This window comes from Aegilops tauschii, chromosome 4 (assembly GCF_002575655.3).
Source record: "Aegilops tauschii subsp. strangulata cultivar AL8/78 chromosome 4, Aet v6.0, whole genome shotgun sequence".
NCBI lineage: Eukaryota > Viridiplantae > Streptophyta > Magnoliopsida > Poales > Poaceae > Aegilops > Aegilops tauschii.
Genome location: NC_053038.3, coordinates 500,426,596 through 500,570,774, shown reverse-complemented (window position 1 = coordinate 500,570,774; position 144,179 = coordinate 500,426,596). Strand labels below are relative to the sequence as shown.

The window sequence follows — 144,179 nt, the reverse complement described above, 5'->3', positions numbered from 1 at the left end:
CGGAAGGCATCCCCTCTTTCGTCTACTTCCATCGGTAACTTTACTTGGAGCTATATTTTTATTCACCACATGATATGTGTTTTGCTTGGAGCGTCTTGTATGATTTGAGTCTTTGCTTTTTAGTTTACCACAATCATCTTTGCTGTACACACCTTTTGAGAGAGACACACATGATTCGGAAATTAATAGAATACTCTATGTGCTTCACTTATATCTTTTGAGTTATATAGTTTTTGCGCTAGTACTTCACTTATATCTTTTAGAGCACGGTGGTGGTTTTGTTTTATAGAAACTATTATTCTCTCATGCTTCACTTAGATTATTTTGAGTGTCTTAAACAGCATGGTAATTTGCTTAAATAATCCTAATATGCTAGGTATTCAAGACTAGTAAAAACTTTCTTATGAGTGTGTTGAATACTAAGAGAAGTTTGATGCTTGATGATTGTTTTGAGACATGGAGGTAGTGATATCAAAGTTGTGCTAGTTGAGTAGTTTTGAATTTGAGAAATACTTGTGTTGAAGTTTGCAAGTCCCGTAGCATGCACGTATGGTAAACTTTATGTAACAAATTTGAAACATGAGGTGTTCTTTGATTGTCCTCCTTATGAGTGGCGGTCGGGGACAAGCGATGGTATTTTCCTACCAATCTATCCCCCAGGAGCATGCGCGTAGTGCTTGGTTTTTGATGACTTGTAGTTTTTTGCAATAAGTATGTGAGTTCTCTATGACTAATGTTGAGTCCATGGATTATACGCACTCTCACCTTTCCATCATTGCTAGCCTCTTCGGTACCGTGCATTGCCCTTTCTCACATTGAGAGTTGGTGCAAACTTCGCCGGTGCATCCAAACCCCATGATATGATACGCTCTTTCACACATAAGCCTCTTATATCTTCCTCAAAACAGCCACCATACCTACCTATTATGGCATTTCCATAGCCATTCCGAGATATATTGCCATGCAACTTTCCACCGTTCCGTTTATCATGACACGTTCATCATTGTCATATTGCTTTGCATGATCATGTAGTTGACATAGTATTTGTGGCAAAGCCACCATTCATAATTCTTTCATACATGTCACTCTTGGTTCATTGCATATCCCGGTACACCGCCGGAGGCATTCATATAGAGCCATACTTTGTTCTAGTATCGAGTTGTAATCATTGAGTTGTAAATAAATAGAAGTGTGATGATCATCATTTTCTAGAGCATTGTCCCAAGTGAGGAAAAAAAGAGAAAGGCCAAAAAAAAGAAGGCCCAAAAAAAATGAGAGAAAAAGAGAGAATGGACAATGTTACTATCCTTCTTACCACACTTGTGCTTCAAAGTAGCACCATAATCTTCATGATAGAGAGTCTCTTGTTTTGTCACTTTCATATACTAGTGGGAATTTTTCATTATAGAACATGGCTTGTATATTCCAACAATGGGCTTCCTCAAGTGCCCTAGGTCTTCGTGAGCAAGCAAGTTGGATGCACACCCACTTAGTTTCTTTTGTTGGGCTTTCATATATTTATAGATCTAGTGCATCCGTTGCATGGCAATCCCTACTCCTTGCATTAACATCAATCGATGGGCATCTCCATAGCTCATTGATTAGCCTCGTTGATGTGAGACTTTCTCCCTTTTGTCTTCTCCACATAACCCCCATCATTATATTCTATTTCACCCATAGTGCTATATCCATGGCTCACGCTCATGTATTGCGTGAAAATAAAAAAGGTTTGAGATTACTGAAGTATGAAACCATTGCTTGGCTTGTCATCGGGGTTGTGCATGATGAGAGCATTCTTGTGTGGCAAAAATGGAGCATGACTAAACTATATGATTTTGTAGGGATGAACTTTCTTGGCCATGTTATTTTGAGAGGACATAATTTCTTAGTTAGTATGCTTGAAATATTATTATTTTTATGTCAATATTGAACTTTTATCTTGAATCTTTCGGATCTGAATATTCATACCACAATTAAGAAGAATTACATTGAAATTATGCCAAGTAGCATTCCACATCAAAAATTCTGTTTTTATCATTTACCAACTCGAGGACGAGCAGGAATTAAGCTTGGGGATGCTTGATACGTCTCCAACGTATCTATAATTTTTTATTGTTCCATGCTATATTATATTCTGTTTTGGACATTATTGGGCTTTATTATACACTTTTATATTATTTTTGGGACTAACCTATTAACCGGAGGCCCAACCCAGAATTGATGTTTTTTTGCCTATTTCAGAGTTTCGCAGAAAAAGAATATCAAACGGAGTCCAAACGGAATGAAACCTTCGGGAACGTGATTTTCGGAACGAACGTGATCCAGAGTACTTGGACCCTATGTCAAGACATCAACCAGGAGGGCACGAGGTAGGGGGCGCGCCTACCCCCCGCAAGTGTGAGTTTTGACTTTCAAAGGCGAAATCCCCCAGGCGCGCCCTCCACCCTCGTGGGCCCCACGTTGTTCCACCGACGTACTCCTTCCTCCTATATATACCTACGTACCCCCACACTACCAGATACGGAGCCAAAAACCTAATTCCACCGCCGCAACCTTCTATACCCGTGAGATCCCATCTTGGGGCCTTTTCCGGAGCTCCGCCGGAGGGGGCATCGATCACGGAGGGCTTCTACATCAACACCATAGCCTCTCCGATGATGTGTGAGTAGTTTACCTCAGACCTTCGGGTCCATAGTTATTAGCTAGATGGCTTCTTCTCTCTTTTTGGATCTCAATACAATGTTCTCCCCATCTCTTGTGGAGATCTATTCGATGTAACCTTCTTTTGCGGTGTGTTTTTTGAGACCGATGAATTGTGGGTTTATGATCAAGTTTATCTATGGACAATATTTGAATCTTCTCTGAATTCTTTTATGTATGATTGGTTATCTTTGCAAGTCTCTTCGAATTATCAGTTTGGTTTGGCCTACTAGATTGATCTTTCTTGCAATGGGAGAAGTGCTTAGCTTTGGGTTCAATCTTGCAGTGTCCTTTCCCAGTGACAGTAGGGGCAGCAAGGCACGTATTGTATTGTTGCCATCGAGGATAACATGATGGGGTTTATATCATATTGCATTAGTTTATCCCTCTACATCATGTCATCTTTCTTAAAGCGTTACTCTGTTCTTATGAACTTAATACTCTAGATGCATGCTGGATAGCGGTCGATGTGTGGAGTAATAGTAGTAGATGCAGGCAGGAGTCGGTCTACTTGTCTCGGACGTGATGCCTATATACATGATCATACCTAGATATTCTCATAACTATGCTAAATTCTATCAATTGCTCAACAGTAATTTGTTCACCCACCGTAATACTTATGCTCTTGAGAGAAGCCACTAGTGAAACCTATGGCCCCCGGGTCTAGTTTCCATCATTTTAATCTTCCAACACTTAGTTATTTTTATTGCTTTCTATTTTACTTTGCATCTTTATCATAAAAATACCAAAAATATTATCTTATCATATCTATCAGATCTCACTCTTGTAAGTGACCGTGTTGGGATTGACAACCCCTTATCGCGTTGGTTGCGAGGATTTATTTGTTTGTGTAGGTGCGAGGGACTCGTGCGTGGCCTCCTACTAGATTGATACCTTGGTTCTCAAAAACTGGGGGAAATACTTACGCTGCTTTACTGCATCACCCTTTCCTCTTCAAGGGAAAACCAACGCAGTGCTCAAGAGGTAGCAATATTGGATCATGGAATTGGAATCGTTTGAAATTGGAGTTCCACCAAAAAAATTATCCTATGCATCTAGTTCATCGTGATCGGAATTATATATATAATATTTGGCCTTGTGAAGGAGAAGGTATCCCTCTAGCTTGGGGGAGGCTTAAGTCAATGTTATATTCATGCCCCAATCATGAGCTCTCAAGAGAAATTATTATCCAGAATTTTTATGCTCGACTTTCTCATAATGATCAAACCATGCTTGATACTTCTTGTTCTGGTTCTTTTATGAAGAAGACTATTGAATTCCGGTGGGATCTTTTGGAAAGAATTAAATGCAACTCTGAAGATTGGGAACTCGGCGAAGGTAAAGAGTTAGGTATTAAACTTAACTATGATTGTGTTAAATCTTTTATGGATACCGATGCTTTTCAAAAGTTTAGCACTAAATATGGACTTGACTCTGAGATCGTAGCCTCCTTTTGTGAATCATTTGCTACTCATGTTGAACTCCCTAAAGAGAAGTGGTTTAAATATCACCCACCTATTAAAGAAGAAATTAAAGAACCGGTACTAGTTAAAGAAGAAACTATACTTTATAATGTTGATCCAGTTGTTCCTTCTGCTTATATTGAGAAACCACCTTTCCCTGTTAGGATAAAGGAACATGCTAAAGTTTCAACTATGGTTAACAAAAGTTATATAAGAACACCTAAACCTGATGAACAAATTAAAGTAGAACCTAGCATTGCTATGGTTAAAGATCTCCTAGAAGAATATATAGATGGGCATGTTATTTACTTTTGTGAAGAAGTGCTAGAATTGCCAAACCTCATTAAAGGGATAAACATAGACCAGTTGTTGGCATGCCTGTTATTTCAGTTAAAATAGGAGACCACTGTTATCATGGTTTATGTGACATGGGTGCTAGTGTGAGTGCTATTCCTTACACTCTTTATCAAGTAATTATGAAAGACATAGCACCTGCAGAAATAGAAGACATAGATGTTACTATTAAACTTGCTAATAGAGACACCATATCACCATTTGGGATTGTTAGAGATGTTGAAGTCTTGTGTGGGAAAATAAAATACCCAACTGATTTTCTTGTTCTTGGCTCCCCACAAGATGACTTCTGTCCCATTATTTTCGGTAGACCTTTCTTGAACACAGTCAATGCTAAGATAGATTGTTAGAAACAAACTATCGGTGTTAGTTTTGGTGATGAGTCTCACGAGTTTAATTTTTCCAAGTTTAGTAGAAATCTTCATGAAAAGGAATTGCCTAGTAAGGATGAATTAATTGGTCTTGCTTCTATTGCTGTACCACCTACTGATCCTTTAGAACAATATTTGCGAGACCATGAAAATGATTTACATATGCATGAAACAAATGAAATAGATAAATTTTTCTTTGAACAATGTCCTGTACTTAAACACAATTTGCCTATTGAAACTCTATAGGAGGTCCACCTCCACCTAAAGGCGATCCTGTGTTTGAATTAAAACAATTGCCAGACACTTTGAAATATGCTTATCTTGATGAAAAGAAGATATACCCTGTTATTGCTAACCTTTCAGAACATGAAGAAGAAAGATTATTGAAACTTCTGAGGAAGCACTGAGCTGCTATTGGATATACTCTTGATTATTTGAAGGGCATTAGTCCCACTCTATGTCAGCACAAAATTAATATGGAACCTGATGCTAAACCCGTTATTGATCACCAACATCGGTTAAATCCGAAGATGAAAGAAGTGGTAAGAACGGAAATATTAAAACTTCCGGAAGCAAGTATAATCTATCCCATAGCTGATAGTAGATGGGTAAGTCCTGTTCATTGTGTTCCGAAGAAAGGAGGTATTAGTGTTGTTCCTAATGATAAGAATGAGCTTATTCCACAAAGAATTGTTACAGGCTATAGAATGTAATTGATTTTAGAAAATTAAATAAAGCAACTAGGAAATATCATTACCCTTTGCCTTTTATTGATCAAATGCTTGAGAGATTATCTAAGCACACACAATTTTGCTTCCTTGATGGATATTCTGGCTTTTCACAAATACCTGTTTCTCAACATGATCAAGAAAATACTACTTTTACTTGTCCCTTTTGAAAGTGCAACTATCCCTAGGTGGTTTTGGTAATTCCTAACAACATATAGCTCATTGAGCTAATGCTATTTCAAGATTAATATTTCAGGAAAGCTCAATGATTGTCATGGCATGGATGAGGACAGTGGACCCTCAAAATGCTAAGGACAAAAGGATTGGCTCAAGCTCAAAGCTCAAGACTCTACATTTTCTATTTTAGTGATCCAAGATCACATTGAGTCCATAGGAAAAGCAAATACTATCAAGGAGGGATGAGGTGTTGCTTAATGAGGCTCTTGCTCAAAATGCTTAGTGATATGCTCCATGGCCCTCAACTACTTTCTCACATCCACATATGACATAAACCAAAAGTCAAACTCGGCCCCACCGATTCTTTCTATCTGGCGCCACCGAGTTCAGATGTCATAGCCACTGCCACAAACCCTAAGCAAATCGGTCTCACCAATAGGGATCTCGGTCTCACCGAGATGGGATTGTAATCTCTCTGTTTCCCTTCGTAACGTTTCGGTCTTACCGAGATGAGCAATCGGTCTCACCGAGATTGCAATGTAAACTCTCTGTTTCCCTTTTGTAACATTTCGGTCTCACCGAAATGAGCGAATCGGTCCCACCGAGTTTACCTGACCAACTCTATAGTTAGCTTATTACCAAAATCGGTCTCACCGAGTTTGTGTAATCGGTCTCACCGAGATTATGTTATGCCCTAACCCTAACCATATCGGTCCTACCGAGTTGCATGTCGGTGCCACCGAAAACCCTAACGGTCACTAGATTTGCTGAATCGGTCTGACCGAGTTTATCAATTCGGTCCCAGCGAGTTTGGCAAGTTGTGTGTAATGGTTAGATTTTGTGTGGAGGCTATAAATACCCCTCCACCACCTCTTCATTCGTGGGGAGAGCCATCAGAACGAACCTACACTTCCAACTTGCTTTTTCTGAGAGAGAACCACCTACACTTGTGTTGAGGCCAAGATATTCCATTCCTACCATATGAATCTTGATCTCTAGCCTTCCCCAAGTTGCTTTCCACTCAAATATTCTTTCCACCAAATCCAAATCCTGCGAGAGAGAGTTGAGTGTTGGGGAGATTATCATTTGAAGCACAAGAGCAAGGAGTTCATCATCAACACACCATTTGTTACTTCTTGGAGAGTGGTGTCTCCTAGATTAGCTAGGTGTCACTTGGGAGCCTCCGACAAGATTGTGGAGTTGAACCAAGGAGTTTGTAAGGGCAAGGGGATCGCCTACTTCGTAAAGATCTACCGCTAGTGAGGCAAGTCCTTCGTGGGCGACGGACATGGTGGGATAGACAAGGTTGCTTCTTCGTGGACCCTTCGTGGGTGGAGCCCTCCGCGGACTCGCGCAACCGTTACCCTTCGTGGGTTGAAGTCTCCATCAACGTGGATGTACGATAGCACCACCTATCGGAACCACGACAAAAATATATGTGTCTCCTATTGCGTTTGAATCCTCCAAACCCTTCCCTTTACATTCTTGCAAGTTGCATGCTTTACTTTCCGCTGCTCATATACTCTTTGCATGCTTGCTTGAATTGTGTTAAGATTTCTTGACTTGTCCAAAGTTGCTAAAATCTACCAAGAACTAAAATTGGGAAAAGGATGAGTTTTTATTTGGTCAAGTAGTCTAATCACCCCCCCCCTCTAGACATACTTTCGATCCTACAAGTGGTATCAGAGCTTTGGTCTCCATTTGCTTTGATTTCCATAGCTTTTGGTAGTCATAGCCTTGGTTTCACAACCTAGGAGAGTATGGCGTCTAGCGAGGGAAATTACCACCGTAGAGGTCCTTACTTTGATGGTACTAATTTTGCTAGTTGGAAGCATAAAATGAAAATGCATATTCTTGGACATAACCCCGCCGTTTGGGCTATTGTGTGTATTGGCTTGCAAGGTGAATTCTTTGATGGGAGAGAACCGAACCGTGAAGCTACCATGGAAGAGTTGAAGATGCTGCAATACAATGCTCAAGCTTGTGATATCCTCTTCAATGGATTGTGCCCCGAAGAATTCAACAAAATCAGCCGTCTTGAGAATGCAAAGGAAATTTGGGATACTTTGATTGATATGCACGAAGGTACCGACTCCGTCAAGGAATCCAAGTTGGATGTGCTTCAAAGTCAACTTGACAAGTTCAAAATGAAGGATGGTGAAGGTGTCGCTGAAATGTACTCTAGGCTTGCTCTTATCACAAATGAGATCGCCGGCTTAGGAAGTGAAGAGATGACCGACAAATTCATCATCAAGAAGATCCTAAGAGCTTTGGATGGAAAATATGATACTGTATGCACATTGATCCAAATGATGCCAAATTACAAAGATCTCAAGCCAACGGAAGTCATTAGAAGAATCGTTGCTCATGAGATGTCACTCAAGGATAAGGAGGAGCTCCATAACAAGTCAAGTGGTGCTTACAAAGCCTCATGTGAATCTCCCACATCATCAAGTGAGAAACAAACCTTCAATGAAGAATTGAGCCTAATGGTGAAGAACTTCAACAAGTTCTACAAGAGTAGAAGCAAGGAGAGAAGTTCCAAGTCAAGGTCCTACAATGACAAAAGATCTTCTAGTCGAGAGCGAAACTGCTACAATTGTGGAAGACCCGGACACTATTCCAATGAGTGTACGGCACCCTACAAGAGAAGAGAAGATTCTCCAAAAAGAAGAAGTAGAAGAGAAGAATCACCATCAAGAGAGAGAAGGAGTAGAGATGATCGTTATGAACAAAGACCCTCACGGAGAAGCAAGGATTCGGAAAGGAAGGAAAAGTCATCAAGGAGCTACACAAAACGAAGACATCAAGCTCATGTTGGTGAATGGGTATCCGGCTCAGACTCCGACAATCACTCCGAGAGAAGTTATCACTCCGACTTCGAATATACACAAGATGAAGGTGTTGCCGGTATAGCACTTGTGTCAACCAACTCCTATGACATATTTGACTCACCAAATGAAGGAATTGGAAGATGCTTCATGGCCAAAGGTCCAAAGGTAACACATTCCGAGTATGTTGATTTCAATAGTGATGAAGATGACTTGTTAGGTGATGATGATTTACTTGTTGACAACTCTAGTGATGAATACTATGATGAAACGTCAATTAATCATGCTAATCAAGATAAAACAAATGACAACGATAAGGAGAAGATTGAGTTTCTAACTAAAGAACTAAACACTCTTAAGTTAGCTCATGAAACTATCTTAGGAGATCATCGAGAACTTTTAAGGACTCATGAGAAATTACGTTTTGAAAAGCTCAACCTTGAGCAAGAGCATGAGTTCTTAAAGGCAATCAATGATGATCTTCGCAAGAGAATTCTTCTTACATTGCCAAGCGTTTACTCTTATCCACTTATGCCTCAAGTCAAGTCTAGTAACAAGAACAAGAAAGATTCTTCCTCTAGTAGTAACAATAATCATGCTAAATCCAATGTTGTTGCTTCTAGTAGTTCTCTTGATTGCACTAATGATTCTCATAGCCAAGTTACACTTGAGCAAGAAAATAGCCTATTAAAGGGAATTATAGAGAAAGGTGTTTACAAGAGCCTTGCCGGGAGTAAGCAATTCGAGGAAATTGTACGCAAGCAAGGAAGGCACCGGAAGAACCAAGGTGTTGGTTTTGAACAAAAGTTCAATGACAATGGAGTTGAGTGGGAAGAAGATCAATACCCCAAGACGAAGTTTGTTCCTCAACAAGAGAAGTATGATCCTACTTTCTTCAAAGGGACACAAGCTCAAGATGATCTTCCACCACAAGACCACAAGCAAAAAGGCAAGGATAAGCTTCAAGAGGAAATTGATGCATTTGAAGAAGCACCTAAGGCCTTGGTCAAGTGGGTTCCCAAGACTACATCAAGTTCTAATTCATCAAGTATGACTACAACTCCAAGGATTCCCATCAAGATGGTGTGGATCCAGAAGAAGAAGGACTAGAGAGTTCTTGAGGGTCACTCTGTTGGGGATCGTAGCAGAAATTAAAAAAATTCTACGCATCACCAAGATCAATCTATGAAGTAACTAGCAACGAGAGAGGGGAGAGTGCATCTTCATACCGTTGAAGATCGCGAGATGGAAGCGTTGCAAGAACGCGGTTGGAGGAGTTGTACACGTAGCGATTCAGACCGCGGCAGAATCTGATCCAAGCATCGAACTACGGTGCCTCCGCGTTCAACACACGTGCAGCCCGGTGACGTCTCCTGCACCTTGATCCAGCAAGGAGGAGTGAGAGGTTGAGGAAGAGGGCTCCAACAGCAGCACGACGGCGTGGTGGTGATGGAGTGGCAGTTCTCCGGCAGGGCTTCGCCAAGCTCACGCGGAGGAGGAGAGATGTTGGGGAGGGGAGGGGCTGCGCCTTGGATGTGGTGTTGCAGCCCTCCCCTCACCCCTCTATTTATAGGGAGAAGGGGGGAGGGGGCCGGCCCCTCTAGATGAGATCTAGAGGGGGGGCGGCGGCGAAGGGGGAGGGGGCTTGCCCCCCAAGCAAGGGGGGCGCCCCCTTTAGGGTTCCCCCCCCCCAAACCCTAGGCGCATGGGCCCTAGGGGGTTGGCGCCCAGCCCACTTAGGGCTGGTTCCCTTCCACCTACAGCCCATAAGGCCCTCCGGGGCAGGAGGACCCTCCCGGTGGACCCCCGGAACCCCTCCGGTGGTCCCGGTACAATACCGGTATACCCCCGAATATTTCCGGTGACCGTATGATGACTTCCCATATATAAATCTTCACCTCTGGACCATTCTGGAACTCCTCGTGATGTCCGGGATCTCATCCGGGACTCCGAACAATATTCAGTAATCACATACAAATCTTCCTTATAACCCTAGCGTCATCGAACCTTAAGTGTGTAGACCCTACGGGTTCGGGAATCATGCAGACATGACCGAGACACCTCTCTAGCCAATAACCAACAGCGGGATCTGGATACCCATGTTGGCTCCCACACGTTCCACGATGATCTCATCGGATGAACCACGATGTCAAGGATTCAAGCAATCCCGTATACAATTCCCTTTGTCAATCGGTACGTTACTTGCCCGAGATTCGATCGTCGGTATCCCAATACCTCGTTCAATCTCGTTACCGGCAAGTCACTTTACTCGTTCCATAATGCATGATCCCGTGACTAACTACTTAGTCACATATTGAGCTCATTATGATGATGCATTACCGAGTGGGCCCAGAGATACCTCTCCGTCACACGGAGTGACAAATCCCAGTCTCGATCCGTGCCAACCCAACAGACACTTTCGGAGATACCTGTAGTGCACCTTTATAGCCACCCAGTTACGTTGTGACGTTTGGTACACCCAAAGCATTCCTATGGTATCCGGGAGTTGCACGATCTCATGGTCTAAGGAAATGATACTTGACATTAGAAAAGCTTTAGCAAACGAACTACACGATCTAGTGCTATGCTTAGGATTGGGTCTTGTCCATCACATCATTCTCCTAATGATGTGATCCCGTTATCAATGACATCCAATGTCCATGGTCAGGAAACCGTAACCATCTATTGATCAACGAGCTAGTCAACTAGAGGCTCACTAGGGACATGTTATGGTCTATGTGTTCACACATGTATTACGATTTCCGGATAACACAATTATAGCATGAAGAATAGACAATTATCATGAACAAGGAAATATAATAATAACCATTTTATTATTGCCTCTAGGGCATATTTCCAACAGTCTCCCACTTGCACTAGAGTCAATAATCTAGTTACATTGTGATGAATCATACACCCATAGAGTTCTGGTGTTGACCATGTTTCGCCCGTGGAAGAGGTGTAGTCAACGGATCTGCGACATTCAAATCCGTATGCACTTTACAAATATCTATGTCTCCATTTTGAACATTTTCAAGAATGGAGTTGAAACGACGCTTGATGTGCCTGGTCTTCTTGTGAAACCTGGGCTCCTTGGCAAGGGCAATAGCTCCAGTGTTGTCACAGAAGAGAGTCATCGGCCCTGATGCACTGGGAATAACTCCTAGGTCGGCAATGAACTCCTTCATCTAGATTGCTTCATGTGCTGCCTCCGAGGCTGCCATGTACTCCGCTTCACATGTAGATCCCGCCATGACGCTTTGCTTGCAACTGCACCAGCTGACTGCCCCACCATTCAAAATATACATGTATCCGGTTTGTGACTTAGAGTCATCCAAATCTGTGTCGAAGCTAGCATCGACGTAACCCTTTACGACGAGCTCTTCGTCACCTCCATAAACGAGAAACATATCCTTAGTCCTCTTCAGGTACTTCAGGATGTTCTTGACCACTGTCCAGTGTTCCATGCCGGGATTACTTTGGTACCTTCCTACCAAACTTACGGCAAGGTTTAGATCAGGTCTGGTACACAGCATGGCATACATAATAGACCCTATGGCCGAGACATAGGGGACGACACTCATCTTTTCTCTATCTTCTGCCGTGGTCGGTCATTGAGTCGTGCTCAATCTCACACCTTGCAATACAGGCAAGAACCCCTTCTTGGACTGATCCATATTGAACTTCTTCAATATCTTGTCAAGGTATGTGCTTTGTGAAAGACCTATGAGGCGTCTCGATCTATCTCTATAGATCTTGATGCCTAATATGTAAGCAGCTTCTCCAAGGTCCTTCATTGAAAAACACTTATTCAAGTAGGCCTTTATGCTTTCCAAGAATTCTATATCATTTCCCATCAATAGTATGTCATCCACATATAATATGAGAAATGCTACAGAACTCCCACTCACTTTCTTGTAAACACAGGCTTCTCCATAAGTCTGTGTAAACCCAAACGCTTTGATCATCCCATCAAAGCGAATGTTCCAACTCCGAGATGCCTGCACCAGCCCATAGATTGAGCGCTGGAGCTTGCATACTTTGTCGGCATTCTTAGGATCGACAAAACCTTCCGGCTGCATCATATACAATTCTTCCTTAAGGAAGCCGTTAAGGAATGCCGTTTTGACGTCCATTTGCCATATTTCATAATCATAGAATGCGGCAATTGCTAACATGATCCAGACGGACTTCAGCTTCGCTACGGGTGAGAAGATCTCATCGTAGTCAACTCCTTGAACTTGTCGATAACCCTTAGCGACAAGTCGAGCTTTATAGATGGTAACATTTCCATCCGCGTCCGTCTTCTTCTTAAAGATCCATTTATTTTCTATCGCTCGCCGATCATCGGGCAAGTCTGTCAAAGTCCATACTTTGTTTTCATCAATGGATCCTATCTCGGATTGCATGGCTTCAAGGGATTTGTTGGAATCTAGGCCCGCCATTGCTTCTTCATAGTTCGAGGGTTCACCGTTGTCCAACAACATGATTTCCAGGACAGGGTTGCTGTACCACTCTGGTGCGGAACGTTTCCTTGTGGACCTACGAAGTTCAGTGGTAACTTGATCATGATCGTCATCATTAACTTAATCTCTAGTCGGTGCAGGCACCACAGAAACATTTTCTTGTGCCGCGCTACTTTCTGGTTCAAGAGGGGTCATCTCATCAAGTTCCACTTTCCTCCCACTTACTTCTTTTGAGAGAAACTCTTTCTCCAGAAAGGACCTGTTCTTGGCAACGAAGATCTTGCCTTCGGATCTGAGGTAGAAGGTATACCCAATGGTTTCCTTAGGGTATCCTATGAAGACGCATTTTTTCGACTTGGGTTCGAGCTTTTCAGGTTGAAGTTTCTTGACATAAGCATCGCATCCCCAAACTTTAAGAAACGACAGCTTAGGTTTCTTTCCAAACCATAATTCATACGGTGTCGTCTCAACGGATTTGGACGGAGCCCTATTTAAAGTGAATGCGGCAGTCTCTAAAGCATAACCCCAAAATGACAGCGGTAGATCGGTAAGAGACATCATAGATCGCACCATATCCAATAGAGTGCGATTACGACATTCGGACACACCATTACGCTGAGGTGTTCCAAGCGGCGTGAGTTGTGAAACAATTCCACATTTCCTTAAGTGTGTGCCAAATTCGTGACTCAAATATTCCCCTCCACGATCTGATCGTAAGAACTTTATTTTCCTATCACGTTGATTCTCAACCTCACTCTGAAATTCCTTGAACTTTTCAAAGGTCTCAGACTTGTGTTTCATTAAGTAGACATACCCATATCTACTCAAGTCATCAGTGAGGGTGAGGACATAACGATAGCCACCGCGAGCCTCAACGCTCATTGGACCGCACACATCAGTATGTATGATTTCCAGTAGGTTGGTTGCTCGCTCCATTGTTCCGGAGAACGGAGTCTTGGTCATTTTGCCCATGAGGCATGGTTCGCACGTGTCAAATGATTCATAATCAAGAGACTCCAAAAGTCCATCTGCATGGAGTTTCTTCATGCGTTTGACACCAATGTGACCAAGGCGGCAGTGCCACAAGTATGTGAGACTATCATTATCAACCTTACATTTCTTGGCATTCACACTATGAATATGTGTAACATCGCGTTCGAGATTCATTAAGAATAAACCATTGACCAGTGGGGCATGACCATAAAACATATCTCTCATATAAATAGAACAACCATTATTCTCGGATTTAAATGAGTAGCCATCTCGCATCAAACGAGATCCAGATACAATGTTCATGCTCAAAGCTGGCACTAAATAACAATTATTGAGGTTTAAAACTAATCCCGTAGGTAAATGTAGAGGTAGCGTGCCGACGGCGATCACATCGACCTTGGAACCATTCCCGGCGCGCATCGTCACCTCGTCCTTCGCCAGTCTCCGCTTATTCCGCAGCTCCTGCTTTGAGTTACAAATATGAGCAACCGCACCGGTATGAAATACCCAGGAGCTACTACGAGCGCTGGTTAGGTACACATCAATAACATGTATATCACATATACCTTTGGTATTGCCGGCCTTCTTATCCGCTAAGTACTTGGGGCAGTTCCGCTTCCAGTGACCGTTTCCCTTGCAATAAAAGCACTCAGTGTCAGGCTTGGGTCCATTCTTTGTCTTCTTCCCGAGAGCTTGCTTACCGGGCACGGCAACTCCCTTGCCGTCTTTCTTGAAGTTCTTCTTACCCTTGCCTTTCTTGAACTTAGTGGTTTTATTCACCATCAACACTTGATGTTCCTTTTTGATCTCCACCTCCGCTGATTTCAGCATTGAATATATCTCAGGAATGGCCTTCTCCATCCCCTGCATATTGAAGTTCATCACAAAGCTCTTGTAGCTAGGTGGGAGCGACTGAAGGATTCTGTCAACGACCGCATCATCCGGGAGATTAACTCCCAGCTGAGATAAGCGGTTGTGCAACCCAGAAATTTTGAGTATGTGTTCGTTGACGGAACTATTCTCCTCCATCTTACAACTGTAGAACTTGTCGGAGACTTCATATCTCTCGACCCGGGCATGAGCTTGGAAAACCATTTTCAGCTCTTGGAACATCTCATATGCTCCGGGCTGCTCGAAACGCTTTTGGAGCCCCGGTTCTAAGCTGTAAAGCATGCCACACTGAACCAGGGAGTAATCATCAACACGTGTTTGCCAAGCGTTCATAACGTCTTGGTTTGTTGGGACAGGTGCTTCACCTAGCGGTGCTTCAAGGACATATGCTTTCTTGGCAGCTATGAGGATGATCCTCAAGTTCCGGACCCAGTCCGTATAGTTGCTACCATCGTCTTTCATCTTGGTTTTCTCTAGGAACGCGTTGAAGTTGAGGTTGACATTAGCGTGGGCCATTTGATCTACAAGACATATTGCAAAGATTTTAGACTAAGTTCGTGATAATTAAGTTCATCTAATCAAATTATTAATGAACTCCCACTCAGACAGACATCCCTCTAGTCATCTAAGTGATACATGATCCGAGTCAACTAAGCCGTGTCCGATCATCACGTGAGACGGACTAGTCATCATCGGTGAACATCTTCATGTTGATCGTATCTGCTATATGACTCATGTTAGACCTTTCGGTCTCTTGTGTTCCGAGGCCATGTCTGTACATGCCAGGCTCGTCAAGTCAACCTAAGTGTGTTGCGTGTGTAAATCTGGCTTACACCCGTTGTATGCGAACGTTAGAACCTATCACACCCGATCATCACGTGGTGCTTCGGAACAATGAACCTTCGCAACGGTATACAGTTAGGGGGAACACTTTCTTGAAATTTTAGCGAGGGATCATCTTATTTATGCTACCGTCGTTCTAAGCAAATAAGATGTAAAACATGATAAACATCACATGCAATCAAATAGTGACATGCTATGGCCAATATCATTTTGCTCCTTTTGATCTCCATCTTCGGGGCGCCATGATCATCATCGTCACCGGCATGACACCATGATCTCCATCATCATGATCTCCATCATCGTGTCTTCATGAAGTTGTCTCGCCAACTATTACTTCTACTACTATAGCTAACGATTAGCAATAAAGCAAAGTAATTACATGACGTTCCAGTTGACACGCAAGTCATAAATAAATTAAGACAACTCCTATGGCTCCTGCCGGTTGTCATACTCATCGACATGCAAGTCGTGATTCCTATTACAAGAACATGATCAATCTCATACATCACATATATCATTCATCACATCCTTCTGGCCATATCACATCACATGACACTTGCTGCAAAAACAAGTTAGACGTCCTCTAATTGTTGTTGCAAATTTTTACGTGGCAGCTACAGGTTTCTAGCAAGAACGTTTCTTACCTACGCCAAAACCACAACGTGATTTGCCAATTTCTATTTACCCTTCATAAGGACCCTTTTCATCGAATCCGATCCGATTAAAGTGGGAGAGACAGACACCCGCTAGCCACCTTATGCAACTAGTGCATGTCCGTCGGTGGAACCTGTCTCACGTAAGCGTACGTGTAAGGTCGGTCCGGGCCGCTTCATCCCACGATGCCGCCGAATCAAGATAAGAATAGTAACGGCAAGTAAATTGACAAAATTGACGCCCACAACAACTTGTGTTCTACTCGTGCATAGAAACTACGCATAGACCTAGCTCATGATGCCACTGTTGGGGATCGTAGCAGAAATTAAAAAAATTCTACGCATCACCAAGATCAATCTATGAAGTAACTAGCAACGAGAGAGAGGAGAGTGCATCTTCATACCGTTGAAGATCGCGAGATGGAAGCGTTGCAAGAACGCGGTTGGAGGAGTCGTACACGTAGCGATTCAGATCGCGGCAGAATCCGATCCAAGCACCGAACTACGGTGCCTCCGCGTTCAACACACACGTGCAGCCCGATGACGTCTCCCGCGCCTTGATCTAGCAAGGAGGAGGGAGAGGTTGAGGAAGAGGGCTCCAACAGCAGCACGACGGCGTGGTGGTGAAGGAGTGGCAGTTCTCCGGCAGGGCTTCGCCAAGCTCACGCGGAGGAGGAGAGGTGTTGGGGAGGGGAGGGGCTGCGCCTTGGATGTGGTGCTGCAGCCCTCCCCTCACCCCTCTATTTATAGGGAGAAGGGGGAAGGGGGGCCGGCCCCTCTAGATGAGATCTAGAGGGGGGGCGGCGGCCAAGGGGGAGGGGGTTTGCCCCCCAAGCAAGGGGGCGCCCCCTTTAGGGTTCCCCCCCCCCCCCAAACCCTAGGCGCATGGGCCCTAGGGGGGGTTGGCGCCCAGCCCACTTAGGGCTGGTTCCCTTCCACCTACAGCCCATAAGGCCCTCCGGGGCAGGTGGACCCTCCCGGTGGACCCCCGGAACCCCTCCGGTGGTCCCAGTACAATACCGGTATACCCCCGAATATTTCCGGTGACCGTATGATGACTTCCCATATATAAATCTTCACCTCCGGACCATTCCGGAACTCCTCGTGACATCCGGGATCTCATCCGGGACTCCGAACAACATTCGGTAATCACATACAAATCTTCCTTATAACCCTAGCGTCATCGAACCTTAAGTGTGTAGACCCTACGGGTTCGGGAATCATGCAGACATGATCGAGACACCTCTCTAGCCAATAACCAACAGCGGGATCTGGATACCCATGTTGGCTCCCACACGTTCCACGATGATCTCATCGGATGAACCACGATGTCGAGGATTCAAGCAATCCTGTATACAATTCCCTTTGTCAATCGGTACGTTACTTGCCCGAGATTCGATCGTCGGTATCCCAATACCTCGTTCAATCTCGTTACCGGCAAGTCACTTTACTCGTTCCATAATGCATGATCCCGTGACTAAATATTTAGTCACATATTGAGCTCATTATGATGATGCATTACCGAGTGGGCACAGAGATACCTCTCCGTCACACGGAGTGACAAATCCCAGTCTCGATTCGTGCCAACCCAACAGACACTTTCGGAGATACCTGTAGTGCACCTTTATAGCCACCCAGTTACGTTGTGACGTTTGGTACACCCAAAGCATTCCTACGGTATCCAGGAGTTGCACGATCTCATGGTCTACGGAAATGATACTTGACATTAGAAAAGCTTTAGCAAACGAACTACACAATCTAGTGTTATGCTTAGGATTGGGTCTTGTCCATCACATCATTCTCCTAATGATGTGATCCCGTTATCTATGACATCCAATGTCCATGGTCAGGAAACCGTAACCATCTATTGATCAACGAGCTAGTCAACTAGAGGCTCACTAGGGACATGTTATGGTCTATGTGTTCACACATGTATTACGATTTCCGGATAACACAATTATAGCATGAACAATAGACAATTATCATGAACAAGGAAATATAATAATAACCATTTTATTATTGCCTCTAGGGTAAATTTCCAACAGACTGCGCCAACATACTTCACTCCTATCATTTTGGCAAGAACAAGTGCAATCAACTTCCACATCTTGCACTAGTTCAAGGAGTCACAAACCCTCTTGTTGGTAAGACAAGGGACAAGGTAACCTAATGCTTTCATAGACATCATATTGTATGTGCATCACTCTATGTCTATGGATATCCTTGTTTGTTCCTTGTGGGACTAATCCGTGTAGGTATTGAAAGTGCAACTCACTCCAAAGGATTGCTCCAAATGATCTACATCAACATTGAGCATCCACATCTTCAACACCTACATGAAGTCATCATCGACAAAACCCAAGGTTAGTTCATTCCCTTTAGGGGGAGTATCACATCTAGGGGGCTTTACTCAAATCAGTCAGCTAAAGCAAATCTAATGGTGTGAACACAAAAATGCTTTATGTAAAGGTGGTAACCCCACTTGTGCTTAAACGATGAGTATGACCTATGATCAAATGTTCTCATTTGACTCCTAAGTCAATATACTCATATATAGATGACCTAGTCATCGCCAAATTGCTTGATAGATGCTAGAATTGGTTGTGCATGCTTTGCAACATATTTCATTTGCCATTTTATTGTGTGAGCATGTTGGTTGCATAATTTACTCATTCCAGGACATCCACTTGTTGTTTTGATTGATTGGTTCCTTTTTCTTTGGCCAAGTGGATGGACAAGAATGCCTAAGAACCTTCTCTAGCTATCTATGCTTTTCTCATCTCAAACTCTGTTAATGCTACATCACAAGGTTTGATCAAGTCAGATTCGAACCACTCTGTGTGAGGAGCACTCGGAGTCCCCGATTCATCATAGACTTAAACATCCAAAACTTCTTTGTGCGTTTCGGTCTGACCGATTCATCCATTTCGGTCACACCGAGATCACTAAGTCGATCTAGGTTTTCAATCTCGGTGCAACCGATTTGAACTTTTCGGTCACACCGAGTTGCAGTAACTGCTTGTAGTTATGCATCTCGGTGCCCCCGAGTTGTTCCACTCGGTCACACCGACAGGGTCAGGCTAAATATATCCCCGGGCCAAAATTTGGAGAAATTTCCGAACCCCTTCGCCCGCGCTTAGCCTGCTCTGCCTCCTTGGGTCTCCGGATCGTCATCCTCATCGCCAGCTGCCTCCCGCCGCTGGTCTTCGCCGCCGTCAACGGAGATCGTCTCCGCCGTTGCCGCCGTAGCAGGTCCATCGCCGCACTTAGAGTATGGACTTGATCTTTGTGCTAATCTCACTCCGTTTCCTAGCACATTGTTTTGCCATGTATCTTGCTAGGATTGAGATCACTCTATCCAGCGAAATCACTCTGTAGATAAGTTGTGGATTGAAAATTTAGGTTTAGGTTTCCACCGAAATCATCTCGGACCAACCGAGTTGTTGAAATCGGTTCCACCAATTTGGCTAAGGCCATTGCACATGTGATTCTCAGTCTGACCGAGAATTGCAAATCGGTGTGACCGAGTTCAAGTCTTTGTGAAACCCTAGCAGTCTCGGTGCCACCAAACTGTGACTCGGTCTGACCGAGCTCACTAGTTTAGGTTCCAAAAGCTGCTTCGGTATCACCGAGATTTCAAATCGGTAGATCCGAAATGCTTTCTGTGGAAAACTAAAACTAAGTTTTTGACTCATTCTTTTGCAAAAACCTCTGCACCTTGTGATGCTCATCCAATCTATCTACATCAACTGATGCCTTCGTCCTTGGAGTCTTATCTACACCACCTCACCAAGACCAAGCCTGAGAGTCGATCTAGCACTATGCATTTTTTATGAACTTTCTGGTAACTTGTTGCCAAAGGGGGAGAAAATGTATAGATCATAGGCTTCGAGAGAGAGAGTGTGTTGCTCTTTGTTCTCTCTTGTTTTTGGTGGTTGAACTTTATTTGCTTGTTTGAGATACTCTATGCTTTTGTGTGATACTTGGATGATCATGTGTTTGATCATATGCTACCTTAATGCTTGTTGGATGACATTATCCTTTTATATTCCCATATGATCATTCACTTTGCTTGGTGATGAGTGCATGTATTTAATTATTATCATTTTGAGCGCTCCACCAAGTTGTATATGACATGGAAGAGTAACCCATGATCCTAACTCATTGTGCATTTGCAGTCCAAAGCAAATCTTAATCTATGCACAAATTTAGGGGGAGCTCTTGCTTTTCACATACTTCTCAAAGCGACAATGTTTTCACTCTTATTATCATTTGTCGAAGCTTTGATCTATATGTTGTCATCAATTACCAAAAAGGGGGAGATTGAAAGTGCAACTATCCCTAGGTGGTTTTGGTAATTCCTAACAACATATAGCTCATTGAGCTCATGCTATTTCAAGATTAATATTTCAGGAAAGCTCAATGATTGGCATGGCATGGATGAGAAAAGTGGACCCCTCAAAATGCTAAGGACAAAAGGATTGGCTCAAGCTCAAAGCTCAAGACTCTACATTTTCTATTTTAGTGATCCAAGATCACATTGAGTCCATAGGAAAAGCCAATACTATCAAGGAGGGATGAGGTGTTGCTTAATGAGGCTCTTGCTCAAAATGCTTAGTGATATGCTCCAAAGCCCTCAACTACTTTCTCACATCCACATATGACCTAAACCAAAAGTCAAACTCGGCCCCACCGATTTTTTCTATCCGGCGCCACCGAGTTCAGATGTCATAGCCACTGCCACAAACCCTAGGCAAATCGGTCTCACCGAGATGGGATTGTAATCTCTCGGTTTCCCTTCGTAACATTTCAGTCTTACCGAGATGAGCGATCGGTCTCACTGAGATTGCAATGTAAACTCTCTGTTTCCCATTTGTAACATTTCGGTCTCACCGAAATGAGCGAATCGGTCCCACCGAGTTTACCTGGCCAACTCTCTGGTTAGCTTATTACCAAAATTGGTCTCACCGAGTTTGTGTAATTGGTCTCACCAAGATTACGTTATGCCCTAACCCTAACCATATCGGTCCTACCGAGTTGCATGTCGGTCCCACCGAAAACCCTAACGGTCACTAGATTTGCTGAATCGGTCTGACCGAGTTTATCAATTCTGTCCCACCGAGTTTGGCAAGTTGTGTGTAACGGTTAGATTTTGTGTGGAGGCTATAAATACCCCTCCACCTCCTCTTCATTCGTGGGGAGAGCCATCAGAACGAACCTACACTTCCAACTTGCTTTTTCTGAGAGAGAACCACCTACACTTGTGTTGAGGCCAAGATATTCCATTCCTACCATATGAATCTTGATCTCTAGCCTTCCCCAAGTTGCTTTCCACTCAAATCTTCTTTCCAACAAATCCAAATCTTGTGAGAGAGAGTTGAGTGTTGGGGAGACTATCATTTGAAGCACAAGAGCAAGGAGTTCATCATCAACACACCATTTGTTACTTCTTGGAGAGTGGTGTCTCCTAGATTGGCTAGGTGTCACTTGGGAGCCTCCGACAAGATTGTGGAGTTGAACCAAGGAGTTTGTAAGGGCAAGGGGATCGCCTACTTCGTGAAGATCTACCGCTAGTAAGGCAAGTCCTTCGTGGGCGACGGCCATGGTGGGATAGACAAGGTTGCTTCTTCGTGGACCCTTCGTGGGTGGAGCCCTCCGTGGACTCGCGCAACCGTTACCCTTCGTGGGTTGAAGTCTCCATCAACGTGGATGTACGATAGCACCACCTATCGGAACCACGACAAAAACATCCATGTCTCCTATTGCGTTTGAATCATCCAAACCCTTCCCTTTACATTCTTGCAAGTTGCATGCTTTACTTTCCGCTGCTCATATACTCTTTTCATGCTTGCTTGAATTGTGTTAAGATTGCTTGACTTGTCCAAAGTTGCTAAAATCTGCCAAGAACTAAAATTGGGAAAAGGATAAGTTTTTATTTGGTCAAGTAGTCTAATCAACCACCCCCTCTAGACATACTTTCGATCCTACACCTTTGGAACCTATGCTTATAGATGTATGCCTTTTGGTTTATCTAATGCACCTGCTACCTTTCGAAGATGTATGACTGCTATATTCTCTGACTTTTGTGAAAATATTGTTGAGGTTTTCATGGATGACTTTTCTGTTTATGGGAAGTCCTATGATGATTGTTTAAGCAATCTTGAATGAGTTTTGCAGAGATGTGAACAAACAAATATTGTCTTGAATTGGGAGAAGTGCCACTTTATGGTTAATGAAGGCATTGTCTTGGGTCATAAAATTTCTGAAAGAGGTATTGAAGTGGACCAAGCTAAGGTTGATGCAATTGAGAAAATGCCATGTCCTAAAGATAAAAAAGGTATTCGTAGTTTCCTAGGTCATGCTGGTTTCTACAGGAGATTTATCAAAGACTTCTCTAAAATTTCTAGGCCTCTCACTAGTCTCTTACAAAAGGATATTTCTTTTGTTTCTGATGATGATTGTTTGAAGCCTTTGAAACACTCAAGAAAGCCTTAATATCTGCACCTATTGTTCAACACCTGACTGGAACTTGCCTTTTGAAATTATGTGTGATGCTAGTGATTATGCTGTTGGTGCTTGAGGGAGTCCTGGACTAAGGGGTCCTCGGGCGTCCGGCTTGTTATCCATGGGCCGGACTGATGGTCTGTGAAGACATGAAGGCCGAAGACTGTACCCGTGTCCGGATTGGACTCTTCTTGGCGTGGAAGGCAATCTTGGCGACCGACTATGAAGATTCCTTCTTATGTAACCGACTCTATGTAACCCTAGATCCCCCCCGGTGTCTATATAAACCGGAGGGGTTAGTCCGGAAAGGATATATTCATTACCATAGTCATACAGGCTAGGCTTCTAAGGTTTAGCCATTACGATCTCGTGGTAGATCAACTCTTGTAATACTCATATTCATCAAGATCAATCAAGCAGGAAGTAGGGAATTACCTCCATAGAGAGGGCCCGAACCTGGGTAAACATCGTGTCCCCCGTCTCCTGTTACCATCGATCCTAGACGCACAGTTCGGGACCCCCTACCCGAGATCCGCCGGTTTTGACACCGACATTGGTGCTTTCATTGAGAGTTCCACTGTGCCATCGACGAAAGGTTCGATGGCCCCTTCGATCGTCTATAGTGACGCTGTCTAGGGAGAAACCTTCCTCCCCAGCCAGATTTTCGTGTTCGGCGGCTTCGTACTGCGGGCCAACTCGCTCGGCCATCTGGAGCAGATCGATAGCTATGCCCCTGGCCACCAGGTCATATTTGGAAGCTTGGACTACATCGCGGATATCCGTGGAAACTTGATCTTCAATGGATTTGAGACCGCGACGATCGCTCCCCCTCGCCCCGATGAACATGACTCAAATTTGTCATCGGATCACATCCAGGAGGTGGCTCCTGTTGCTGCAACGGCCTTAGAACCAGAGCAGATCGTGCCATCCGAGGCCACGGAGTCCGCGGCGTTGGAGCTGCACACGGACTCGACATCCTACAATATTTGCTTCAACAGAACTCCGGACCCGTCTCCGGTTATGAGTTCCGGGCCATGTACGCCTGCGGACACCGAGCTGGATCGGTTATCGATTTTCGAATTCAGCGCCGCGGACATCTTCCAGTACTTACCTTTGGGTGATGTGCTAAACTCGTTAAAGAATTTGTCCTTGGAGAAGGACTCACAGCCGAACTATGTTCAGTTCGAGCTAGAGGCGGATGACGGGGAATTTTGCTTCCCACTCACCACCCACTTCATAGCCACTGTCGATGACTTAACCAACGTGCTTGATTATGGCCCGAAGACATCGACGGTATGGACGACGATGCCGACAAGGAGCAAGGCCAAGACCCGCCATTCACTAGACGTTGGACGGCCACCTCTTCGTACGATGTGTACATGGTCGACACACCTAAAAAAGCTAGCGACGATGACAAAGAAGATCCAGTTGCGTATAAACCTTCTAAGACACAGTCCAAGCGACGGTGCCCCAAACTCCGTTCTAAACCTCGTCGCTCAAAAGATGGCAACACTGGCACCGGAGAAAATAGTGCTCCGGGCGACACCGAAAACAATGAAGACCCTGTCGGGGCTGCATCTGAACAGGAGGAACATGACAACGGGCAAGATAACCCTAATAAACAGGCCATGCCCAATGACCCAGATGATGATAGTTATTGTCCAGTCTCCGAGGATGATGAGAGCCTCGGCAATGAGGACTTCATCATGCCTGAGGCACCCCTCGAGCAGGAGCGCTTCAAGCGCCAGCTAATAACGACTGCAAGAAGCCTGAAGAAGAAGAAGCAGCAGCTCCAAGCTGATCAAGACCTGCTCATTGACAGGTGGACTGATGTCCTGGCAGCCGAAGAATATGGCCTCAAGGGCCCAGCCAAGAGATATCCAAAACGTAGACTGCTACCTCAGTTCGATGAGGAGGCACCAGATCCTATACCTCCCTCGCACAATGCGGACCGACCACCACGTGGTCGGGATAGTGCGGCGGACCGACCACCCCGCGGTCGGGATAAAACGGAAACCCAGGCTGAACAACAGCCTGCCCCACCGCCTCGCAAAAATAGGGACATAACAGATTGGGACCGTACATACGACCTTCGCAGGATCTGGACAGTAGAGCAGGACACACCAGATCAATCTACGGATTGCGAGGACGCTTCCCGACTCGGGATGACGGCTACCTATTCGGACGTGACAAACCTAGTCACACCCGGGCCGATAACCGCAGACGGACTTCATCGGAGGTGCGCTGTGACATGGCCCGATATAGAGGCGCCGCACACCCTCTCTGCTTCACAGATGAGGTGCTGGATCACGAATTCCCCAAGGGGTTCAAACCCGTCAATATTGAATCATACGACGGAACAACCGATCCCGTAGTATGGATTGATGACTTTATTCTCCACATCCACATGCCCGTGGAGACAACCTCCACGCCATCAAATACCTCCCACTAAAGCTCAAAGGCCAGCTCGACACTGGCTAAATAGCCTGCCTGAAAATTTCATCGGCAGCTGGGAGGACTTGGAAGAAGCCTTCCTTGACAACTTCCAAGGTACATATGTCCGGCCACCCGATGCCGATGACTTAAGCCACATAGTTCAACAACCTGGAGAATCAGCCAGAAAATTCTGGACTAGGTTCCTAACCAAAAAGAACTAGATCGTTGACTGTCCGGGTGCCGAAGCCCTAGCGGCCTTTAAACACAGCATCCGTGACGAATGGCTAGCACGCCACCTTGGCCAAGAAAAGCCGAAGTCCATGGCAGCCCTTACGGCACATGACCTGCTTTTGCGCGGGAGAGGATAGTTGGCTGGCTCGCAGTACAAACACAGCCAACGAAGCAGGCCCCTCCGAGGCCAAAAACAGCACCGGCAAGCTCCGGCGCAACAGACACAAACGCCGGAGCAATGGCGATAACACTGATGACACTACAGTTCACGCCGGATTCAGTGGCTCCAAGTCTGGCAACGAAAGAAGCCCTATAAAAGGAACGGCGGAGGACCATCCAGCTTGAACCGCATACTCGATCGTCCGTGCCAGATATATGGCACCCCAAACAAACCGGCCAACCATACTAACAGAGATTGCTGGGTCTATAAGCAAGCCAGCAAGGTAAATATCGGAAACAAGGAAGGGGAATCGGAGAGCGAGGACGATGATGAGGAGCCCCGGCAGCCGAACACTGGGGGCAGAAGAAATTCCCGCCTCAAGTCAAAACAGTGAACATGATATATGCTACACACATCCCCAAAAGGGAGCACAAGCGAGCACTCCGGGACGTCTACGCGGTAGAGCCAGTCGCCCCAAAATTCAATTCGTGGTCGTCGTTCCCGATCACTTTTGATCGTCGAGATCACCCAACTAGTATTCGCCATGGCGGTTCAGTCGCACTAGTCCTCGACCCAATCATCGACGGATTTCACATGACACGAGTCCTAATGGACGGTGGTAGCAGCCTCAACCTGCTCTATCAGGATACTGTACGCAAAATGGGCATTAATCCCTCACGAATCAAGCCCACGATAACCACCTTTAAAGGAGTTATACCAGGTGTAGAGGCCCATTGTACGGGCTCAATCACGCTAGAGGTGGTCTTCGGTTCCCCAGATAACTTCCGAAGCGAAGAGCTAATCTTCGATATCGTCCCCTTCCGCCGCGGCTACCATGCACTGCTCAGACGAACCGCGTTTGCTAGATTCAACGCGGTGCCACATTATGCTTATCTCAAGCTCAAGATGCCCGGTCCACGCGGCGTCATTACAGTAAATGGAAACACGAAACGTTCCCTCCGTACAGAGAAGCATACCGCAGCCCTAGCAGCAGAAGTACAGAGCGGCCTTCTCAAGCGGCACCATAATCCGGCCGCCGAGCCCCTGGACATCGTTAAGAAGGTCCGGACTACACTGCAACAGGGCAGCTCGGTTCCTCAAGAGCTGAATTAGTAAATTCGGCCTCCGTCCCAGCCCCGATGTGGAAAGGGCATTCGTACCGCGCGTACATAACTACGCACTCAAAACCCCATGGGTACTGACGGAGGCATAACTCGCTCGCGATCTACAGTGCGGCTTGACCGACCCTGGGATTCGCACGCCTTTACTTTTTCTTTTTATTACGGGTTTTCTTTTCTCTTTTCGAGGTCTATGCGGACGACCCGCTTGCAGAACACACCAAGGAGGCAAGGAGCTCTGGCATACAAGGGAATCCCTAGGTGGTCTCTACTAAACGATTGCCATACTTATTTTACATACCCACACGCAGCTCGCCCTTGGTTGCGGCATGTTAAATAGCTTTACTTGCTTATCGCATTACTTGCACAAAGTACGCCTCGATGTACTAATTACATCACCATAGTGAATAAATGGTGGCGTCAGCTTATTACTTAATTTTCATGTTTCCTCACCTTTGTATATATTACCTATCGCACACGTACACCATGGTACGTATTACTACGCCAGGGGCTTCATTACACCCCGCATTACGGCAATAAAAGTCCGAACACTTTTACAGTATAGTTCGGCACCCCGAACTTATAGCATTATATGCATCGGCTCCGAATCATGTCTTTGGTCAATAGTTGGGTTGCCCGGCTCCTGTGCTTGCTACCTTACGTTCCGCTATATCGGCTAGGGTAGTAAAGGGAGAACTACTGCAATTGTGTCCCGGTTCTTTCGGACGAGCACCTCAGTAGAGAAAGCCGAAAACTGACTGTCATGATGTGGCGAGAGCTGGTCAGCTGTTCGAGAGGTTCCAAATCGTTAGAGATTTTTTTCCGCTTCTCGCGAAGAATCGATTCCTCTGATTAGGCATGTACAACGCCCCTAGTTCGGCCTTCCGAATACCAGGGGCTTCGCCAACTTTCTTAATTGTCAAACTCCTATGGCTAAGTAAGGGCGGTAAAGGCCGCATAGTCTGATTGCCTTGTTCGTTGCGCTAAACACCTCCTTTAAGGACCAGAATGTGGAGTAAAGAGTGTTTAGATTTATCCCGAACACCCCCGTACTATCTACGTGGGGGCAGAAGCCGACGACTGGTCAACCCTCATATTTCATAAACGGCCGCACAGGAGGTAAAATATAAATCACAAGCATTATAATACATAACATCATTGTTCCATATTACATGACAGGATAATACAAATGTTCTCATGGGAATATGTCATCCTTCGAACATTGCTCCACAACAAGGCGGGACCCCTCCAGGACACCACCAAAATAGAGCTCGGGTCGATGATGCTCCTTGCCCTCCGGCGGCCCCTCGGTCATCAGCTTCTTGGCATCCAGCTTTGCCCAATGCGTCTTGACGCGGGCAAATGCCATACGCGCACCTTCAATACAGACCGGCCGCTTCACGGCTTCGAGCCGCAAACCGGCACTTACAAGCCGCTTAACAAGTCCGAAGTAGCTGCTAGGTATAGGCTCGGTAGGCCACAGCCGGACTACCAGGTCCTTCATGGCTAGCTCTGCCGACCTGTGCAGCTCGACCAACTGCTTTAGCTGGTCGGTGAAGGGCACCGGATGTTCGGGTCCCAGATATTGGTACTAGAATAGCTTCTCCGTAGACATCCCTTCTTCGGCTCTATAATGCTCGGTAGCATCTGATATACTGCGCGGCAGATCCGTAAACGCCCCTGGAAAACCCAAATTCGGATAAGTACAAGGAACGTTTCTTCTACATACTTGCTTTGCATGGTGAAAGACTTACCCGCCACAATCTTCTTGGCCGCCTAAATTTCCTGGAGGGCGTTCTGGGCTTTGGCTCGTGCATCCTATGCGCTCTGGCGGGCCTTCGCCAATTCGGACTCTTGCGCCTTACAATCGCGCTCCAAGGACTCAAATCTCTCGATCGCGCCCTGGAGCTGTTGTTGCGCCTCGCCAACCCGGGCCTCGTGCTTCTCGCGCGCGGCGCGTTCCTTGGCCGCTTTGTCCTCGGCCTCGGCTAACGCCTTCTTGAGGGCTGCCACCTCGGTCGTGGCCCCTAATAAAGTTTATGACACCTTAATCCGGACGGACTCTTCATTTTTTCTTAAAATGTACCCGCGGGTTACTGCATACCTTGGCTATCCTCCAGCTGCTTCTTCACGAGGCAGAGCTCCTCCTCGCCCGCTCCAGTTTCCGCTTCAGTCCGGAGACCTCCGCAGCATGAGCGGTGGCAGCCTGCAGCGATACCTGCTTATTCACATAGACAACTTATGTTAGACTCCTGCGATATTTCTTCTTGATCCTCCGTTCGGCTTTTTCTTCCCGAACACCAAACAGAGCATCAGGGGCTATGATACGTCTATTTTGCATCATGCTTTTATATCGATATCTATTGCATTATGGGATGTATTACACATTATGTTACAATTCTTATGCCTATTCTCTCTTCTTTTACAAGGTTTACACAAGGAGGGAGAATGCTGGCAGCTGGAATTCTGGGCTGGAAAAGGAGCAAATATTAGAGACCTATTCTGCACAACTCCAAAAGTCCTGAAACTCCACGAAAATCATTTTTGGAAATAATAAAATATATTGAGCGGAAGAAGTACGCCAGAGGGGGACCCACCTGGCCACGAGGGTGGGGGCGCGCCCTACCCCCCAGGGCGCGCCCCCTGCCTCGTGGGCCCCCTGTTGGCTCTCCGGTGGCCATCTTCTGCTATATGAGGTCTTTCGTCGAGGAAAAAAATCAGAAGCAACCTTTCGGGACGAGACTCCGCCGCCACGAGGCGGAACCTTGCCGGAACCAATCTAGGGCTCCGGTAGAGCTGTTCTGCCGGGGACACTTCCCTCCGGGAGGGGGAAATCATCGCCATCGTCATCACCAACGCTCCTCTCATCGGGAGAGGGCAATCTCCATCAACATCTTCACCAGCACCATCTCCTCTCAAAACCCTAGTTCTTCTCTTGTATCCAATTCTTGTCTCCAAGTCTGGGATTGGTACTAGTAGGTTGCTAGTAGTGTTGATTACTCCTTGTAGTTGATGCTAGTTGGTTTACTTGGTGAAAGATCATATGTTCAGATCCTTTATGCATATTAATACCCCTCTGATTATGAACATGAATATGCTTTGTGAGTAGTTACGTTTGTTCCTGAGGACATGGGAGAAGTCTTGCTATTAGTAGTCATGTGAATTTGGTATTCGTTCGATATTTTGATGAGATGTATGTTGTCTATCCTCTAGTGGTGTTATGTGAACGTCGACTACATAACACTTCACCATTATTTGGGCCTAGAGGAAGGCATTGGGAAGTAATAAGTAGATGATGGGTTGCTAGAGTGACAGAAGCTTAAACCCTAGTTTATGTGTTGCTTCGTAAGGGGCTGATTTGGATCCATATGTTTCATGCTATGGTTAGGTTTACCTTAATACTTTTGTTGTAGTTTGTGGATTATTGCATCCTGATGAGCACATAATCTATGTGGATGAAGTTTGTGGATTATTTAAGCTTGCAGGTATACCCGATGATGTTGTTAAGAAGAAGGTCTTCCCTTTATCTTTGAAGGGAGATGCATCGACATGGTATAGGCTATGTGATGATACGGGGTCATGGAACTACAAGCGGTTGAAATTGCAATTTCATCAGAAGTTTTGTCCTATGCATCTTGTTCATCGTGATCGCAATTATATATATATACTTTTTGGCCTCGCGAAGGAGAAAGCATCGCTCAAGCTTGGGGGAGGCTTAAATCAATGTTATATTCATGCCCCAATCATGAGCTCTCAAAAGAAATAATTCTTCAAAGTTTTTATGCTCGGCTTTCTGAAAACAATCGCACCATGCTCGATACTTCTTGTGCTGGCTCTTTTATGATGAAGACTATTGAATTCAAATGGAGTTTATTGGATAGAATTAAACGCAACTCTGAAGATTGGGATCTCGACGAAGGTAAGGAGTCAGGTATGACACCTAAGTTTGATTGTGTTAAATCTTTTATGGATACCGATGTTTTCCGTAAATTTGGCACTAAATATGGACTTGACTCTGAGATAGTAGCTTCTTTCTATGAATCTTTTGCTACTTATGTTGATCTCCCCAAGGAGAAGTGGTTTAAATTCATCCTCCCATAGAAGTAAAAGTAGTTGCACCTACTAAAGTTGAAGAAAAGACTATTACTTATAATGATCCTGTTGTTCCTACTTCTTATGTTGAGAAACCACCTTTCCCTGTTAGAATAAAGGATCATGCTAAAGCTTCAACTGTGGTTCGTAAAAGCAATATTAGAACTTATACACCTCCTGAGCAAGTTAAAGTAGAACCAAATATTGCTATTGTTAAAGATCTCTTGGCCGATAATATTGATGGGCATGTTATTTATTTCTGCGGTGAAACTGCCAGAATTGCTAAACCTTGTGCTAAAGATAAACATAGACCTGTGGTAGGCGTGCCTGTTATTTCTGTTAAAATAGGAGATCACTGTTATCATGGCTTGTGTGATATGGGAGCTAGTGTTAGTGCAATACCTTATGACTTATACAAAGAAATTATGTATGAAATTGCACCTGCTGAGTTAGAAGATATTGATGTTACAATTAAGCTTGCCAATATAGATACTATTTCACCAATGGGAATTATTAGAGATGTTGAAGTCTTGTGTGGGAAAACTAAATATCCTGCTGATTTTCTTGTTCTTGGTTCCCCACAAGATAGCTTTTGTCCCATTATATTTGGTAGACCCTTCTTGAACACAGTTAATGCTAAGATAGACTGCGAAAAGAATGTTGTTACTATAGGCTTGGGAGATATGTCTCATGAGTTTAATTTCTCTAAATTTAGTAAACAACACCATGAAGAAGAATTGCCTAGTAAGGATGAAATTATTGGTCTTGCTTCTATTGCCGTGCCTCCTAGTGATCCTTTAGAACAATATTTGCTAGACCATGAAAATGATATGTTTATGAATGAATGAAGGGAAATAGATGAAGTATTCTTTAAACAGAAACCTATCCTGAAACACAATTTGCCTATTGAAATCCTAGGGGATCCTCCTCCACCCAAGGGTGATCCCGTGTTTGAGCTTAAACCGTTGTCTGATACTCTTAAATATGCTTATCTTGATGAAAACAAGATATATCCTGTTATTATTAGTGCTAACCTTTCAGAGCAGGAAGAAGAAAGATTATTGAAAACTCTGAAGAAGCACCTTGCTGCTATTGGATATACTCTTGATGATCTTAAGGGCATTAGTCCCACTCTATGTCAACATAAAATAAATTTGGAAGGAGATGCCAAACCAGTTCGTGATCACCAACGACGTGTGAGTCCTAAAATGAAAGAAGTGGTAAGAAAGGAAATACTAAAGCTCCTTGAGGCAGGTATAATTTATCCCGTTGCTGAAAGTCAGTGGGTAAGTCCTGTCCATTGTGTCCCTAAGAAGGGAGGTATTACTGTAGTTCCTAATGATAAAGATGAATTGATTCCGCAAAGAATTATTACAGGTTATAGGATGGTAATTGATTTCCGCAAATTAAATAAAGCTACTAAGAAAGATCATTACCCCTTACCTTTTATCGATCAAATGCTAGAAAGATTATCCAAACATATACATTTTTGCTTTCTAGATGGTTATTCTGGTTTCTCTCAAATACCTGTGTCAGCCAATGATTAATCAAAGACTACTTTTACTTGCCCTTTTGGTACTTTTGCTTATAGATGTATGCCTTTTGGTTTATGTAATGCACCTGCTACCTTTCAAAGATGCATGATGGCTATATTCTCTGACTTTTGTGAAAATATTTGTGAGGTTTTCATGGACGACTTTTCCGTCTATGGATCCTCTTTTGATGATTGCTTGAGCAACCTTGATCGAGTTTCCCAGAGATGTGAAGAAACTAATCTTGTCTTGAATTGGGAAAAGTGCCACTTTATGGTTAATGAAGGCATTGTCTTCGGCATAAAGTTTCTGAAAGAGGTATTGAAGTTGATAAAGCCAAGGTTGATGCTATTGAAAAGATGCCATGTCCCAAGGACATCAAAGGTATAAGAAGTTTCGTTGGTCATGCCGGATTTTATAGGAGGTTCATTAAGGACTTCTCAAAAATTTCTCGGCCTCTGACTAATTTATTACAAAAAGATATACCATTTGTCTTTGATGATGATTGTGTAGAAGCATTTGAAATACTTAAGAAAGCATTGATCTCTGCACCTATTGTTCAGCCACCTGATTGGAATTTACCCTTTGAAATTATGCGTGATGCTAGTGATTATGCTGTAGGTGCTGTACTAGGGCAAAGAGTTGATAAGAAATTAAATGTTATTCAATATGCTAGTAAGACTCTAGACAATGCTCAAAGAAATTATGCTACTACTGAAAAAGAATTCTTAGCAGTTGTATTTGCTTGTGATAAGTTCAGACCTTATATTGTTGACTCTAAAGTAACTATTCACACTGATCATGCTGCTATTAAATATCTTATGGAAAAGAAATATGCTAAGCCTAGACTCATTAGATGGGTTCTCTTGCTACAAGAATTTGATTTGCATATTGTTGATAGAAAGGGAGCTGAGAACCCCGTTGCAGACAACTTGTCTAGGTTAGAAAATGTTCTTGATGACCCACTACCTATTGATGATAGCTTTCCAGATGAACAATTAAATGTCATAAATACTTCTCGTAGTACTCCGTGGTATGCTGATTATGCTAATTACATCGTTGCTAAATTTATACCACCTAGTTTCACATACCAACAAAATAAAAAGTTCTTCTATGATTTGAGACATTACTTTTGGGATGACCCACATCTTTATAAAGAAGGAGTAGATGGTGTTATTAGATGTTGTGTACCTGAGCATGAACAGGAACAGACCCTACGCAAGTGTCACTCCGAAGCTTACGGAGGACACCACGCTGGAGATAGAACTGCACATAAGGTATTGCAATCTGATTTTTATTGGCCTACTCTCTTCAAGGATGCCCGTAAGTTTGTCTTATCTTGTGATGAATGTCACAGAATTGGTAATATTAGTAGACGTCAAGAAATGCCTATGAATTATTCACTTGTTATTGAACCATTTGATGTTTGGGGCTTTGATTATATGGGACCTTTTCCTGCCTCTAATGGGTATACACATATTTTAGTTGCTGTTGATTACGTTACTAAGTGGGTAGAAGCTATTCCAACTAGTAGTGTTGATCATAACACTTCTATTAAGATGCTTAAAGAAGTTATTTTTCCGAGGTTTGGAGTCCCTAGATATTTAATGACTGATGGTGGTTCACATTTTATTCATGGTGCTTTCCGTAAAATGCTTGCTAAGTATGATGTTAATCATAGAATTGCATCTCCTTATCACCCACAGTCTAGTGGTCAAGTAGAATTGAGTAATAGAGAGCTCAAATTAATTTTGCAAAAGACTGTCAATAGGTCTAGAAAGAATTGGTCCAAGAAACTTGATGATGCATTATGGGCCTATAGAACTGCATACAAAAATCCTATGGGTATGTCTCCGTATAAAATGGTTTATGGAAAAGCATGTCACTTACCTCTCGAACTAGAACATAAGGCTTATTGGGCTATTAAAGAGCTCAATTATGATTTCAAACTTGCCGGTGAGAAGAGGTTATTTGATATTAGATCACTTGATGAATGGAGAACCCAAGCTTATGAAAATGCCAAGTTGTTTAAAGAAAAAGTTAAAAGATGGCATGACAAAAGGATACAAAAGCGTGAGTTCAATGTAGGTGATTATGTATTGCTATACAACTCTCGTTTAAGATTTTTTGCAGGAAAACTTCTCTCTAAATGGGAAGGCCCTTACGTTATCGAGGAGGTCTATCATTCCGGTGCCATAAAAATCAACAACTTTGAAGGCACAAATCCGAAGGTGGTGAACGGTCAAAGAATCAAACATTATATCTCAGGTAATCCCATAAATGTTGAAACAATTGTTATTGAAACCGTAACCCCGGAGGAATACATAAGGGACACTTTCCGGAACGTTTCAGACTCCGAAAAGGAATAGGTATGTGGTACGGTAAGTAAACCGACTCCAAAACAATTTTTAAGGCAATATTTCTCCGTTTTGGAATATTTAGAAAAATAGAAAAATAAGAAGCAGTCCGGGAAGGACACGAGGGCTCCACGAGGGTGGAGGGCGCGCCCTACCCCCATGGGCGCGCCCCCCTACCTCGTGGGCACCTCGTGTGCCTTCCGGACTCTGTTTTCTTGCACGATACGTATTTTGGTTGGTAAAAATTCATTATATATTCTCCCGAAGATTTTGACTCCAGTATCACGCAAATAACCTCTGATCTTGTTTCGAGCGGTTGCTGCTGCAGATTAGAGCAAGATGTCTTCTCAAGAGTCAGTCGGGGAGAGCCGGGTGTCTCATCCGGCATCGGAACCAAGGACAAACAGCGACGCTGACCACTTTGGGCCAGCAACGGAGGAAGAGATGGAGGCTGACTTGATGAGGGTAGATGCCATGGAAGATCAAGAAGTCACTTCTCGCTTCCGAGCTGGGTTCACGATGGGAGAACTACAGAGCTCAGCCATTCCAAACTCGGTTATCCCTTCGAATGTTAGAGTTCTTTCTTATGAAAATATGAAGAAGAGTATCGCTTGTTCCCCCGCAGCTATGCAACACCCTTGGGTGCAAGGAGCTTTAGCCGTCACAGGAAAGCTTCGTAAGGAAATAATGGACCTCAAGCAGCAAGTCAATAAACTCGAGGAGGAGAATCGTATCCTAGGAGGAATCATCGCCAAAAATATTACACCATCAACAAAGAAGGAGACATAATCACATGGGTATGGGCACTCCCCTTGGCAAATGCCAAGCTTGGGGGAGGTGCCCCGGTATCGTATCACCATCACACTCCTATCTTTACCTTTTTATTAGTTCGATCCTTTTAGTAGTATCTTGATCTAGTAGAATAAAGTTATGGCATGATCTAGTTTTGAGTTTTTGCTTTATTATCTCTCTATGTAATCGAGTCCGTGAGCTATATAATAAAGATTAGTGTTGAGTCAAGGGCTTGATTATCTTGCTATGATCTTGAGTGAATAAAAGAAAAGAGAAAAAGAATAAAAAGAAACAAAGAGCTCATATTGATCTTATCGAGAGTAATGACTTCACATAGAAAGAGTATGATGACTAAAAGTTGTTGGGAGTTGGCAACCATAGCTTTGGTCATCGTTGCAATTAATAGGAAGTAATAAGGAAAGAGAGGTTTCACATATAAATATATTATCATGGACATCTTTTATGATTGGGAGCACTCATTAAGATATGACATGCTAAAGAGTTGATGTTGGACAAGGAAGACAACGTAATGGGTTATGTTTTCTTATATCTGAGATAAAGTATGTTGTCATGGATCATCCAACATGTTGAGCTTTCCTTTCCCCCTCATGCTAGCCAAATTCTCAGCACCAAGTAGAGATACTACTTGTGCTTCCAAAAACCCTCAAACCAGTTTTGCCATGAGAGTCCACCATACCTACCTATGGATTGAGTAAGATCCTTCAAGTAAGTTGTCATCGGTGCAAGCAATAAAAATTGTTCTCTAAATATGTATGACTTATTAGTGTGGGAGAAAATAAGCTTTATACGATCTTGTGATGTGGAAGAAATAAAAGCGACGGACTGCATAATAAAGGTTCATATCACAAGGGGCAATATAAAGTGACGTTCTTTCGCATTAAGATTTTGTGCATCCAACCCTGAAAGCGCATGGCAACCTCTGCTTCCCCCTGCGAAGGGTCTATCTGTTACCATTACCTTCTACCTTATGCAAGAGTCATGGTGATCTTCACCTTTCCTTTTTACATTTTATCCTTTGGCAAGCACAGGGTGTTGGAAAGATCCTGGCAGATATATCTAATTAGATGTAGGGGAGCATGAGTTATTATTGTTGACATTACCCTTGAGCTAAAAGGTTGGGAAGCGAAACTATAAGCCCCTATCTTTCTCTATGTCCGATTAAAACTCCGTAACCACAAGTATTGCATGAGTGTTAGCAATTATGAAAGTCTAAATGATAGTGAGTATGTGGACTTGCTAGAAAGCTCTGACATAGACCCTTTCTGATGTTATGATAAATTGCAATTGCTTCAATGACTGAGATTATAGTTTGTTAGTTCTCAATAAAGTTTCTGATTCGTACTTTTGTATTGTGATTAGATTATTACTTGAGCATAAGAAATCATATGACAATATCTATATATGTTGCTGTTATGAGAATAATCATGATGCCCTCATGTCCGTATTTTATTTTATCGACACCTCTACCTCTAAACATGTGGACATATTTATCGTTATCGGCTTCCGCTTGAGGACAAGCGAGGTCTAAGCTTGGGGGAGTTGATACGTCCATTTTGCATCATGCTTTTATATCGATATTTATTGCATTATGAGCTGTTATTACACATTATGTTACAATACTTATGCCTATTCTCTCTTATTTTACAAGGTTTACACAAGGAGGGAGAATGCCGGCAGCTGGAATTCTGGGCTAGAAAAGGAGCAAATAGAGACATATTCTGCACAACTCCAAAAGTCCTGAAACTCCACGAAAGTCATTTTTGGAAATAATAAAAAATATTGAGCGGAAGAAGTACGCCAGAGGGGGACCCACCTGGCCACGAGGGTGGGAGCGCGCCCCCCTGCCTCGTGGGCCCCCTGTTGGCTCTCCGGTGGCCATCTTCTGCTATATGAGGTCTTTCGTCGAGGAAAAAATCAGAAGCAACCTTTCGGGACGAGACTCCGCCGCCACGAGGCGGAACCTTGGCGGAACCAATCTAGGGCTCCGGTAGAGCTGTTCTGCCGGGGACACTTCCCTCCGGGAGGGGGAAATCATCGCCATCGTCATCACCAACGCTCCTCTCATCGGGAGAGGGCAATCTCCATCAACATCTTCACCAGCACCATCTCCTCTCAAAACCCTAGTTCATCTCTTGTATCCAATTCTTGTCTCCAAGTCTGGGATTGGTACTAGTAGGTTGCTAGTAGTGTTGATTACTCCTTGTAGTTGATGCTAGTTGGTTTACTTGGTGAAAGATCATATGTTCAGATCCTTTATGCATATTAATACCCCTCTGATTATGAACATGAATATGCTTTGTGAGTACTTACGTTTGTTCCTGAGGACATGGGAGAAGTCTTGCTATTAGTAGTCATGTGAATTTGTATTCGTTCGATATTATGTTGAGATGTATGTTGTCTATCCTCTAGTGGTGTTATGTGAACGTCGACTACATGTCACTTCACCATTATTTTGGCATAGAGGAAGGCATTGGGAAGTAATAAGTAGATGATGGGTTGCTAGAGTGACAGAAGCTTAAACCCTAGTTTATGCATTGCTTCGTAAGGGGCTGATTTGGATCCATATGTTTCGTGCTATGGTTAGGTTTACCTTAATACTTTTGTTGTAGTTGCGGATGCTTGCAATAGAGGTTAATCATAAGTGGGATGCTTGTTCAAGTAAGAACAGCACCCAAGCACCGGTCCACCCACATATCAAATTATCAAAGTACCGAACGCGAATCATATGAACGTGATGAAAACTAGCTTGACGATATTCCCATGTGTCCTCGGGAGCGCTTTTCTCCATATAAGAGTTTGTCCAGGCTTGTCCTTTGCTACAAAAAGGATTGGGCCACCTTGATGCACTTTATTTACTTTTGTTACTTGTTGCTCATTACAAATTATCTTATCACAAAACTATCTGTTACCACTTATTTCAGTACTTGCAGAGAATACCTTGCTGAAAACCGCTTATCATTTCCTTCTGCTCCTCGTTGGGTTCGACACTCTTACTTATCGAAAGGACTACGATAGATCCCCTATATTTGTGGGTCATCAAGCTACTGTCTATACTGTGATATTCTTCCTACAACCACATTACTTACCTCAAAGCCCGATAGAAGGCTAGTGCAGGCTTCGGTCAGTCCACTTTTGACGAACTGAACCTTCTCTATTACCGTGCCCATAAGGGCGCGGTGTTCATCCACAATAGAGGCGCCTCGTAGCGCCTCCAGCAGATTATCCGGTGCCTCTGGTTGGACAGAGGTCACCGGCGGAACAGGCACATTCCCTCCTTTTGGGGAATGCCGTTCGCTGGACTCCGGAGCCGTGTAGATCTCCGGAATGGTATCCGGCTCAGGTCCGAAGGGAACTCGGCCCCCGTCACCAGTCCCCATAGGGGCTTTTTCCCCCATGTGTCCGGCGACTGAAGAATCGTCCTGGGGCCCCATCCCGACGATATCCGGAAGCTCCCCCGGTCAGGGAAGGTCTTTTGCGACACCACCTCGTCGTCACCCTTGGGAGAGATGGAACGAGCAGGTGGCGGAGACATGCTAGCCATCTCCTTTGAGTCTAGCGATCCCTCTGTCGAGGATCGCGGGGAGCCATCGCGTGCCGGACTGCAATAACAAGGTTTAAGGTATATCAATATTACAAACTGGGAAGGCCAGACGTTTTCGGATTCTGGTACTTACGAGGCGGCCCGAGGCTTGGTCCGGCGAGGTCGCTCCGGACTGCTATCAACATCCCACACGGAGTTATCCGCGAGGGAGCCTCTAACCCTCTGAGGCGCTTTCGCCTCCGGATTTGTGGGGGCCACTCTCTTCTTCCTTCCCACTTCAGGTGGGGAGTCATTTTCTTCTTCCTCTTTGTCGTCGTCGTCAGCGGACGAAGAGGAAGTCTCGTCTTCGGACATCACGTCCGGAGCGCCTTTTTGGCGAGGGCCCTTCTTGGCCCCTTTGGCCGCTTTCTTGGCCGTCTTCTCTGGCACCTCATAAGGTGCTGGAAAAAGCATTTTTGTCAGTAATGGGAATTCTTGGTCTTCGGGCAGCGGAGCCGGACAGTTAATCCCCTCTGCTACCTTGATCCAGGCCTGAAAACATGGGTAGGAAAGCTTAGGATTTTCTCAAAATATGCTAGTAAAGGGTGTGCCTAGAAAACATTAAAAGAACTTACCGGGTTAGCCTGGCGTTTTAAGCTAAGCCCGCGATCTTCGGTCGTGGGTGGTGGCGTCTCGCCGGCCTTGAAGAGCACTTTCCAGATTTCTTCGTGCGTCATGCCGAAGAGCTCTAGTAGCGTCTGGTGCTTGGCCGGATCGTACTCCCACAGATAGCAAGTCCGGCGTTGGCACGGAAGGACCCGACGAATGAGCATGACCTGGACCACGTTGACGAGCTTGATCTTCCTATCTGTCATGTTCTGGACGCACGTCTGGACCCCAGTCAGCTTGTCCGAGGGACCCCAGGTTAGGCCCCTCTCTTGCCAGGAGGTGAGCCGCATTGGGATTCCGGATCGGAATTCGAGGGCCGCCACCCAGTTGGCGTCACACGGCTCGGTGATATAGAACCACCCCGATTGCCACCCTTTAACCGTCTCTGCGAATGAGCCTTCGGGCCAGGTAACGTTGGGCATCTTGCCCACCATGGCGCCTCCGCACTCTACTTGTTGGCCGCTCACCACCTTCGGCTTCACATTGAAGGTCTTCAGCCATAGGCCGAAATGAGGTGGGATGCGGAGAAAGGCCTCACACACGACAATGAATGTCGTGATGTTGAGGATGAAGTTGGGGGCTAGGTCATGGAAGTCTGGCCCGTAGTAAAACATCAGTCCACGGACGAAGGGGTGAAGAGGGAAGCCCAGCCCACGGACGAAATGTGTAAGAAACACAACCCTCTCGTGGGGCTCTGGAGTAGGGACGATCTGTCCCTTAGCCGGGAGTCGGTGAGCGATCTCCTTGGCCAGATATCCGGCCTCCCGGAGCTCCTTGATATCCCTCTTCTTGACAGAGGAGGCCATCCACTTACCCCCAGCTCCGGATCCGGACATCTTTGGAGTGCTTTCTTGGACAAGGGAAAAGCTAAAAGCTTGGGCGCTGGAGCTCAGGGACGGAAGGACTGAGGAGGAGCCGAGGTGTGGGTGAAGAAAGGGAATCCTTATCCCCTTATAAAGGCCATGAATATCAAACGTCTCCCCACTCGCCTTAAACTCGCCTATTCCCAAAGACCCTGCAAACGGCACGGTTGGGTCACCCACACCCGTATTGATGAGAATCACGTAATAAGGGGACACGATCTCTGCTTCGACAAGACGTGCCAATTGCAACCGCGTCTCGAAACATGGAGCGACAGACGAAAAATGGTTCGAAATTATGACCGGACAGACGTGATGTCATGTTGTAAAAAGCTGTCAGCAGATTAGACTCGTGTAAAAATATATTCTCTCTGCGGTTGTGTATGGTGTGTGTGACAGGTCCGGAAACTATCATCGCATCCGAAGACTATCTTGAAGTTCATATAGAAGGGAACCCGCCTTGAAGACAATTTGCGCGCCGGACTCCTCGTCATTGAAGCCAGGTTCAGGGGCTACTGAGGGAATCCTGGACTAAGGGGTCCTCGGGCGTCCGGCCTGTTATCCATGGGCCGGACTGATGGGCTGTGAAGACATGAAGGCCGAAGACTATACCCGTGTCCTGATTGGACTCTTCTTGGAATGGAAGGCAAGCTTGGCGACCGACTATGAAGATTCCTTCTTATGTAACCGACTCTATGTAACCCTAGATTCCCCCCCCCCCCCGGTGTCTATATAAACTGGAGGGGTTAGTCCGGAAAGGATATATTCATTATCATAGTCATACAGGCTAGGCTTCTAGGGTTTAGCCATTATGATCTCATGGTAGATCAACTCTTGTAATACTCATATTCATCAAGATCAATCAAGCAGGAAGTAGGGTATTACCTCCATAGAGAGGGCCTGAACCTGGGTAAACATCGTGTCCCCCGTCTCCTGTTACCATCGATCCTAGACGCACAGTTCGGGACCCCCTACCCGAGATCAGCCGGTTTTGACACCGACAGTGTTGTTGTAGGACAAAGAGTTGATAAGAAATTGAATGTTATTCATTATTCTAGTAAAACCCTAGATAGTGCTCAAAGAAATTATGCTACTACTGAAAAAGAATTCTTAGCAGTGGTGTTTGCTTGTGATAAATTTAGACCTTATATTGTTGATTCCAAAGTAACTGTTCACACAGACCATGCTGCTATTAAATATCTTATGGAAAAGAAAGATGCTAAACCTAGACTTATTCGTTGGGTTCTCTTGTTACAAGAATTTGATTTACATATCATTGATAGAAAAGGAGCTGAGAACCCAGTAGCTGATAATTTGTCTAGGCTTGAAAATGTGCTTGATGACCCACTACCTATTGATGATAGTTTTCCTGATGAGCAGTTGGCTACAATAACTGTTTCTCATAGTACTCCTTGGTATGTTGACTATGCTAATTACATTGTTGCTAAATATTTGCGTCCTAGTTTTACTTACCAACAAAAGGAAAAATTATTCTATGATTTAAGACATTACTTTTGGGATGACCCACATCTTTATAAAGAAGGAGTAGATGGTATTATTAGACGTTGTGTACCTGAGCATGAACAGGGAAAAATCCTACAGAAATTTCACTCCGAGGCTTATGGAGGGCATCATGCTAGAGATAGAACTGCTCACAAGGTATTGCAGTCTGGATTTTATTGGCCTACTCTCTTCAAGGATGCCTGTAAGTTTGTCTCATCTTGTGATGAATGCCAAAGAATAGGTAATATCGGTAAGCGTCAAGAAATGCCTATGAGTTATTCACTTGTTGTTGAACCATTTGATGTTTGGGGATTTGATTACATGGGACTTTTTCCTTCTCCCAATGGGTATACACATATTTTGGTTGCTGTTGATTATGTTACTAAATGGGTAGAAGTTATTCCAGTGATGATCACAACACCTCTATTAAAATGCTTAAGGAAGTTATTTTCCCAAGGTTTGGAGTCCCTGGATATTTAATGACTGATGGTGGTTCACACTTTATTCATGGTGCTTTCCGTAAAATGCTTGCCAAGTATGATGTTAACCATAGAAACATCACCCTATTATCCTCAGTCTAGTGGTCAAGTTGAACTTAGCAATAGAGAAATTAGATTAATTTTGCAAAAGACTGTTAATAGGTCCAGGAAGAATTGGTCTAAGAAATTAGATGTTGCACTTTGGGCTTATAGAACAGCATATAAAAATCCTATGGGTATGTCTCCTTATAAAATGGTTTATGGAAAAGCTTGTCATTTTCCTCTTGAGTTAGAACTTAAAGCATTTTGGGCAGTTAAAGAACTCAATTATGATTTCAAACTTGCCAGCGAAAAGAGGTTATTTGATATAAGCTCATTAGATGAATGGAGAACCCAAGCTTATGAAAATGCAAAATTATTCAAGGAAAAAGTTAAAATATGGCATGACAAAAGAATCCAAAAGCGTGAGTTTAAAGTTGGAGAATATGTTCTTTTGTACTACTCTCGTTTTAGATTTTTTGCAGGAAAACTCGTCTCAAAATGGGAAGGCCCATATGTCATCGAGGAGGTTTACCGGTCTGGAGCCATCAAAATAAATAATCCTGAAGGTACTAACCCGAAGGTTGTCAATGGGCAACGAATAAAGCATTATATTTCAGTTACGCCCATTAATGTTGAAAGTAATATTATCCAAACTTTGACACCAGAAGAACACATAAAAGAGTCCTTCCGGAACACTCCAGAATCGTGAAAATAAGGAGGTACGTGATACGATAAGTAAACGGACTCTGAAAAATCCGCAAAAATATTTTTTATCAATTTTGGAATATTTAAGAATTTTGGAAATAAAGAAACTCCCAGGAAGTGTCCCCTGGTGGGCACAATACACCAGGGTGTGCCAGCCTTGCCTGGCGCGCCCAGGTGGGTTGTGCCCACCTCGGACACCTTCCGTACTCTGTTTTTCTCCCGTATGCTTGTCCCCCAAGATAAAAAATCTATATATACTTCCCGAACCTGTTAATCACTGTATTGCGTAGAAATCCTGTGTTCTCTTTCCTTGTTGTTTTCCTGTTAGATCTAAAATTATGTCATCTCAAGACTCTGAAGGTGAGAGCTATGTTGCTTATCTCATTGCAAACCCCAAGTCCTATGGGGATGAGAAGCACTATAGTTGTACCTCTGAGGAAGACGAAAATGAATTGGTCCCTCCCCGGTTCAAAAACGAAAGCATGGAGGCGTTATGCAAGAGGATAATAAAACTCAAGATAGATAATTGCGAGTTGATGATGGATAATTTTATTCTCCATAAGAAGCTGGAGGAAGCGAAGGGCAATCCTTCTACCTTCTCACCACCACCATTACCTCCATCTTCTTCACCACCAAAGGAGAACTGAGTATTGGGTATGGGCACTCTCCTTGGCTTCCGCCAAGCTTGGGGGAGGTGCCTCGGTATCGTATCATCCCACTATCTTTTTGCTTTTACTTATCTTAGTTTGATCTTTTGCTTTATGAAATAAAGTTAGTTCGATCCTTTCTTATTTGAGAGTTTGCTTAGTGATCTATCATTGTAATCGTGTGCAAGTTATATAATAAAGTTTAGTTTGAGTTTTTGCTTTCTTTACTTTCATGTTGCAAATAAAGAAAAGAAATAAGAAAGAAAAAGAGAAAGGAAATAAATAGAAGAAAGGAAATAAATCAATAAGATCATATACTAATCCTTTGGTAGGTGATAGCACCACATAAGGAAAAGTATAAGTAGAAAATTTTATTAGAGATTGACAAACATAACATTAGTCAATGATGCAACTCATGAAGGAATTAATAAGGGAAGAGAAGATTCACATATAAATATACTATCCTAGAAATCTTTTGTGATTGTGAGCCCTCATCAAAATATTATATGCCAAAATTGTTGACGTTGGACAAGGAAGCCAACTTAATGGCTTATGTTTGTTTATATTCACATAGAAGTCATATTGTCATAGATCCTTCAACATGTGGTGCTTGCCCCCTATCTTTGCTTGCCAAAAATTCCGCACTAAGTAGAGATACTACTTGTGCATTCAAAAACCCTTAAACCCAAATCTTATTTTCAAGTGTCCACCATACCTACCTAGGGATTGAGCAAGATCCCTCAAGTAAGTTGTCATCGGTGCAAAAAGGCAATAAAATTTTCTTCTAAATGTGTGAGATCATTTAGTGTAAGGGAAAACTGAGCGTTGTACGAACTTGGATGACAAAGAATAAAAGCGGCAGAATGCATAATAAAGGTTGTCATCTTAAGGGGATATACAACATGACGTTTTCTTGCACTAATGGATTGAGCATACAAACAAATAAGCGCATGGCAACCTCTGCTTCCCTCCGCGAAGGGCCTATCTTTTACTTTTATGTATTTACTTTTATGCAAAGAGTCAAAGTTTTCCTTCTATTCCTTTTTATTTTTCTCCTTTGGCAAGCATCATGTGGTGAGGAAAGATCTAGGCACATATGTCTAGTTGAATATAGATAGCATGAATTATTATTGTTGACATCACCCTTGAGGAGATTACGTTGGGAGGCGAAACTATAAGCCCCTATCTTTCTATGTGTCCGGTAGAAACGTTTTGCTCATGGGTACGAGGTGAGTGCTAGCAATCATAGAAGACTATATGATGGTTGAGTATGTGGACTTGCCCAAAGGCTCCGATACGTGGCCCTTCCTGAAAAGATGATGAATTGTAGTTGCAAAGTTGACTGAGAACATAGTTTGTTGGGTTTTAATAGAGTTTTTGCTTTATACTTCGATTGTGTGATGAAGTATTACTTATTCATGAGAAGTATATGATAAAAGTTCTATGATGAAAGTCCCATGATTAATTTTGATGCTGTTATAATGATCAACATGATGCTTCTATGTCCGTATTTTGTTTTTATCGACACCTCTCTCTCAAAGCATGTGGACATGTTTTTCGATTTCGGTTTTTCTCTTGAGGACAGGCGAGGTCTAAGCTTGGGGGAGCTGATACGTCCATTTGCATCATTTTTTCTTACTGTTATTTATAATGTTTTTATCCATAATAATGCTTTTTGGAGTAATTCTAATGCCTTTTCTCTCATAATTTACAAGGTACACACAAAGAGGGAGAATTCCGGCAGCTGGAAATCTGGACCTGGAAAAGCTACGTCAGGCCACCTATTCTGCACAACTCCAAACAAGCTGAAACTTGACGGGGATTTTTTATGAAATATATAAGAATTACTGGAGCAAATAGCTACCAGAGGGGGCCCACCAGGTGGGCACAACCCACCTGGGCGCGCCAGGGAGCCCAGACGCTCCCTAGTGGGTTGTGCCCTCCTCGGCCCACCTCCGGTGCCCATCTTCTGGTATATAAGTCATTTTGACCTAGAAAAATAAGGAGAAGACTTCGGGACAGAGCGCGGCCGTCCCGAGGCGGAACTTGGGCAGGAGCACTTTTGCCCTCCGGTGGAGCGATTCCGCCGAGGGAAGTTCCCTCCCGGAGGGGGAAATCATCGTCATCATCATCACCAACAACTTTCCCATCTTGGGGATGGCAATCTCCATCAACTTCTTCAACAACACCATCTCATCTCAAACCCTAGTTCATCTCTTGTGTTCAATCTTGTTACCGGAACTATAGATTGGTGCTTGTGGGTGACTAGTAGTGTCGATTACATCTTGTAGTTGATTACTATATGGTTTATTTGGTGGAAGATTATATGTTCAGACCCATTATGCTATTTAATACTCCTCTGATCATGAACATGTTTATCATTTGTAAGTAGTTACTTTTGTTCTTGAGGTCACGGGAGAAATCATGTTGCAAGTAATCATGTGAACTTGATATGTGTTCGATATTTTGATAGTATGTATGTTGTGATTCCCTTAGTGGTGTCATGTGAACGTTGACTACATGACACTTCACCATATTTGGGCCTAAGGGAATGCATTGTGGAGTAGCAATTAGATGATGGGTTGCGAGAGTGACAGAAACTTAAACACCAGTTTATGCGCTATTCCATAAGGGACCGATTGGATTCTAAAGTTTAATGTTATGGTTAGAATTTATTCTTAATACTTTTCTCGTAGTTGCGGATTCTAGCGGGAGGGTTAATCATAAGTAGGAGGTTTGTTCAAGTAAGAACATCACCTAAGCATCAGTCCACCCACATATCAAATTATCAAAGTAGCGAACACAAATCGAACCAACATGATGAAAGTGACTATATGAAATTCCCATGTAGCCTCAAGAACGCTTTGCTTATCATAAGAGACCGTTTTGGCATGTCCTTTGCCTCAAAAGGATTGGGCTACCTTGCTGCATATTTGTTACTACTATCGTTACTTGCTCGTTACAAATTATCTTGCTACCAAACTACTCAGCTACTTACAATTTCAGCACTTGCAGACATTACCTTGCTGAAAGCCACTTGTCATTTCCTTCTACTCCTCGTTGAGTTCGACTCTCTTACTTATCGAAAAGAGCTACAATTGATCCCCTATACTTGTGGGTCATCAATACCCAGGCATGAAGTGAGGAATATACCTCTTTGGTGACGGAGGAGGCTCAGTGGAGCTCCCGGTCTTCTTTCATTTCGCACACTCGCCCCGTGAAGGTGTTTTCTTTCTTTTGGCCGCCCGTCCTTGGGTATGGCTCGCTGAGCGCCGATCCTGTAAAACGTGGCTCAGTACAACGGGTGGGATGTGAGTGCAGGTATCTCTCTTTTAAAAATTCTTTCTGAACACTTACCTTAACGAAAGGATAGAGGTCGGGGTAGTCGGCCATAATGGCTACTGACACGTATCCAACGTATCTATAATTTTTATTGTTCCATGCTATTATATTATATGTTTTGGATCTTTAATGGGCTTTAATATGCTCTTTTATATTATTTTTGGGACTAACCTATTAACCGAAGGCCCAGTGCAAATTGCTGCTTTTTTGCCTATTTCAGTGTTTCGCATAAAAGGAATATCAAATGGAATTAAACCTTCGTGAGGATCATTTTTGGAACAAACACAATCCAGGAGACTTGGAGTGGACGTCAAGGAAGCAACGAGGAAGCCACGAGGCAGGAGGGTGCGCCCCAGGGGGGTGGGCGCGCCCCCACCCTCGTGGGCCCCTCATAGCTCCACCGACCTACTCCCTTCGCCTATATATACTCTTATCCCCTGAAAACATCCAGGGGAGCCACAAAACCACTTTTCCACCACCGCAACCTTCTGTACCCGTGAGGTCACATCTTGGGGTCTTTTCCGGCGCTCCGCCGGAGGGGGAATCGATCACGGAGGGCTTCTACATCAACACCATAGCCTCTCTGATGATGTGTGAGTAGTTTACCACAGACCTTCGGGTCCATAGTTATTAGCTAGATGGCTTCTTCTCTCTCTATGGATCTCAATACAAAGTTCACCTCGATCTTCTTGGAGATCTATTCGATGTAATTCTTTTTGCGGTGTGTTTGTCGAGATCCGATGAATTGTGGATTTATGATCAAGATTATCTATGAACAATATTTGATTCTTCTCTGAATTCTTTTATTCATGATTTAATATCTTTGCAAGTCTCTTCGAATTATCGGTTTAGTTTGGCCTACTAGATTGATCTTTCTTGCAATGGGAGAAGTGCATAGCTTTGGCTTCAATCTTGCGGTGTCCTTTCCCAGTGACAGCAGGGGCAGCAAGGCACGTATTGTATTGTTGCCATCGAGGATAAAAAGATGGGGTTTATATCATATTGCTTGAGTTTATCCCTCTACATCATGTCATCTTGCTTAATGCGTTACTCCGTTCTTATGAACTTAATACTCTAGATGCATGTTGGATAGTGGTCGATGTGTGGAGTAATAGTAGTAGATGCAGAATCATTTCAGTCTACTTGACACGGACGTGATGCCTATGTTCATGATCATGCCTAGATATTCTCATAACTATGCGCTTTTCTATCAATTGCTCGACAGTAATTTGTTCACCCACCGTAATATATGCAATCTTGAGAGAAGCCACTAGTGAAACCTATGGCCCCCGGGTCTACTTTACATCATATTATTTTCCCGTCAACTAGCTATTTCTGTCGCCGTTTATTTTGCAATCTTTATTTTCCAATCTATACCACAAAAATACCAAAAATATTTATCTTATTATCTTTGTCAGATCTCACTTTTGCAAGTGGCCGTGAAGGGATTGACAACCCCTTTATCGCGTTGGTTGCAAGGTTCTTGATTGTTTGTGCAGGTACTAGGCAACTTGCGTGTAGTCTCCTACTGGATTGATACCTTGGTTCTCAAAAACTGAGGGAAATACTTACGGTACTTTGCTGCATCACCCTTTCCTCTTCAAGGGAAAACCAGCGCATGCTTAAGAGGTAGCAGCTACCTCCGAGCCATCAAGGCTCGCCTGGTAATAGATTCCAACTTCAAATTCTACAAATATATCCGGATCCCCATGGAATTCGGAGTCTTCGTTGCGAGCATTGTCCTCTGGCTGAGGAGGGGGGCAATGGATGTTTTCGACTACCTTCCTCCATGACTGCTTAAAGGAAACCAGAGTAGTTGGATTAGTGAGTCCCAACGATAAGGGAAAAAATGCTGACAAAGGATCAACTTACCCATTCGATGGGGTTGTACATAGAAAAGCCTTCCCGACAATTCAAGTGGGCGAATTCTTCTTCCTCCCCCTTATACGGGTCGGCTAGCATGGCAGCCAGAGCGGCTTGGTTATCCGGACCCTCTCGCCTATAATGAGATGTGTCGTCCTCCCCGTTATAGCACCATAAAGGGGCTACTCTGGATTGGAGAGGCTGGATGCATCGTTTTATCGCGATGGCCATGACTTCAACAATGGAGAGTCCAGAATTGGCAAGGAGTCTGACCTTGCTAGCCAGTCTCATTACCTCCGCACTGTCCTCTTGCTTAGGGGACTTGGGGCGCCAGTTAAGCAGCTTCTTCAGAGGAGCACTGGAGAATTCGGGAAGACTGCGCCGAACTGGGTCCGGAAGGAGAACATACTCGATGTAAAACCATTCCGAAGACCACTCTTCGGATCCCCTTTTCGGAGTCCCAACAGGGTAGCCGGATCCGGCTATGCGCCATACTTCAGCGCCACCCACTTCAAATATAGACCCTCCACCTTGATGGTGGGGGACGAGGCAAAAGAACTTTCTCCATAGTTCGAAATGAGCCTCGCAGCCTAAAAATAATTTGCAGAGAGCGACAAAACCAGAGATGTGCAGAATAGAACCTGGTGTGAGATTGTGCAGTTTGATCCCATAAAATTCCAATAGACCTCTAAGGAAGGGGTGGATTGGGAATCCTACGCCTCTTAGAAGGAACGAAATGAAGCACACCCTCTCCTCTTGGCTGGGGTTGGGGAAGTTCTCGGCTAGCACATCATCACTCGTGGAATCCCGCCCGCACGGGGACTAGATCCGCGGGGGGGGGGGGGGGGGGGGGTATCCTTGTGTCTGAAGTCGCCTCAGCTGAAGGTGGGATATTGAGCAGCTTCGCCAATCCCCCTCTTAAGGGCCATGAGGGCGCGAGGAGGAGCCAGGGGCGCTTGCCATGGTTCAAACTTTTTCGTGGTTCGCTCTGGTGCTCTTTGGGCGATGTGAGGTGGCATTTGGGGATCTAACCTCGTTATATAGACGCCACCCGCACCTGGTAAAGGGTTAAATTGTAAAAAAGCATGGACCATTCGCATTCGCTCAACGCGTGGAAATCGAGGCGACGACATGGAGGAATCATAAAGTCCGGGCCCAGAAGCCGATGCCGGACTATCATCAATCCGGAGTATGGTGAAGAATCTGCCTTGCAAAGCCGAAGACATAAGTCCGCATACTACATCGTCATTGAAGGCAAGTTCGGGGGCTACTGAGGGAGTCCTGGTTTCTGGGGTCCTCGGGTGTCCGGCTCGAGGATGCGGGCCGGACTGAATGGGCCGTGAGGATAAAGCTTAGGGCCATCACTCCGTGTTCGGGTAGGACACTATGTGCATGGACGGCAAGATTAGAGTCCGGATGTGTTGTTTCCTTCCCTTGTGAACCGACTTTGTACAAACCCTAGGCCCCTCCGGTGTGTATATAAACCGGAGGATTTAGTCCGTAGAGGCTATGATCATAATATTCATAGGCTAGACAAGCTAGGGTTTAGCCATTACTATCTCGAGGTAGATCAACTCTTGTAACCCCTATACTCATCGAATACAATCAAGCAAGATGTAGGGTTTTACCTCCTTTAAGAGGGCCCGGACCTGGGTAAACATTGTGTCCCTTTGTCCATTGTTACCATCGATCCTTAGACACACAGCTTGGGCCCCCCTACCCGAGATCTGCCGGTTTTGACACCGACGGTAGTCCCGGCAGTTGATGCTGTAGTTGCACGGCAGTGATTCCCCATTGCAAAGCCTCCTGAACACCGAAGATCGTTGAAGCACGTTGATGTCGTTGTGAGAACCGGACATTCCAAAGAAAGCATGCCAAATCCATAAGTCATGTGATGCCACCGCTTCTAGTACAATGGTGGCCTCTCTGGTGTGACCTGGGTACATCACCTCTCTGCTTTGTATCCATCAACACCCTCATGGCGACTTGGAGAAAGGGAAAATGGTGGTGCATGATAGCCTCCTGGATATACACACAAAGGAAGTGCCCAAGCCGGAGTTGCACTGGACCCCTCCTCCACCGGGGTGGGCTAAGCTCAATACAGATGGCAGCCATGTCCCTCCAACCTGAGAGGCAGGGGGTGGTATGATTCTTCGTGATGATAGAGGCAACATCATCTATACTGCTGTAGACAGCTCCTTACATGCAATAATGGCCTTGAGGCAGAGCTGGCTGCGTGCAGAGAGGGCCTGGAGCTTGCGCTTTACCGTGCGAACCTGCCCATTATGGTTGAGCTCGACTGTGCAGAAGCGGTGTCTATGCTGCTAGCACGTACTGGAGATAGATCGCAGTACCATGTGCTCATTGAGGAGATTCGAAGACTAGCACAAGATGCTCGTAGGGAGATTTCTTTTACTCTTATTAGTCGCTCGCAGAATAAGGTTAGTCATGCGCTTGCCGCGTATGGACGTGCTACACCCCGCACTGCAGTTTGGCTGTGCTCGGGGCTGGACTTTGTTGTAAACCTTTCGAAGGCGGATATGCCTCCTTGAGTAATGAAATCTCCCTTTACCCCGCAAAAAAGTATTTTTACTCAACTAAGTTTGGGCCGGACCTAGCCGATCCCCTAAATATAATGGAATATTCTTTTCATTTGCATTTCATTTTTGGCAAATATAATGGAGTATTCTTTTTGCATTTTTTGGCTACCGAAAAAATTCATTGCTTCTTTATTTCATTAAACGACATTTTAATACATTGGACTACATAATTCACACATTCTTCGCTACGAGAATGAAATCAAAGAAAACAAGAACCAATATATACATTGGACTACATAATTCATTGCTTCACATATATCCAACTTTCATAATTACCCCCACTAGTTGGGTTAATATATCTTTCTATGTCTTAATTGTTGATTCTCTCTACTGACTTCTCAAGCTTGCACCCGATGAATTCGATATTGCGTCGCATCTAATCTCATCTCTAGTCCCTACTCTAGCAAGGAGTGCACGAACATCTATCAAATTTTGTGCTATCAATTGATCGATGTAATATTCTTCCTCAAACCACATCATGCATCCATCCTACACACAAATTTGAGTAAACAATGAGCTACAAATTGCACTGAATCTGATGAACAACTGATCAAAACTCGCACTCATCCCATCATTTTGGCACTTGAAGAACACCCATCCGGGGTGTTTCGGCATGGTCGAAACTCGGCGCACCACCTACCGCCGGCAGTTGTCGCACTTTATGACCGGCAACGGGGAGCCGACGAGCTGTTGCACCAAATCCGATGGGCAACCCAATTTTTACTCCTCTAACCGATTAGAAATGCCCTAAACCAGCTAACTGAAGTTCCTCTTCACCATTCAGTCTTCTACTCCCTCCGTTTCTAAATATTTGTCTTTTTAAGATTTCAAATGGACTATCACATACGGATATATATAGACATATTTTAAAATGTAGATTCACTCATTTTGCTCGGTATATACTCACTTGTTGAAATCTTTAGAAAAACAAATATTTAGACCGAAGGAGTAAAACAGAGTAATTGTAGTGAACTAACTTGTTGAATGAGGGCGAACTAAAGACGGCGGTTTTAATGTATGCATGCATGGGCCGCTTGCACAATTAATGTGGATATATCATATCGACCGTACGTGGCCATATAAGCAGGATCTTCTCCATTTATTAGCTCTATGCAAGTACTCCCTCAGTTTCAAAATAGATGATCTAACTTTATACTAACTTTGCCTAATTTTATATTAACTTTAATACAAAGTTAGTATAAAGTTGGGTCATCTATTTTAGAACGGATTTAAACGGACTTTATACTAACTTTGCCCAATTTTATATTAACTTTAATATAAAGTTAGTATAAAGTTGGGTCATCTATTTTGGAACGGATTTGAAGGAGTACGTCCAAGTAGAGCTACCCAAGGCCTTGCGTATATGCAAGTAGAGCTACCCCTTCCCTCGCATTCAAGCACGTCCATGCCTGCCAGCCACCAGCGCGGTACGTAGATGGAGGCTAGCAGGTCGTCGTCGTTGCTTCCGGCGGCTCTCCTCCTAGCCCTGGGCCTCCTCCTGAGCCGCCCCGCCGGCTCCAGCCCTCCGCCGGACTCGGTGTCCTGCGCCCGGGGCACGTCCGACTGCACCCTCGCCAACGTCTACGGCTCCTTCCCGGACCGCACCGCCTGCCGCGCCGCCAACGCCGCGTTCCCGCGCACCGAGGCCGAGCTGTTGGCCGCAGTGGCGGCCGCCGCCGCGGCCAAGCGCAAGGTGAAGGCGGTCCCCAGGCACTCCCACAGCTTCCCCAAGCTGGCCTGCCCGGGCGGCCGCGACGGCACCATCATCAGCACGGCGCGGCTCAACCGGACGGTGAGCGTCGACGCCGCCACAGGGCTGATGACTGTGGAGGGCGGCATGGTGCTCCGGGACCTGATCTGCGACGCCGCCGTCGCAGGGCTCGCGCTGCCGCACTCGCCCTACTGGTACGGCGTCAGCGTCGGTGGCCTGCTGGCCACGGGCGCGCACGGCAGCTCCCTGTGGGGGAAGGGCAGCGCTGTGCACGAGTACGTGGTCGGGATGAGGATCGTCACGCCGGCGCCGGTGAGCCAGGGGTTCGCCGTGGTCAGGGAGCCCGGTGCCGACCACCCCGACCTCGACGCGGCCAAGGTCTCGCTCGGCGTCCTTGGCGTCGTCTCGCAGGTACGTACGTGGCTACTCCTACACGTGTAGTACTCTCTCCGTTCCAAATTACTCGTCGTGGTTTTAGTTATAAACTAAAACCACGACGAGTAATTTGGAACGGAGGGAGTAGTTGCCAATGCGCATGCATGCCAATGTGCTGAAGTGAGTCTTGTGTCACTTTGCTTGCCTACGAAAGCTTGGCTGACTTGGTACATACATACATGCACACACCCGTGAACAGCTTACAATTTTTTTTATATCGTTTCGATGTACACAAATCTTATGTGTGTGTAATCCCATCTTATGTGTGTTGTGTGTGATGCTTGCGCAGGTTACTCTGCAGTTGCAACCGATATTCAAGCGGTCCGTCACGTTCCTGGCGCGCGATGACTCTGACCTGGCAGCGCAAGTGGCCCTGTGGGGCGACCTGCACGAGTTCGGTGACATGACATGGCTGTCGCGCCTGGGCAAGGTCATCTACCGTGAGGACAATCGTGTCGATGTCTCGTCGCCCAGCGATGGCCTCAACGGCTACCTCGGCTTCCGCTCCTTCCCGACGCTCGGGCTCATCATCGCAAGAGTCGCAGAGGAGCATGTGGAGGAAAGCAACGACATGGCACGGTGCCTAGCCGCGGGGGTGTTGCCTGCATCGTTCCCATGCAGGCGTACGGCTTCACAAACGGTGGTTCCTCCTTCACGGGATACCCGGTGGTCGGGTACCAGCACCGCATCTAGGCGTCCGGCTCGTGCATCGATGCCAAGGAGAACCTGCTCCGCTCCTCATGCCCATGGGACCCACGCAACCGGAGCCTCTTCTTCTACAACACCGGCTTCAACGTCGAGCTCTCCAAAGCCCCGGCGTTGGTCGCCGACATGCAACGACTCCGCGACCTCAACCCGCGCGCCCTATGCAGTCTCGACGCCAAGATGGGCGTGCTCATCCGCTACGTCGGGGCCTCCTCCGCCTACCTCGGCAAGACGGAGGACTCGGTCAACTTTGATTTCACCTACTACCGGAGCTACACCCAGGGCAGGCCGTGTGCTCACTCTGATGTGATCGACGAGCTCGAACAGATGGCTTTGCGCAAGTATGGCGTCGTCCCGCAAGTATGGCGCCGTCCCGCAATGGGGCAAGAACCGCAACTTCGCCTTCGACGGCGCCATCGCGAAGTACGCAAAGTCCGACGAGTTCCTCAAAGTGAAGGAGAGGTACGACCCAGACAGGGTCTTCTCTAGCGAGTGGAGCGACCACGTGCTCGGCATCGATGGTAGCCCCAACATCGTCCAAAAGGGTTGCGCCATCGAAGGGCTATGCATATGCTCTCACGACTCGCACTGCGCACCAGAACAAGGCTATTACTGTCGGCCTGGAAAGGTGTACGCGGAGGCAAGAGTATGCTCATTCCGACCCACCTCACGCCGCGACCACAACGACGAAATATGAATCTAGTCATGGATGGGTCAAGAAGTGGTGCGATCTAATGTTGAATTACTATGCTTTTGTAAGCGGTGTGTTGATTTACTTCATTTTCTTCGACATTGTTATCTAAATCATTTTCCCGTAGACAAGTGATTTATATCCATACATGCGCTGGAAGACCATTGTAGGTGCTAAGAGCATCTAAAGCCGGACTTGGTAAATCCGGGCCCCTCATATGTGCTCCTGCACATCCATATATCTCAAATGCGGAGACTCAAATCCATATAATTCATGCATGTCGATTATACGAGATAAATTGTCCGAATTCAGCAGTTCAAAACAAAGCAAAGCAAATCATTAAACCCATTAAGCATCGCCAGATTGGCGGCCAACTAGCTATGCCACGTGGCGCAAACTGGTTGGCCACAGTGAGAAAGCTTTTACAATATTTTTTAGATGGAGTTAAGGATTTTTTTAAATGTTTTTTAAGATGATGGTCAGAACCCCACATATTTTTTAAATGGAGGGTTATGCAAACTGGCACTCGCCGGTAGGCTACGGTGGTAATTTTTTTCTTTTTTTAGATGGAGGTGAGAATTTTTTTTCTGAGATGTCTTTTAAAATATGCGCACAACTTACTCTCAAGCGGCGGCACAGGGTGGCGCCGCTACCACTAGTAGTTCAACAATCCGGACATAGCAAAATGAAATAAATGTCCGAGCGTGACCGAAGCCTCGCTGGTTGGCCGGATCACTGGCCGGACGCCATCCGTGCCGCCTGCTCCGAGTCCATCCTTGAGTCCTGCTCCACCTGCATCCCGGCCGCATGCTCCTCTTGCATCTTTGGTCGCATGGTCCGTTGTTGGCGCAGCCGCCCTCGCCCCCTCGTACTTCCTACGCTCGTTGATCTCCTTCTTCTTCGCCATAAGCCACTTCTTTGCATGGCCATCCAAGAGGGTTCGTCCGCCAACATGATCTTGGCATCCTCTGCGTCTCGTGCGAGTTGCAACCTCTCCTTCTCAAGCTCAATCTCTCCAAATGTCTTGGCCTTCTCGAGCTCCCATTTGATCGCCGACTCTTGCTTCTCCAACTCGATCTTCTCCCTCTCAATTTGCAGCTTCTTCTCCTCCCTCTTCCGGTCCCAATCCATCCTCTCCTTTCGCGCATCCAACATGAGCTTGTACCTCTCCTCTTTTTTGTTCCCCCGTGCCGAAAAAAGGCCCGTCCATGTGGAGGATATTTTTGTAGCCGCGGCATCACAGGAGGCCCTTGCCTTCTCTCACTTGTTTCCCATGACTTGGCGGTTATCCTTTGGCACGGTGGCTCTTCCATTCTCGACGACAATATCTTCATCTTCATCGTCCAATCCAATTGATTGGTGGGAGCTTTAGCCATCATTCCTCTTTTTGCCGGCCCTGAGATCGGCCACGAGTTGTGTCCACTTTGGCACTCCATTCAGGGCCTGTTCGGTAACGCTCCGGCAGCCAGCTTCATCAACTTCGCGATTAGAGCTGAGCCGAACACACTGACTTCACGGAGTCCAAAATTGAGAAGCCAGTTGCCCGCGTAGTGTAAAAACGGAGGAGTTGAGAAGTGTAGGATCGAAAGTATGTCTAGAGGGGGGGTGATTAGACTACTTGACCAAATAAAAATCTAGCCTTTTCCCAATTTTAAGTCTTGGCAGATTTTAGCAACTTAACACAAGTCAAGCAATCAACCTACATATGCAATTCTAAGAGTATACCAACGGAATGTAAATCATTGCATATGAAGATAAAGGGGAGGAGTTTGTATGGAGCAAACGCAATGTAGACACGGAGGTTTTTGGCGTGGTTCCGATAGGTGGTGCTATCGTACATCCACATTGATGGAGACTTCAACCCACGAAGGGTAACGGATGCGCGAGTCCACGGAGGGCTCCACCCACGAAGGGTCCACGAAGAAGCAACCTTGTCTATCCCACCATGGTCATCGCCCATGAAGGACTTGCCTCATTTGGGTAGATCTTCAGGAAGTAGGCGATCTCCTTACCCTTACAAACTCCTTGGTTCAACTCCACAATCTTGATGGAGGCTCCTGTCGGTGTCAAAACCGGCAGATCTCGGGTAGGGGGTCCCGAACTGTGCGTCTAAGGTCGATGGTAACAGGAGACAGGGGACACAATGTTTACCCAGGTTCGGGCCCTCTCTATGGAGGTAATCCCTACTTCCTGCTTGATTGATCTTGATGAATATGAGTATTACAAGAGTTGATCTGCCACGAGATCATAATGGCTAAACCCTAGAAGTCTAGCCTGTATGACTATGATCATCCATCCCCTCCGGACTAAGCTCTCCGGTTTATATAGACACCGGAGAGATCTAGGGTTACACAAGGTCGGTTACAGAAAAGGAATCTTCATAGTCGGTCGCCAAGCTTGCCCTCCACGCCAAGGAGAGTCCCATCCGGACACGGGGGAGAGTCTTCGGTCTTCGTATCTTCACAGCCCATCAGTCCGGCCCATGGCTAACAGACCGGACGCCCGAGGACCCCTTAGTCCAGGACTCCCTCGGTAGCCCCTGAACCTGGCTTCAATGACGAGGAGTCCGGCGCGCAGATTTGTCTTCGGCATTGCAAGGCGGGTTCCCCTTTCCGAACTCTAAGATAGTCTTCGGACATAATGATTGTATCCAGACCTGTACACACAACCGCCGAGAGTACAATATTCCACGAGTCCAATCCGCTGACAACTTTTTGCAACATGACATCACGTCTGCCCGGTCATTATTTTTGAACCGTTTTTCGTTTGCCGCTCCATGTTTCGAGATGCGGTTGCCATTGGCACGTCTTGTCAAAGCAGAGATCGTGTCCCCTTATTGCGGGATTCTCATCAATACGGGCATGGGTAACCCAACCGTGTCGTTTACACAGTCCTGGGGAATAAGCGAGTTTTTTAAGGCAAGTGGGGAGGCGCTTGATATTCGTGGCCTTTATATGGGGATAAGGATTCCCCTTCTTCACCCACGCCTTCTCTTTCTCTCTGCCCTTCCATCCTTGAGCTCCAGCGCCCAAGTTCTAGCTTTCCCCGTCCGAGAAAACACTCCAATCATGTCTGGATCCGGAGCTGGAGGCAAATGGATGGCCTCCTCCGTTAGGAAGAAGGACATTAAGGAGCTCCGGGAGGCCGGATACCTGGCCAAGGAGATCGTTCATCGTCTCCCGGCCAAGGGACAGATCGTCCCTACCCCAGAGCCCCACGAGAGGGTTGTGTTTCTCACACATTTCGTCCGCGGGCTGGGATTCCCTCTCCACCCGTTTATCCGCGGACTGATGTTTTACTACGGGCTGGACTACCATGATCTAGCCCCCAACTTTATCCTCAATATCTCGACATTTATTGTCGTGTGCGAGGCCTTTCTCCGCATCCCGCCTCACTTCGGCCTATGGCTGAAGACCTTTAATGTGAAGCCGAAGGTGGTGAGCGGTCAACAAGCAGAGTGCGGAGGCGCCATGGTGGGCAAGATGCCCAATGTCACCTGGCTTGAAGGCACCTTTGCGGAGACGGTGAAGGGGTGGCAGTTGGGGTGGTTCTACATCACTGAGCCACGCGACACCAACTGGGCGGCGGCCCCCGAATTCCGATCCGGAGTTCCGATGCGGCTCACCTCCTGGCAAGAGAGGGGCCTGACCCGGGGTTCCTCGAACGAGCTGACTGGGCTCCAGACGTGTGTCCAGAACATGATAACCAAGGGAATCAAGCTTGTCAACGTGATCCAGGTTATGCTTATCCGCCGGATCCTTCCGTGCCAACGCCGGACTTGCTATTTGTGGGAGTTCAACCTGGCCAAACACTAGACGCTACTAGAGCTCTTCGGCACAACGCACGAAGACATCTGGAAAGTGCTTTTCAAGGACGGCGAGACACCACCGCCCACGACCGAGGATTGCTGGCTTAGCTTAAAGCGCCAGGCTAATTCGGTAAGTTCTTTCATGTTTTCAAGGTGTACCCTTTACTGGCATATTTTGAGGAAGGAGTCTAAGCCTTCCTACCAATTTCTTCAGGCCTGGATCGAGATAGCGGGGCAGATTAACTGTCCGGCTCTGCTACCCGAAGACCAAGAAACCCCACTTCTAACGAAGATGTTGTTTCCGGCGCCTTATGAGGTGTCGGAGAAGAAGGCCAAGAAAACGGCCAAGGGGGCCAGGAGTGGCCCTCGCCGAAAAGGTGCCTCGGACATGACGTCCGAAGACGAGACTCACTCTTCGGCCGCTGAAGACGACGACGAGGAGGAGGAAGAAAGCGACTCCCCCCTGAGGGGGAAGGAAGAAAAGGGCGGCCTCCACAAATCTGGAGGCGAAGGCGCCCAAGAGGGGGAAGGGCTCCCTCGCGGGTAACTCCGCGTGGGATGTCGATAGCAGTCCGGAGCGACCCCCCCCCCCCCGGACCAAGCCTCGGGCCGCATCGTAAGTACCAAAAACCCTATGCACATCCCAACGTCTGGCCTTTCCGCTTTGTAATATTAATATGTTTAAAGTATGCCATTGCAATCCGGCCCGTGACAGCTCCCCGCGATCCTCAACTGGAGGTTCGCTAGATTCAAAGGAGATGGCCAGCGTGTCACCGCCGCCCGCTCACTCTCCCCCGGCCAAGGGTGATGAAGAGGTGGTGTCCGGCTCCGGAGGCTGTCGAGGTTGCGCCAAAAGATAACTCCTCGGTCGCCGAACACATGGGGGAAAAAGCCCCCATGGGGACTGGTGATGGGGGACAAATTCAATTCGGCCCCCAGCCGGATACCATTCCGGAGACCTACGCGGCTCCGGAGTCAAGCGAGCAGCCTTCCCCGAAAGGAGGAGGTGTGCTTGTTCCACTAGTGACCTCTGTCCAATCAGAGGCACCGGATAATCTGCTGGAAGCGCTGCGAGGCGCTTCCATTGTGGATGAACACCGTATCCTTATGGGTACGGTGATCGAGAAGGTTCAGTCCGCCAAAAGCGGACTGACCGAAGCCTGCGCTAGCCTTCTAACAGGCTTTGAGATAAGTAATGTAATTGTAGAAAGAATATCACAGTGTAGACAGTAGCCCCTGATGCTCTATTCGATGTTCGGAAAGAAGAAGCCGAAGAGAGGATCAAAATAATTTTCGCAGGAGTCTAACATAAGATGTCTATGTGAATAAGCAGGCGTCGCTGCTGGCTGCTACCGCCCATACTGCGGAGGTCTCCGGACTGAAACGGAACCTGGAGCGGGCTGAAGAAGAGTTCGGTCTCGTGAAGAAGCAGCTGGAGGACAGCCAAGGTATGCAGTAACCTGCGTGTATATTTAGGAAGGATGAATGGTTCGTGCTGAATAAAGTGTCATGAACTTTATTAGGGGCCACGACCGACGTGGAAGCCCTCAAGAAGGCGTTAGCCGAGGCCAAGGACAAAGCGGCCAAGGAACGCGCCGCGCGCGAGAAGCAGGAGGACCGGGTCGGCGAGGTCGAGCAAGAGCTCCAGGACGCCGTCAAGAAGTACGAGTCCTTGGAGCGTGATTCTAAGACGCAAGAGTCCGAACTTGCGAAGGCCCGCCAGAGTGCACAGGATGCCCCGGCCGAAGCCCAGAGCGCCCTCCAGGAAATCCAGGCTGCCAAGGAGATCGCGGCGGGTAAGGCTTTCATTATGCAAAGCAAGTCTGTGAAGGAAACGTTCATTTTACTTACCCGAATTTGGAGCTCTCCAGGGGCGTTTACGGATTTGCCGCGCAGCATATCAGATGCTGCCAAGTTCTATCGAGACGAAGAAGGGAGTTCTACGGAGAAACTGTTCTGGTCTCAATACCTTGGACCAGAACATCCGGTGCCCTTTAGCGACCAGCTGAAACAGCTGGTCGAGCTGCACAAGGCGGCCGAACTAGCAATGAAGGACCTAATAGTCCGGCTATGGCCTGCCGAGCCCGTGCCCAGCAGTTACTTCGGACTTGTGAAGTGGCTTGTGAGTGCCTGCCCACGGCTTGAAGTCATAAAGCGTTCGGTCTGCATTGAAGGTGCGCGGATGGCCTTTGCCCGCGCCAAGATGCACTGGGCGAAGATGGATGCCAAGAAGCTGATGACCGAGGGGCCGCCTGAGGGCAAGGAGCACCGCCGACCCGAGCTACATTTTGATAGTGTCCTGGAGGGATCCCGCCTTGTGGCGGAGCAATGTGCGAAGGATGTTATATTCCCATGAAAACTTTCATGTTATCCTGTCCTGTAATATGAAACAAGGTCCTTGTGTAATATAATGCTTTTGGCTTTAAAAATTTACCTCCTGTGCGGCCATTTATGAAATCCGAGGGTTGGCCAGTCGTCGGCTTCTGCCCCACGTAGAGAGTACGGGGGTGTTCGGGATAAATCTAAACACTCTTTACTCCACATTCTGGTCCTTAAAGGAGGTGTTTAGCGCAACGAACAAGGCAATCAGACTATACGGCCTTTATCGCCCTCACTTAGCCATAGGAGTTTGACAATGAGGATTTTGGCGAAGCCCCTGGTATTCGGAAGGCCGAACTAGGGGCGCTATACGCACCTAATCGGATAAAACCCGATTCCTCACGTAAAGCGAAAAAAACTCTAAGGATTTCAGACCTTTCGAACAGCTGACCAGCTCTCGCCGCATCATGACGGTCAGTTTTCGGCTTTCTCTACTGAGGTGCTCGTCCAGAAGAACCGGGACACAATTGCAGTAGTTCTTCCTTTACTACCCTAGCCGATATAGCGGAACGTAAGGTAGTAAGCACAGGAGCCGGGCAACCCAACTATTGACCAAAGACATGATTCGGAGCCGATGCATATAATGCTATAAGTTCGGGGTGCCGAACTGTACTGTAAAAGTGTTCGGATTTTATTGTCGTATTGCGGGGCTTGATGAAGCCCCTGGCGAAGTAATACGTACCGGAGTGTACGAGTGCGATGAGTAATAAATACAAAGGCGAGGAAAAAACAAGTAATAAGCTGACGCTGCCAATTAATTTCCATTGTGATTTGATTAATACGTCAAGGCGTACTTGTGCAAGTAATGCGATAAGCGAGTAATGCTATTTAACATGCCATGACCAAGAGCGAGCTGCGTGCGGGTATGTAAAACAGGTATAGCGATCGTTAGCAAAGAACACCTGGAGATTCCCTTGTACGTCAAAGCTCCTTCCTTCCTTGGTGTATTTTATCCTTTGACAGGACCAGTAATCAGACCGTCAAAGAAGGCCTATGCAAAAAGAGACAGATGAAAAAGGCTACTAGCAGCGCGGGTAAAATGGCTACTAGCAGCGCGGGTACCCGCGCTAATAGTATCGCGATACAGCTAATAGTTAGTAGTAGCGCGGGTGAAACCCACGCTACTACTAATATTTTAATAGTAGCGCGGGTAATGAAATAGTAGTAGCGCCTCAGGTTTTTTCCCACGCTACTACTAAAAAGTTAGTAGTAGCCTGGATGCAAACCCACGCTACTACTAACGAAGTAGTAGTAGCGCATCTGGTGTTTTCCCACGCTACTACTAACTAATTAGGAATTAAAAAATAAAATCCACCAATTCCATTCTATGCATACAATTCCAACTAAAACAAACACATATTTGCAATAAACCAGCAGCATTACACATCATTACTAATCCAAGATTTATAATAAACCAGCAGCATTAGAGCACATCCTGTAAGAGCATACATATTGTCATGGCTTTTCATGCCTTCAATTAAAACACCTACACTTCTTGAAGTCACTTACTCCCAGCTAGTGCAAACACAGTTACAAGCAAACCAAAATGCATAAAAACACCAAACAGTGGCATCCTATCTCTCCAAATGATCCGCTCCCTCTGCATCCTTGCAAGCATCTTCACGATAAGCAAATCCACAGGAAAAAAAGTCAACTTAGCATGTACTCCCTCTGTCAACTATCCAGAGTAGATTTTATCCATTGCCCTGGCCATGTTCAAGAAACACTAAATCAACTATCCAGAGTAGATTTTCTTCCTTGCGACGAATGAACTGGTTTGCAAACAAAAATAGAACTCCATTACTAAATATTGACTTAATGTGGAAGAAGATAAATTCTGGTACCTTTATAAAAATCTCCCTACTAATGTAGTAGCACATGAAGTAACAATCATAGGTATATCAGCATCATGGTTACAAAAACTTTTGTGCAAAGCTATAAAGCAGTAGAAGTTAGAGACGTGAACCATCAGTTTCACATAGGAAACAGAAACATATGATATTAGATGAAAGGCAGCAAGCATACTCTTTCTCAAACAAACTTCTCGTCTGTGTACATAACAGTAGCATGGAGTGGGCACTGCTAGTGCATGGTTAGAAAACACTCTACTGACCATGCTTTCTACCAAGCTAGATATTTATGCAGTATACCACGTACTAAGCTTGTGGTTAGCTGATCTGTTGGTTTGCTGTAAAATATTAGGGAAAGAAAGGGCGTAAAGGATGATGAGATGATGGACCTACATTCACATTATACCTGATATGAACTGCAGTTACCTTGCTTGCCACCTCATAGATGTTGAAAAAAAAGTCTTGACAGCAAGGAAACTTCAAACAATACTTCCATGGCATCACAAATGAATGACTTCCCTGCACAAATTGTACTGCTAGAATAAGAAAATTAATGCAAGATCCATGATGTGTTCATTACCATTTGTGTCATCCTCTGTATGGTACTTAAGCTATTCCTCTGAATCTGCTGAAAATTGTCTCACCCTCGAGATCTTTAATAAAAGAAATCAACATTTTTGTGATTTAAAGTTCTTTTTTATATGTGATGGTCCTAGCATTCCAAAAAAATATCAGAAATATTCTGAACATAATCTAACGACAGAGGAAAAAGTAATATACACATGTAATATTCATCTTCACTTATTACCTGGGTTCACTGGATGAAAGAAACCAATGTGTTTACAGATAGAGATTATTTAAGTCCATGAAATATCGAATACAAATCAAACTTCTCGAGAAAATTGTTGAATAGAGTGTAGATCTCTATCCTTGTGGTTCAATTAATTGGTTAACCTGCATTGTAGAAAGTCACAGTAGGTTTAGCGCATAAGAAGCAACAGATTTCCGTTGGCAATTACTTGTAGGTTAAACCAAAACTTATCAAATATTATGTCTTTGACATGGCAAGTTATTATTATTAAGCATACTGAATTCACTACCGACACAGGCTGGATGCTTAAAAATATGTAACCTGAACATCTATAAATTCCTTGTCCTTGTTGTACCAGAGGGCTAAACTCAGCAACCTCAAAGAGGTTAGACCATGCTGCCAATACTCAATTAACTTGGACAACACATGGTAACAAAGAATCTAATAAGACTCGTGAAATCCCTATCGCCCTGCCCATAAGAACTAATCATTCCTAATTACATGTGGACTTATGTGCCATATTTCACGAACTTGTGATTCTACTTTAAGAGATTAACTTGTTTGCGAAGTGGAAAACAGTGATAAAATAGGACATCCCAATTTCAATATTCTGATATGGAACTCTAAAGTTTTAGAGGAAACAAATTAGCGGCAAAAGCTTGAGAAACACGAATGCTATGATAAATATTCAATATGCAAATATTGTTAATATTCTGAACTACTGGAGCTCTAAGTATGATAGCCAAAGCATGAGAGGACAATTTGTAAGCTTCTAATCTGCACTATCAATTCCTCATATATACATAAAGGAATAGACCTGAATTTTGTTTAATGAAATAAGAGTATGTTAACTATCAGACTTACCTGCGCAGAGTAACATCCATCGAAAGGCCTGGTAGCTGGAGAGGAACACTCTGGGAGGAACTGCATGCATCATAGTCATAGATGGCATGCCATATATACCTCAAATAGTTATTTTGCAATGCACTGCCACAATTGGAATCTCATATTTAACAGCCCCATCCGTTGTACTGTTAAACTGTTGAAAAGAAAATGAAAGATCAATGGTGCCATCTATCTAGAAGTATAACAAAAATTGTGGAACAACAGTGAAAAAAATGTATACCTGTCTATCTAGAAGTATAAACACATCCTGCGGCTAATAAGTAAAATTATGCACAATCAACAGAATTTTACTGGATCGGTTAATAAGCAAGTTATATGACTTCTAAGCCATTACTTCATTGCAATGGGAAATACTTGGACATGTCACCTATGAATTCTTCTACAACATGTTAACCTTTATGTTCTTTCTTCTAACATTGCCAGCTATAATATGAAATTCATAATACATTTTTATCAGTTCAAGGAGAAGCAAAAAAATTGATAACTAAAGCCATTGGTCCAATGTTTTACGTAACCACCTTAAATCATGTTTCTGATTCTACCGCAAAAGAATTCTAAGCCATAAGTTATAAGATCAGTTCCGTCTGCACATTGTTAATGACGACAGGAACCAACGAAAATTTCAGGTTAAATGTCGTTAACCCCAAAATCAATTGAACCAAGCTTTCAGTAAACGGGCTAGGTTGCAAGGGAATATGCACAACATCTGCATTCTTATAGCCTAGTGCACACAAGCAACATATTCCAAGCAACCGGATATATACATACACTGACATTAGTGAGCCGCTATACAGGTGGAATCGTAGACATTTCAAGCACCGATACAAGAGCAGAAACATGAAGATACGGACCTTGCGGAGCTCGTCCCAGAGCTTGTAGAACTGCGCGTCGTGGGGCCCGCGCGCGTTGTGCGCGAGCTCGTGGAGCATGGTGTCGAGCACCTCCTCGTAGGGGATGAAGTCGAGGTCCCGGCCGTCGCGCCGGAGCCGCAGCTTCACCTCGACGCCCCGGTTGACGTTGAGCCCCAGCAGCCTCGGGTTCTTGGGCCTGTTCCCACAATGAAATCGCCCCGGCGCACGGTATCGGTCAGACGGAGAAGCCGATGGGGGGAACGAGGGATACAGAGGCTAGGGTTAGGGTCTGCTTACGAGAACTCGGAGAGGACCTTGACGCGCCACTTGCGGCGGCGCATGATGGGCTGGACCTGCTTGGCGACGCGGTTGAGGAGCGCGCGGGCCGCCGGCTCCTCGGGCTTCCGCTTGAGCGCCCGGATCTCCCACACCTTGTGCAGGTCGCCCACCTCCATCGCTGCCGCCAGGGACGCCGACCGGGCGGCGCGCAATTTGAAATCGATTTGGGGGTTGGCGGCGAGGCGGGCGGGAGACGAGGGGGGCCTCCAGTTATAGTGTTTTCCCTCCTCGCGCTCGCGCTTCCGCGCGGGGGACTGGTGCTCCTCCTCGTCCGCGCCCATCGCCGGCCGCCGGGAGGAAGGAGGAGAGAGAAGGGGCGGGCAGATGAGGAAGGGGAAGGGAGGGGGAGGAGGAGGAGGTGGGGTGTTGTGCGCGGCCGGTGCTCGCCGGAACCAGCCGGCGTGGGTGGGGGCGGCGGCGAGGAGATCGTGGGGAGAGGAGCCGGGGTGGGGTGGACCGAGGAGATCGTGCGGAGTTCGTGAGAGAGTTTTTTTAGGATGAGAGAGAGAGAGTGGTGGGGTGGGAGTGGATCGGGCCGGGGTGGATGGTGCAGTAGTGGACACGGTTAGTAACAGCGTGGGGGTCTTACTGCACTATAGCTACCTACTTAGTAGTAGCGCGGGTTTTATACCCCTTGCTACTACTATGGCATGTTCTAGGGGTATGATGAAGATCATTTAGTAGTAGCGCGGGTTTATACCCCTCGCTACTACTATCAGCTTAGTAGTAGCGCGGGTTTTATACCCCACGCTGCTACTAATTAGCAGTAGCGCCCGTTTTTAGACCGCGCTGCTGATAAACTTCTGTGTATAAGGTTTTCCCTAGTAGTGGGCTCTATCGATAGACGTCCCTGAGCGCGCGTTTGCACTCCCTCTTGGGGATGTGTGTAGCATATATCATGTTCACCGATTTGACCTGGGGGGGAGACTTCTTCTGTCCCCCTGTGTTCAGTTGCCGGGGCTCCTCGTCATCGTCCTCGCTTTGTGATCCCTTTTTCTTATGTTCGGCGTTTAACTTGCCGACATGTTTAAAAACCCAGCAATCTCTGTTGGTATGGTTGGCTGGCTTGTCTGGGGTGCCATGTATCTGGCACGGGCGGTCAAGTATGCGGTCCAGGCTGGATGGTCCCTGGTTGTTTCTTTCGTACGGCTTCTTCCGCTGACTGGACTTGGAGCCGCTAAATCCGGCGTTAACCGTAGTGTCATCAGTATTATCGCCGTTGCTTCGGCATTTGTTTCTGTTGCGTCGGAGCTTGCCGTTGTTGTTTTTGACCTCGAAGGGGCCTGCCTCGCTGGCTGTGTTTTTGCTGCGAGCAAGCCAACTATCCTCACCCGCGCAAAAGCGGGTCATGAGTGCCGTGAGGGCTGTCATGGATTTTGGCTTTTCCTGGCTGAGGTGGCGGGCGAGCCATTCGTCACATATGCTATGTTTAAAGGCCGCTAGGGCTTCGGCATCCGGACAGTCGACGATCCGGTTCTTTTTAGTTAGGAACCTAGTCCAGAATTTCCTGGCTGACTCTCCAGGTTGCTGGACTATGTGACTTAAGTCATCGGCATCTAGTGGCCGGACATAAGTACCTTGAAAGTTGTCAAGGAAAGCTTCTTCCAAGTCCTCCCAGCTGCCAATGGAATTTTCAGGCAGACTGTTTAGCCAGTGCCGAGCTGGCCCTTTGAGTTTTAGTGGGAGGTATTTGATGGCGTGAAGATCATCCCCGCGGGCCATGTGGATGTGGAGAATGAAATTCTCGATCCATACCGCGGGATCGGTTGTTCCATCGTATGATTTGATGTTTACGGGTTTGAATCCTTCTGGGAATTCATGATCCATTACTTCGTCAGTGAAGCAAAGAGGGTGTGCGGCACCTTTATATCGGGCCGCATCGCGACGCAGCTCCGATGGAGTCCGTCTGTGTTTTTTGGCCCGGGCGTGACTAGGTTTGTCACGTCCGAATGGATAGCTGTCTTCGCGTGTCAAGGCACGTCTTCGCGATCTGTAGATCGATCTTGTGTGTCCTGCTCTACTGTCCAGGTCCTGCCGAAGGTCGTATGTATAACCCCGAGCTGCTTTGTCTCTGCTTCTTCATGGCGGTAGGGCAGGCTGCTGTTCGGCATGAGTTGCCGCTTTATCCCGACTGCGTGGTGGTCGGTCCGCCGCGCTGTCCCGACCGCGTTGCGCGAGGGAGGTATGGGCTTCGGCGCCTCCTCGTCGAACTGAGGTAGCAGTCTGCGTTTCGGGTAACTCTTGGCTGGGCGTTTAAGGCCGTATTCCTCGGCTCCCAGGACATCGGTCCATCTGTCATTGAGCAGGTCTTGATCAGCTTGAAGCTGTTGTTGCTTCTTTTTCAAGCTCCTCGCAGTGGCTATTAGCTGAAGCTTGAAGCGCTCCTGCTCGAGAGGTTCCTCAGGCACGATGAAGTCTTCGTTGCCGAGGCTCGCCTCCTCCTCGGAGAGCGGATGGTAACTACCGTCCTACGAGTCTTCTTCCATGTCTGTTCGTCGGGGCTGACTTGCCCATCTTCCCGATTGTCTCGTCCGACAGCTTGTTCATCGAGTTCCTCTGTGTCTTCAGCACCATCCTGAGTGTTGTCATTTCCTGTGCCGGTGTTGCTATCTCTGCTGCGGCGCGATTTAGAACGGCGCCGCTGACGCCGGCGCTTTGGTTGTGCCTTAGAAGGGTCCTCCTTCGCTGGGCTTTCCTTGTCATCGTCGTTATTATTTTTGGGCGTATCCACTATGTATACGTCACTAGTTGAATGCCCGTGCGTTGCCATAGACACACAAAATATGAAGTATATGATGTGAAAAGATTACTCGACAAAGTGATAGCATGGACTTGGATATTTTAAATGAGTGCTTTTTATAGAATATATTTTGACAAAAAAACAATGTCATAGGTAATTCAAAATCTATGAACATGGACAAACTTGTATTTAAATGTAGATAATAACTAAATCATCCGTGAAATTAGCACATCCCTTAAAACACCATAGACACAAACAAATATGACGAAACAGTCACCTACATAGTACATACAAACCAAGTACGTGATAACTACACTCACAAATTGAAACACACAATCATGCGTAATAGGCATAACCAATGTCTACTATCTCTACTACATGCGCCGAGCTTTCTTTGTATACATCCTGTCTCGGGGATCCTTTGTAGACAACTCGCGTGCTAGGAAAGCCCACCTCCACTCAATAAATTGCTGAACAAACTTCATATCAATCAACCCACCTATTATTTTCTGGCGAATATCTGCAAAAATATATATTATAAATGTTGCATTTAATAATATTTAAAATTTGTCTACATATGTTAATAACAATCATAAGTAATTGATTTTTAGTTGATATTAAGTCATAACTACTCACCATCAAGTGCACGTGCTGCAGTATGATCCGGGTTGAATGCAAGGGTGGTGTAATTTGAAGTTTCCAGATTTCCTATTGCCAAGATAAAAAAATATTTAGGTTGACATAACAATACACTTCCTTAGAATATGCAATACATGTATTGGTATAGATGCTTCAATTACCGTATTTGCAATCCTTACGAAGCATAGTGGCAAGGACAATAGATTTATTGCCTTCAGTTGTTGACCACCTATATGAGTTCTGAATCAAGTTGCCACCCCAAATCCCAACAACTATAAGTTTGCCCCTACAATGTGGAATTTTTTTAAATGGTAACCATGTCAAGGACTTTTTGAACTAATTTCGATTATTCGGTATAAAAGAGTTGGAACTATTATGTACCAACTACACATACCACATATCCATGAAGGTGACCTCTCTATATTTCAGCACCTGGGTATCCCCCAATGCGTTCATGTCCATCATAATGAACGACCATGCCAATTATGCCTGTGTCAATTATCATTAGTCAAAATTATATACCAAGATTATCTCTATGTTAGTAAGTATTATATGCTTGAATGCATACCTACGAAAGTGTTTCTTGGACACCTCTGAACTTCTTGGAACGGCATCAAATGCTTGGGATATGTTGGAAATTGAAGTGAGAGAGACTCAACAAATGTCCTTGCGCTGAAGGAACACTCATATGTGTGTTGAATGTATCTACACTCCAGTTCTTCAAAGTTAGGCCGCATAGTAACACCATGAATGATGTACTTACGACCCATGTGCAATGTAATATTGAATCTATTCACTAAATCTTTTCCGGCAACTATAGCCTCGATTTTGGCACCCTTAGAATTGTTTTAGGAAATGTTAGATGATGATAAAACAAATGTCTATTTTAGCAATCTAACATGCTTGAGACTTAGAGTTTTGTCCATAAGAATGAAGTGAAGCTTATCACCACTCGGATTAACCGGGAATTTGACATCTACCCTCACGCAGATGCTACAAGTTCTGAATGTATCAGAATATTCGATGTCGTCGAAGTCTATGAATCTATAACAAATAGCTTAAATTAGCTAACAGGGTTTTCCTTTTCTTTCAAATATGAGAAAGCATGTTAAACTTACCTAGGCTCAACTGGTTTTTTGTGAAGTTTGCAAATGTCCGCTGACGTCTAAGATTAATTGGCGCCATCTAATACAGTTTAACAAAATATGTCACATTTAAATTTGGAAGCAACAGAGTGGCAATAAGAATAGATACAAATCAATAAAATTCTAACACACATGCATAGTACCTCTGAAGTTTGCAATCGATGCCTATTGTTATTGACTTGTATGATAGCAAAATCTGTCAATTGCTGAAGTATATGGACTTTTTGAAATAGATGTCAATCATGCCATCCGATACAATAAGAACACAAAGAAATAGAAAAGCAATGGCAGACCACGAAATCTATAGTCATTTTTTTTCATACCCAGAAGAAGAACCTGCTGGATTTTCGAATGTCGCCTCCAACTTCCTTCTATAAAACAACAGTAGAGCTTGAACCAGATTTCCTGGGAGCAAAGGACATGTGAAAACAAATGTTTTTAGAGAGGCCAATAACTGGACCAACAATAACTTGGAAAAGGAAAATTCATCAAAGTTGTACAACAGGACTACTAATATATATGTGGCCTGCAGCTGCCAAAGTAAAAGAACATCTTTGAGAAGTGAAAATTGCTCTTTGAGAAGTGAAAATTGTTCTTTTGTCGCTAGATTCGGCCATGGCGACGAGTGCTCTCCCACCATTTCACTTGCAGCTAATAAAGCTTAGCGGGAAGAATCAATGAATAATTGTTAAGGTATGCACATGCTGGCTCTCAGATTAATTTTTTTAATGGCTGAATTTATGTATGCATAGTATGAATATAACGACTAAACCACGGGCATTCAGGTAGTACAATATTTAAAAGAAAACTGCTATCAAGAAATGAAGCAACGTTGGTTCAAGCCTCTAAGATGCAAGGATTTACTGGGAGAAGCATAGATTGCTAAAGGAAAGAGCTGAGCTCCATATCTCTCTCATGCATTATTTGTTTCCATTACATCCAAAGAAACTGATTGGCGGGAATGTATGTTACCTTGTTGTGTGGCAGGTAACTTCTCTGTTCAGACCTGACCTGTATGTGGAATGTCGCAGGTGACCGCGGATGATAAAAAGCGACAGTTGCAGCAGAGCTGGATGCGCGTCGTGACCGGAATGCGGCGAGTCTGGCCTGGTCCACGCACCGCGAGTTGGAGCAGCGCCACACGCGGTGTCGTGCGCACCCAGCCGAATCACGTCGACCGCCACCGCCCCCACCACGCACCGAGGGCAGGCACGAAGCCGTCGTCCGCTTCACTGCCGCTGCTGATGCCGGCGCGAGGTGAAGACGGCAGCGGTGGCCCGATGAGTAAAAAGGAAGAGAGAATGAGGGAGAACTCAAGACAAGGGAGGTTTGCACCTTTTTATCATGCGGGGTGGGGAGATAACTGCCATAGCTCCACCATCGACGAGGGGGGGGGGGGGGGGGGGGGGGGTTAGAGGGGGTGGGCGGGGAAAGAGGTGCCGCGGCGGAGGGGAAGCAGATCGGCTTGGAGCGGCGGACCGGGACGCGTATCGCCATGCGGCGGCGGACGGGCTTGGTCTCTCGTCCGGGGGAGGAAACAGTTCCACTTTTTTTAATCGGTTCGCAGGCCGAGTCTTTTTTTCCTTGAGAGGTGCTATACACACGACAAAAATTACACGATAACTAGACGACGATGGAATCCAGCCGCACATGCTTACACGACTGAGAACAGCAGTAGTCACTGGATATGCTTGTCGTGCACAGGTCGGGCACAAGTATCGTGCGTGAAGCTGTTTCGTTTTTCCTTTGCATTTTGCGGGCGATTCGTAGGCTAAGTGCATATTGCCCAAGACTTTTTTTTTCAAAGAGTAAATATTGTGTCGGTAGATACCGACCGAGATTTTATAACAGAGGGAAAAAAATTTACATGCCTTTGCATATATTTGTTACCATCCCAGAGAGCATAAAATTGAAAATAAGATAATGAGTGCATCTATTTCAGACGAAGCTTAACTTTTTCCCCCTCCAATACATATTGCATCGCAAAAGCTTATAAATAAATAGCCACAACATATGGCAAATACGGAAAACAAATCCATGGAGATGAACAAATAAATTCTGATAAAAAGAAACTATAGTCTGACTACCGATGCGTAGAGATCAAGTCCAGTTTATTATCTCTTATTAACTTCCTACTTGAGGCACTTGAGAATTTCTCGTACATCATACGGGATGTTGTCTTTAGCTTCATTCGCATGATACTCGAGCAAGTGTATCAACAAATTCTTTCTCAACTGATAACCATCCTGCATGTGCAATGTATGATGTTAGCATGCAATTTCGCTTCAAACTTTTTATGAACGTGTAATATAGAATACCCACCGTGCAAATTGGACGAACAAATTTGTTACCATGCCATGAGAGCATAAAATTGAAAACAAAATAACCAGATTCATCCCTGTAGATGAATACACTATCATTATCTTGGGAGGTTATGACAATAAATATAAAATGTGCATATTGATTTTCAGAGTAACTTACCGGTCTACGCTCGTCGGAACATCAATTGGTGATTTACGTGGCCAGAAAAATGTATCAGACTTCCAACCCGGTTGTGCTAATTCGAGTGCATCATTCAGGTAGAATGCAACCCTCTGAAATTTTAATGCATATCTCTCTGAAGATAAGGACGGAATAAGTGGGTCCAAAATAGATACTTGACAGGCATGTTTGTCGATTGCGAACAAGATGAAGTGGCCGAGGAATGCATGAGGAAGCAATATCTACAAGTAACACTCATTTAGAATAAATGTTAATCACGACTACCATATAAAATAGACCAAACTTACCCAATTGCATGATGAGATGGTGTGGTCTATCTCAGTCGAGCTACGAAGCAATGATGCTAGCGCCTGAATATCTGGCTGTACCCGCGAATCTAAATTTCGTGCGGAAGCGAGGGCAGCTTCAATCACGGCCGTCTGGGTAAAAATGGTTAAGGAACATGATGGTGACAATGATAATAATAATTTGTGATGTGCGGTAACTTACACAAAATTGTAGATCCATAAAGCGCACGGGAGGATCTCTTGTCAGTAAGGCCTCGTCACTTGCAAGTATACGTATAGCCATGTTGAAACAATCAATGTCCAACGGCTGGTCCCTGCGGAGTATACCTTGGATCCTTCTAAGACTTAATCCTATCGGATGGGGTTTAGAACTTCGCACCCACTCCTTCCTGTAGATAACAGTTAATAATTGTAACATTGTAATAGTGTATATTGAAACTTTATACTTCTTAGACATGCTCCTTACTCCAAGGAAGTAGCATCATTAATTGACATGATGTGGTTGCATAGTTCATCAACTAAATCTTGCGGGTCCGCGGCCATGATGGGGTTCCGAAGGGGGCTTTTGTCTTCGGCTCCATCATGTGAATCTTGCCGCTTACGCTTTCGGTCCTCCAGAAACTCAACATCAGAATCAGATACATTTTCTTCATTGTCAGATACATTTTCTTCATTGTCAGTCCGATAATATATTGGACTTCCTTTTAACTTATTAAGTTCTGTCTCCAACAATATGACAGCTAATTTTCGTCGAAATTCTTTCATGTCCTCCTACATATAGTAATTAAAAAAATTTGTTAAAAAGCGCCATTGAGATGAAATCTGCTATTAAGAAAAAAGAGATACCTGAGTGAAATTATCAGACAAAATATCTCCAGTCCAATACTCCATACAATTTAACATAAACAATCCACATGACGCGCTACAATATCAAAATATTTCTTTAGGCTTTCATCTCAATATAAATAAAGTATTTAAACAAGTAATAATGTTCATTGTACATGTCTCCATTTATTGTCCAATGTATATCTATTACCTCAATGTTTCGGCTAACAAATAAGACCATATTTTTGCATCAATAATGTTTTCACAAGACTTACTATTCTATCATAAATTTCTCTATAATTCAGTTCAGATTATGAGATGTGTTCATCATACCTATCTGTTTGGATTGGCTCTTGGAACTTGTCTATGACTGTCCAATTCATAATATCGAGGTCCTGCCACCTATCACCTCTCTTAAACTCCGGCATATCACATGCGATTTTTAGATGCTTGTCAAGTCCTTGTAACTATTAAATGGAAAAATTGTCACTACATATTAGAGCAAAGAGAATGTAATGTATAGAGGAAAACACAATAAGCAGACATTTACCGTCATAGTGAGGTCACTGCGGCCCATTCCAACTCCAAGCGAGTCCAGTACCTGTATCTCTCGTTTCTTCGCATTGATTACTGATAGATACCAGTGGCATTTTCTGATGTTAATTGGAAGGAATACCTGAAGTAATAAATATTATATAACACGTAACCACTTTCAGGTAAAAAGATGTGCTTCATTATATTATAAGTGTAGTGAGTTAAGACTGACCATGTCATGCTCCAGAAAAGTATTCACTCGTTTTACAATGTGGCGATGTGTTGCCGGGTCTATCTTATCTTTCTTAAACAGGGAAGACACAAACGTGCTTGCTATGTGTACCTTTCCATCCGCTCTATTTTGCAGATGCTCCCGGGCACTTATGCAGTATATGTATGCATTTATTACCTATAATTTCAAAGATATACTCCATCCATTCCAAAATATAGTGCGCCCGCGCTTCTCGAGGTCGAACTTTGACCATAAATTTAACGAACGAGACCGACTGCGGCGGGTGAAAAAATTACATAATTAAAAACTTCTTTCGAATACGAATTCACTGATATAATTTTTGCTCCCGCCGCAATCGGTCTTGGTAGTTAAATTTACGGTCAAAGTTGAAGCACGGAGATAGAGGAAGCACTACATTGTGGAATGGAGGGAGTAATACATTTAAATTTTGAGACACTGATGTTTAATTACGAGAGTTTGTGTGGTTTGACTTACATCATCATGCAAAAACACATCATCATGCGTAAGGCATCTCATCTCAGCGTTCGTTAATAATGCATCATTGATGTGCACCAACTTCGTTTTTTCATGTAAGGACATGATTGATTTAATAATGGAAATATCGTTCGTTGTGCAAATATAATCTGTCATGGGACAACATGAAGCCAAATTAGTTACATATAAAAAAGGCCAATGAAATGACAAGGTTGATAATCACTGTGAAAGTAAATACCTTGTGGTGTAATATTTGTATTTGCTCTTCTTGGTTTGTTATGACGCGAATTTGCTATTATTTCTATCTGCACATCGATCTTGTTGATAGGTTCTTTTTCATGGTTAACAATATCCATATCTGTCAGTGGCACATTCTGCAAAGTGAAATATATATAGAAATATATGAATTAAATATAGTTCTGCCATATTTTTTTCAGGAATAGTATAATAATTCATATGCAACATGCAAAATAAAAGATTAAAAAGACAGACATCTAAGAAATTTGATAGCAGTGACAGACTGTCTAAATACCTTGGTTCTACTCCTTCCGTTCTTAAATACCTCGGTTCAAACATCGACTACATACGAAGCGAAATGAGTGATTCTACACTCTAAAGTATGTCTTATATATCTGTATGTAGTCTTTTATTAAAATCTTTAAAAAAATATATATATACTTCGTATTTAGGAACCAAGGAAGTGCAGCTGTGACTCTCAGTCTCACTCTCTCCTCACCGGAACCGGCTCGTCTACCGTGCCTGCTGGGCACGGCAGGGTGCCGTGCCTTCTTACCCCGCACCTTACACATTGATATGGGCCAGAAAGGCCAGACTCCTTGGTGAAAGTTTATCTAACCAGCCCAACTGTTCACCGGATGCATCACGTTCAACTAAAAAAAATCTATGGCCGCTGCGATATGTCGTGACCATGCTGGAGAATACCTGGGTTCTTTGGCCGTCGTTTTTCGAGGTATGTCTGACCCTACAATCCTTGAAGCATATGCATGCCGGGAGGCGATGGCGTTGGCTGAAGACCTGAACATTCAGCGGGTGCACATTGCAAATGACTGTCAAGCCGTGGTGCAGGATATCAGCAGAGGAAGCAGAGGGCCACATGCAGCGATGCTACATGAAATAACAGCTCGGAAGAGCCTCTTTCTTTCTTGTAATTTTGTTTTCGAACGTATGAATTTTAACTTCGAGGCCCATGATCTCGCAGTTTGCTAGCGGTCTTTCAGTAGGTCGACATGTCTGGTTAGGCATGCCTCATGACCTGAACATTGTACCGGCCCATGAACATTTTGCTTGAATAAAAAGACTGGCGAGATTTCTCAAAAAAAACTAAAAAAATCTGATGCATCACACGCCTGCACATGTCACCTAATTAACTATTTCCCAAACCCAAAAAGAAACGATTTCCCCCATAGAAAAACTAACTTACCATTACGGAGAGCAATTTTTTTAAAAAATATATTTGTATTTTGCTTCGAGCGGGCAACAGTACCATTTCCTACATTTACATATTTTGAAAATTTAGCAAATATATTCATGTATTAGAAACTATAAATCCAGAAAAGACAAAAAAGTTGAGAAACAACATGCAGACAACAGTCGACTTATATACTTAACCAAATTTAAATCGACCGAAATTTTGACAAATAAAAAACGCCATGAGAACATGCAGCCGTGGACTAATGCTGTTAATTTTTTTTATAGAAGACTAATATTGTTAATCAGTAAAAAAAATTGAGAACCATGTTGTTAATCAGCGGGCATCAGGTGAGCTGCTGGGCTGCTGATATGGGCTTTTAGTAGTTTCCTGGGCTAGACCATTGCTTTGCTAGGGTCGTAAGAAGGCACGGCACCCTGCCGTGCCAAGCGGGCACGGTAGAGGAGCCGGTTCCCTCCTCACCGCTCTCACTAAGGTGGTAAAAACCCTGTTAGGGGAGCGAGGTGGGACTAAAAACAGCCTGCCACAACCTCTTTAGTACCGGTTCATGCCACGAGACGGTACTAAAGGGGATGGTCGGGCCACAGCCTGACAACAGCCAACCACTGCCTCGTTAGTACCGGTTGGTGGCATGAACCGGTACTAAAGGTTCGCCACGAACCGGTACTAATGAGCGCCGACCGCCTAGCCGTTGGAACCGGCACTAACGGTCACATTAGTGCCGGTTCAGTTGCAAACCGGGACTAATGTGCTTCACATTAGGCCCTTTTTCTAGTAGTGATAGTGCATGTAGATGGCGGGCGATGCACTGACCTTCCAATAACGAATGCTCTTTGGTGCACTCCCATAAGCTTAGGAAGATCTGGTCCAAGTCTCTCAAATAGTATCTCATCAAAGATCCTAATCGCACCATGTATATACCAAACTCACCGGTCGAAAATCCTTCAAATATGCAACATCAATTTTGGGCAGCAGTGAAACTATCGCCTTGTCAATTGCCAGCAGCCCACTTATGTCCCCGAGATAGAACGCCTCCAAGGCTCTCAAGAAATCCGGCTTGATTGTGTACTAGCAAGAAGAATCAAAACGTCCAGTAAAGCCATTCGGTCCTTGTGCCTTATCTTTCGGCATGGCCTTGATCACTTTCTCCACTTCATCCACCGATAAAGGCATCTCAAGGTGAGATAGGTCAATGACGGGGATGTCCAAGACTCCCAAGTCCATAGTGTAAACACGCTCCGGTGCCTGGCCGCACAAAGCTTAGTAGCAATTTCTTCGTGCCCTGTGAGAATCTCATCCTTGTGCCTCAATGCCGTGATCACTTTTTTTTCTCTATCGGCGCCGTGCATGCTGCCTAAAAACTTTGTATTGGCGTCCCCATCCCGTAGGTATAGCAGTCGCGACCTCTGCCTTGCAACACAACGCTCGAGAGAGCACAACCCAAGCAGCTTGCATCTCAACAGCTTACGTAGCTGGAACTCCTTGCGAGATAATGGACTTTTGTCCATAGCACTATCTAGACATGAAATCACCTTGAGAGCTATCAAAATTTCTAGTTTTACGTTTCCTATCCACCGGTCAGTATCCCTTAGTTTTTGATCCAAAACCACGAACAGGTTCCCCTTAGAGGGACCGAGCTCCACGCCTCTTCCACTATGGGAAAGAAGCCATCCGCCTTTGTCCAAAAGGCTTCAAATCTGAATCTCCGCTCGTTTTGCTCAAATCCAGGTTAGGTTGAGAAGCAATGGACAATGGTCGGAGACCGCCGATCCAAGCACCGCCGGAAGGAAGAGGGGTGCGCCTCCTCCCAAGAATTTGTGCAGGACACATGATCTATTTTTCCAACGTCGGCCGCTCAGGCTCGGTCGACTATGTATATCTCATTCCATTCAAGTACATCTCCTTTAGCTCGAGGGCGTTCAGCTTTGCACAGAAGCGAGTATGCTGGTTGATGGCATTGTTGCTCTTTTAGTAGGTTCAAGTCGCCAATCACCACCCAAGGGCCCGCCGGCAAATCCCTGTTTAGGTGTGTTCCAGAGAGACACTTTTCTAATCCCAAGTGTACACGAAGCACTCCGGTCCTAATATTTTTACAACTAAAGTTGTCATCTGAAAAGAAAAAAAAAAACCTAAAACAAACTGAAACTTGCCATCCGATGATCTTTACCCAAGCTATCGGTCGTGTTTGGTGAAGATCTTCCGGTGAAATAGATGCAGGCATACATTACGGTTACTCAAGGTAGCTTTGGTCAACAGATTGATCATCCACTACGGTTACTCAAGGTAGCTTTGGTCAACAGATTATTGAAAACCAAAATACTAAGGGATGCAAAATTGATCTTCCACGTATACCTTACCATCTTGAGAACCTCTCTTTAATTTCTCCTAACTAATGTAACATATAGTAATAAAAAAACCTGAGGGACGAATACACGTTTGTTGCTAATTAATTTCTCAACAGCTACACTACTAATAATCGACCAATTAAGGTAGGTATCTAAAATCTAGTTGGTGTGGGTTGGCATGTAGTATCTGTTTGTGAACCAGGCCTTGTCGGCGACGACCTTGACGCCGTCCTGGTTGCGGTGCCACTCGTAGTAGGCGTGGGTCCTGTTCTTGATGTCCAGCGTGGCGTGGCCGTAGCTGGCCTCCCTGAAGGCGGAGTAGTCCGGCTGCGGCGAGCGGAAGCTGTTGGCGAGCCCCTCGGTGTTGCCGCCGTCGCCGATGTTGACGTAGACGGGCGCGGAGGCGTTGAACTGCGGCGTGGCCTTGCCGTTGGCGATGTCGTAGGCGACGTGGGAGACGCGGTGGGTGCGCTCGTAGGAGTGGACGTGGCCGGCGAGGACGAGGTCGGCCTTGGCGTCGACGAGCCAGCGCTCGAACTGGACGCGCATCGTCTCGCCCTCCATGTAGTGGTAGTCGTTGGTGTTGTACCAGGGCGAGTGCACGCAGACGATGAGCCAGGGGGTCGTCTTGCGGTCGACGCGGCGGAGCTCGTCCTGCAGCCACGTCCACTGCGGCGTGTACTTGCCGTAGGCAGAGTAGGAGGAGAGCATGATGACGTGCGCCGACGCCATCTTCACCGAGTACCAGAGGTGCCCGGTGCTGTTGGACGCGCGGAAAGGGGTGGGGTAGCGGTGCGTGAACGGCTTGAACGGCACCGTCTCGCCGATCTCCGGCGCGTAGTCGATCTCGTGGTTGCCGGCGGTCCAGATCCAGGGCTGGTACGCGACGCTGCGCTCCACGAAGCGCGCCCACGTGTCCCAACGGCGGTTGTCGTGGCCCGGGTGGTTGTCGGCGTAGCACAGGTCGCCGATGAAGAGCACGGCGTCGCCGCCGTTGGCCTCGTAGTGGGCCACCGTGTCGTTTGAGTGGAACGTCTGGCCGAGGTCACCTGCATACATGCGTTGCACGTACGTACGTACCACTCACAAACATTAATCGATCTACTAGTTGCACTGCACCAAGAAAGAAAGAACCATAACTTGATGATGATACGTACCGATGAGGCCGAACTTGATGGGCGCGTCGGGGCCGGGCTTTGCCGGGGTTTTGAAGGAGAAGGACCTCACGGTGTAGCCGTAGCCGACGGCGTAGTGGTAGACGGTGGCGTGGTCGAGACCGGTGAGCGTGGCGTGGTGGATGTAGGGGGACTGGTAGGTCCCGCCCCAGGTGTAGCGCTGGACGGTGCCCTCGGCCGTGAGGTTGAGGTTGTCGGCGGCGAGGCCGTAGCGGACGACGTTGCTGCCCGGGTGCTCCGGGGTGACCCAGGATACCGTCATGGCGCGGCCGGTCAGATCGCCCTGCGTGATGTGCACCTGCTCCGGCGCATTGTGGCCAGGCGGCTGCCGGAACACGTCGGCGTCGAGCGGCATGACGGGGAGCATCTGCAGGCTCCGCCGGTACGGGCTCGTCACACCGGCGGCCGCGGAGGCGGCGTGCGCCGCCAGGAGGAAGAGCACCGCGAGCACACGCTCCATGTTGGGTTCGTTCTACTAATCGACCGCTGGATCGATCGAACGCCTAATGTATATATAGGCGTGCTGATTCGCACCTGTAGAATATGCTCTCCCTGATCTCCCCCGAGCGGCAAATATGTGTTGTTAATTGAGATTTATTGTGGAATCCAGTTTGTTTGTTTCAGCTTGTCAACCGCATATAAAAAAAAGAGCTTAAAAATAACTGCATATAAAAAATCTTATCTGCTCGCCACGTTAGAAATACTGCTGTGTTTGAAAGAAAAATTGTTACGTTTTAATAAACATCTTTTTTTTTAAACGTAGGCATAAACTTTGTCTCATCTATTGATTAATTAAGGAGGGAAAGGAGTTTTTGTTACAACGACACCTTACAACCATGAATAATTACTCTTCTAAAATTATATTCAGAGGATGGGGCGTCGACCCGTTGGCTAGGCAGCTGAGGTTGCTGCCAGCCCACTCGAGTTCGAGTCCTGACTCGGACGCATGGTGTTCGCGGAGTTTCTCCTATAAAAAATGCCAACGAGGGTTAGCCCTTGGGTTGGTCTCATTTTTATTTTATTTTTACATGGACGTTTCTCGTTTCAAATCATCCAACTCACAAGGAGTAGAGGCAGAGACAGCGAAACATATCCGTGTAGGAGTATGTGCTTTATTATGGGCTATATGAAATTGCAGGAATGATTTGGTTTTTAACATGAAGACAAATATCCACATTTTGCAGGTTATCTTTAGGGCCACTGCTTTAATCCATATGTGGTCGCTACTCACTCCGACGGAGGCCGGGGAGCGTTTGGTTACTGGATCTATCCGTTGGGAGATGCACTACAGGAATCAGGCACTTTGCCGTCAGGCATGGTTGACAGCAAAGGCATGGATGGCGGAGGCAAAGACCGTTGCCGTCAGCCAGCAGACGACAAAAGGTCCGGCTGAATAGGCTACAACAAAGGCCTCTTTGCCGTCCGCTGGCGGATGGCAAAGCAGCAAAGGTCTTTGCCGTCCGCTGACCGACGGTAAAGAGTCTGGACGGCACACGTGGCAGTTCAGGTCCGTTAAATGGTTAACGGCCTGCTTTGTAAAGGCCTTTGTCGTCCGCTAGCTGACGGCAAATCTGCGAAATAGGCCAGCCCCCCTACACCCCAGGTTGCACAGGTAGCTGCCACGTGGCCACTTTGCCGTCTATTGGCAGACGGCAAAGCAGACGGCAAAGTGCCTGTATAGCTCTTGTTTCCTAAATTCATTCAATTTGACAAAATTTCACACACACACATATATATATACACATTTCAACATAATTTCAACAATCATACCAACAATACGTTTCCAACAACATATACACGTTTCCAACAACATGAACATATATATACAAGTTTCCAACAAGTTTCCATAATTAAAAAGGAAGCACAAGCACAAGTAAAAGTTTGCAACAAGTTTCCATCAATGCTAGCTGCTTCCTCATCTCAAGCAAATCTGCAAATTAGGAAAGATGAAAGTTAGAAGAAGAAGAAGACTAGCTAGAAGAAAAAGAAGAAGAAGGAAGAAGAAAAAGAATCTTTTTTCTTCTTCTTCTTCTTCTTCTTCTTCTTCTAACTAAGGTAGGTAAAAATGCCATTTTTTAGCTAAGGTAGGACAATAAACTAATTATATGATAGTTTGAAGCTAAACCAGGGTTATTATGCCTTTTTTTACCTAAGTGCGTTATTTATGTCAAAAATGAAGTAGCTAAGCTAATTATAGATCATTATTGAGCTATCCTAGGTTGTTATGCCATTTTTTACCTAAGTGCGCTATTCATGTCAAAAATAAAGTAGCTAAGCTAATTATAGATCATTATTGAGCTACCCTAGGTTGTTATGTCATTTTTGACCTAAGTGCGCTAATTATGTCATAAATGAAGTAGCTAAGCTAATTATAGATCATTATTGAGCTATCCTAGGTTGTTATGCCATTTTTTTACCTAAGTGAGCTAATTATGTCATAAATGAACTAGCTAAGCTAGCTATAGATCATTATTAAGCTATCCTAGGTTGTTATGCCATTTTCTAGCTAACAAAGCATTTGTTAAGCAAAACACTTGGGAAAACTTACCATAATCTGGGAGGTGAAGGACCGGTCGGGGTTGCGCCACCGCGAGACGGGGAAGGATTGGTCGATCCTTTGTGGGAGGCGTGCTGCACGAAAGATCATTTGCAATGTTTAGTTAGCATGATGCAACTGAAATGTGAATACTAGTAACTATTGACCATTCAAATGAAACTCACCGTGTCCGCTGTAGCAATCTGGGGCATCGGCGGAGGGGTCTGGCCGGTTTTATCGCACACGGACTGCACATTTTGTTTTCATGAGTCAGTCATATTAGTTAGTAATGAAACGAACATCACGTGCATGATTTGGCTAGTATGCGGGAGAAACTTACCACGAGGAGCTCGTATAGGGCCCGGTGACCCGCGTCGTTCCGGTTCCTCTCCGCCTCCAACAGAATAGCCGTCCTCTCCTCCATCTCCCTCACCTTCTCCTCCGCCTTCCTGCTTGCCTCCGCAACAAGCTCCTTGGCCCTAGCCTCGATAGCGAGCTCCATTGGCCGTGGTCGAGGCCTCATCTCGGGAAGAGACTTCGTCTGGCGCTTCTTGGTCTCCGGGAGACTTCTAGGACAACGTATGAGTCCATCCCCAATAGCTATTGAGCCATGTCTCCTCTGATCACCAGATAGCATCACGAGCTCAGGATCAAAAGGACTCTGGCTCAGGTTGAACTCCTCACCTTTCATCTTCTTCCCCCTATCTCTGTACCTCACAAGCTTGTCGTGGGAGGAGATGTTGGTGAAGCTCTCTGGATGATCGAGGTCATCCTTCGAGAATGCCTTGGCCTTCTTGTACGGGGCACTATTGGCCATGGCATAGAGGTCGTACAGCGGCAGCACCTCCTTCTTGTTGTGTCGCGCCTGAAAGAGAGGAACAGGGTAAATTAGTAATTAAAGCTAGCAATAAGAATGAAAATTGCATGAATCGTTAAGGGCTCGAACCACATACCCAGTGATCCCCGTACTCAAACAGGTTGGAGCTCCCTTGATGGTGCGGCACACCTTGCATCTGGGCACGCTTCGGCTGGTGGAGGCGGCGGCGCGTCGTCGTTGTCGTCGATGATGACGACTCCTCCTTCATCGCGGCCTCGGCGGCGCTGCTCGAAGCACCGCAGGGCGGCGCGCTGGCGCTCCGTCGCCATCTTGATGGAGTCCTGGCGTGCCCATTCAAGGGCCACGTCGTCGTCGAGCTCGACCTCGCCGTGCTCCGTTTTCACCGGCGCCAGCCCCGGCCCCGCCTTCACCGGCGCGAGCCCCGGCTCCGTCTTTGGCTTGACGAAGCGCGGAGGAGGAGCCGACGAGGAGGCGCGCCGGCCGCCCTCGTTGATGACGATGCCGGCGCTGCGAGTGCGCCGACCGAGCGGCGTCTCCGCCGCGGGCTCGGCCTTGACGCCGAGCAGCGGCGGAGTGCCGGAGGAGTGGGAGGAGGAGCGGGAGGAGGAAGAGGAGGAGGACGCGCCGATCCTCCTTGGCGCCCATTGCCCGTCGCGTCGGCGGTGCGCCGGGGCGGCCGCCCTCGCCGGGGGGTACGCCAACGGCGGGTTGTTGCCGCCCTCGAGGTGCGTCAGCACGCCCTCAAGTGTGCGGCCGGGGTGCCCACCACAGGTGGCGCCCCTCGCTGTTCTTCACGCCGCCGACCACCGACGCCCCGTTGGTGGACGCCAGCCGCTGCTGCTGGCGGCGCTCGAAGTACGCCGCCCAAGCCGCGTGGTTGTCGGCGGCGTACTGGGGGAGGGAGAGCTCGGCGTCGGTGAGGGAGGCGCGCACGATCTCGACCTCGTCGGCGAAGTAGGATGGTTTGGCCACGGCGTCGGGCAACGGGGGAATGGGCACTCCCCCATTGCTGAGCCTCCAGCCCGTCGGCCCGGCGCGCATGTCCGGCGGCGCCGGGATGTTCGCCTGGAACAGGAGCCAGGACTCCTGTTCGCGGAGCGAACGACGGCCGAAGCCGTTGGCCGCCGCCTCATCTCCGGGAAAACGCTCGGCCATCAGGGAGATGGAGTGGCTGGGGAGAAGAGATCGGCGGCGGCGCTCGGGAGATGGAGTGGCTGGGGGAGAAGAGATCGGCGGCGGCGCTCGGGAGAGGGAGGGCTGGGGGAGAAGAGCTCGGCGGCGGCGCTCGGGAGAGGTGGAGAGGTGGCACTCATCACAGGCGAGCGAGGCCATAAATAGCCGCGCCGCGTCCGTGTGTACGCGTCCGAGGGAGGGGAGGCATCGGCGCGCCGCCCCGTGAACGCGTCGCCCGTGAGGAATCAATGGCAAAGCTGACCGGCGGCAGCCTTGCCATTGATTCCCCGCGGGAAACCGAGGCGTTGGGAGAAGACGAGGCGGGCGGTGTCGCTAACGCGGCTGGCCCGCGGCGCTTTCACGCCAAAAACGATTCGCCCGGCGCCCCCGAGCGCCCCCCAGCGCGCCGGGTTCGGGTTGGGTCCGCCGGCGCCAATTTCTGCCCGAGCCGGCGAAAAAAGGGCGCCTGAGGGCGCGACTGGGCCAATTTTTGGCGCCGGCGGCCGAAAAATGGCCTGAGGGGCCTTGCTGGGGCGCGGCTGGAGATGCTCTTAGCCCTTTTCCCTTCAGCTACCACCTACCCAGCTCCCCTGTGCAGCCGCCGGCGCGTCATGGGGCGCATCCGCGCGGCGTGCGACGGTGCGAGGCGAGGAACCAATCCCTGGCCCAACCTCCCATCCCCCCGCCTCCGAACCATTCTTACGGCCTGGTTGCGCCCTCGCGAGCATCCCACACCCACTCCCATCACTCCCTGGTGTCCGGCGAGATCCGCCGGGCAGGGCTCTCGCGGACGCGCGCGCAGTCTGGGCAGCGGCATCCACCGCGCAGCGCCCCCTGCCCCGACACGCCGGTCGGAATCTTCTGCTGGCAACGCCCGGCGACCGGCGCGCGCCGTGCAGCCCGAGGAGACCCTGCAGCAAGCCGTGCTCGCCCGGATGGGCGGAGTACGAGCAGGAGTGGATTCCGTGGTGCACCACGACGTCGACGGCTTCTCTTCGCCACCGAGCTCTGCTCCCCTCCCTGTGCATCAGGATGAAGGTGCTCACGAATCTTACCTTGTCACGGTCGACTCCCCTCTCTCCCTCCGTGTTCTGCATTGGTAGGTCTGTTGGATTGGCACCGCCGGTGAAGCAAAAAACTGAAGGTTGATTGAATCTCTCCTATATATAAGGCTAGCTAGATGTGTAGTATCGGTATACGGTTAGGATAAGGTTGTTTATTTAGTGAGATGAGGATTAAACCTTTCTTGGGGTTGTTTGGATTGGATACGGACTTTCTGCCAATTCCGTTTCCCATAAACTCGTTTAAAGGGCTAACCACATGAAATTTGTTAGCGTACCCAAAATTATAGTTTTTTTAGGGACAGAATTAGTAAAACTTGGTTTTAGTAGAACAGGCAAAGAACTGTGGTCAAGGAGGCTAGCTTCCTCTTCCTGGAGATTCGATCTGCCAATCCTGACCAAATTTCGAATTGTACAGACCCACAATGCATTTCAACAAAGCCAAACACAATGTCAGAATCATACAGATTTATGCAAGGTAACCTGACATAAAAGTCAGTACTCTACAATGGTGACAGTCATACTAATGTACCATTTGTAAAAATCGAATGCAAAGCTTGGTCTGCATCTTTTGGCAAATAGCTTAAGGTTGATGTTTCTACTCCTGTACATGGTACTTTGGAATCACCTTCTTCATTGAATTTTGAGGCCTGAAATTGATGTTTAAGAACGTGTTAGAAATTAAGGACAGCTGCGTGCTAAATCTTATCACAGAGGTATAGAAAAAAGCAGATCAACATATTATGTTCCTTTTCTTCATATCGAAGTATCTGTCGCCTAGAAAAACTCATCCTTTAATAGTTGAGATAGTAGAGATATGAGGAGATCACTGATGGCTTCACTCAGCTTGGGTTCTTCATTAATTATCAGATACATAGTTCCTTGTCCATGTATTTCTAACAAGAGATTCTATGCAATTGAAATTCAAGCCAGTTTTTATATTGCTATATATGAAATTAGATGCCACAGGTTTTGACCATATTAAAGAACATATGCATTAGAAAGAAATACGACACCTTAGTATTTTTGTTCTTCTTTAGCAAGTCACTATCCAAACATCTTCCTCCTGCATCTGTTTGAAATTTCACGCTGTCTCTTGTTATTTCCAGCTTAAACAGGTACAGGACGGGTAGATGTCGCGAAAGGAATACTCATGGTTTCTGAAGACTGACTATGCCTGAGTACTACACAGCAACAAACTCAGGTTAGTGTGCATTAAAATCTACAATAGTTATGTGGTTGTAATGCAGAAATGAACATACACCTTGACTTGCTATAATTTGATCCGGTGACTTCATGTGCTAAGGACTTCCTTGTACACTATGTTCTTCATGGTCGTTAATAAGGGCTCAGATCTTTTTCGCTTCTTTGAATTCTTGCTTTCTTCCTTACCCTTGCCCTTACCCTTGACATTGTCCTTAATGGCGAGAATCTTAATGTTCCTCTTCGTTGTGGCTCTAGACAATGCGACGTAGAGCTGACAGTGAGAGAAAACCGGGTCCGGTAGGTACACCCCCACAATTGGGATGGTCTGCCCTTGCGCCTTGTTGATTGTCATGGCAAAGCTGAGCCTAATAGGGAACTGCTTCCTCTTGAACTTGAAAGGGAATATATCGGCATCGGATGGGCAGAGAGGTATCCGAGGAAGGAACACCCTCCTACCAGTATGTTGTCCTAGCACGATTTCTGCATCAATGGCGTTCCTCTGAAAACCCCGGACCACAAGCCTTGTGCCGTTACACAACCCATTAGCTGGATCAATGTTTCTCAACAGTATAACAGGGCAATTTATCTTTAGTTTGAGTGCATGCGGAGGCAGCCCGTTGGGAGTCAGGTTATTAAGGAATTCGGGGGCATAGTAGCCGTGTGGATCATCCTCTGCACTATCAAAACTGTGGTAGATCTTCTCTTCGCCCTGGAAGCACTCTATCATGCGCGTATTTATCTTATCAACGTTGTCGTTCTTGGTGGAGAGGATCGCTCGAGATGTCATGTAATTTGGATCAGCCATGTTGCCGTCCAGAGCAGGAAATACATGGTCGATTAGCTTCTCTAGGTCAGTGCCGTCTCCTGTTGGCGGCACACAAATATCTTCGGGGAGCCTTATGTTGCCTTCCTCGTCAGTTTCCTCGGTCCCGTTACCTACCCGTAGCAAGTAATCTGCGAACCACGGGTCGTTATGCGCCCTGATGTTGGTGACGAGCCTTAGCTGGCGCATGCCGTTCCAAAGGTACGAACTCCGCAGGGTCGCATCGATTATCTGACCCCGTGACCCCTTCCTGACGACCGGAAGCACCTGCCTGAAGTCCCCACTGAACACGACTGTCTTTCCCCCGAATGGTCGGTCCCGTCGTCCCATGATGTCCCGCATGCTATTGTCTAGTGCCTCAACCGCTTGCCTCTTCGTCATGGTGGCCTCGTCCCATAGGATGAGTGAAGCCATGTGCAGGAGCTTGGCCGTCCCACTTTGCTTCGTGAAGCTGCACGACCCCCCATCTTCAATGTTGAGTGGGATCTTGAACCTCAAGTGGGTTGTCCTTCCTCCAGGCATGATGGAAGCCGCGACGCCTGACGTCGCTGTAGCTAGCGCGATCTTGCCCTCGCCTCGAACCTTTGCGAGAGTTGACCTGTATAGGAAGGTCTTCCCGGTGCCTCCCGGGCCATCGACAAAGAATACACCACCATCACCAGCATCAACTGCTGCCAGTATCTCATCGTATGCAAGCCTCTGCTCAGGGTTTAGCGAGGACGCCAAATCAGTGTCGTTCGCGCCAACCTCGATGGCGGACTCCTCGGTGACTTCTCTGGCCTCACCTCCAGTAGTGTCATAGGTCTCGTCGATGTCCGGAAGAGGGAAGAACGCTATGTCTTTGCCCATGGACTGTAGCATGCCCCTGATGTCAAGCAACACCATCTGCTCCACTGCCTTTGAGCACGCGTGTGTTCGACGGTAGTCATCAGACATCGCGTCTAGGTGCCTATCCCATAGACCGCGCACGGCACCTAGCTCGCAGAATACCAAGATAGTTGCAAAGAGCCTCCTGAGTGAGGCTGGCATTGCAAACTGTGTTGACTCTGTAAGACACTCGTCAAGTGTGTTGTCGGCCTCAATGAGGCCCAATCTCTCGGCAGCCTCACGGAAGCTATCACATAGCACTCCGTCCACGGTCCGCAGGTCCTCGAAGGATGTCTTGCCTGGTACGTGGTTAAGCAGCACTCGCAGAAAGTACCGCTCCCCCTCGGCTGGATGGGCTGACACGATTCGACCTACTTGGTGCTGCTTTTCTCTCCGCTTCCAGTATTTCTGTCTCTGCCATGTGAAACTTCCCGGAAAGTCCTTGTACAGGATATCCCGAGCCCACACGTGCTGCTGATTAGCGAGGAAATACTATGTCAGCATTAACTTAGATGCAGTATCACGGGCGACGACATCGGTCAGGTCCTCTCCTGCTTTGAACGTGACACTATTCATATTAGGGAGATGAAGCGGCAATTGTAGGACCGACGGGAAACTCTCTGAAAGGTTGAAGCCGAATATCCTCCACATCGCCTCCGGTGGAGTAACCCATCTCGCATCAACGTACCTTTTAATCTCGTCTACAACCCCGTTGCTGTCAGGCTGGTCAATGCTGAATGAAGCTCGATCGTGACCCTTGTATACGTATTTGTAAAGGTACTTGACGGCCTTGATGTTGGAGCACACCTCGACATTTATGTGGCAGTTGAACATCCGCAACAGATAAGGGTTGTAAGGCACGACCCATCTGTTATCCAGCATTTGACGGCGGACCTTAGCCTGACGACCATCGTCCCGCCGTCGATAAACCGGGTATGAATCCTTCCCCTGTAAGGTGTTCTGGTTGAACGGTCGTGGGTACTTGCTCTTGCACTTCAAGTCTTGCATGCACACATTTTTGGGATTAAGATTGCCACATGGGCCATGCATCATATGCTTCACGACGATGGCATAGAGCTCTGGATACTTATGCCTGTCCGGGAGCTCTGCAGATATGACGCGGTCATACTGCTCTGGCACCACGAGTTTATAATTTGAATTCATGATCAGCAGGAAGTGTGCATGGGGGAGGCCCCTCTTCTGGAACTCGACGACATACACATGCGCTACCACAACACCAAGGATGTGCTTTTTGAACAACATCTCTTTCATGGTCTCCAGCTTGGCCCTGAACATGCGTGCGACAAGATCTGGTCGGTCCTGGGGTGTCTGGCCAGGAAGCAGCTCATTCAGTATCTCCTCCCAGCTAGGATTGCATGTCATAGTCAAAAAGATGTCAGGCTTCCCATATGTCTGCACCAGTGCCATGGCGTCCATCTGCCTCCGCTTCATGTCTCGGTTGCTTCCTTGATGCGTCCCTGGCAGCACGATCCTCTTCCCAACAGCGCTCGCTCGCATCTCCCCAACCGCGATGCTATCCACAAGGCCTTGGTATAGATCGGCATGTATCTCTCTCTGGTGGTCCCTGATCCACTTCAGCCTACATCCCTCAATCTTGATGAACATGTCGACACCCCACTGCTGAAACAGGCGTGCTCCGTGTAGTATGGGGTTGAATATCGTAGGGCGCGTCTGTAGCCGGTAACACTAGTAGTCCCTGACAGAGACACACAACCGGCTGTTCCCCTCTGTGGAAAGACGTGAAAGAAGAAGGTTAGGTACCATATGGAAGGATAGAGAACTTTTTCTGGCATATAAGCATACCAATCAGGCGCACCTGAATCGTTATCACGGTTTCCTCTTGGTTGTTGTGCAACCTCCCAAGGGACATTGTGCTTAGGGATATTTGGATGCCAACCAAGCTCCCCCCTTGGAAAAAAGAGGGGATACGAGAGCGGATCATAACAGCCATCTGTGGCATGTATACTATACTTCTCGTTGTTGTCCCCATAGAGTGTAATGCTGCGGTTGAACCTGTTTGCTAGATCGCTTCCCTCGACCCAAATCGCAGCCACCTCGGATGACACGGGTCTATTATATCTTCGTTGGTCTAGCTTCTGGTCAATGTTGAGGTCTATCCGGTACTCCTCGAGGTTTTCCTTGTGGGCACCCAAACTCCTAAACTGTTGGGAGTAGGGGTTTTCCCTGAGGACGTCCACTAACTTGCTGACAACGTGCTGGTCCAATTGCTTGGTGGCCTCCTTGCGATGGCTTAAGCTTGGATCGTCATTGTAGAAGTACAACTGCAGATGTTCAGGGCGAGATCTTGGACCGAACGAGTGCACCCTGTGGTACATAGTGCCATGTGCCCGAAACGTGTACACCCCGGACTTCATGTTTGTGTAGTTGTTGTCTAGGCTGACGCCAAGGGTAGTGAAGGCAAAGTGCCCGTTGAAGAACCGAATGCTCTCCCGGAAATGCCGAGAGTCTGCATCCGCGCTAGACCATAACCTCATCAGCTCTGGGATAGGCTCGGGTTCAGCTAGCTCAATCTCCCCGTTCCGACAGCAGAAGCCGTCAGTCTCGTACTGGAACTTCTTGGCCTTGCAATGCTCGCAGTTTGCCGCGTGCTTCAGGATGTGTGTGCTGTCTGGGATGTTCGAGTAGACATAGTCGAAAGGATCTAGGTCGATAGATCCCGTGTTGGAGGATTCTACGGGCTCATCGAGGTCCGTGCTATCAGTGTCGGATGCTGCAAGCATTGTGGAGATATAACAAGTCACGATGGGATGCACATCATAAACCAATAATATAGAGGGATGAGCAGCGAAAGGCGCCTCGGAGTACCTTCACCGGCAAATAGATAGTACTCATCATCCATGAGGTCACCGGAGAGTGCATTCTCGTCCATGATGCCGCTAAGGAAGGCCTCCATGTCAGCTGTAACATTGTTGAGCCGGTAAGTAATGGTTTTTATTGTGAGTGCACACCAGGAGGGGAGTAAACATGAGAGGGTTACCATTGGTTCCGATGGTGTACGATGGCATGCTTGATGAAGGGGAGGAAGCCGGTGAAGCAACTCCTGTGGGCGGTGCTTCTGAGCTTGTTGCTGCTCTGTTCACATCTAAGGTACTTGCATCTGGGCCTGGAGGCCTCCGCTTTTTTTGAAAGCTTGCATTACGACGATCTAGCAAAGCTGACTTCTCACCTTCTGGTATGCTTTTCCCGCGCGCTCTTCGTTTTAAGGCACTCCCTTGAATGTTCTTTGTTGTAATACTTTGTTTGTGAGCTCGCTCCCGAGCCCTACGCTGTGCTCTGCTCCCGGGCTTGATTCTGCTGGTCGTCTATTTGGTGATCATTGGTTTGCTGCGAGGGATTTATGAGTTCGCTGGGGGCATCATTATCATCCAGGGCATGACTAAGGTACTCGCCTGCACCGTTGTGGAGCCGTTAAATACTGGTTCAATGCACATGGACAGAACAAGTAGAGTAAAGATGGAAGGATTACCGTCTGATTCGAAGTTGTTCCCACCCTTACTCGCAAACCGGGGGGTAGGGGCGGGAGCTGAAGCTTCGGATTCTCTGAATGCCAACGCATGAGTGCTCGACATCAGGTTGGGTGTAGCTAAGGTACCTGCATCAGGGCGCGGCATTGCGATGGATTCAGCGCAAGGGGTGTTGCGCCTAGCCGCGAGTCTCTTCTTGCGCTGAGCTAGCATGTTCTGCTTCTCCTTAGGTGATTTGTTTTGCAGACGTGTTCTTCGGCGGGTGTTTGTCTCTTGGTTGTCATGGACTGACATATTTTGGTAGGCCACCCTTCTAAGGGTGTTACTCTGTTGCTTCTCCCCTGGTGTCATTCGTTGCTTGGCTTCTCTTTGACGGGCACTCCTCTCCTCCTCTGTTTTTTTCCTAGCTTCTCTGCGACGTGCATTGATTTCCTCCTTCTGTTCAGGTGTTAATCTATTTCGCCGTGCCATATATTGGTCTCGCCTTTTCTGTTTTCTATCTGATTTAATGATATCATTTGAAGCAATGTGCTCGGGGACAGTGTCTTCAGTGTCGAGTCCAAGTGCTATGTCTGAACCAATATTATGATCAATGCTTCTCTCTGTTCCTCGAAGTGATGCATGGTGATCATAGTAAGTGCCTTCACGAGAATGATTTCCTGAAGAACCATTTTGTTTTAACAAATGTATAAATGCAAACTGAAAAAAAGTCGTGTGTAAGGGCGATACCGATTGATGTTTCCACATGCGGCACTGGCTGAAAGGCCTTGAGATTGCCGGCTATAGGAATCATCATAGGCAGTTGCATGGGCACATTGTCATCATCATCGGAAGACGAAACACTATAGTTAGTAGTGCCTGTTTGTTCGCGTATGAAAAAACCAGATGGTGGTCGGTGTGTATTGGTGAGTTGTGATCTGGGTGTCCTCTCATATTCGACAACTGATAAGATTAATGTAAGTTAAGTTGTGAAGCTTATTGAATACCTTATGTGCAGACACATACCTTTTTTTCCTTTATCATAGAGATGCTCTTTGTCCTGTGACATCTTTCTGTCCTATAGAAGCTTAAATAAACCTGCAGTCTTTTTGCATTAAAAAATGATATGAATTGAATTACAAAAATGATATGACCTCTGGTGACTCATTTAACAGGCTTTTTGGACTCACTTGTTCATTTTCATAGACATGTTCTTCGCATATGGTTTTAAAATGATTGTGCTATTATATGTTGACGGCTGAAGTTTGTATATTTCAGTTTATAAAGTGCAAGATTTTGTAGAAGTTCAATTTTTTTAAAAGAGGGCTCAGACATGGCGACAAGAATGAAGGTGGAGGGGAAGGAGTGGAGAGAAAGATGTCTGTCTCCACGTGGCGCGAAAAAGACTATACAGGATTCTGTATTATGTCGCGTTAAAACAATCTGGAATATAAAGGATTCTGGAGGTGAGCTTAAATGAAAGTATTTCCTTCTATCACTATTCCTGTCGCGAGGCATGTTTGTTCCCATGATGTAAAAGTAAACATGGTCTGAGGTTACCTAATCTTATACTGCAATTTCAGAATTTCCTAGATTTTTTTTGACAGTTTCAACACATGTTCTTCTTACTAAAATGAACCTGCAGTCTTTTTGCATTAAAAAATGATATGAATTGAATTGCAAAAATGATATGACCTCTGGTGACTCATTTAACAGGCTTTTTGGACTCACTTGTTCATTTTCATAGACATGTTCTGCGCATATGGTTTTAAAATGATTGTGCTATTATATGTTGACGGCTGAAGTTTGTCTATTTCAGTTTATAAAGTGCAAGATTTTGTAGAAGTTCAATTTTTTAAAAAGAGGGCTCAGGCATGGCGACAAGAATGAAGGTGGAGGGGAAGGAGTGGAGAGAAAGATGTCTGTCTCCACGTGGTGCGAAAAAGACTACAGGATTCTGTATTATGTCGCGTTAAAACAATCTGGAATATAAAGGATTCTGGAGGTGAGCTTAAATGAAAGTATTTCCTTCTATCACTATTCCTGTCGCAAGGCATGTTTGAACATGGTCTGAGGTTACCTAATCTTATACTGCAATTTCAGAATTTCCTAGATTTTTTTGACAGTTTCAACAGTCTTTTTGCATTACAAAAATGATATGACATACTATAGGACTTTAGCAATATCCTTTACAGAACAGGGCAATATTCTTTACGGAACAGGGTCTCCAATATATGAACTTAACCGTGCGAACAGAACAGGTGGCATAACTCATTAGATTTTGTAACTTTGCGGAATAAGTGCTAATGTAGTTGGAGTAAAAGTTAAAGATGCAATCTGAGTACTAACATTATGAAGTATTGAACAGGAGTCTAGGATGGCAAACCTAGGGCGTGATGGGTAGCATGAAACATAACAAAGGTGGATATCCGTCCTTTGCCGTTGGAGAGGAAGAAGACGGTAGGCGGGCTCAGGAGATGACGCAGAAACAGCCGTCGAACGAGGCGATCAGCAGAGGCTGCAGCTCCTACAGCTCGCGTTTCTGTTTTGGCGGCGTGCGCTCGCGTGTGGATGGAGCTCGTACGCCAGGAAGAACTGGCGTCTCGATGGAGCTCGTACGCCAGGAAGAACTGGCGTTCGTTGGTGGGTCGAAGAAGTTTGATTTTTGGTCGATGGACCTCGTCCTCGTTCGTGGGTTGCGGAGCTGTTTTTTATTGACTGGGCGCGATCGTGGGGTTCCATGGACTTGTCGCTCGTGTGTAGAACTGTGGATCTCGTACGTGGGCTGAGTTGGTGTATTTTTTTGTTTGCAGGCGCTGAGTTGGTGATTTTTCGTACGTGGGCTGAGTTGGTGGGCTGCTGCGTGCGTGTGGCAGTTCGGGCCATGGTTTTTGTTCGAAGGGAGTGGGGATCGATCGAGGTCGAACCATCACGATGTTCGATCCCCTTTAATAGTAGAGATATGAGGAAGTGGTCGTCCATCCTCCAGTAAATGGCGGGTTTTGGCCTTGCTCCTCCTTGTCATCGTCGTCCATACCGTCGATGTCTTCGGAGCCATAATCAAGCGTGTCGGTTAGATCCTCGACAGTGTCTATGAAGTGGGTGGCAGGTGGGAAGCAAAATTCCCCATCATCAGCCCCTGGTTCGAGGCGGACATAATTCGGCTGTGATTCTCCCGCCAGGGACAGGCTCTTTAATGAGTTTAGCACATCGCCCAAGGGCGAGTGCTGGAAGATGTCTGTGGCGCTGAATTCGAAGATCGATAACCGATCGAGCTCGGCGTCCGCAGGCGTACGTGGTTCGGAATTTACGACCGGAGACGAGTCCGGAGTTCCGGTAATGCAGATGTCCCATGAGTTTAAGTCTGTGTGCGGCTCCAACGCCGCGGGATCCATGGCCTCCGTGGTGGGGTTGAGCTTCCCGTCCTTAGATGGCACGATCTGCTCCGGGTCTAAGGCCAGAGCATCTACAGGAACAATCTCTTGAGCGTGATCCGATGACAGATTTAGATCATGTGCATCGGGGTGACAGGGAGCAGTCGTTGCGGTCTCGAATCCGGTGAAGATCAAGTCTCCATGGATGTCCGCAACATAGTTCAAGCTTCCGAATCTGACCTGGTGGCCAGGGGCGTAGCTATCGATCTGCTCTAGATGGCCAAGTGAGTTGGCCCACAGTATGATGCCACCGAATACGAAGATCTGTCCGGGAAGGAATGTTTCCCCTTGGACAGCGTCGCTGTGGACGATAGAAGGGCCATCAAACCTTTAGGGGACGGCACAGTGGAACTCTCAATGAAAGCACCAATGTCGGTGTCAAAACCGGCGGATCTCGGGTAGGGGGTCCCGAATTGTGCGTCTAAGGTCGATGGTAACAGGAGACAGGGGACACAATGTTTACCCAGGTTCGGACCCTCTATATGGAGGTAATACCCTACTTCCTGCTTGATTGATCTTGATGAATATGAGTATTACAAGAGTTGATCTACCACGAGATCATAATGGCTAAACCCTAGAAGTCTAGCCTGTATGACTATGATCATCCATCCCCTCCGGACTAAGCTCTCTGATTTATATAGACACCGGAGAGATCTAGGGTTACACAAGGTCGGTTACAGAAAAGGAATCTTCGTAGTCGGTCGCCAAGCTTGCCTTCCACGCCAAGGAGAGTCCCATCCGGACACGGGGGAGAGTCTTCGGTCTTTGTATCTTCACAGCCCATCAGTCCGGCCCATGGCTAATAGGCCGGACGCCCGAGGACCCCTTAGTCCAGGACTCCCTCAGCTCCCAAGTGACACCTAACCAATCTAGGAGACACCACTCTCCAAAAGGTAATAGATGGTGTGTTGATGATGAAATCCTTGCTCTTGTGCTTCAAATTATAGTCTCCCCAACACTCAACTCTCTCTCACAAATTTGGCTATGGTGGAAAGATGATTTGAGTGGAAAGCAACCTGGGAAGGCTAGAGATCAAGATTCTTGTGGTTGGATTGGAATGTCTTGGTCTCAACATATGAGTAGGTGATTCTCTCTCAAAAAATGAATGCTGGAAGTGTAGGTACGTTCTGATGGCTCTCTCTCAAATGGAGAAGGGGGTGGAGGGGTATTTATAGCCTCCACATGAAATCTAGACGTTACACACAATTTACCAAACTCAGTGGGACCGAATAGTGAAACTCGGTGAGACCGACCTGGTTCAAAATGTGAACGTTAGATGTTTCGGTGGGACTGACATGATCAACTCGGTGGGACCGATGCGCTAGGGTTAGGGCGAAACCTCATCTGACCGATCACATGAACTCGGTGAGACCGATTTTAGTAATAAGCAAACAGAGACTTGGCCAGGCAAACTCGGTGGGACCGATCGCTCATTTCGGTGAGATCGAAACGTTACGAAAAGGAAACAGAGAGTTTGCACTGCGAACTCGGTGGGACCGGTCGCTCATTTTGGTGAGACCGAAATGTTACGAAGGGAAACAGAGAGTTTGCAATCCCATCTCGGTGAGACCGAACTGATTAGGGTTTCTGGCAGTGGCTATGTCAAGTGAACTCGGTGGCGCCAGATAGATCAAATCGGTGGGACCGAGTTTGACTTTAGGTTTAGGACATATGTGGAAATGAGAAAGTGGTTGAGAGCTTTTGGAGCATATCACTAAGCATTTTGAGCAAGCAAGCCATTAAGCAACACCTCATCCCCTTTTAATAGTATTGGCTTTTCCTATGGATTCAATGTGATCTTGGATCACTAAAATAAAAATATAGAGTCTTGAGCTATTGCCAATATTTGTCCTTAGCATATTGAGGGGTCCGCATCTCTTAGTCCATGCCATGCCAATCATTGAACTTTCTGAAATGATTATCATTTTTTTAGAAAGGAGGCGCTTGCCCGGCCTTAGAATGAGGCCGTTACGAATACAGCAATCCAAAAACAACTACATAGCGAAACATCCAAGCTAGAGCGAAAATAAAGGGATACAAGCCCGAAGGCGGATACATAGCGGCGTAGCGCTAGTAAGGATAAGGGTACAACGATCGCTCTCGAGGTAGCATGGGCGCCATGTAGACGTCTGGCAGAGGTGCCCTATGAAGCGCGTCGAAGCTCAGTACACTTTGCCCGCACCCTTTTGACGAGATCCTCCATGAGTCCTTTGTCCTGTCTCTTTGCCAGAAGTTTCCATAGCTGCAGGAAAGACACCATTTTATATAACATATCAGCCGGATGCCTGATAAAAACTCCCTCTATTAGCGCTTTATTGCGAGTGGTCCAAAGAGACCATGCTAGAGCCCCAAACCCTAGCCATGTCATCCTCTTATCCCTCCCGGAGGTTGCGGCCGCACGCCGGTAAAAATCTGTGAACCCACTTGGGTTCCACGTGGAACCAGTCGCCGATCTGACTGCACTCCACATAAATCTAGCCATAATGCAGCGAAACAAGAAATGATCCCGATCTTCATTATCGCCACACCACACACATCGGCCATCTCCTGGGTCGTGCCGCTTTTGTATCTGGTCCCCGCTAGCAATTCGATTAGGAGCGACTTGCCATAGGAAGATCTTGATTTTGGATGGCAATCGTGCTCCCCATAGGCCTGACAAGTCGCATGGGGCCGCCGATTTGAAAATCTCCTTGCACAAGGATCCTGTGGAGAATTGACCAGACGACTCGAGTCGCAAGCGACCTCGTCCTGTCCAAGGCTCAAGGTATACCCTCTTAGCTTATTCCGTAGCTCTTCCCATTCAAGATTCTCCGCGCTCCCTAAAGGTCGCCGAAACCGCGGGGACCACTGTCCCTGCCGCCAACACTCTGCCACTTTGGCAGTCTGATTCTCCGCAATCGAGAATAGGGCCGGAAAAGCATCCCGGAGCCGGCTATCCTCGCACCAAATGTCCAACCAAAAGCATGTGGCCTTGCCATTGTGCACCGTAAACTTCGTTCCTAGCCTGAGAAGAGGCTGGACTTTTTCTTAACGTCTCTCGCGAATTGTGACAATTTAGCATTTCTCCTGAATTCCACCCCACCATCCTCCAGGTACTTGCGTCTGAATATATCTAACCAAAGGCCGCCCCGGCCGGTTAGAATTTTCCATGCCCACCTGGTCATGAGACACCAGTTCATTATTTTGGAGTTGATCACCCCAAGGCCCCCTCTCTCCTTAGGCTCACAAATGTTCTCCCAACTAACCATATGGTACCTCTGCTTCCCATTCTCTTTTGACCAGAAAAAACGGGATCGAACTTTATTCAGTTTCGCATGGATCCCATCTTGGAGAAGGTAGAAACCCATAACAAACATTGGGATGTTTGTTAGGAAATCATTTATTAGAACCAGAGGCCCACCAGAGGCCATAAATTTGCCTTGCCAGGGCTCCACTCGTGTGTGACACCCAAGTTTTTAATTGGATTTTTCAAAGATTTTTATTTGACTTGAGGGAGGTGATTTAAATTTTTCTTCAAAAGAACCCTCCCTTTCAAAAAAAATTTTATGGCAAAAATTTTATTTGGATTCACCCAAGACCTGTCTTTGGTCTTGGAGGTTCTTGCTGTTCATTTGGACTCAAGACAAAATGCTTTTCACTTGGGAAAATGCCTTTTGAAAACCTCTTTGAAATTTGCACTATGGCTTTTGGAATAATCCTTTACCACTTTCAACAATTCCTTCTTGCCATGGCCTTAGTGCAAATCCTCTCTCCTAACCCTTCCCTCATCTTTGGATCATGTTTGGCATCTAATCCAGCAAGTTGAACCTCCCCTATCTTTATTTTTCCATTTAAATCTTATTCAAATAAATTTCTGTCTTCTATTCCATCCATTGGAGATTTGCAAAGGAACTCTACTTTCTGTTTTGATTTTTGCCCCCAAACCAACTCTCCTTCCTAGTCCTTTGAACCCTCAACCAAGATCCATGAAGATCCACTGGTCTTCAGTTCAAATTTTTCAAACTACCCTTGCTGCAAGTTTGGACCAGATTTGTCAAATTTGGTGAAATTCATTCAAAACTTTCTCCAAAAATTCCAAGTAAAATCAGGCAGCCTCCGGGTGCATTGAGTGGTCACCTCACCAAGTTACAGCCCCAGAAAAAATTATCTCATAGCCAAATCTTTCTGTCGAACACCTGCAGTGCATGGTCATTGTCAAGTTCAGAAAATTCAGAGAACAGTTCAGTGGCTTACTGTCGTTTTCTTCAGAGATGGTTGTCGATCTCGCTAGTGCCACTGTGTCGCCTTGCTCCTCGTCCCCTCCCCCTTGTTCCTGCACGGCATGAACGCCTGGCACCTTGCGGACGTCGGCGACGAGCTGCAGAAGGTGCGCCGCCCCGTGACCGACGCCAGCGGCGGCTTTGCGGCCGCCAGCGGGAGGCACGGCGCTGACGGCGCCACCCAGCGCCGCCCAAGCCACCGGAGCTCGCCGCGTGGTCTTCCACTCCCCGAACACGCTGCCGCTCTCGTCGTGAACCGCAGGGCGCGGAGCGCGCTCTCTGCCGCCGTCGAGCCCATGCGGCCATCTCACCGTGGACCGACGCCATTACGCCAAGACCAACTCCGTTTAGCTGTGGAATGACACCAGTAACCTCCACTGATGCTGCCTGGCCACTCAAACCTCCTGCCAATCCACTGCATCGCCGTAATCGCTCGCCGGAGATTCTCCGTTCACGGCCACCCCGTCGATCCGCCTATAAATAGAGGCCCCGAGCTTCAACTCGAGCACCCACCATCCCTGCACTCCACCTAGAGCACGCCTAGCCACTGGAAGAGCCCCGAGGAGGTCTCCTTCCTCGACTCCGGCCGCCGCGACCCGCCACGGGATCCAGCTCGATTCGCCCCCGTGTGTGCACCTCCGCCTCCCTTCTCTTGCCAGTAGCTTCACTATGCATCTCTCCTTCTGACCCGCGCTTCAATTCGAACTTTGCAGCCCTCCACCGGAGTTCTCCACCCTCACCCGAGCCGCCGTCCGCCGGAGATAGTGTCGCCGTCGACGTGGTGCTCCCCGTTGGTCGAGTCCACCACCCACCGACGCGGAAGAACACGCTGAAGCTCTTGGTACCCTCTGATCCTCCTAACTCGCCGTGGTTCGACGCCGGCGTCCACCGCAGTCTTCGGGCGCCGGCGAGCTTTTCAAACCTGACATGTGGACCCCGCATGTCAGCCTCTGTTCTATTCTTTCGTGAACCGTTTTCTGTTGGCGCCTTCGGGCAAATACGCTTTCCCTCTTGCGTTTGCGCATTTCCAGACGAACCGTTTTCTGTTTTCTCAGTTAAAACCCTGGAACTTTTCTGTTTCATTACAGATAAGTCCCTGGACAGAAACCTTTATAACTTTTTAATAAAAAGGGATTTTTGAGTGATTCTTTTTCTGACAATCTTCAAATTTTGTCTAGTTTTTTATGGGATTTATTTGAAAAATATTTGGAGAAGTTTCTGTACACCCATTAGTTTTCACGTTAGTACCCGTTTTTCGTGATTGCCGTAGGTTCCGGAAGAGGTGACGGAGCCGCGAACTTCGCCGAGCTAGACTCCGACTTCTCCGAACCAGGCAAGCATGTTTTGAACATTTGATATGGCAGGTGTTTACATGTTTACTTGAAAGTTTGTGCGTGGCATATGAGTGTCGATAAATACCTCGTTGCTTGTAAGGCAACTACCCGCGTGTTCCAAAGTTGCGATGATCTCTGATGAGAGATGGCCCAATCATGTGGTGACATGAAGGGCAGCAAGGTGGTACTGTTGTAGCATACCAGCCTTGCGTCATCCGACTTTCTCCGACGTTAACGTGGACGGAGTCACGTTATCGTTCTTTTCCCCGCATGTTCCAAAGTTGCGATGATCTCTGATGAGAGATGGCCTAATCATGTGGTGACATGAAGGGCAGCAAGGTGGTACTGTTGTAGCATACCAGCCTTGCGTCATCCGACTTTCTCCGACGTTAACGTGGACGGAGTCACGTTATCGTTCTTTCCCCCTTCCGTGCTACCACATGTTTCATTTGCCAGGATGCGGTTTAGTAAGTTGGTAACCTCTTTCCGTGTACACACCAAACAGAGAGGCCGGGATGATGGTACCTTGGCCCAGGATTAAAGCCAGTCATCCGGTCAGGGGGCATGGGTGTTTCCGGTTGGGACCGAGAGGGGGGGCACCCCCTTAGAGCGCGCGTATAGAAATTTGATCCCATGCTACGCGAGGTTGTAGCCTCCCCGTCTCAAGGTTTTTCTTGAACGTTGCCGAGGGTGATCCCTGGCTTCGGAAGGTTGAATTGGGTGTGTACTGGTTAGACGTGTTTCTTCCAAAACACCGTAGACGGAACTAGTCCCTGTGACTACTGAAATCCGTTGGCTGTGGTTAAGTACAAACGCTGCAGAGTCAATTCCTCCCAAGTCATCGTATCCATGATCAAGTAGCGAAATCAGTATATCCATATCTATCCGCGTGAAAAACTTGTCCCCGGTGAACAAGCTCAAGTGGTAAATCCAGTTAAATTATTATTCCTGTGGATGGACTAAATTTATATCCGTCTCGTACTTGTGATAATTTATGTTCTCGAACTATTGTATTATTGAGCTACAATATAAGCCCTTTATGTGACGTCGCGCAGACGTCCGACTGTGGCATGTTCGTCTTTTATTTTCTGTTATAAGCCCTTTATGTGATGTTGCTCAGACGTCCGACTGTGGCATTATTATTATTCTCGCAGTTTCCTCTCGAGGAGTCATTCAGACACTCGTTTGGCACCAGTATTATTATTCTCGCAGTTTCCTCTCGAGGAGTCATTCAGACACTCGTTTGGCACCAGTATTATTATTCTCGCAGTTTCCTCTCGAGGAGTCATTCAGACCCTCATTTGGCACCAGTATTACTATTCTGCAGTTTCCGCTCGAGGCGTCATTCAGACCCTCGCTTGGCACCCAGTATTTATTATCTCTATGTCTGAACGCACTGTAAAAAATGTTCAAATGCTTCATGTTTACATTTGTTATATCTTATGTCCGAACTGTCTTGCGAGTACTTTCATAGTACTCACCTAGCTTGTTGATTTGGCCAGATGTTGACGAAGGCGATCTCTTGGATGAAGAGTTTGATAGCGCGTCCGACGCCTAGAGGAGTCCCAGTCAGTCCTGCGCGATCCCGGATATTGGTCACTTGTATTATATACGCTTCCGCCACCCGCAATAAGTCTCCTCGAGCCTCACTCCGACGCTCGAAGAGCTGTAGTCTTCAGGAGTCATATCACTCGCTTTGCGGTGATATTTCCACCACCGTTATTATCGTGAGTTAGTAGTATGCCACTCTATCCGCCGTTTGGTTTTATCGGCGTGCATGTAATAAATTGTTGGGCAGTCTCCGCTCAACCTTGTATTATATTTAGTACTCCTGGTATTTCTCTTCTGTGACCAAGATATTGTCTACCAGTGAGAAGGAATTCTTCCTTACTGGTCCGTAAAAGGGACTGGTCTCTCAATAATTATTTTATTGAAAAACCGGTCGTGACATCGCGCCGCTGTTTTGTCTACTACCGGTTGTAGTTCCCCCATAGTTAAGGCTCTCGCGGATACAGGCATCCCCAAGTACTTCATCGGGATGGATCCCAATTCACAATTCATCATGTGGGCCGCCCGAAGTTGCGACTCCAGATCTCCCCCTGTTACCATCGCCTCACTTTTCTCAAAGTTGATTTTTAAACCTGACATCTCCTCAAAACACATCAAGATAAATTGAGATTCACTATCTCCCTTTCCGAGTTATTAATGAAAATTAACGTGTCATCCGCATATTGTAAATGTGTTTCCCTCCCGGAATTATATTTGCTGCCACCCCTGTAATATGACCTGCCGCCTTTGCATGGTCAAGAATGGATGCCAGCGCGTCCGCCAGTATATTAAACAGAAGTGGGGATATCGGATCACCATGCCGTACCCCATGCTTATTCTTAAAGAATGGGCCTATCTCCCCATTGATATTGACTGCCGTCTGACCCCCCCTGAATTAATTGCCGCATCCAGCTAATCTAGAGGGGGTCAAAACCCTTCGCTCTCATCACCTCCTCTATAAAATCCCATCTCACTCTATCATACTCCTTCTCAAAGTCAATCTTAAGAATGAACACCTCTTTCTTAGTAGATTTTATTACATGTAGGACCTGATGCAGTACCGCAATGCCGTCTAAAATACTCCTCCCATGGATGAAGGCGGTCTGGTTTTGGTCAATGATTTTGTTAGCTACGGGAGACAGACGCGTCGCAAACCCCTTCGCGAGAAGTCGAAAACTCACATTAATAAGGGTGATCGGCCGGAATTGACGGATATTGTCCGTGCCCTGGACTTTTGGCAGGAGGGCCAACACCCCATAGTTTAGTCGTTTCACATCAATCAAACCGCGGGTAAAATCATGAACTATTTGGAAGAATTGAGGGCCCACCAAAGTCCAAAACTTCTTGTAGAACGTCACCGGAAAACCATCCGGCCCCGGAGCCGTGTCCCCCTTCATCGCTTTTAGATTTGCGATGATTTCAGACAGCTAAAAAGGGTGAATTAGATCTAGATTGTCCTGTCCGGACACCCTCCCCTTCGGTCCCCACATGTTGGGGCCCATGGCGACTGCGCCCCCAGATGTGGATCCTAGTAACTACCTATAGAACCCGCCAAATGCGCCCCAAGTTCCTCCTCTCCAACAAGCGTTCTATCTCCCTCTCGAAGGCACCTAATCATGCGTCGCCTGCGTCGCCCGTTGGCGATCGCATGAAAGTAATCTGTGCTAGCATCTCTTTTAAGGATCCACCTCTGTTGTCCTCTCGGCTTCCAATACATCCCCTCACAGGTCAAGATGAAAATCATCTCATCCTCGACCGCATATCTCCTAGAACATTCATCCGTCGAGAGCCCGACCCCGTCTGCCTTAGCGTCGGGCACTTTGATTTCTGCCAGTAGTGAATCTTTGCGGGATCTCAATTGACTACCCACGTTTGCACCCCATCCCCTCAGGTGGTGCCTAGATCACCGGATACAGTGTTGCCATTCATCTAGGGAGTCGCATAATGGCCCGTATCTGTGCGGGCGATGTTGGGGAACGCAGTAATTTCAAAAAAAAAATCCTACGATCACGCAAGATCTATCTAGGAGAAGCATAGCAACGAGCGGGGAGAGTGTGTCCGCGTACCCTCGTAGACCGAAAGCGAAAGCGTTATATCAACGCGGTTGATGTAGTCGTACATCTTCACGATCCGACCGATCCTAGCACCGAACGTACGACACCTCCGCGATCTGCACACGTTCAGCTCGGTGACGTCCCACGAACTCTAGATCCAGCTGAGATCGAGGGAGAGTTTCGTCAGCACGACGGTGTGGTGACGGTGTTGATAAAGTTACCGACGCAGGGCTTCGCCTAAGCACTGCAACGATATGACCGAGGTGGAAATCTGTGGAGGGGGCACCGCACACGGCTAAGACAACTGTCAACTTGTGTGTCCTAGGGGTGCCGGCCGGCGACCTCATAGGGTGCGCCCCAAGGGGGGAATCCTACTCCTACTAGGAGTAGGTTCCCCCTTTCCTAGTCCAACTAGGAGGGAAGGAAAGAGGAGGAGGGGAGAAGGAAAGAGGGGGCCGGCCCCCCAAGCCCTAAACCAATTCGGTTTGGGCCTAGGGGGCGTGCCCCACACTTCCCTTGCTGCCCTCTATTTCCACTAAGGCCCATGAAGGCCCATTGACCCCCCGGGGGGTTCCGATAACTCCCCGGTACTCCGGTATTTATCCGGTGACCCCCAGAACCCTTCCGGTGTCCGAATATAACCTTCCAATATATCAATCTTTATGTCTCGATCATTTCGAGACTCCTCATCATGTCCATGATCTCATCCGGGACTCTGAACAACCTTCGATACATCAAAACACATAAACTCATAATACCGATCGTCATCGAACGTTAAGCGTGCGGACCCTACGGGTTCGAGAACTATGTAGACATGACCGAGACACATCTCCGGTCAATAACCAATAGCGGAACTTGGATGCTCATATTGGCTCCTACATATTCTATGAAGATCTTTATCGGTCAAACCGCATAACAACATACGTTGTTCCCTTTGTCATCGGTATGTTACTTGCCCGAGATTCGATTGTCAGTATCTCAATACCTAGTTCAATCTCGTTACCGGCAAGTCTCTTTACTCGTTCCGTAATGCATCATCCCGCAACTAACTCATTAGTCACATTGCTTGCAAGGCTTATGGTGATGTGCATTACCGAGAGGGTCCAGAGATACCTCTCCGTAACACGGAGTGACAAATCCTAATCTCGATCTATGCCAACCCAACAAACACCATCGGAGACACCTGTAGAGCATCTTTATAATCACCCAGTTACGTTGTGACATTTGATAGCACACAAGGTGTTCCTCCGGTATTCGGGAGTTGCATAATCTCATAGTCAGAGGAACATGTATAAGTCATGAAGAAAGCAATAGCAATAAAACTTAACGATCATAATGCTAAGCTAACGGATGGGTCTTGTCCATCACATCATTCTCCTAATGATGTGCCCCGCTCATCAAATGACAACACGTGTCTGTGGTTAGGAAACATAACCATCTTTGATAAACGAGCTAGTCAAGTAGAGGCATACTAGGGACACTTATGTTTTGTCTATGTATTCACACATGTACTAAGTTTCCGGTTAATACAATTCTATCATGAATAATAAACATTTATCATGAAATAAGGAAATAAATAATAACTTTATTATTGCCTCTAGGGCATATTTCCTTCAGGCGATTGGCCCTCGCCTCTCCCCAAATTCTGTTCATCCTCTCCACGAAACCTGGCTGGAGAATCCATTGTTTCTCGAAGAAAAAGCGCTTAGGGATCGGACGAGTCGTCTCCCCGGACTGCAAAATGAGCGGCACGTGGTCGGAACCAAGGCGTGTCTCTGCGACGAGAGAGCACACAGGGGATTTTGCCTCCCATTCGGTGGTAACAAAAACCCTGTCCAGCACACATCTAATGGGATTGTCTTGGTTATTTGTCCATGTAAACCGCGCCCCTACCCTTTGTAATTCGATGAGCTCAAGCTCGGCGACCCAATCATTAAACGCATCGACCAATCCTTGATCGTTTATGATATGATTACTCTTATCCTCCGCCGAGCGGATTAGATTAAAATCCCCCCTACCACCACTGGCCAATGTGCTGAATGAATCTTGTCATAAATCTCGCGCAGGAAATCATACGATCTCGCATGATCGGTCGGTCCGTAGACCACTAACAATTCCCACCGGAAATTATTGTTTCTCTGAATCATCTCCACCCCCACAAAGAACTCTCCTCTGGAGAATGACACCACCTCAAAAGTATCTTTATTTACGCCCACCAAGATCCCACCAGATTGGCCAGCCGTCGGAGCCCATTCCCAGTGAAATGGCACCACACCGGCCAGGGAATCCAACTCCACCTGCGAGAAGGACGCACGGATCATTTCCTGAAGACCCACAAAATCTAGCCTTTGATCGCGGATGTACTCGATGAGCTGCCTCCTCCTATCTTGCTGCCCGAAACCCCTAATATTCCAGATGATTCCTTTCATTGAGTCGCCCTAGGGGATTGGGTCCCCGCCCCGATATTGATGTGATCTCTTCTACTCACACGCCCTCTGCCATAGCCGCGACCACGGCCCCGACCCCGGCCATGGCCGGAACCCGCTCGGCCAGACGCCCGAACCTCCTCCCTGGTCGGGTCGTCCTGCTCATGAGCACGGGCGGCAGCTGCCGCAGTACGGGCCAAGTCCCGTCGGGCCCTGGCCTCGGCAATTGCTGCCTGGGCCTCCTCTTGCGCCCTGAAAGACTCCAGCACCTCTAAAGGGGACCGATCCACCATTCCCAGGATCACATTGCTCTCCTGGCCACGCGCAACAAATGCTCATCCGATGCCAATGCTAAAACCTTGAAAGAAGACATGGATCGCGTGATGGGTTTCGAAATAATACCTTGCAATCCCTTGCTGGCCTTGAGGGTCATGGCCTTGTCCATCATGTTCGCCGCCTTGGATGCCGCCGTCCTGGAGCTAGTGCGGGAGGCCCAGACCGGAGAGACCCTCGGACCCACTTGCTCCACGGGGGACCGAGCCTGAACCTGCTCCGACTCCTCCCGAATGCTGTTGAAGGCTGCCACACACTCCTCCACCGCCATCAAGTTGTCAGTGAACGCCTCCCCCTCAAAGCGCGCCTCAAGCTGGACCGGAGACATGACCGTGGCCCGTGTCGTTGCCTCCGCCCAGAATGCGCCGTAATGGATGCCGCCGATCGAACTGGAGGGGATGAGCAGGGGTGCCCGAGCCCGGGGTCGAGGTGGCGCTCGGAATGGGGCGATTCCGCAGCCGTGATACCCGATCCCACAACACGACCACCACCCATCAACTCCTTGCCGGAACAGGGGGACGCAAACTTCCCGCGGATCAGACCGGCACCGCTCCGGGCCAGGAAAGCAGCCAGGAGATTGGAGCCATATTGATCCAGCTTCATCAGCAGAGGCGCAGACTCTCGACGAAGCATCCGCGGTGTATCAACCGCCGGGAGGGCTGGTGCTACCACCAGAACCGGAGCGACCTGGCCAGCCGCATCCGTCGGCCCACTTGCTGCCATCTTCTGACCCACCGGACCTGAAGACACCACCACCGCCGACGTGCCACTCGTTGATGACGCCTTCGACTTGGCATCGGCTACGTCCCATTCAGCGGTGTTGAGGCTTGGATCATCGTCCCCATCAAGATCCTCATCATCAGTAGGAGGGCGCGGGCGCGGAGGGGACGGAGGCGGAGGCGGCTGAGACAGAGGCCCCCCCACCTCGCGCTCCACACGCATCATGAATCCAGAGATGTTCCTGAAAATCTCGAACAAGCCCGACACTTTGGAAGGGTCCCTGCACGAAAGCTTGGCCCGCACCGGTGCTCCCCTCAATGCCCCCATGTCTGGCCTCACAATCGACAGCTCATCCACCACCACAACCTTGCCCACCACGCGCAGAAATTCCTTGATGAGGGGGGCCTGACGCAGCTTATCCGGAACGCCCGAGACACGAACCCAACACTCCTGGAGCCACGACACCGCCTGAGGCTCCTTGAATGGCTCGCCGACTTCGGCCTTGTGCTCGCTGATCGGGAGTGTGATCGTGCCACTCTTCTTTGCCATCCACAAGACCTCCTTCGACGGGTAGACCACTGAAAAGCAATTCCTCCGGATCTGAGTCACCTGGTCCGATTCCCACATGTCGCTGAGGTCTCCCCGAATTGATTCCTCCGTGGCCTCCCCCTCAGTAACCACCAGCGAGGCCGCATTGGCCGGCATGAGCACTTCCTCGTCCGCCCCTCCCTCCAACAGGTAGAAACCTTGACCTTTGACTCCGAAGCCATACATGACCAATTCCTGCTTAGCTTGTCGCGTCGGGCATGCCGAGGAGGTGTGGCCTTCTTCTTTGCAAAGGAAGCAGAAGGGCTCGTTCCCGCACTCGATCTGGTAGTGGCCATTGCGACCACATTTGAAGCACATCACCTCCGCCGCAGCTTGGCCACATCCCCCTCTACCGCCTCCGTTGCCCTTCCTCAGTTGACGAAATTGTCCCCCTTCTCCATATCGAGCACGACGGTCACCATCCCCCCTCCAGGAGCCGCGATCCCCTCCTCCATCCGCGGCCCCGCCACCTCCGCCCCGGCCCAAGGAGCGAGGCTGACCAAGAGGTGGAGGACCACCCGGCGGTGGCGGAGGAAGCCCAGAGGACGAATCGCGACCACGCGAAGACGAGCGTCTCGACGACTGGGAACCCCTTTCCCCGGCGGCCTCAGACCCCTCCCTCGACGGCGGCTCCCTGCGCATCGAGAGCTTGGACCACAGGTCTCGATCCAGCGCCCGAGCTTCCTCCTCGCCGGCCGGATCCTCGTGGGGGCGCTTGTTGCGGCCATGCACCTGCAGCCGCCGGTCCTTCTCCATCCGAATCGCCGTCGCCACCAAACACGGAGCCGCCGCCGAAGAAATGACCCGCACCCTAGCACCCCAGTCCCTGATGTCGCGCGGCGTGACAGGATACCCTAAGTGGACTGGCTTGACCCCTTTCCTCACCCACCACCACCTCTTATACTATCCCTGGACGGGCTTGTAGGCCTGGGCCGGGCCGACCTGCCTCCGCACGGCTACCGCTTGCAACCCACAGGGCTCTGGAGGCACCCGGGCGAGCAGTTCAGCAAAGCTGAACCCAAAGGATGGGCCAAGGGGACGGCCCACAAGGCCCACCCTATCCGCCTCGACCCCAACGGCAGGCCCACTGCGACCCCCCGCAGGCTCGCCCGTCAGAGAGAGCGGGGGAAAGTTCCGCTCAGAGAACTCCGACGGCGCTAGCCGCGCCGGCGACGAGGCCGCACCAGCACCCGCCCTGGGTTCTGACGCATCTTGCTCCCCGGACCCCCCCCCTCAAAGATCCGCCAGAGCCGGAGCACCCAGAGCCGCCCGACACCCCGGCCCCATGCTTCACCTGGAAGCCACGACGACCCCGAGATCCCCTTCCCTCTTGCCGCCCGGGCACGCAACCAGCTCGAGCGACAGAACTTGCGACAGGGGACCGGAATCCATCCCTCCGAAGCAGCCTCCCGCCCCTCCAGAGCAATCTTCCCCCCGCGCTCCTTACCAGCCCCCTACTGAGCTGGTCCGCCGGGCGTCACCCCGGACCCGGGCACCCCACCTCCGCCGTCCTCTGGCCCAGAGATGGCCCCCTGGCCACCAGCGACGCAAGGCGCGCACCCCCTTGACGGCACCGCGCGCCCAAACACAGGCCTCTATCATCGCTCACCTGGCCGTCAAACTCCTCTGCGAGCGCCCAAAAGCGCCCGCCTTCCCACGCCCCTCCAAGGCCGCGCGGCCCCAGCCCTGCCGCGGCGGCCTCTCCACCCCGCGAGTCGGCCACCGGATTCGCCCTTCCAGCGGCGGACACGGCCAGGGCGGAGGAGATCGCCGGTGCGGGCGCGTCGCAAGAGCTCGCCTCTCCAACGGTCATATCGCCGTCCCCCTCGTCCCTACACAGCTCGAATACTGCCCTGAAATGATTATCTTGAAAGAATATTAGTTCAATGAGCTATATGTTGTTAAGAATTACCAAAACCACCCAGGGATTAGTTGCACTTTCAAGAAGACGGCCTTTTCCAGCTCTGAAAATTGCAGAAGTAGTAGCTGAGACATATTACCACCACATGCCACCGCCAAGTGAGTCTGTAGCATACCAGACTACCAGTTAGGTCGTTTTGTTTCTCTCCCTCGATATTTTTCTCTCCTGCCCGACCAGATGCACGGGGTTAGCTGTAGGGAGCGAACGGGCCGAACGATTTCGCAATTAGACTGGGCCACATGCGCTTAAATGGGCCGGAGGCCTGGTACAGTACCAAATCAAGAAGCTGCCGGTGCCGAACGTCCCAGTCGCCACATGAAGTGAGAAGCCACGCGAGAAGCCAGATTTGAGAAGTTTAGGAGAAGCTGGGAAGTTTCAGAACACACCCTCAGTATGACCCAACAATGGCCAAAAGCAAATGGCTTCTTCTCCATTTCTTGATACACAGTGGCTGCCACCACCGACTAGCAAACAAAACATGTATGAGACTGAGAATGCAACAAAACCAAGCACATGCAAATGATGACAAGATGAAGTAACTGAGCTTACGTGAGTTGCCACTCTCATCCCACTTTGAGGGCGGCCGCTCACTTGTGAGTAGTAGCCGACGTACTTGTTCACCTCCCCTTGAATGATCCCCTATCGATGTCGGAGAGATGCCACATTGCGGTTGGTCATGATAGGATGCGACTCCACATATTCCTTTTATTTGTGATACTCCTTTCATATATTCTCCTAATACTTGTTCCCCTTTTGCTCGATGTCACATATTGGATCCACTATTATGACCAACCAAGCTTTGACCAACAAGATGTCCTCAAAACTTGAGAATGCCAAACCTCTTGCCTTCTTCTTCTTCTTATTGGGATCGGGTGTTGTCTCAACTTCAAATGTGGTGCCCCCCCCCAGTTCGTACCCCATTTGGGTCGGACCATGATTGCCATTGATCATGTCCGACAGGTACCTCCTAAATGATCATGGTTTGCAAGCATTCATCATGCACGAAATGAACTAGCAGCATATGCAAAACATTTAAATGCCATATGCAAAGTTGATCGGGCAGGAGCAACAAAAACGTACCGATCTTAGTGTGTCATTCCTTTGAACAGGTCATGGGCAGACCGGGCGCCGCCGGTGCTCATGCTCATCCGCGCCCGAACAAGCTGCGACGATTGACATACGTCCACCGTCGGCATCTGCGTGGGCGGAATGTTGTCCGGAATGCCCCAACCGGCCGTCGGATCCTCCTCTGCCCAATGTGGTCCGACGGCACAATCCGCGTCAATGGATGGATGGATGGGGTGCGGGGTTCCGGGCGCGGTGGGGGAACAGTTGCTTGTCCATGGTTTATGTGCAAGTCAAACTTATGTATTTTTGAACAAGATTATAGAACAAAATACCAACATCTACAATACAAAATAAATAAAATATAAAAATACTTTTTGTGATGGATCTAATGATAGAAATTTGGTACATACAAATTAATATGTTTTTTCTAAAAACTTGATCAAACATGCATATGTTTGAATTTTGAAAATACTAATACACCTTATATTTTGGAATGGAGGGAGCAAGTAATAAGGGCATCTCCAACGCTGACCCCCCCTAAAACGGACATGGTATTTGTCCGCGGACCGATCCAGGCTGGTGTCCGGACATAGATACAGGAGGCGGCCATGCAACCATATACCTCAAATATCCGTTTTCATTAACTAAAGAAACAATATTTCGCCAAATTCTTCCGCAAATTAACAGCCTTTTGCCAACATGTTACAAAGAACGTTAATAAAAAAATCTTAATAAACAACTAATCACCTTGCTAATCATACACCTCCGTAAAAATGGGTTTAACCATTTTCAAACCTTACACCAAATGCCCTAATCTATTTGCAAAGCTTTCGTCATTCCGCCAAACGTGTGATAAAGAACCTTAATAGATTACCAAATGCTAATCATATGGCAAGAAGTACACCTTCTATCAAATACCCAAATCTGTTCGAAAAAACTTGTCCCTCAAATGGATGTATCTAGGACCAAGTTAGTAATAGATACATCCATTTGAAAGACAAGCTTGGGACAAGTTTTTCTCGGACGAAGGGAGTATTTGCAAAGCTTCCGCCGAGTGCCCAAATAGTAACCGCCATCCGTCTTTTAACATGCTAGCCTTCCGCCAATTAACAACAATAGTCAGCGGTCTTCTGCCATTCCGACGAAGAGGTAGGGTACGTGACGACTCTTGGTTTATCATGAGGATGTCCGGACTCCCGCAAAGTCTCTCTTTATTTGGTTCTGATTTGCAGGAAAACACATCCAGATCGCTTTGTGTACCGATGGGGTGCCAGACTTGGTTGGTTGGTAAATTATGTCTGGATAGCGCGGTCCGGTTGGATGCGGGGGATTTGAAGGTCCGCTTCGGAGATCCCACGAAAACACACAAGTTTGCATCGTGCTTATAGCACACTGAGGAGTGGGGCCAAGAAGCCCACAGTTGGAGTTGGAGATCGCCCGCACTTGACAGCCAGCCCCAGATCTCTCGCCGGATGCTGGACATGGAGGAGTCCACGCAGCCCAAGCCCGCCGACCCCTCCGAGCCGGAGCTCCCCAACGGCGCCGCGGACCAGGACGAGCCGGAGCTGGCGTCGCCCGCTGCCGCGGAGGCGCCGGCGGCAGAGGAGGTGGCGGCTGTGGAGGAGGTCCCGGCGAGATCGGAGCCGCCCAAGGGCGCGGGGACGAACGCGGACGGCTGGCGCCCCTACACCATGGGGGAGCTGCTCGGGGAGGCCGCCGCCGCCGGGAGATCCGACTTCGCCGCCGACGGGAATGGGGCCGGATCCGCCACCCCCGAGCGCTCCAGGTCAGTGCCCGCTCCCTCCCTCCCTCCCTCCCTGCCCGCGCCGGGCCGTCCGGATCTCGATCGCCCCAAGCGGTTGCGCTCCTGCCGGCCGCCGCGACCTCTACTTTAGCAGTCTTGTGCCGCTTGGTTGCATAGCTTAGTTGCAGATCTCTAATGTAGTTTATGTGTAATTGCGCTGCTACTGCTTAGCTCTGTAGTGTATGGTGGTCGTTGCTGCTGCGCTGAACCTGAATTGCTTGGTTGCTTGCTGCTTCCAATTGCGCATATGGGTTGCTTGGCCGGCTCACTTGTTAGATGTTTCAGGCTGGATCCGTCATGTCATTTTGCAGGACGGGTTAATTGACTAGATGTGTTAATTCATGTCCCGTGAAGTTTGGAACGAACGAAATGTGCTGTGTGCTGCTGCTTCAGATGGCTGCTGCTAGTAGGTAGGCATGGATAGGTCCATGGTTTATTGTAGCAACCCAATGTCTAGGGCGTGCACGCTTAAATATGTCAAGTACCGTCCGACATACATTGCGCTGTTTGAGCTGTGTGGATGTGGAGGAGGCATCTGGGAAGAGGAAGGTGCTGGATAAAGAGGGGTGGGGTGCGCGTCCTCGATGTTGACGCCGGCCAGCGGCGTCTGACGAGTAATGAGTGCCCTGATGGGCCTAGATGAGAGCTTCTTCGGGGGACAGCTGCGCCCCGACTTGACACCACTGGAGGCGATGACGGTCGACGACCATAGGCGGCGGCGAGGCATCGGAGCTGGAGTGGGAGAGGAGGGGTGGCGAAGCGTTGGTGGGCAGTTGGGGGGGATAGTGCCGGGCGCCGCTGGTGGGGGGAGAAAATGAAACGGATGGAGTTTCGTGGCGCAGGGGGCTGCCGCACTGCAAGCCTGTTGCAGCGCCAACTTAATATACTATGGATGCTTGACTAGTCCAACTAGCACCTAGTTGGAGGGAGGTTGCGACACGGTGGAGCTGGAGGAGAAGGCGGCAGTGGGAGAGAGGAGCGTCAGTGAAGCGTCAGTGGCTAGTGGGAAGTGGGGGTGGAGGAGAACTTATCCGAGTGGGCGGGAGAAGTAGCTGTAGCGCCAGGCGCCGCTCATGGGATAGAGAATGGGATGGAGGAAATAGTTGGAGTTGTGGGGTGCAGGGGACTGACGCACTGCAAAGCCTGTAGCAGCACACATTTATTATGCTATGGGTGCTTGATTAGTCCAAATTATGTTATCAACCAATATAGTTATTGTTTTGATGCTACTTTTCCTTAGGTTTAGATATGTATTTAGTTTCCAATTTTCCATATATTAGACCAGTCCAGTACGTGTATATATTGCCCCATGGCCTCATGTGACTACAAGTTGCCTTCTTAACAACTGGCACTGCCAATTTATCTTCTGCCAAAAGGGAAATAATGGAGTATAACATTTAAGCATTCGGTTATTGAGATATTCTTGAATTAGCTATGATAAATACAAGTTATAAAACCCTTCCGTTTGTCCATTTCAGCCAGGACAGCCTGCAACTCTCAACCCATCATGATGTTGCCATGGACTTGATAAATAGTGTCACTGGAGTTGATGAGGAAGGTCGCTCTCGCCAACGTATTCTTACCTTTGCAGCGAAAAGGTTTTGGTTTTACTCACCTGATTAACCCAATCTTGTAGTAATATTATAATTAGCTCAAACTTTGCATGTTTTCTAATGGTACATTTTGCAGATATATTAGCGCCATTGAAAGAAATCCAGAAGACCCTGATGCATATTATAACTGGGCCCTAGTTCTCCAGGTAAAAGTGCATTCCTTATTTGCAGTACACACCGGCTCGTACGTTACTTGAAGATGACCTTTGCAGGCCTTCGTTTATTCTGTTGCTTAAAGCATGCTAGTAAAATGAACATTGTGAGGGAAATATTTTAACCTTTTCAAATATGTTTGCAGGAAAGTGCAGACAACGTGGATCCTAATTCTGATTCTTCGAAAGATTCATTGCTTGAGGAGGCTTGCAAGAAGTATGCTGAAGCTACACGACTTTGCCCAACACTGTATGATGTAAGTTCACCACTCCGAGTTTATTGGTTCATGTTCTGGATTCTATTGGAAACTGTTAACATTGTTGCCTTTTTATACCAAAGAGAATTGGTACCATAGTGCCTTGGCATGGACTACTTATTTTATATTGAAATCAATGAAACGCACATGAATATCATTTAAGCCTCATGCTAACTTGCTACTCTGCTGAGAAACATCACAGTTCTCAACTTTTCATGCCTCTCTCTTATCCTTTTAGGCATATTACAACTGGGCTATTGCTATAGCTGATCGGGCCAAAATGCGTGGGCGTACCAAAGAGGCTGAAGAACTCTGGCAGCAGGTAATAACAATGTTAATAAAGTTTGCTTGCATTCTGTGATGGTTCTGTTTTTACTATGCTAGACCAAAGGGCAAAAGGTTCAAATCCCCTGTTCTGTTATATTTCAAGTTCCCATCCACTGTTCTAGTTTTGGTGTTGTTCAGATTGTCAGTAGAAAAGGGGAAATGCTATTTTCTCAAGTCGCTAACTGAACTTACGATCTAATAATACTATTTATTTTAAAATCTTGGTTACATAGTTACTCTGTCATATGTAGCAGTCTAGAAATGAAGTTGCAACTCCCAGGATTAAGCAAAATATTATATTTAGTCCCTTACCATTTCCTTCTTGCTGCATATTATTTTTTCTTAAGAATAAGGGTGTGCTTCTTAACTACTCCCTCCGTCCCAAAATAAGTGTCTCAACCTTAGTACAACTTTGTACTAGAGTTAGTACAAAGTCGAGACACTTATTTTGGGACGGAGGGAGTAATAGATAACATTCCTGATTTTTTACCATTACATTGGAACAATGGCCTGATCTTTTTTTCCACATTAAAAAAAACTATATTGTTCAAATGCTGGATTTTGATGAGTTACCATATATTCATTGTGTTCTTCCTTTTCAGGCTATAAGGAACTATGACAAGGCAGTCCAGTTAAGTTGGAACAGCCCCCAGGTTAGTACTGACTCTCTTGACTGATTTATGCCAAATAATAAATGCTTCTCCTAATTTTGAAGTGTTGGAGTTAAATAACGTGGTAAAAAGTTCACCGTAGGAAACCATTGGAATATGGTGTGAGCAAGTCATCACGAATACCAGCAACATAAATGCACACCATCATCAAACATATGATATCACACAGATATTCTTTGAGCTATTACTCCACACTACCACAGTTATAAGGTTGCACTGGAGAAAACCTTGTGAGAGTCTGTACAGTTGCTTTTGGGCAGTCAATCTGTCTGATTTTGTATACATCCTCTGGATAAAACATCAGTGGCTTACATCTCCGTTGGATGACCTCTTCTGAGAACACTGTTTAAATGATTCTAAACATTTATGCCCAAGTTACATAAAGTTCTGATATTTGATACATCAAGTTAAATTGCTTTACATTTTGTATGTCAGTTCAGTTCTCTGAAATAAGACCTTTACATTCAAGTTCCATGATCTAAATTGCATGAAGTAGTTAATTTCTTCTCGTTTTCCATCAATCCTCTAAATTTATGGCCATTAATATTCATGCCTCAGTTATTGTGTGTGTGTCTCTTTGATTGCAGGCTCTCAACAACTGGGGCCTTGGACTACAGGTACATTAGCTTATGCACTGTACTATCAGAAATGACTAACTCTGCATCCATACTTTTTGCTTTTCACTCATTTTCAAGGGTACAAACTTGTGATGCAGGAATTGAGTGCGATTGTTCCTGCTAAAGACAAGCAAACAATCATAAAAACAGCTATAAGTAAGGTAGTTCCACTTTCCATCTTCGCGGAAATTACTTCTGAGCATTACTTCTGTGCAGTGCTTTATCACAAAATGTATATTCAAGGAAGTGTTGAAACTAAGTTTCTTTTGTTTGGTGGCACAGTTTCGTTCTGCCATCCAGTTGCAGTTCGACTTCCACCGGGCTATTTACAACCTTGAACTGTCCTGGTGTGTTTCCTTGGTCTATTTGATAGTGACTGAAACGGTGAACAGCACCGCTTCAATTTGAATGCATGTTACCTTATGCAACTCTGTTGTAACAATAATCAACGCCCTCTTGCTTCCTTTTTGTGCTGCAATATGGCTTGGCAGAGGATACCTTGAGGTCTGGAGGGGCCGATACCTCTCCTAATGACCTGTATAGTCAGTCTGCTATTTACGTTGCAGCTGCTCATGCATTGAAGCCAAATTATTCGGTATGTGGATTTCTTTATTCTATTTCCCTAAGTTGTGAAAGTCCTACTTTTTGCCCTTGATTGTAAAAATATCTTAACACAATGTTATATTTGTTGATGTAGAACTTTTATTCGTCATCCATTTCAGTACTTTCTGATTGTTATACTTGTACGCCAGTCTACCATTTTTATTGCTTCCAGTATTCACTAGCCCATGGGCTTTGGTAGCACCTTATTTTTTCTAAAATGAGCAAATCCATAGTTGTCATATGCATGATTGTGGGCCTTTCAGCATGATGTGTCTAGAAGCTTACTTTCCAGTTGTTGGTTACTCATTAATGATATTTAGGCATGACAGTTGTCAACACCCACTGAAATGCAGTTGTTTTTGCATAATTCAGGTTTATCGCAGTGCTCTACGGTTGGTCCGCTCAATGGTACGTTGGCAGCTGTAATATTTCAGTTCCTTTACTCTAAAATCTAGTACAATTTTATTATGTGTGCATCTCCGTATTTTTTGACTGTGGTTGTTGCTCTGGTAGATCGTTGATGAACTGAGATGTCCTGTAATGTTGTTATTGTCTGGTGTCAGGGCTTAACTTCAAATAGGAATATCTGAATATGGGATCTTGATTTTGCGAGATATCACTAAGAACTTGGTTAACTAAGAGTTCCTGGTGGCATTTGTTTAAACAAGATATATAGGCACCCACCCTGCGTAGATTGAGACTAGAATGCTGGTGTGCGTGCCTGGGAGCACTCCTGCTTTAGCTAGCCGCGAGTTATCCATCATATTCTAAAAGTTATGCGCAGTTATTTGAAATGCAATTGACTTGATTATGTTGCTGTGCACAAAGTGGAACATAAAAACTAGTCTAGCTTTAGAATCACACAAATCATGAAATGCCTCCTTTTGTTAAGATGTTTCAGCAAATTACAGAATGTAAACTCTGAACTTGTAAGTGTGCCTTTCCAGTAAAATATGTGAGTGCGCCCTCAGTGTCCGAACACTGAAAAGAATATTCATCCTCCTTTTGTTATATATATATTTTCTTGGAAATGGGCCAGTCTTGATTAGACCATATCTTTGTCAAAATCAGCAACTCGTAACTATGGAGTTTGTGACGTCCTTGCTGTTATGCCATATTTTGCAGCTACCTTTGCCATATTTAAAAGTGGGATATTTGACTGCTCCTCCGGCAGACGACCCCATTGCACCACACAAACATTGGGAGAGGTCGCAGTTCATCTTAAACCATACGGAACTCCAGCAGGTACTTGTGATACTGATGATAACGGATAGCCTACCTGTGTGACTATTCATATCACTGCTAGGATCCATCTTTGTTGTATGCCACTGAGTACTAAGTTTTTAATCACAAATGTAAGGTCAATGATTCCGAAAGTGCACCTGTCAAAGCAAACGCGCTCGTGGAGAAAGCCAAAAGGTTTATCAAGGTAGACGTCGCGGACATAGTTTCAGTGTCCACGTGCTCCGATCTGACCCTGCCCCCTGGCGCCGGCCTTTGTATAAACACAACGTATGGGCCTGTGTTCTTGGTATGCCCCTCCTAAACTTCTACTCCTCTTGGTCTGCTGTCTTACAAGTGTTGTTGGTTTTTGAACTAATTGTCCACCTCTGTTTTCGCCGTGTCAGGTTGCTGATACCTGGGAGTCTCTTGACGGCTGGCTAGACGCGATATGCCTGGTGTACACCATATTCGCAAGAGGGAAGACCGATGTCCTGGCGGGCATCATCACCGGCTGATCAATGATGTCTTGTTGTATGTTTGACTAGCTGTGTCTGGACAGAGCGACATGTATATCAATATGCATTCTGTGTCATTAAAAAAAAAACCACCACAGTTGATTTTTATGTACTCCTCCCCTTGACTGCTCCGATGTGAATTTTCACAGTTTGTGTAGAGTGATGTGTTTACCCATCCGAATCATAGGCGCGCGTCATTGTTTTGTACCTGTAACACATATATATACCTTCAAGTATGTTGTATGACTTGCAATAGACGACGGATGAGAAGATGAGTCTGTACTTTCATCTGGTTCAAATGTTTGTATGTTGTGTCCTGTATTTTTGACTTCCAAATTCAAACCTCTGTTGTATTAGGGTCAATGTCCAAGTTGTACCTTTTGGCTGTCTGGAACACTTGTCTCTGTCTATCTACTCAGTACTCAGTTTGTTCAAATTATTTGAAGTTGTAGCTTTATCGTAAGTCAAACTTCTTTATGTATATGTTGTCAAAATGACGCTGAAGGAGTAGTCCAAGAAAAAGAAACTGCATGGCCTCATTTTCCTTCTCCTTTTCTCTCCTCCTTGTACCCTTGAGAGTCTCCTAGGGAGAATATTTTGCTCCCATGTTTAAAAACAAAAATCAAATAAGAATGTGCCTTTTTTTTTCTGATTTTTTGTGAATGTTCTCAAGACATGTATCTATCCCCATATATTTCAAATCTAAAATCCCCATATATTTCAAATCTAAAATCAAAACACATATCGGGAAACAAAACAAGACAAATCTATATGTGAATATAGTTTTTTCTTGTCTTTTTTTTGACACTATTCATGCTGGATTTGTTACTTTTGTTTCTCTGTGTGCATTTTGAATTTGAACATGAACTTTCTAGGGGATGTAGACATATATGTCTTGTGAGCGTCCACTTTTTTTCTGGACTTTCTGAAACATTCAAATTTGAGTTTTTGAACGTTGGAGCATGGGAGCATACGAGACTTTGGGGCACCTGATTCTTTCCCAGTCACCTTAGCTCCTCTCCACATTTTTCTTCTTTCTCTCTCCTCCCCGCACCCTTGAGAATCTCCTAGTTCGACCTGATCGCTCCCCTCCATCTTTGGCGGTGGTGCCCAGAATGATACATGTTCAACTTAAACAAGTGCCGAGTGCTCAAGATTTATTACGTGATATGGCTAAATCTGCTGAGAAATATGATGCTTATGTTTGTACTAAAGAAGGTGCCCATACTCAAGAACCTATATATCCTAATGGACACCCTAAAAGACTAGAAAGAAGATTCCCAAAATATTGATAACAATGTTTCTCGTTCATCTAGAAAGAAAAAGGAAAATAAGTCTAAACAGGTTGAACCTGCTTATGATAGTTCTCGGGAACCTCATATTGTTAATGAAACTCAAGAGAATCCTAATAATGTTTCTATTTCTGATGTTGAGATTCGAAGTGGGGATGAACAAGAACCCTTTCAACAAGATGATAATAATGATGATGTTATAGAGTCTGATAAGGAAAATGAAGGAGAAGTACAACCTGTATAGAGGAAGATGTTCATGTTCAAATTAAGAAACATGGTAAGAGAAATAAAGAAGCTAGGAAGTATGGTAAAGAAAGAGAGCCATGTGTACAAAACCTATGTGTTTTCGTAATGAGCTTTCTAGAACTAAAGATATGAACATTTTGCTAGATTTGTTGATTTTCTTAGATCTCTCTACTTGCAAATTCCTTTGACCGATTCTATTAAAGTTCCTCCTTATTCCAAGTATATGAAATATATTGTTACTATTAAGAGGAAGATTTCAAATGCTGGGGACATCTACAATGCTTGCAAATTATTCTTTTGAAGAAAATATTACTGGAAAACTTGGAGATCCAGGAATACCTACCATACCATGCACCATTAATAATACTTATGCTAAGTTTGCTTTATGTGATTTAGGTGCATGTGTTAGTGTTATGCCTTTTTCTCTTTATAAAAGACTTAACTTGATAAACTTACGCCTACTGATATATCTTTGCAAATATCTGACAAGACTACCGCTATAACTATAAGCATATGTGACAATGTACCTTTTATGGTTGCTAATGTTTTGATCTTTAACAAACTTTGTTGTACTTGAGAGTTGAGATGCCCGAGGATAACAACCCATCTGTCATTCTTGGGAGACCTTTTGTTAATACCGCAAGGGTTATCATTGATCCTAACAAAAACATGGTTACTTTCATGTTAATGGGAATAATCACACTGCTTATTTTTTGAAGAAGTTTGATAAAAGGAATGGTTCCCAAAAGGCTGCAAAAATTATAACTATCATTATTGACGAATTTGAACTGCCCATTATTCCGTCTAAAAGGAAATATCAAACTCTTATTATTGGAACCTTTCCTATCCAAGTTGAGGTAACATAAGTGTTGTTTGAAGTTTGTTAGTATTGTAAATTTGAAATTATTTGTTAATTAGGCCTGATCACCTTGGTTATCAAATTATTTTCAAAAGTACAAAATTATGAAGTTTTGATCACTTCTCTCTATCCCTTTTATTTATAAGTTGTTAGTTTTATTAAGTTTTGAAAGTTTATAGAAAACAACTGCCACGACAACAAAATCTGCTGCCGTGGCAGCATAAAAGTACTTCCATGGCAACAAAATTTTCACTGAATAATAAAAGTTCTCAATTTTTTTCTTGTGAACTATATTTGATTGTAGTGTTCGCCGCAGATGCATCAAAATTGGTCACTAGTGCTGACAACAGAGTTTGGTATGGACTAGGTTAAACCACGACCAAAACCTTTGCTGATATCAATGTAGGAAACTTTGATTTCGGCCTACCCTCTATTCTTCTGTCTTAAGTTTTTACTGGTGGTGCCGCCGATAATGCATATTGAGGCTAGAGGGTGAAACCTACTTAGGCTAGACATAGTGGAAGTAGCTTAGCTAGTAACATAACACACCTCAAGGTAAGTTTGCTAATGTGGCAAGTAGGTAATGAGGAGAGAGGTGTTTATGGTAACATAAGAGCATGGTTAGTAATATAGCCGTTTTTTGTCTATATCATGTTTCCATGTCATCTATATTCAATGTAATAGCTAACATGTATAGCAGGTAGCTACAAGTGTTACTTTACTAACATATGACCCACCTTCCATCCTTACAAAACTTCTTGGAGCCCGTGCTACAGCTGGTTGTAAGTCTACATCCAGCTTCTCTTCTCTCTCTCTCTCTCTCTCTCTCTTCCAATTCAGCAAAACACAATGTCTAAATCCTCATAGTCCATTTACATCAACTTATTGTACTTGCTCTAAATATGTTACCATAACATAACGCAACCTAATGCAAAGTGAGTCTACGACCTAATAAATGCAACCATCATGATACTTTGCACTATGAAGGTAGTAACATCGATTAGTATCATATACATGACACTAGTCTAAGTTACTGTAAGTGCATCTAGTGCCACCCCTAGTTGGTTTTGGAGTATTGACGACAAACTTGGTTGAGGGACTAATGTGTTTGTGAGAATTGCAGGATAACACAGGTAGTAGTCCCATATTGATTCGGTTTACCTACCGGAGATGACCCCTAAAAATGTGTGAAGACATTGAAGATAATGGTGGTCTGTGAAGATATTCACATTGAAGACTATGACATGAGAAGACATCGCATGAAGACTATGGAGCACGAAGACATAGTTGTTTCGTAGTTTCCTTTTCTTCTTTGTTGAGTCATAGGAACCACCGCACTGTTAAGTGGGGTCCAAGTGAACAAAGTCAGAGTGACTGATGTGATGCTCAACCAAATCCTATGTCTTCGAGCGAAGACAATGAGAGCAAATCTTATCCAGAGTTGGATAAGTCAGCTTTACTTGTAGCCCAAGTCAAGCTGCCGCGTGTGTTTGAAATCTGACCGTTGTACACGTGTCAGTTCCTTAGTGACCCATGGTCATTTTAGACAAATTAGGTCGGGTTGCCTCCTGGCTATAAATAGCCCACCCCCTACACCATAAATTGGTCGCTGCTCAGAGTTAGTGCACGGCTTTTGTCGTTTTGAGAGCAACCCACCTCCGAAGCATTTGAGAGAGAGATCCTTGCGAGGACAAAGCCCAAAACACCCAGAGCCCAAAGAGTGTTTGGCATCACTGAAGTCCTTCTGTCCGCGTGATCTGAAGACTTGTTACAGTTGAGGACTGTGAATCCTCCAGCTGGTTAGGCGTCGCGTTCTGAGCATCCAAGAGTCATTGTGGATTGCCGGTGAACGAAGTCTGTGAAGGTTCGGAAGTCTACCTTGAAGACTTACCAGAGTGATTGGGCGAGGACTAAGTGTCCTTAGCTCAAGGGGAATAAGGTGAAGACGCGGTCTTCCGAGTTAAATCTCAGCCTCCCTAACCAGACGTACAGTTGTCACAGCATCTGGAACTGGTCCAACAAATCCCTGTCCTCACCAAGCAACTGGTTCTATCTCTTACTTCTCTTTACTTACAGTTTTTCCTTATGAAGTCATTGCCTGCTTGCATTATCTGTTTGACTTCACTGTGTGACGACTATTGTTGTTTGGCTTCATACTATCTTGCATCCCGATCCTTGCTACCTAGCTGCTAATAGTCTTCGTGCTTTCACTTCATTGAATACTTGACTATGGCTTGCCTAGTGTAGTCTACCTTCTGCTGCATGTCAATAGGTTCATTTCTAGTGTTTGTCTTCAAAACTCCCATGTTTTGAAGACTTTCATAAAAATCGCCTATTCACCCCCCCTCTAGTCGATAACTAGCACTTTCAATTGGTATAAGAGCAAGGTACTCCCTTGTTCTGTGTGATTCGGTTTAACCACCTGGAGTTTTAGCTATGTCGACTGCAGGGATAATCAAAGTCTCCGCTGCGTGCCCTGTCTTTGATGGCACTGATTACCCCTACTGGAAGAATAAGATGCGCATGCATCTTGAAGCCATTGATGTCGATCTATGGTATGTCGTCAAGAACAACATTCCCAAGACTGGTGAAGGTGTCACCCCTGCTGATGTCAAGAAGTTTGTTCAACTGGATTCTACTGCCAAGAACATCATCTGTGGTCATCTGACCAAAGGACAGTATGGCCGTGTGAGTGCTCTGGAAACATCGAAGCTAGTCTGGGACTGGCTCTCCAAGGTCAACGAAGGCGTCTCAACCCAGAGAGACTCAAGGATCAGTGTTCTTCACAACCTCTTCAACTGCTTCAAGAGAAACGACAATGAGAATGTCCAGCTCACATTTGATCGCCTCACTGATATCACAAATGAGCTTCATGCACTCGGTGCCACTGAGATCACCAAGCATGAAATCGTCAAGACACTCCTGAGATCACTTGACAGCTCGTTTGACACCCTAGCCCTGATGATTCAAGCCTGACTTCAAGACTCTCGATCCATCTCACATACTTGAGAGGCTCAACACACATGAGTTTCAGCTATCTGAGAAAAGAGACATCTATGGTCCCAACTATGGTCGTACTCGCGCTTTGAAGGCAAAGGCTGTTTCCTCATCTGAAGAAGAATCTGACTGCAGTTCTGATGATCCTGAAGACATTGGAAAGGAGCTTGATATGCTTGTGAAGAAGTTCCAGAAATTCACTAAGAAGAAAGGCTTCAGAAAGTCTTCACGATCCAGCTCAAGAAATGATGAAGCTTCTACTCATGACCACAAGAAGAGAACATGCCATAAGTGCAAGAAACCTGGTCACTACATCTCTGAGTGTCCACAGTGGGACAATGAGAACAACAACAAGAAGAAGTGCAAGGAATATGATTCTGATGACAAGAAGAAGAAAAAAAATCCTCAAAGTCTTCTTCCAAGTCTTCATCACACAAGAAGAGTTCATCTGGCAAGGCTCGTGCTTTTGTTGGCAAGGAGATGGACTCAGAGGAGGAGTCTACTTCTGAGGAGGCGGAGGTGGAGTCTGAGGAGGAGTCCGACTCTGGCGTTGCAAGTCTGGCTCTAGCTACAGCCTACGTTGCCAAGTCCATCTTCAACACTGAAGACAATGGCTCCATCACCAACGCTGATGCTAATGACAAGGACGACTCTGCTCCCACCTACTGCTTCATGGCACGTGGTGCGAAGGTAAACTCACGCGATGCTTACTTTCAAACATCAAGTGAAGATGACTCTGATTGTGAATCCAAACCTAGCTACAAAACACTTGCTAAAATTGCAACTGAACAACAGAAAGCTATGGAACATATTCAAAAATTGCTAGACAAAAGCGATGACCTGTTGGACGCGGAAATGACCCGATCTCAGTCCTTAATTGAAGACATCAAAAACCTTCATGTTAAGTACGAGGAACTTGAAAGTCGTCATGATACGCTCTCAACAACTCATGAAAAGCTTTCCTACGATTATCTTCAAAGGAAGCAAGAGCTTGAGAAATTGAGAGCGGCTCATGAAGATCTTCAAAAGGAGAATGAGTCACTTCACGCTCAACAAATCAGTCCCGCTCAGGAAGGATTTGAACCACCATGTCTAAAATGCCTTGAGCGTGATAATGCTACCTCTATTGCTGAATGTTCTACTGCTGCTACTGTTGCAATATCTTCAACTGCTGATGTGGTAACTAACCCCTCTGCTGAGGATACCACTACTATTGCTGATGAAAATGCCAGGCTGAAGACATTGCTTGAGACAGGGATGTACAAAAGTCTCAAAGGGCATCAGACACTATGTGATGTCCTCAAAAAGCAGATTCTGAACCGAAACCCTAGAAAAGAGGGTGTTGGGTTCGAGAGGAAAATGAATGTTGATGGTTCTTACTGGAAGCCTGAGCAGTACCCCAAAACTACATGGGTTGCTGCAAAGGGACCTTCAGTGGATCCATCCACCTTATCTGGCTTCACTTGTGCTAACCCAATTATCATTGATGAATCCTTTGATGCAAACTATAAACTATTTAAGAATCAGAAGGGTGAAGTGTTTGCCAAGTATATTGGTACTAACTGCAGGAATGGACCATCCATGAAGAAGATCTGGGTGCCGAAAAGGTGTCTTGAGAATATTCCTGTGAATGTCATCATGACACCACCTGGGAAGAAGACAAACCCCAGACCAAAGGCTTCATATGGTCCAAAGACTTCATACAGACAGAGGACTCAACTGAGTCAACCTAACGCCAATGTTTTGCAGGGAAATCATACTCAGACCCATGAATATGAGCGTGTTTCCTCAAACCGCTATATTCATAAAACTAAGAACTTTTATGCTTATTCATATGAGTATTATTCACCTCCTGCAAGGCTATTTGCTAGGGCTCCAAATCCGAAGTTCTCAGATGCTGCACTTAGACTCATTGCTTCGAAGCCACCCCTGAAAATGTGGGTGGTTAAGAAAATTTAACTCTCCTTTGCAGGGAAAGGTCTCCAGCCGGAAATCAAAGGCGTCCGATGCTATTGCTGGGGACCTAAAACATCTTGTGGGGCGCAAGATAAAATGCCCAAATGGTCTTACTATGTATTTTGTTCCTGAATCTCTTGCCAGTCATCCTATCATTCCTAACCTGGATCTAAGCTTTGATAATCCGCTTGTTCGTCAAATGTTTATGCTTCACAATACCCTTGGTGAAGCCTATCCCCTAACTACACTGTAGGGTATGACACCAAAGTCTTCAGAATGGATTATGGACAGTGGATGCACTAACCACATGACTGGTGATCGAAGTCTTCTGATGGATTCAACACTACGTCCATCTGACAAGAGACACATCACATTTGCTGATACTGGTAAAAGCAAGGTATTGGGTCTAGGTAGAGTTGCAATCTCAAAGGATCAGCACATGGATAAAGTGATGCTTGTTGAATTCCTTGGTTTCAACTTAATGTCTGTCTCAATGCTTTGTGACTTAAACATGATTGTGATATTTGGAAAATATCGTTGCCTTGTGCTAATGGAATCTGACAAATCTCTAGCCTTTGAAGGGTATCGGAAAGATGATCTGTACATGGTAGATTTCTCAGCAGGACCACAGTTGGCTGTATGTCTTCTAGCAAAAGCTTTAGAGTGCTGGCTCTGGCATCGGAGGCTAGGACATGCGAGCATGAGGAACTTGTACACACTCGCGAAGAAGAAACACATCGTTGGCATCGAGGGTGTCAAGTTCAAGAAGGATCATCTGTGCAGTGCCTGCGAAGCTGGAAAGATGACAAGGGCCAAGCATCCCTCGAAGACAATCATGACTACATCTCAACCCTTCGAGCTGCTTCACATGGATCTCTTTGGCCCTACTCACTACTCTACTCTCACTACCACTGCTTGCCTCTATGGCTTCGTCATTGTTGATAATTACTCAAGATATACACGGGTGCATATAATCCTTTACAAGAATGAAGTGCAGGATGTCTTCAGAAGCTTCGCAAATCGTGCCATGACGAACTATATATGGCGTCAAGATTAAGCACATCAGAAGTGACAACGACACAGAGTTCAAGAACACCAGCCTCGATCTTTACCTTGATACATTAGGCATCACTCATGAGTTTTCTGCTCCATACACACCTCAGCAGAATGGCATCGTGGAGCGCAAGAACATAACACTTATCGAGATGGCTCGGACGATGCTTGATGAGTACAAGACTCCAAGAAAGTTCTGGCCTAAAGCCATTGATACTGCATGCCATGTCATCAACTGTGTTTATCTTCACAAGCTTCTAAAGAAGACATCCTATGAGATCCTAACTGGTAAGAAGCCAAACGTCAGTTACTTCAGAGTATTTGGTGCTAGGTGCTGGATCAAGGATCCACATCACACTTCAAAATTTGCACCGAAAGCACATGAAGATTTTATGCTTGGTTACGGAAAGGACTCGCACTCCTACAGAGTCTTCAACTTCTTTCACTACAAAGTGGTTGAAACTGTGGATGTGCGGTTCGATGAGACTAACGGCTCGCAAAGAGAGCACCTGCCAAATGTGCTAGATGAAGTCCCACCTAGTGAATCGATCAAGCTTATGGGTACTGGAGAAATCATACCTTCAGAAGCTCAGGCTGAAGAAGAACTCATTATTTCTGCGCCTAGTCAACCTGAAAACAATGCTCAGCCTGAAGCCAATACTCAAGATAAAGATAATGTCAACAAGAGCAAAATCTTCGTCCAATTCATCCTCGTGTTGCAAATGAAGTACAGATTGAGAAGATAATTGATAGCATCAATGCACCTGGTCCACTCACTCGTTCAAGAGCAACACAACTAGCAAATTCCTGTTGGCACTTTGCATTCGTCTCAATATCTGAACCCAAGAAAGTTGCTGAAGCCTTCATGAAACCTGAATGAATTCAAGCTATGCAAGAAGAGCTTCAATAGTTCGAGCTGAACAATGTGTGGGAATTGGTCAAGCGTCCTGATCCTCTGTCGGTGTACAAAAGAAGGGGCGCACCTTTGTACCCCTTTACCTGTGCACGGGCAGTCGGAGCCGCGCCCACGGTCACACCAAGCAGAACAGGGGAGGTGAACCGAGGTGAAACCGAAGCCCAAGACAGCCAGAGAAACGCCAAGACCAAGACCACAAAGAGCAGAGGGGCGGAGCAGTTTTCCCCCGGCAAGACCCTTGCCGGGTACGGCGCCGGGGCAGCACGCCCAAACACCAACAGAGCGAGCCACCCTTGAGCCCACATCTCCGACACCATCAACCACGTTGGGCCAGGGCTCGGGAGGCACCTCCATGGTGGCATGCAGATCTTTGTGAAGACCAAGGAACACTCAAGATCAGATGAGGATTAGAAGACGACGATCCTCGGCAAGATCCTTGTCGAGGAAGGCCACCAGACCCCCGGCAAGATCCTTGCCGGGGACGACAGCGCGCCACGGCAAGACCCTTGCCGGGCCACCCGGCAAGGCCCTCACCAAGGACGCCAGCAGGGCCATTGCCAGGCCCGCACCAACCAAGTTTCCACCGCCGTTCGCATGCAGCTGCCAGCCCAACCAGCTGGGCAGGCACCTGCGTGGCAACATGCAGCTCCCAGGCCAACCCATCAAGCGCCTGTGTGGCGGCAAGCAGATCTTCGTGGAGGTTCCACCACCGCGCCACCTCAGCTGCCTGCCTGCCTACATGGCGCCGCATGCATCGCTGGCCGGGGCGCATGTCAAAGCGAGGAGGAGCGGCGAGGGACGGGACAGGCCTCGCCCCCGTCCCCGATAAAGCTAGGGGACACCTCAGCGGCGCATTAAATGCGTCTTATCCTGTAATATGAGCAATAAGCTCGCAATACTGTACGCCTTTCCACCTCCTGTATGCCACTGTGGCAGCCCCTTTCAACTATAAAAGGAGGCCCATGGCATACTGGAAAAGGATTCGGCTCTTTGGGACCACGCACCCCACCATAGCTAGTTCGAGAGCTCAAGAACTCTCTGAAATACACCCACCAAAGCAGGACTAGGGTTTTACGCATCCTCGCGGCCCGAACCTAGGTAAACAATCCTTGTGCTGATTACTAATCCTGCTCTTCTCGCAACCCTGCGCCCCGGCAACTGTAGTAGGGATTCTTGTGATCCCATAGGTGTCGTTCCACACCGACATCTTTGGCGCGCCAGGTAGGGGGCGCAATTGTGGGAATCTAGTCTAGTAGTTAGCCTAGTAGTTCTTCGTCGCCATGGCTCCCAAGAAGGAGATGGCCAGGAGAAAGGAGCGCCGCCTGCGAACGCGAAGGACGCCAGCGCGGCGACAGAAAAGCTAAGTCATTCAGGACCTTGAGTTATTTCCTTTTATACATAAGGTTATCGTCCTTGGAAATCTTGCCTATGTATGGAAAACCTGCACGCGAAGGGGCCCTCCCGCGATTGGCAATGCCCTTGTTCTGTTTCGAGTCCGCTCAACAGCTCAAAGCGGCCGCGTCGAGAGTGGCGGGGTAGCCTTCGGCACTTGGCAACGCTCGCGAGTCTGACTCGAGTCAAGCTCGATAGTTCGGGCGGCCGCGCTAAGGGCAGTAAGGTGGTTCGCCTGGCAGCAAGCACACCCGGCAGGCCAATGGGGATCCATCCCCAAGACGCCACCCTGGGTTTACGCGCCGGCAAGCCTACCCAGTTACGTAGGGTGGACATACAAGGAAAAATCGAACGGGAAAATAACATGCATAATATTAAAAGTACTGCAGAAGTTATATTACATCACTTGTTCCCGCAGTTCTAACTAAAGATAAAAATTGTCTTGGTTGTGAACTTGCAGCAACAAAAAGAAACGGGGTGCCTAATCCCGGCGCTGGCCCTCCACCCTCAGAATTTTGCCGACACGGCTAATGATGGGCTTGATGCGCGCCCTGAGCGGCGCGAGGTCAGTATCCTCCGGCAAGCTCTCCAGCGCGGCGTCGAAGTCGAGGTCGGGGTACCAGTATGCCACCTCGGTGAGAACCTTGGTCATGGTGCCCTGGCAAAGCCTCCGGGCCTCGTCGGCCAGCGAGGCCGCCCGGTTGGTGTGAAGCTGCTTCAGAGCCCCGAGAACGCACTCGAAGAACAAGGTCAGCTTGGCGTTGGTGGTCCCTCTGCGCTCTGGGGCGTACCTCACGCTTGGCATCCCCATGGTAGCCAGCTGCGCGGTGATCCTGCCGGCAACGTCCTCGAGGCGGCCGATCCAGCGGTTCACTCCCTCCTTGAAATCCTTATGCTCGGCGGCCTCGTTCTTCTGCAGTTGCTTCTCGGTCTCCAGCTCCTTGGCCAGGGCCCCCTCCCGGGCTTTGGCCTCCGTGAGCATCCCCTCGAGGCCCTCCAGCTTCAGCTTGAGGTCCTTGATGGACTTGTTGGCCTCGGAGAGCTCCCCGGCCTTGCTGATGGCTGCGCCCTGTGCCTCCGTCAGGGCGCCGTTGAGCGTGTCCTTCTCCTGGGATAGCTTCAGGGCCTGCTCCTTCAGCTCGTCCCGCTCCACCTCCAACTCCTTCACCTTGCCGGCATGCACCTGGGCCTAGGCATCGAGCGCCTCTTTGTGCCTCTGCTCCAGCTCACGGGTCCGCTGCAAGACAAGCTTCTCCACCTCCCTGTCCTTGGCGCGGAGTTTGGCGTCGAGGTCCGCCTCACGCTTAGCGAGGTCCTCCTCCTGGGAGTTCAGTGCGGCCTGGTGCTGAGTCCGGGCGGCCTCGGCTGCCATGGCCAAGCCCTCCGCCGTTTCCTGGGCCTTCTCGATGTCGGCCAGCTTCATGGTGAGATCCACGTCGCGCTTGGCCAGCTCGCCCTGGGAGGCCTTCAGCTCTTCGTGAGCCCGGCGGAACCAGTCCTGCGTCTCGGCAACGCGCTTCTGGAGGTCCACCTCCACCTTCTCCACCACCGCCGTCCTGGACTTAGCTTGTCCAGGCGGGCGCGGTGGAGCGCCTGGAGCTTCCGGAAGCTGGCGCCCATGGCGTGGAGGAGCCGCTCTTCCTGGGAGCCGTCGCCACCAACGCTCGGCTCGTCGACGACCTCAAGCCCGGCGGTGGCAAGCACTTCATCGTCGAACACCTCTCCCTCAACGGGTGTCCTGGTGCTCGACGCGCCTGGAAGGTGGATGAACAAGTCGTCACTCACCCTCAGGTACTTGCCGGAGCCGGAAGCAGCAGAGGAGGAAGGCCGGTCATCATCCACCTCCTCCTCCTTGGCAGCGGCCCTGCCGGCCTCCCCGACAGGCCCCTTGCCGGCCTCCTCAACGGCGGCCTTGCCGGCCTCCCCAGAAGGCCCCTTGGCGGCCTCCTCAGCAGTGCCCTTGGCGGCCTCCTCGGTGGCAATCTTCTCGGCGTCCGCCTCGGCGGCCTTGGCGACGTGCTCGATGATGGCGTCCACGTCCTCTGGGTTCACCGAGGAGGAATCTGGACACCAAAGAAGGGAGTGAGGCAAGGCCAAGACCAAGAGCCAGAAGGAAAAAGGAACAGGGACGAAAGGCGAGCGACTTACCAGCGCCAGTGCCAGGATGGGAAAAGAAGTCCCCTCCCCGCAAACATTTGGCGTCGAGGCAAAGCCGCCAACGCCCAAGTTCTCCTCCTCCTCCTCCATGTGCGTGGGCTCGGTGCTTGGCGCCCTTGCCGGGGACGCCCCTCGGGGTGGCATGGTCGATGGGGGCGACGTGTTGGGAGTAGCCCTCTACGTCTCCTCCTGCTGCCGCTCTCCTCCTGCATACCCGGCAAGGTCAGCACCAAAGTATCGTACACCTGACACATGTCGACGAGGGGAGAGTAGTGAGCTTACGCTGGGGGCTGCTGTCCGGGCTACTCAGCACCACCAGTGGCGCCCTTGAAGTACCAGCCGGGGGCTGGCCGCCCGCCGAGGTCTTTGCCCTCTTCACCCTTTGGGCCAGCGTCTCCGCGTCCCTGCAAAGATGAAAACAAGTCAAGACAAGCGACACAGATTGAGGAGACAGAGATGACGGGAAGAAGCCAGATACTTACTCGTCGTCCACCTCCTCCCCTGCTGTTTTCCTCTTCCTCCTCGGGCTGAGGGATCCAAAGTCGAAAGTGACCCCCACGTCGGCATCTGCTGGAGGAGGGGAGGAGGGCGGAGTCTGCGTGCGCTTGGACGAAGAAGAAGCAGATGCCTTCTTCCTCGCTGCCGCGGCCTGCACCACCTTCTTCGCCACCGCGACCCTCGTCTGACGCGCGGACTCCTCCGGGGACTTTGGCCGCCGCACGGCCCTGACGGGCCACACTGGCTCGCCAGAAGTGGCCCGCCGCAGGACTCGCCCTCTCCCCGTGGCCGGAGGGTCAACAGCCCCGGCCTCCTCCGACGACGACTCGTCAGCCGCATCCTCAACCAGAGGAGCCTCGGTGCCGGCGCTGCCGGCTTCCCCGGCGACCGCCGCCCATCGGGCGAGCTCCTTCTCCTCCGCGGCCGTCGCGGCCTTGTCCTCCACACCACCAGCACTGCCGGCCTCCTCGGCAAGCTGCGCCTCCCTCGCCCTGATGGCGATGTAGTCCAGTTCCACCTGGGTGGTGTCCTGGACGAGCAGCCGCTCGGCGTCGGCGTTGATGTACCCCTCCACACCGCGCCACGCCGCGCGCGGGTCGTGGGAAGCGCGGCGCGCGAAAAGTTTCACCGCGTTAAAAACCGTCCCGCCTGCCCGCGCACCGTTTTGGGCCTGGCCCAACAACGTGTCGCGCTTATATGTGGCCCAGGCCCGGGGCTCCTGTCGGTGTACAAAAGAAGGGGCGCACCTTTGTAACCCTTTACCTGTGCACAGGCAGTCGGAGCCGCGCCCACAGTCACACCAAGCAGAACAGGGGAGGTGAACCGAGGTGAAACGGAAGCCCAAGACAGCCAGAGCAACGCCAAGACCAAGACCACAAAGAGCAGAGGGGCGGAGCAGTTTTCCCCAGGCAAGACCCTTGCCGGGGACGGCCTCAGCAGCCCCGGCAAGACCCTTGCCGGGGCAGCACGCCCAAACACCAACAGAGCGAGCCACCCTTGAGCCCGCGTCTCCGACACCATCAACCATGTTGGGCCAGGGCTCGGGAGGCACCTCCATGGTGGCATGCAGATCTTTGTGAAGACCAAGGAACACTCAAGATCAGATGAGGATTAGAAGACGACGATCCTCGGCAAGATCCTTGCCGAGGAAGGCCACTAGACCCCTGGCAAGATCCTTGGACAGCGCGCCACGGCAAGACCCTTGCCGGGCCACCCAGCAAGGCCCTCACCAAGGATGCCAACAGGGCCACTGCCAGGCCCGCACCAACCAAGTTTCCACCGCCGTTCGCATGCAGCTGCCAGCCCAACCAGCTGGGCAGGCACCTGCGTGGCAACATGCAGCTCCCAGGCCAACCCATCAAGCGCCTGCGTGGCGGCATGCAGATCTTCGTGGAGGCTCCACCACCGCGCCACCTCAGCTGCCTGCCTGCCTACATGGCGCCGCATGCATCGCTGGCCGGGGCGCGTGTCGAAGCGAGGAGGAGCGGCGATGGACGGGACAGGCCTCGCACCCATCCCCGATAAAGCTAGGGGACACCTCAGCGGCGCATTAAATGCGTCTTGTCCTGTAATACGAGCGATAAGCTCGCATACTGTACGCCTTTCCACCTCCTGTATGCCACTGTGGTAGTCCCTTTCAACTATAAAAGGAGGCCCATGGCATACTGGAAAAGGATTCGGCTCTTTGGGACCACGCACCCCACCATAGCTAGTTCGAGAGCTTAAGAACTCTCTGAAATACACCCACCAAAGCAGGACTAGGGTTTTACGCATCCTCGCGGCCCGAACCTGGGTAAACGATCCTTGTGCTAATTACTAATCCTGCTCTTCTCGCAACCCTACGCCCCGGCAACCGTAGTAGGGATTCTTGTGATCCCATAGGTGTCGTTCCACACCGACATCCTCGCAAGCACAACTGAAGGAAATATGCCCTAGAGGCAATAATAAAGTTATTATTTATTTCCTTATTTCATGATAAATGTTTATTATTCATGCTAGAATTGTATTAACCGGAAACATAATACATGTGTGAATACATAGACAAATGTAGTGTCACTAGTATGCCTCTACTTTACTAGCTCGTTAATCGAAGATGGTTGAGTTTCCCAGCCATGGACATGAGTTTTCATTTGATTAACAGGATCACATCATTAGGAGAATGATGTGATTGACTTGACCCATTCCGTTAGCTTAGCACTTGATCGTTTAGTATGTTGCTATTGCTTTCTTCATGACTTATACATGTTCTTATGACTATGAGATTATGCAACTCCCGTTTACCATAGGAAAACTTTGTGTGCCACCAAACGTAACAACGTAACTGGGTGATTATAAAGGGGCTCTACAGGTGTCTCCGAATGTACTTGTTGGGTTGGCGTATTTCAAGATTAGGATTTGTCACTCCGATTGTCGGAGAGGTATCTCTGGGCCCACTCCGTAATGCACATCACTATAAGCCTTCAAGCATTGTAACTAATGAGTTAGTTGTGGGATGATGTATTACGGAACGAGTAAAGAGAATTTCCGGTAACGAGATTGAACTAGGTATTGAGATACCGACGATCGAATCTCGGGCAAGTAACATACCGATGACAAAGGGAACAACGTATGTTGTTATGCGGTTTGACCGATAAAGATCTTCGTAGAATACGTGGGAGCCAATATGAGCATCCAGGTTCCGCTATTGGTTATTGACCGGAGACGTGTCTCGGTCATGTCTACATAGTTCTCGAACCCGTAGGGTCCGCACGCTTAAAGTACGATGACGGTTATATTATGAGTTTATGTGTTTTGATGTATCGAAGATAGTTCGGAGTCCCGGATGTGATCACGGACATGACGAGGAGTCTCGAATTGGTCGAGACATGAAGATTGATATATTGGACGACTATATTCGGACACCGGAATGGTTCCGGGGGTTATCGGATATATACCGGAGTATCGGGGGGTTACCGGAACCCCCCGGAGGTTATTGGGCCTCATGGGCCCAAGTGGTGGAAGAGGAGAGGCGGCCAAGGGGCAGCCGTGCGCCCCTCCCCCCAAGTCCGAATTGGACAAGGAGGGGGGCGGCGCCCCCCCTTTCCTTTCCCCCTCTCTCTCCTTCCCTCTCCTCTCCTACTCCAACATGGAAGGTGGGGAGTCCTACTCCCGGTGGGAGTAGGACTCCTCATAGGGCGCGCCAAGGGTGGCCGGCCCCCTCCCCCTCCTCCACTCCTTTATATACGGGGAGGGAGGCACCCCTAGAGACACAACAATTGATCTCTTGGATCTCTTAGTTGTGTGCGGTGCCCCGCTCCACCATAATCCACCTCGGTCATATCGTAGGGGTGCTTAGGCGAAGCCCTGCGTCGGTAGAACATCATCATCGTCACCACGCCGTCGTGCTGACGGAACTCTCCCTCAAAGCTCGGCGGGATCGGAGTTCGAGGGACGTCATCGTGTTGAACGTGTGCAGAACTCGGAGGTGTCGTGCGTTCGGTACTTGATCGGTCGGATCATGAAGACGTACGACTACATCAACCGCGTTGTGCCAACGCTTCCGCTTTTGGTCTACCAGGGTATGTGGACACACTCTCCCATCTTGTTGCTATGCATCACCATGATCTTGCGTGTGCATAGGAATTTTTTTGAAATTACTACGTTCCCCAACAGTGGCATCCGTGCCAAGTTTTATGCGTTGATGTTATATGCACGAGTAGAACACAAGTGAGTTGTTGGCGATACAAGTCATATTGCTTACCAACATGTCACACTTTGGTTCGGCGGTATTGTTGGATGAAGCGGCCCGGACCGACATTACGCGTACGCTTACGCGAGACTGGTTTTACCGCCGTGCTTTGCACACAGGTGACTAGCGGGTGTCAGTTTCTCCAACTTTAGTTGAACCGAGTGTGGCTACGCCCGGTCCTTGAGAAGGTTAAAACAACACTAATTTGACAAACTATCATTGTGGTTTTGATGCGTAGGTAAGAACGGTTCTTGCCCAACCCGTAGCAGCCACGTAAAACTTGCAACAACAAAGTAGAGGACGTCTAACTTGTTTTTGCAGGGCATGTTGTGATGTGATATGGTCAAGGCATGATGCTATATTTTATTGTATGAGATGATCATGTTTTGTAACCGAGTTATCGGCAACTGGCAGGAGCCATATGGTTGTCGCTTTATTGTATGCAATGCAATCGCCCTGTAATTGCTTTACTTTATCACTAAGCGGTAGCGATAGTCGTAGAAGCAATAGTTGGCGAGACGACAACGATGCTACGATGGAGATCAAGGTGTCGCGCCAGTGACGATGGTGATCATGACGGTGCTTCGGAGATGGAGATCACAAGCAGAAGATGATGATGGCCATATCATATCACTTATATTGATTGCATGTGATGTTTATCTTTTATGCATCTTATTTTGCTTTGATTGACGGTATCATTATAAGATGATCTCTCACTAAATTTCAAGATAAAAGTGTTCTCCCTGAGTATGCACCATTGTCAAAGTTCGTCGTGCCCAGACACCATGTGATGATCGGGTGTGATAAGCTCTACGTCCATCTACAACGGGTGCAAGCCAGTTTTGCACACGCAGAATACTCAGGTTAAACTTGACGAGCCTAGCATATGCCGATATGGCCTCGGAACACAGAGACCGAAAGGTCGAGCGTGAATCATATAGTAGATATGATCAACATAGTGATGTTCACCATTGAAACTACTCCACCTCACGTGATGATCAGACATGGTTTAGTTGATTTGGATCATGTGATCACTTAGATGATTAGAGGGATGTCTATCTAAGTGGGAGTTCTTAAGTAATATGATTAATTGAACTTTAATTTATCATGAACTTAGTCCTGGTAGTATTAGCATATCTATGTTGTAGATCAATAGCTCGCGTTTAGCTCCCCTGTTTTATTTTTGATATGTTCCAAGAGAAAACTAAGTTGAATGATGTTAGTAGCAATGATGCGGATTGGATCCGTGATCTGAGGATTATCCTCATTGCTGCACAGAAGAATTATGTCCTTGATGCACCGCTAGGTGACAGACCTATTACAGGAGCAGATGCAGTCGTTATGAACGTTTTGACAAAAGCTCGGTATGATGACTACTTGATAGTTTAGTGCACCATGCTTTACGGCTTAGAACCGGGACCTCAAAAACGTTTTGAACGCCACGGAGCATATAAGATGTTGTAAGAGTTGAAATTGGTATTTCATACTCATGCCCGTGTCAAGAGGTATGAGACCTCTGACAGTACTTTGCCTACAAGATGGAGGAGAATAGCTCAACCAGTGAGCATGTGCTCAGATTGTCTGGGTACTACAATTGCTTGAATCAAGTGGGAGTTAATCTTCCAGATAAGATAGTAATTGACAAAGTTCTCTAGTCACTATCTCCAAGTTACTAGAACTTCGTGATGAACTATAATATGCAAGGGATGACGAAAGTAATTCCCGAGCTCTTCGCGATGCTGAAATCGATGAAGGTAGAAATCAAGAAAGAGCATCAAGTGTTGATGGTTAACAAGACCACTAGTTTCAAGAAAAGGGGCAAAGGGAAGAAGGGGAACTTTAAGAAGAATGACAAGAAAGTTGCTGCTCAAGTGAAGAAGCCCAAGTCTGGACCTAAGCCTGAGACTAAGTGCTTCTACTGCAAAGGGACTGTTCACTGGAAGTGGAACTACCCCAAGTATTTGGCGGATAAGAAGGATGGCAAAGTGAACAAAGGTATATTTGATATACATGTTATTGATGTGTACTTTACTAGTGTTTATAGCAAACCCTCAGTATTTGATACTGGTTCAGTTACTAAGATTAGTAACTCGAAACGGGAGTTGCAGAATAAACAGAGACTAGTTAAGGGTGAAGTGACGATGTGTGTTGGAAGTGGTTCCAAGATTGATATGATCATCATCGCACACTCCCTATACTTTCGGGATTAGTGTTGAACCTAAATAAGTGTTATTTGGTGTTTGCGTTGAGCATGAATATGATTTGATCATGTTTATTGCAATACGGTTATTCATTTAAGTTAGAGAACAATAGTTGTTCTGTTTACATGAATAAAACCTTCTATGGTCTTACACACCAACGAAAATGGTTTGTTGGATCTCAATCGTAGTGATACACATATTCATAATATTGAAGTCAAAAGATGCAAAGTTAATAATGATAGTGCAACTTATTTGTGGCACTGCCGTTTAGGTCATATTGGTGTGAAGCACATGAAGAAACTCCATGCTGATGGGCTTTTGGAATCACGTGATTATAAATCACTTGATGCTTGCGAACCATGCCTCATGGGCAAGATGACTAAAACTCCATTCTCCGAAATAATGGAGCGAGCAACTGACTTATTGGAAATAATACATACTGATGTATGCGGTCCGATGAGTGTTGAGGCTCGCGGCGAGTATCGTTATTTTCTGACCTTCACAGATCATTTGAGTAGATATGGGTATATCTACTTGATGAAACACAAGTCTGAAACATTTGAAAAGTTCAAAGAATTTCAGAGTGAAGTGGAGAATCATCGTAACAAGAAAATAAAAGTTTCTACGATATGATCGCAGAAGTAAAATATTTGAGTTAACGAGTTTGGCATTCAGTTAAAACAATGTGAAATAGTTTCACTACTCATGCCACCTGGAACACCACATCATAATGGTGTGTCCGAACGTCATAACCATACTTTATTGGATATAGTGCAATCTATGATGTCTCTTACTGATTTACCACTATCGTTTTGGGGTTATGCATTAGAAACAGCTACATTCACGTTAAATAGGGCACCATCTAAATCCGTGGAGATGACACCATATGAACTATGGTTTGGCGAGAAACCTAAGTTGTCGTTTCTTAAAGTTTGGGACTGCGATGCTTATGTGAAAAAGTTTCAACATGATAAGCTCAAACCCAAATCGGACAAGTAAATCTTCATAGGATACCCAAAAGAAACTGTTGGGTACACCTTCTATCACAGATCCGAAGGCAAGATATTCGTTGCTGAGAATGGATCCTTTCTAGAGAAGGAGTTTCTCTCGAAATAAGTGAGTGGGAGGAAAGTAGAACTTGATGAGGTAACTGTACCTGCTCCCTTATTGGAAAGTAGTTTATCATAGAAATCTGTTCCTGTGACTCCTACACCAATTAGTGAGGAAGCTAATGATGATGATCATGTAACTTCAGATCAAGTTACTACCAAACCTCGTAGGTAAACCAGAGTAAGATCCACACCAGAGTGGTACGGTAATCCTGTTCTGGAGATCATGTTACTTGACCATGACGAACCTGTGAACTATGAGGAAGCGATGATGAGCCCAGATTCCGCAAAATGGTTTAAGGCCATGAAATCTGAGATGGGATCCATGTATAAGAACAAAGTATGGACTTTGATTGACTTGCCCGATGATTGGTGAGCCATTGAGATTAAATGGATCTACAAGAGGAAGACGAACGCTGATAGTAGTGTTACTATCTACAAAGCTAGAATTGTCGCAAAAGGTTTTCGACAAGTTCAAGGTGTTGACTACGATGAGAGTTTCTCACTCGTATCTATGCTTAAGTCTGTCCAAATCATGTTGGCAATTGCCGCATTTTATGAAATCTGGCATATGGATAAACAAAACTACATTCCTTAATGGATTTATTAAAGAAGAGTTGTATATGATGCAACCAGAAGGTTTTGTCAATCCTAATGGTGCTAACAAAATATGCAAGCTCCAGCGATCCATCTATGGACTGGTGCAAGCATCTCGGAGTTGGAATATACGCTTTGATGAGTTGATCAAAGCATATAGTTTTATACAGACTTACGGTGAAGCCTGTATTTACAAGAAAGTGAGTGGGAGCACTACAGCATTTCCGATAAGTATATGTGAATGACATATTGTTGATCGGAAATAATGTAGAATTATTCTGCAAAGCATAAAGGAGTGTTTGAAAGGAGTTTTTCAAAGAAAGACCTCAGTGAAGCTGCTTACATATTGAGCATAAAGATCTATAGAGATAGATCAAGACGCTTGATAAATATTTTCAATGAGTACATACCTTGACAAGATTTTGAAGTAGTTCAAAATGGAATAGTCAAAGAAAGAGTTCTTGCCTGTGTTACAAGGTGTGAGATTGAGTAAGACTCAAAGCCCAACTACGGCAGAAGATAGAAAGAGAATGAAAGTCATTCACTATGCCTCAGCCATAGGTTCTATAAAGTATGCCATGCTGTGTACCAGATCTATTGTGTACCTCACCAAGAGTTTGGCAAGAGGGTACAATAGTGATCTAGGAGTAGATCACTGGACAGCGGTCAAAATTATCCTTAGTGGAATAAGGGAATATTTCTCGGTTATGGAGGTGATAAAGAGTTCGTCGTAAAGAGTTACGTCGATGCAAGCTTTGACACCGATCTGGATGACTCTAAATCTCGATCTAGATACATATTGAAAGTGGGAGATATTAGCTAGAGTAGCTCCGTGCAGAGCATTGTAGACATAGATATTTGCAAAATACTTACGGATCTGAATGTGACAGACCCGTTGACTAAAATTATCTCACAAGCAAAACATGATCACACCTTAGTACTCTTTGGGTGTTAATCACATAGCGATGTGAACTAGATTACCGACTCTAGTAAACCCTTTGGGTGTTGGTCACATGTCGATGTGAACTATGGGTGTTAACCACATAAAGATGTGAACTATTGATGTTAATTCACATGGCGATGTGAACTAGATTATTGACTCTAGTGCAAGTGGGAGACTGAAGGAAATATGCCCTAGAGGCAATAATAAAGTTATTATTTATTTCCTTATTTCATGATAAATGTTTATTATTCATGCTAGAATTGTATTAACCGGAAACATAATACATGTGTGAATACATAGACAAATATAGTGTCACTAGTATGCCTCTACTTGACTAGCTCGTTAATCGAAGATGGTTGAGTTTCCCAGCCATGGACATGAGTTGTCATTTGATTAACGGGATCACATCATCAGGAGAATGATGTGATTGACTTGACCCATTCCGTTAGCTTAGCACTTGATCGTTTGGTATGTTGCTATTGCTTTCTTCATGACTTATACATGTTCCTATGACTATGAGATTATGCAACTCCCGTTTACCGGAGGAACACTTTGTGTGCCACCAAACGTCACAACATAACTGGGTGATTATAAAGGGGCTCTATAGGTGTCTCCGAAGGTACTTGTTGGGTTGGCGTATTTCGAGATTAGGATTTGTCACTCCGATTGTCGGAGAGGTATCTCTGGGCCCACTCGGTAATGCACATCACTATAAGCCTTGCAAGCATTGTAACTAATGAGTTAGTTGCGGGATGATGTATTACGGAACGAGTAAAGTGACTTGACGGTAACGAGATTGAACTAGGTATTGAGATACCGACGATCGAATCTCGGGCAAGTAACATACCGATGACAAAGCGAACAACGTATGTTGTTATGCGGTTTGACCGATAAAGATCTTCGTAGAATACGTGGGAGCCAATATGAGCATCCAGGTTCCTCTATTGGTTATTGACCGGAGACGTGTCTCGGTCATGTCTACATAGTTCTCGAACCCTGCTACCTCTTGAGCACTACGTTGGTTTTCCCTTGAAGAGGAAAGGGTGATGCAGCAAAGTAGCGTAAGTATTTCCCTCAGTTTTGAGAACCAAGGTATCAATCCAGTAGGAGGCCACACACAAGTCCCTTGCACCTAAACAAACAAATAAACCCTCGCAACCAACGCGATGAGGGGTTGTCAATCCCTACACGGTCACTTACGAGAGTGAGATCTGATAGATATGATAGGATAATATTTTTGGTATTTTTATGATAAAGATGCAAAGTAAAATAAAAGGCAAAGGAAATAACTAAGTGTTGGAAGATTAATATGATGGAAAATAGACCCGGGGGCCATAGGTTTCACTAGTGGCTTCTCTCAAGAGCATAAGAACAGAGTAGACCGACTCCTGCCTGCATCTACTACTATTACTCCACACATCAACCGCTATCCAGCATGCATCTAGAGTATTAAGTTCATAAGAACAGAGTAATGCCTTAAGCAAGATGACATGATGTAGAGGGATAAGTTCATGCAATATGATAAAACCCCATCTTGTTATCCTCGATGGCAACAATACAATACGTGCCTTGCTGCCCCTGCTGTCACTGGGAAAGGACACCGCAAGATTGAACCCAAAGCTAAGAACTTCTCCCATTGCAAGAAAGATCAATCTAGTAGGCCAAACCAAACTGATAATTCGAAGAGACTTGCAAAGATAACCAATCATACATAAAAGAATTCAGAGAAGATTCAAATATTGTTCATAGATAAACTTGATCATAAACCCACAATTCATCGGTCTCAACAAACACACCGCAAAAGAAGATTACATCGAATAGATCTCCACAAGAGAGGGGGAGAACATTGTATTGAGATCCAAAAAGAGAGAAGAAGCCATCTAGCTAATAACTATGGACCCGAAGGTCTGAGGTAAACTACTCACACATCATCGGAGAGGCTATGGTGTTGATGTAGAAGCCCTCCGTGATTGATTCCCCT

General features: G+C 46.8%; 4 protein-coding genes, 1 long non-coding RNA gene and 1 pseudogene across 12 annotated transcripts; 3 read left to right on the top strand and 3 right to left on the bottom strand.

The window, feature by feature from the left end:
* The first annotated feature begins 53,378 nt into the window (after positions 1-53,378).
* LOC109752665 (probable L-gulonolactone oxidase 4) lies at positions 53,379-55,553 on the top strand (annotated as a pseudogene).
* Positions 55,554-63,009: 7,456 nt separating this feature from the next.
* On the bottom strand, positions 63,010-66,965 carry LOC109752523 (DNA-dependent metalloprotease WSS1). 6 transcript variants are annotated; one of them, XM_020311426.4, is made up of 6 exons: positions 66,388-66,965; positions 66,091-66,286; positions 65,198-65,372; positions 64,331-64,476; positions 63,929-64,041; positions 63,010-63,444 (listed from the first exon to the last, which is right to left on the bottom strand). In XM_020311426.4, the coding sequence occupies exons 1-3, from the start codon at positions 66,708-66,710 to the stop codon at positions 65,298-65,300; spliced, it is 594 nt and encodes a 197-aa protein (XP_020167015.1). In that variant the 5' UTR covers positions 66,711-66,965; the 3' UTR covers positions 63,010-63,444; positions 63,929-64,041; positions 64,331-64,476; positions 65,198-65,297. The 6 variants fall into 6 exon arrangements, with proteins under 6 accessions (XP_020167015.1, XP_040243544.1, XP_020167004.1 ...); XM_040387610.3 differs by having other exon boundaries at positions 63,010-63,378; XM_020311415.4 differs by having other exon boundaries at positions 63,929-64,476.
* A 12,817-nt stretch (positions 66,966-79,782) lies between these two features.
* LOC109752736 (purple acid phosphatase 2-like) lies at positions 79,783-81,258 on the bottom strand. The gene is made up of 2 exons (XM_020311636.2): positions 80,781-81,258; positions 79,783-80,672 (listed from the first exon to the last, which is right to left on the bottom strand). The coding sequence occupies exons 1-2, from the start codon at positions 81,256-81,258 to the stop codon at positions 79,783-79,785; spliced, it is 1,368 nt and encodes a 455-aa protein (XP_020167225.1).
* Positions 81,259-85,890: 4,632 nt separating this feature from the next.
* LOC109752516 (uncharacterized) lies at positions 85,891-95,770 on the top strand. Of its 2 annotated transcripts, none has more exons than XR_005755153.3 (5): positions 85,891-86,383; positions 87,516-87,610; positions 93,333-94,253; positions 94,607-94,792; positions 95,156-95,770. It is a non-coding gene; the product is annotated as an uncharacterized lncRNA (long non-coding RNA). The 2 variants fall into 2 exon arrangements; XR_005755152.3 differs by having other exon boundaries at positions 85,908-86,383; positions 94,066-94,253.
* LOC141021391 (uncharacterized) lies at positions 87,634-89,464 on the bottom strand. The gene has a single exon (XM_073497145.1). The coding sequence runs from the start codon at positions 89,462-89,464 to the stop codon at positions 87,701-87,703; it is 1,764 nt and encodes a 587-aa protein (XP_073353246.1). The 3' UTR covers positions 87,634-87,700.
* Positions 95,771-113,859: 18,089 nt separating the features above from the next.
* LOC109752498 (protein HLB1-like) lies at positions 113,860-120,508 on the top strand. 2 transcript variants are annotated; one of them, XM_045228027.2, is made up of 14 exons: positions 113,860-114,258; positions 115,755-115,874; positions 115,966-116,035; positions 116,188-116,298; positions 116,537-116,620; positions 117,228-117,278; positions 117,884-117,913; positions 118,012-118,074; positions 118,196-118,251; positions 118,382-118,508; positions 118,889-118,924; positions 119,642-119,761; positions 119,877-120,047; positions 120,145-120,508. In XM_045228027.2, the coding sequence occupies exons 1-14, from the start codon at positions 113,945-113,947 to the stop codon at positions 120,253-120,255; spliced, it is 1,464 nt and encodes a 487-aa protein (XP_045083962.1). In that variant the 5' UTR covers positions 113,860-113,944; the 3' UTR covers positions 120,256-120,508. The 2 variants fall into 2 exon arrangements, with proteins under 2 accessions (XP_045083962.1, XP_040243539.1); XM_040387605.3 differs by lacking the exon at positions 118,196-118,251 and having other exon boundaries at positions 113,861-114,258; positions 118,012-118,069; positions 118,405-118,508.
* Positions 120,509-144,179: the final 23,671 nt, after the last annotated feature.

What these genes read in the sequence shown, in the direction of transcription:
- LOC109752523 (XM_073497143.1), bottom strand. Translation starts at nt 66,710, where the DNA reads ATGGGCGCGGACGAGGAGGAGCACCAGTCCCCCGCGCGGAAGCGCGAG. An exon ending in AAGGTCCTCTCCGAGTTCTC is followed by an intron (nt 66,287 to 66,387) that starts GTAAGCAGACCC and finishes TTGTGGGAACAG; the next exon opens with GCCCAAGAACCCGAGGCTGC. An exon ending in TCTGGGACGAGCTCCGCAAG is followed by an intron (nt 65,373 to 66,090) that starts GTCCGTATCTTC and finishes TCTTTTCAACAG; the next exon opens with TTTAACAGTACAACGGATGG.
- LOC109752736 (XM_020311636.2), bottom strand. Translation starts at nt 81,258, where the DNA reads ATGGAGCGTGTGCTCGCGGTGCTCTTCCTCCTGGCGGCGCACGCCGCC. An exon ending in CATCAAGTTCGGCCTCATCG is followed by an intron (nt 80,673 to 80,780) that starts GTACGTATCATC and finishes GCATGTATGCAG; the next exon opens with GTGACCTCGGCCAGACGTTC.
- LOC141021391 (XM_073497145.1), bottom strand. Translation starts at nt 89,464, where the DNA reads ATGCCAGCCTCACTCAGGAGGCTCTTTGCAACTATCTTGGTATTCTGC.
- LOC109752498 (XM_045228027.2), top strand. Translation starts at nt 113,945, where the DNA reads ATGCTGGACATGGAGGAGTCCACGCAGCCCAAGCCCGCCGACCCCTCC. An exon ending in GCCACCCCCGAGCGCTCCAG is followed by an intron (nt 114,259 to 115,754) that starts GTCAGTGCCCGC and finishes TGTCCATTTCAG; the next exon opens with CCAGGACAGCCTGCAACTCT. An exon ending in TAAGTTGGAACAGCCCCCAG is followed by an intron (nt 117,279 to 117,883) that starts GTTAGTACTGAC and finishes CTTTGATTGCAG; the next exon opens with GCTCTCAACAACTGGGGCCT.